The 121896-nt window shown below is 42.9% G+C and overlaps 6 protein-coding genes, 2 long non-coding RNA genes and 1 pseudogene across 10 annotated transcripts; 5 read left to right on the plus strand and 4 right to left on the minus strand.

The window, feature by feature from the left end:
• Positions 1-3332: 3332 nt before the first annotated feature.
• LOC112912516 (uncharacterized) lies at positions 3333-8457 on the minus strand. The gene is made up of 2 exons (XR_011999611.1): positions 8323-8457; positions 3333-5134 (listed from the first exon to the last, which is right to left on the minus strand). It is a non-coding gene; the product is annotated as an uncharacterized lncRNA (long non-coding RNA).
• A 1646-nt stretch (positions 8458-10103) lies between these two features.
• On the minus strand, positions 10104-107872 carry LOC140597726 (uncharacterized). The gene is made up of 4 exons (XR_011999612.1): positions 107747-107872; positions 107501-107604; positions 10389-10443; positions 10104-10240 (listed from the first exon to the last, which is right to left on the minus strand). It is a non-coding gene; the product is annotated as an uncharacterized lncRNA (long non-coding RNA).
• On the plus strand, positions 15293-16942 carry LOC140597719 (uncharacterized). Its single transcript, XM_072746961.1, has one exon. The coding sequence runs from the start codon at positions 15293-15295 to the stop codon at positions 16940-16942; it is 1650 nt and encodes a 549-aa protein (XP_072603062.1).
• On the plus strand, positions 16949-17536 carry LOC140598023 (leucine-rich repeat-containing protein 37A3-like; the record flags this gene model as incomplete). Its single annotated transcript, XM_072751227.1, has 1 exon — positions 16949-17536. A coding segment is annotated over one exon (588 nt), but the record flags the coding sequence as incomplete, so codon positions are not given.
• Positions 17958-40143, plus strand: LOC112912511 (leucine-rich repeat-containing protein 37A3-like). Of its 3 annotated transcripts, none has more exons than XM_072746963.1 (7): positions 17958-18574; positions 21463-21534; positions 24928-24999; positions 29598-29668; positions 30364-30444; positions 32848-32904; positions 40072-40143. In XM_072746963.1, coding segments are annotated over exons 1-5 (834 nt in total). In that variant the 3' UTR covers positions 30366-30444; positions 32848-32904; positions 40072-40143. The 3 variants fall into 3 exon arrangements, with proteins under 3 accessions (XP_072603064.1, XP_072603066.1, XP_072603065.1); XM_072746965.1 differs by lacking the exon at positions 40072-40143 and adding an exon at positions 33814-36068; XM_072746964.1 differs by lacking the exon at positions 32848-32904.
• Positions 67893-87618, plus strand: LOC140597721 (lysozyme C-like). Its single transcript, XM_072746966.1, has 9 exons — positions 67893-67983; positions 70741-71645; positions 72980-73084; positions 75727-75776; positions 83855-83909; positions 83991-84133; positions 84506-84664; positions 87271-87359; positions 87454-87618. Exons 4-8 carry the CDS (start codon positions 75758-75760, stop codon positions 87273-87275), a joined length of 381 nt encoding a protein of 126 aa, XP_072603067.1. The 5' UTR covers positions 67893-67983; positions 70741-71645; positions 72980-73084; positions 75727-75757; the 3' UTR covers positions 87276-87359; positions 87454-87618.
• On the plus strand, positions 89076-92578 carry RDM1 (RAD52 motif containing 1). The gene is made up of 3 exons (XM_072751228.1): positions 89076-89081; positions 89721-89957; positions 92258-92578. Exons 1-3 carry the CDS (start codon positions 89076-89078, stop codon positions 92498-92500), a joined length of 486 nt encoding a protein of 161 aa, XP_072607329.1. The 3' UTR covers positions 92501-92578.
• Positions 95133-99493, minus strand: LOC112912514 (leucine-rich repeat-containing protein 37B-like; annotated as a pseudogene).
• On the minus strand, positions 95133-101390 carry LOC140598024 (uncharacterized). Its single transcript, XM_072751229.1, has 2 exons — positions 101384-101390; positions 95133-100262 (listed from the first exon to the last, which is right to left on the minus strand). Exons 1-2 carry the CDS (start codon positions 101388-101390, stop codon positions 99649-99651), a joined length of 621 nt encoding a protein of 206 aa, XP_072607330.1. The 3' UTR covers positions 95133-99648.
• Positions 107873-121896: the final 14024 nt, after the last annotated feature.

A 121896-nucleotide genomic window follows, 5' to 3' on the forward strand; every position in this document is an offset into this window, starting at 1 on the left:
GGTCTCTAACTCGACTTCCCTCCCGCAGCCCCACCGCGCCAGAGTCCTAGAGTTTCCTTCTTCTCTTCAAGTGTATTTTTAGGGTAGAGTCCAAAGGGTGAGCTTCCAGGATCCCAGGGTACGGTCATCTCTACAGCGACTGGCGTCAGCGGCACTGCCAGAGAAGATTTAGAGTACTAAGCAGTTAGTAGTTACCTACTGACCTTTAAACATTTAGATTGCTCCTGTCGCCTGGCTGGCTCAGTGGTTGGGGGTTTCCTTCCGCTAGGGCTAGGGCGTGATCCCGGGATGCCAGGATCCGTCCCACCTCGGGCTCCCCTGGGGGAGCCTGCTTCTCCCTCTGCCTATGTCTCTGCCTCTCTCTGTGTGTCTCTGATGAATCAATAAATAAAATCTTTAAAATTTTTTTTAGATTTCTCAACTCCGTGTGGGAAATGATCACTAAAGATAGAATACTTTGGCTTAATGCTTTCATGAGGGACGCCTGGGTGGCTCAATGGTTGAGCATCTGCCATCGGCTCAGGGTGCGATCCTGGGGTGCAGGATTGAGTCCCACATCAGGCTCCTTGCAGGGAGCCTGTTTCTCCCTCTGCCTGTCTCTCTGCCTCTCTCTGTGTGTCTCTCATGAATAAATAAATTCTTAAAATCTTTTTTAAAAAATGTCCTGGGGTTTCTAAACAGTGGTTTTCAGACAGGAGCTGGTCATTTCAGATGAAGTTTTCACCAGTCCTTGGCAAAACAAGAAAAGGACCATATAATCAGGGTTTACTATATATATATATATATATATATATATATATATATATATATATATATATATAATTTATTTATAAAATAAATGTATATATATATAAAACAAAATCCCATTATCCTAAAAATATGACCTTCATTTTTCATGTAAAAAATTTTTTTATGAGACGTGCTGATGGAGGATAGTTTTATTTATTTATTATTTATTATTTAGTTATTTATTTTTAAAGATTTACTTATTTATTTATGATAGACATAGAGAGAGAGAGAGAGAGAGAGAGAGAGAGGCAGAGACACAGGAGGAGGGAGAAGTAGGCGCCATGCCTGGAGCCCAACGTGGGACTCCATCCTGGGACTCCAGGATCGCGCCCTTGGCCAAAGGCAGGCACTATACCGCTGAGCCACCCAGAGATCGCTGGATCTTCTCTTTATCTTTGGAATTTGCAAGCTTATCCATTAAATGTCGAGGTGTTGGAATTTGCAGGTTAAATGTCGAGGTGTTGGAATTTGCAGGCTTCACTATTAAATGTCGAGGTTTTTTATTTCATTTTATTAAATGAACGGTTTTTATTGATTTTAGTGGGGGATCTCTCTATTTCCTGGTTCTGAATGTCTGTTTCCCTTCCCAGATTAGGAGAGTTTTCAGCTATGATTTGTTCAAATACATATTCTGGACCTCTGTCCCTTTTGGCGCCCTCGGGAACCCCAATTAAACGTAGGTTTTTCTTCCTCAGGCTGTCACTTATTTCCCTTAATCTATCCTCATGATCTTCTAATTGTCTCTTTTTTCCTCAGTTTCCCTCTTTGCCATCAACTTGTCTTCTCTGTCACTCACTCAGTCTTCCACCTCGTTAACCCTGGTCATTAGGAACTCTAGTTTGGATTGCATCTCATTCAATTGGTTTTTAATTTCTGCCTATTTAGATCTAAATTCTGCAGTCACGAAGTCTCTTGAGTCCTTTATGCTTTTTTCAAGAGCCACCAGTAGCTTTATAATAGTGTTTCTGAATTGGCTTTCTGACATTGAATTGTAATCCAAATTTTGTAACTCTGTGGGAGAGAAGACGGTTTCTGATTCTTTCTTTTGAGGTGAGGTTTTCCTTCTAGTCATTTTGCTCAGTGCAGAGTGGCGAAAAACAAGTTGTATTGGGAAAAGGAGAAAAAGAGAGAAGAGAAAGGAGGAAAAAAAAAGAAGATAAAAGAGATAAGAAAAAAGGAAGAAAAAAAGAAAAAAGGTAAAGATAAAAAAAAGAGGGGGGCTGGGAAAGCAAACAGAAATCAAAACAAAAACAAAAATAAAACAAAAAAACAAACAACAACAACAACAAAAAAAAAAAAAACAAGGGAGAGTATCCTCTGATTCTGTATACTGTAAGTCCCTCGACTTCCCCTGGAACTTTCCAGTGCTGCTTGGTCCATAATTTGTTTTTCCCCTGTCTAGCTGGTCTTCAGGGGGAGAGGCCTGCTGTGATTTTCAGGTGTTAGCACTTGGGGGAGCTGCTCAGCCCCCTGCCTGGTGCAGGGCTCAGTGAAAGATGTTTAAGCTGCTTGTCCGGGGTGGCCACTGTGAGGCTCAGTGGGGGTTGTTTACCCCCTGAGGCCCCAGGAGGAACAACCGGTGTGTTGGCGGCCAGCTCTGGAGCCCTGGATTCAGCTCCGGCAGTCACTATGGAGCTCTCAGTCTGCAGGGCCTGGATGCTCCGGGGGCGGGGCCGCTGATCTGCTCAGCTTGGGGCAGGAGTGTCCTTGCTGTCCTGTGCCCTCCTGGCCTCTGCCTGTCTCGGGGGGGAGGTCGGATCCTGGGCTGTGTCCCTGGCGCCCTGTGCTCCCGGGCCTGCGCTGTTGGATTCCGCTCCCGGCTGCGCAGCCCCTCTCCGTGGAGCCGCTGCCTGAGCCTCCCCGGAGCTGCTCCCGGGGCCGCGCAGCCCCCTCTGCACGGAGCCTCCTCCAGAGCTCCTCCCAGCTGCTCCCAGGGCCACACAGCCCCCTCCACGCGGAGCTGCGGCCTGAGCCCCTCCAAGCTGCTCCCAGGCCCTGCCGTGCTTGCGTGCGCTGCAGCCCTTTAGGGAGCTCAACCTTGGGGGTATGGCGCTCTCCCCGGTGCACAGGTGCTGTTAGTGTCCCGGGGAGCCTGAGGGCATCCCCGCCCCTCCTGAGGTCCTGCTCTAACTCCCTGCAAGCGCCTTCACCTCAGGGAAGATTGGTGAAGCTCCTGCTTCTCCAGGCGGGGCTCTCCAGTCCTGGGGACACTCTCCCCAGCCTTAGCCTGGCTCCTCGCAAGGCTCCTCCCCCTTGGATGCCTTTTGTTTCTTTATTTCTTACCCCCACCCCCACCCGTCTTCCTACCTTGATAGAAGCCTGCACTCTTCTCATTGTAGCATTCCAGCTGTTCTCTCTTTAAATCTCAGGCCGAATTCGTAGATTTTCAGGATGATTTGAAGGTTATCTAGGTAATTTGGTGGGGACAGGTGACTTGGGGACCCTACTCTTCTGCCATCTTCTGACTCCACATTCCTAACCTTTGGACTGGAGTCCTGCTACTCAGTGGTCGAGGTAATTCAGACCCAACCAACACAAAAGAAGCCATTCAGGGCATCAATCCTCTATTCACAAAGCAAACTGCAATTTGATTTCCAGAAAACATTAAATTAATACCTCTCATTTGGAATGTTATGTGTTTTATACTTTATGTTTAATTTGTAGATGTCGTGATTTTAAGGTTGTAAGAGGTATAAGCACATGGTATATATGCCTAATTTTAAGTCACAAATATAATAAAATTAAGTGAACTCTTAAATGTTGATGACACTCTTTACCCTTAAGACATACCCTCTAAGAAGAGCTGGTGTCTGGGGATACGCAAAGACCAACTTCCAGCCCAGCTCTCAGAGGGATGGTGCTGGATGAGTATTTGTTCATTTGCATGTGTTCAGTGATTGCTGCTTCCTCATACCACTGCCCAGCACTGGTCTGTACATCCTGACCCTCTTCCCTTGAGTTTTCCCATCACGCCCAGGACAACACTTCCCACCCAGGGCGGACAGTCACTGATTCAGTGACCTGCAGCTGGAATTTTCCAATGACAAGACTCATGAAAGATAAAAGCCAGACACATGACAAAGACACATGGCTGGCCTATGGGAGGAAGGAGGGAGAACGAGGACTCCAACAGGTGAATGAACCCAAATCACGCCACCAGCCCAGTGGATAGGTAGAGATTGCTCCTTTCCAGTATGTTCTATCTAAATTCTCCCACTTAGAGGTGCCTGGGTGGCTCAGTGGTTGAGCGTCTGCCTTCAGCTTAGGGCATGATCCCAGGGTCTTGACATTGAGTCCCACAGCAGGCTCCCTGCGGGGTGCCTGCTTCTCCCTATGTCTCTGCCTCTCTCTGTGTCTCCCATAAATAAATAAATAAAATATTTTAAAAATAAATAAAATAAAAATATTCTCACGTTTGATGTTCAAAAGTTCTATGTCATGTGCTCAGTGCTCAGAAGCCGCTTCAGGGGTCTACCAGACACTGTTATGTGTGCAGTGCACTCCCCGGCATCTGATTGGATTCTCAGACTGTCCTATGAGGGAGTCTCCATTTTAAAGATGAAGAAACAACTTTGTAGAGTTAGAAGTTTAGTAGCCCCGGGAGGAATAGTGCCAGCTACTTGCTCCACAGCCCAGGCACTTAGCAGCAGGGCCACAGAGGCAAGCGTCCTAGGGTCAATATTCAGATACTCTGGATTCCACTTTTTATAAAAAATGCCATACCTTGTCCGGAGTATAATATAGCTGTTGAAACATTCTAAGGCAGGGTCAGCAAACTTCTTTTGTAAAAGGGCCACATGGTAAAGGTTCTAGGCTTAGTGGACCACACATTCTCTGTTGCAACGACTGAAGTTTGCTACACTGTGGTACAGAGGTGGCTCTTGCTAAAGGTGACCAGACATGGGCTTGAAGCACCCCCTAGCCATTGCTGAGGGCGGAGGGGCTCCTGAGGCTTAGTCTAACAAAACCCCTACCGCCCCGTCTCCGTTCTAGAACACAGAGTGTCTCTGTTGCTTTCCCATGCCGCTGGACAAGGAGAGCCCCAAGTCCCACACTGTGAAGTTCCTCCCCCACCCACAGGTCTCCAGCTGATCTCACTTGTGGGTGACAGCTTTCAGGAGGGCCAGAAGACAGGCTGAGGAAGAGGCTTCTGGTGGCTGCTATTCTTCCTTTTCCCTCCAGTCTCAGCTCGGATGTGCTTGGCGAGCAGGCCGTGGATAAATACGGCCTCAAGGGCACTGCACCTGGTGTTGGCATATCCATCCTTGCTAGTGACCACTGTGTCCGAGGACACTTATTGCTTCTGTAACGCCATCACGGATCCCACTAGCTTCTTCTTGATGACCTATCAGTGTCAGAGATAACACAGGCTTTAGAAGATCCTGCCATGTAACTGCTTATTGCCAAATACACAAACACCCACAAATGTGTATGCATCTATACAGTACATAGACATGGAGCAAAACTTTCATGGCTAATTATAGAAAACAAAGACAATGCATGGAGAAAAAAAGGAAAAATCACATACTTATATCATCCAGAGATAGCATTTTTTTTGCAAACATATTTTATATTTTATATTATTAAACTAAACTTCAAACAAAAACAACAACAAAAAAAGGAACCGAATTTGAGTGAATTGATAGCCATACATCCTGTGTTTAAGTACTGGTTCCATCACCATTAGAGCTATTGGAGCTCAGGCAATCCACCTAGGGCAGCGGTGAGGCTTGTTATGACTATGACTCTGTCAAGAGGCACCAAGTGCTGTTTTCAAACATGAAAATAAGAGCATAGGGACGACGTCTGGGTGACTCAGTGGTTGAGCACCTGTCTTCAGCCCAGGGCGTGATCCTGGAGTCCTGCGACTGAGTCCCACATCAGGCTCCCTGCATGGATCCTGCTTCTCTCTCTGCCTATGTCTCTGGCTCTCTCACTGTCTCTCATGAATAAATAAATAAAATCTTAAAAAAAAAAAGAAAGAAATAAAACAAGAGCATGGTCTACACTGAGAAAGATACAACACCTGGCATAGGTCCAGGTTAGTGTCAGCTTTCTCTGTCACCAGCTGGGTCACCTCAGACATTTCACTTAACCTCGCTGAGCTTAATGTCCTCATCCATTAAATGGAAAAAAAATACCTCCTGAACTTCAGCACTGTAGAGCATTACCTTGAGGGCAGGACTTGTCTTTTAATCATCTTTGTGTTCTCGACACTTGGCACGGTTCCTGGCACATATAAGTACTCAGTGAATTTTTGTTGAGTAAGTAAATTATAAAATACATATACATAAAATCCTTTGGAAATTTAAAGGCAGTTCAGTCATAATCTGAGCATGTCAACATGTCCTGAGTGTTTGGAAAAGGACTAGAAGGGAATGCAGAAAAACTGGTTGGAATTATTAGCTGATAGAGTTATGGATAAATATTTTACTGTTTTATTTTTATTTTAGCCCAAACGGTTCATGTTCTCTGAAAAGTCCAATGTTCTTTTTTTACCACAGCTTGAATGAGGCATAATTTACATAGCATAAAATTCACTCATTTAGAATACACAGTTCAATGGTTTTGGTATATTCACAGAATTGTGAAACTATAGCCACTACCTAATTTTCATTGCCTCAGAAAGAAACACTGTGCCCATCAGCAGTCACTCCCTGTACCTCTCTCCCCCCACCCCAAGCAACCACTCATCTACTTTCTATCTTGTGGATTTATCAATTCTGGACAGTTTGCCTAAGTGAAGTCATACAGGGTGTAGCCTCCTGGATCTGGCTTCTTTCACTTGGCATGTTTCCAAGGCCTGTCTATGCTGTGGGACGTAACAGGACTTCATTCTTCTTTACTGCCAAATAATATTCCATTGTGTGGACACCCCACATTTTATTTACCCATTCATTGATTTAATAGATATTTGGGTTGTTTCCACTTTTTGGCTATAATGCTGCTATGAACATTCAAACACAAGTTTTTGTGTGGACAGACGTTTTCAGTTCTCCTGGGTACATACCTAGGGGTGGAACTGCTGGGTTGTGTGTTGACTCCAGGTTTAACTTTTTGAGCAACTGCCATACCTTCCCATAATGGTTGTACCATTTGACATTGCTGCCAGCAGTGTGCCAAGGTTCTAATTTCTCTACAACGTCACCACTTACTATTATGTCATTTTGATTGGAGGCGTCCCAGAGAGTGTGGAGATGTCTCTTGTGATTTTGAATGCATTTGTCTAATGTCTAGTGATGTCAGGCATCTTTTCATGTACTTATGGGTCATACCTATCTCTGCTTTGGAGAAATCCTTGCTCTTTAGGTAGCCTATGTTAAATCACCACCATTTTTTTGTAAATTCCCATTTTATCACCAAAAAGGTTTTCTAGAAAGGGTAGGATCTCCTCAGAGCCTTCTCCTGCTATAACTTTCTCTCAACCTGAGGCCTCATTTTCCGGACAATGATGAGGTACCACTGCAGCAGCCAACACAAGTAACGTAATATGAATGCTAGAAACACAATCCTTGAGGACAGGTACAGGAGACCAGACATTCAGGAAAACCTCTTGACCCACGGGACATAGATCTCTACTCCTTCACACTTACTTACCATCTGAGGCCCTGTACCAATCGAGCTACTCAGTAACTACCCGGCTCTGAAAAAGCACCTGGATTGGTTGTTGGGGGGCAGCAGGTGAGGCTGGCAAGAGACTGCACTAAGTGTTCAGATCACATGGGGACCGCATTAAGGGAAGAATGGGCACAGAGCTGAGAGGAAGAGATGGGGGCACGGAGGCCTCATTTTAAGAAGATTGGGTTGGGGTGGTTGGACTGGGGCGGCAAGAGTCTGGCGCAGTTTAGCAAAGATGAAGTGTTCTCAGGATGGCTGGAGGCGGGAAGAAAGTATGTGGTGGGCTGGGAAGTGAAGGGTTGAGTCGGTGTGGACAAGAAGATGCATTGAAGACTTGGGATAGGGCTGAGATCAGAGCTATCAAGAAGGGGTGAGCTCAGCAGGGCATCCGCTTGGATGGCAGGCATTGAATAAGGGGGGGTGGAGGTGGGGTGTTAGGGCTGAGCAGACCTTGGGGGACTGGGATAAGAAAGCTGAGTCAGAAAAGGGGAAAGCCAAGGCGGTGGGGCTCAGAGGAGGTTGGCGTGGAGCACCGGGATTGCCACAGGGGCTGAGGGGTGAGGACGTGATGCTTCAGAGGGCGGAGGAGGATGTGTCTGCGCTCGGGGTTGGAACTGGACTACCAGGGCTCAAGGGTGTGGCTGCAGCAGCAACACCAGAGGTGAGGGGTGGGGGTACGTGCTGGGCGCGGGTCCCCGTCGGGAGAAGATGGAGGGGGCGGTCAGCAGGGGCTGTGCGGGCTGAAGGCTCGGCTCCGAGGGGGGCAGGGTGCGGGGCTGGAACAGGGAAGGCAAAGGGTCCGGAAGCAGGACGGCGCAAAGGAACCAGGGGGCTGGGACCACGGACCGCGCCCGCCGCCCGTTCGCATCTCGACCCCGCCGCCCCTCCCCCCCTCCCCCCTGACCCCGGGGTCACCAGAGGGAGCGGGGAGGGGGCGGGGGTCGCTCCTGGCCGCTGCAGCCTCTGCGCCTCTGACCCGACGCGCCGGCCTCTCCACCACCGACACCCGGAAACTGCGCTCCTGGCGCCTGACGCGATCCCGGCGGTTGGGCGCTCGGCCCCGCCCCCGGCCCGCGGAGCCAATGGCGGGGCGGGAGAAGCCGCGGGGCGGGGCCAACGTCCCCGACCCCGAGTTGGCAAAGGGCCAGCTGGGGAGCTATCTGGGAGGCTCGCGACTCCACTAGGGAGAGGGAGATCCGCCTGCTGAGGTGAGGCCACTAAGCGAGGTCACCGATGACGACGTAAGCGGAGCTTGGCCTAACGCCCGCCTCTCGCAGTGTCTGCGTCACCTAGATCCCGGCTTCTGGGTTCCTGATCTCGCCTGGCCACAGCCCCATCCGCGGAACCTTGGCCTCCTGAGGGTAGGTTCCCCCTGGTAAAAGCAGACCAGTGACGTCTACGCTATTTTTGCCTCCCTGAGGGCATGGGCGCTGGTGGTGCTTCCAGCCCGGGCGCTCTGAGGAACAAAAGTGTACGTGTTTTGACCATATCTTATACCAACAGGGCGTCTTTAGCTCCCCGCTCCCTCCTCCTGGACTTTCTGCTGTACCCGCCCGTCAGCCCCTGAGGCAGGAAGCTCCAGGATCTGCTTCTTCTCATCTCGCCAGGTACTTGTGTGTTTGCTTTCCTCGGTGGAGTTGACGTTTCTTTTGCAGGTGGACTCAGAACAAAGGGTCCAAAGTGTGTGGGAGGGGGGATGTCTGCTTTGGTCGCTTCTCACCTGCAGGCTTTGGTCCAGCGGGGAGCCTGGGGCCTGCCTGAGTGTGCGGGCAGTGCCCGGCGGCAGAGGTACTACTAACTGCAGGTCCAGGGGGACTTTGGGAGTATTTACAGGGCTGGCCTGGGAACAGGGAGCTCTTGGAAGCAAGCTCCACTGACCTGGGCCAGGGTTCTGTGGCCGTTTCTGGGAAGGTTCGGGTTCAGTGCCCGGTGCCGTTTATAAAAAATGGCTGGTGGAGATGTGGCACCTGAGTGTGTGGGGGCAGCTTCCCTGGTAATAATCTCTCCGGGAGTGAGAACCACTTCTCGGTTTTAGACTAGATGAGGCTGAGAGCATTCAGTATGGTTAATAGGTGAGGAGGCGGAGCCTCGCTGTCCATCCAAAGATGAATGGATAAAGAAGAGGTGCTGTATGTATACAATGGAATATTACTCAGCTGTTAGAAACGACAAATACCCACCATTTGCTTCGACATGGATGGAACTGGAGGGTACTATGCTGAGTTAAATAAGTCGATCAGAGAAAGACAAACATTATATGGTCTCATTCATTTGGGGAATATAAAGGATAGTGAAATGGAATAAAGGGAAAGGAGGAAAAATGAGTGGGAAATATCAGAAAGGGAGACAGAACATAAGAGACTCCTAACTCTGGGAAACGAACTAGGGGTGGTGGAAGAAGAGGAGGGCAGGGGGTGGGGGTGACTGGGTGATGGGCACTGATGGGGGCAGTTGAAGGGATGCGCACTGGGTGTTATTCTATATGCTTGCAAATTGAACACCAATAAAAAGTAAATTTATTAATAAAAATAAAAAGAAAATACATTTTATAGACAGCCTGAGGCATCTCTGCTGGGGCATCACATTTCTCTCTGCAAAAAAGAATGCCTTTAACAATGTAAAGGAACAATTAAACTCTTCATAATTAACTCATTTTAGAAAAGAATTATAAATTGTTCCCAATTAGGTACCCTGGTTCCTTGATGAAAATCTCATCCTCATCAGAAGAATCCCTGTCCTGTAGCTTCTGTGCCATATTTTTCTTCCGTTTGGCATTGAGAGGTCTGTACATGTCCCTAAGGCAAAGTGGCCGCCTTCTCCAGAAAAAGCCCTCCTAGAAAACAGAAATTCTGCATTTCTGTTTCTGCAACAGAAATGTATTCCATTGTATACATACACCACCTCTTCAATTCTGCAGAATTGTTAATTCTGCATTTCCCCTGCTCTCTCCAGCCATGGGACTTTATCTTCCTCAGACTTACCTGACTCTCACGTTGGATTGAACATCTCTTATGTAGCAGAGAATGAAAGAAGAGCCTTGGAGGAAACACATATGCAGACAATTAGTGATTCATGCCATTTCCCATGCCTCTCACAATGTGTATCTCTGGTCCTATTAGGACATCTCAGTCCATAATCACAGGAAGCAAAATCACTACAGACCTGGGATCCTGAAAATAATCCCATGCATTCTAGACTTCCAGAATTTTCCCATCTCTGTCCATAATGGCTCCACAATTTCTCTGGAGTGGCCTTTGTATGTGGGTTGGCATTGAGTATAAGCAAGATTTTCATCCTGCTCACCTGGGCCATTGGCCAAGTGCCCTCGTGCAGTGAACAAACTGTGCAAGTATAATACAGAAGCACCTTACTCTCTCCAGAAGCAGTTTACTTTGGTCCCCTTTGGGCTTTGTCTCATAGGCATCATTTGCTGCAGAGGAGGAGAGAGAGGTGTTTCTATTTTCCTAGCTGCTTTATCCTACAAGTTGATTCACACCAAATAAATGCACGAGTCCAACTAACAAAGTTACCTAACTCACTGACTTTCTCACTGCAGGCTGTGGCTAATGAGTGAGTGAGTCGTGAAATCAGCTTAAAGGTCACAGCCAGCAGTAAAACATAAAATATTATTTTTTTAAAAAATTTTTATTTATTTACAATAGTCACAGAGAGAGAGAGAGAGAGAGAGAGAGAGAGAGGCAGAGACACAGGCAGAGGGAGAAGCAGGCTCCATGCACCGGGAGCCTGACGTGGGATTCGATCCCGGGTCTCCAGGATCGCGCCCTGAGCCAAAGGCAGGCGCCAAACCGCTGCGGCACCCAGGGATCCCTAAAATATTATTTTTGAATACAAACAACATTGAAAAAATCAGAGTGTATAGTAAGTTTGTCTTAGAAACTGCTTATGTTGGGTCGCCCAGGTGGCTCAGCAGTTGAGTAATGCCTTTGGCTCAGGGCGTGCATGGGATCGACTCCACATTAGGCTCCATGAGAGAAGCCTGCTTATCCCTCTATCTCTCTGCTTCTCTCTCTGCGTCTCTCATGAAGAAATTAAAAAATATTTTAAAAATCCTGCTTATGTCTTTACAGTATGTATGTACTGAGTTGTGACCTAAAATGTAGCTCGTAGCCCAAGAACAGTATAATCAGAGGAGAAGTGCCCCTCTGGAAAGGAACCCTCTTCTGACACTCAGTAGCAGTATGCCCATGGGGCAATTTACCTTCCCTTTCTTCTCCATTTCTTTAGTATAAAAGGAAGAGACAAACTATTACCTAAGGCCTCTCCCAGTTAAGTCTGTGGGGTCTGGACAAAGGGAATGGAGAGTGGTGGATCAAAAACTAGGAGGAGGAGGGAAGTTTTCCTGCCACTTTACAGGAAGGAGTCCTATTTTTCTGCCTTCCATCAGCCTTGAAGACTAGCCCTCTTAGCCCAAGACTCTGTAGCCAGGCCTGATGGTCAGTACCAGCAGGAACAGGTGCACCCAACCCGTCTCCACCCTTTTTCTTTAAAGGAGTAGTGATAGTAGATGCTCTGTGTCAGTTCCATTCTAACTCAGATTTGTCTGGGAAGCTAATTTGGCTGGATCCAGGCAAAGCATTAGACCAAATCAATATTCTTTCTGCCTTTGGTAGTTTCCTGGGTGTAAAACAAGGGGAGTGAAATAGGAGTTCTAAAATCTAGTTCTGAAATTCTGCTTTAATAATTGCCAATTTACCTTGAGCCTCCTTCTTCGTCTTCCTCTGGTGCTGCTCTATGAGAATAAATCTGTTTTGGAAGAAAACATATCACAGGTACCCATCTCAATGACCATGCCTCCAAATCTGTATTCATTCCTTTGTATTTTGAGTCTTATTCAGCCTTTTTTGAGGGCAGGAATTCTTTCTGTTTAGTAGTCCTTTGACTCTTCCATAGTCCCAACTTGGGATCTTGTGTGCAGCTGGCAATACATTTTATTGACTGTTTTAGATGACATCCAACAGGTAATTCCTAATAAAACTTCTTAGAAGTAGAAAAAGAAAAGTATCTACCAGAAACCTAAATAGCAAGATCGTTTTAAAGTCAAGGACAAGGGATCCCTGGGTGTCACAGCGGTTTGGTGCCTGCCTTTGGCCCAGGGCGCGATCCTGGAGACCCAGGATCGAATCCCACGTCAGGCTCCTGGTGCATGGGGCCTGCTTCTCCCTCTCCCTCTGCCTCTCTCTCTCTCTCTGTGTTTGACTATCATAAATAAATAAAAAAATTAAAAAAAAATAAAGTCAAGGACAAGAGTAGAATGCCTATTGTTCCTGTTACTATTCATCACGTTGAAGAGGTCCTAATCAATGCAATAGAAAAAAAATTCTTTTAAAGATTCCAGGCCTCTCAATGCAATAGGAGAAATTAAGTATTGGAAAGGAAGAAACAAAACATATTTGCATATGAATTTATGGACAACCTAACAGGCCCAAGAGAATCAACTTAAGTTTTACTGGAAGTGGGATGCCTGGGTGGCTCAGCAGTTGAGCGCCTGCCTCTGGCTCAGGGCATGATCCCAGGGTCCTGGGATCGAGTCCCCTATCAGGGTCCCTGAATCGACCCTGCTTCTCCCTCTGCCTGTGTATCTGCTTTTCTCTCTGTGTCTCTCATGAATAAATAAAATCTTTAAAAAAATAAAAAAAAAATTTACTGGAAGTGATATGAGAATTCAGTAAGATGGTTAGACACAAAATCAAGAGCTCAACATGCAAAATGCAATAGCTTTCTTATGTTCCACAAATAACTAATTAACAAATGGAAGAATGGTTCCATTTATAATATCAATAAAAGGAAGGACACCTCCGTGGCCCAATGGTTTAGCGCCTGCCTTCAGCCCAGGGTGTGATCCTGGATCCTGGGATCGACTCCCACATCGGGCTCCCTGCATGGAGCCTGCTTCTCCCTCAGCCTGTGTCTCTCTGCCTCTGTTTCCCTGAATAGATAAATCTTAAAAAAAAAAAAAAGAAAAGAAAAGAAAAGAAAAAAAAAAAAAAGGACGTTCTCCAGAGCTTGTGCCAGACCATAAACACGGACCAAAATGAAACAGATTATAGAAAGGACAGTGAAGGAAGTAAACGGGGTGCTAGTTACAGTATTTCCAGAAAGTTTAACACGCTGACCTCAACATTTTAAGTGCCTTCTCCAGGCGTGCACACGGGGTAGACCTCTGAGAAATGGTGGTTACTTGTTCTAGATTGACAGGTGTGTTGAGTGTAGGTGGGACTGGGAAGTTTTCCATACTAATGTAAGCTGAGGGCTAGTCCCTTGGTTTCAGACTCTCATTCCCAGAATGAATTGCTCACCTCTCCCCTACCCCATGCCCCCAAGCCCCTCCCACAATAATTTGGAGCCACCACTGATTCAGTGGTAGGTAGCCTCCTCCTAACACAGTAGTGAATTAAAAATCAGACATGCATATTGAGAACTTAGAGGAAATGGCAGCATTTCAGAGTAACTGTAAAGTGCGCTCCCCTCCCCACTGAGCAACCAGCTCAGCCTTTGGAGCCTCCTGGGGGGATTGAATCTTCCCTAATTCAGCAGGACACCCCAGCTCAGCCTAATCTATGCGAACAGAAACCACCAGCTCAGCTTTCTGAGCCTACTGGGGAAGTTGAAGCTTCTGTGACTCAGCAGGAGACCCCAGCTCAGCCCCCTGAGAATCCTGAAGAGGTAAAACCTTCCCCCCAAGAGGAGGCCTCAGCTGAGCCTGCAGAGCTCCCTAATGAGGCAGAATCTTCAACCCAGCAGGAAACCCCAGGTCAATCTCCAGGGGAGATAGAATCTTCTGCAACCCTGCAAGAACAAGCAGCTCAGCCACCAGAGCTGTCTTTGGGGGAAGTTGAACCTATTCCAACCCAGCAGGAGCACCCAGCTCAACCTCTAGAGCATCATGCGGTGACAGTTGCCCCTCCAGGACACCATCAGGTTCAACATTTAAACCTGCCCAATATCACTGTGAAACCTGCAGACGTGCAGGTTACTGTAACACCAGAACCCACTACAGAGGCAGGACCTATGCCAGATCAGCATGAATCTGTCGCTCAGCCCTCTGTGCCCCTTAATGTGGAATCTTTTGTAACCCAGCATGAACCCCCAACAGCCCCAGACTGCCTCCACAGTCCCCTGAGGAGATTGAACATTTGCCAGTTCAACAGGAGACTCCAACTGAGTCCCCAGAATCTCCCACGCAGGAGAAACCTCCAACACAGCAGGAGACCCCTGTTCAGACCCCTGGAGAGGTTAAACCTTCCACAACCCAGCAGGACACCTTGGCTCAGGATTCACAGGCTCCTGAGGAGGGTGAATCACCTTCAACTCAGGAGGAAGCCCTGGCTCCACTTCCAGGGACTCAGGAAGAGAAGGAACCTTCTCCACCCCAGCAGGAGGCCCCTGCTGAGCTTCCACAAATCCCTGAGGAGGGTGAACCTTACTGGATACAGGAGGAGACACAGGGTCATCATGCACAGACTCCTGAGAAAGCTAATCCTTCTTCAACCCAGCAGGAGGTCCCAGCTCACTCTCCAGAGCATCATGTGGTAACAGTTTCTCCTCTAGGTCAGAGTGAAGCTGAGCTTTTACTCTTCCCCAAAGTCACTGTTAAACCTGTGGTTCTGAAACGTATAATAACTCCAGAGTCCACTAATGAAGCTGAAACGTCTCTACCCCAACAAGAGGCCTCAGCTCAGTCTGCTGTGTCCCCGGAACAGCTGGACCTTCTGCAATCCAGCAGGAGTTTCCAGAACAACATCCAGCCCCTGCTGAAAATGTTGAACCTTCTCCAGTCCAGCAGGGAGTCCCAACACAGACTGGAGATCTTCCTGAGGAAACTGAACTTTCTCCAAGCCAGCAGTGGAGCTCATCTCTGCCTCAGATGCCTGTTGTAGCTGTAGAAACTTCTCCAGTCCAGCCTACGAACCAGGCTCAGCCTCCAGAGTCCTCTACAGATATTGTAGCTCAGCCTCTAGTACATCATGAGGTGACATTCTCACCTCTAGGTCCTGGTGAAGCTCAGCATCCAATGTTGCCCAATATCACAGCAAAACCTGTAGATCTGGAGGTTTTCATAACTCCAGTGCCCACTATGTTTGAACATTATCCAGGGGAGCAGGAGGCCCCTGCTCAAGCTCCAGTTCCCCCTGAGCAGGTTGAATTTCCTCCAGCCCAGTCCAAGCTTCATTTCCAGTCTCCAGAGACCGCTGAAGATGAATTTCCTCCAGGCCAACAAGAACTCATAGTTCAGACTCAAGACCCTCCTACAGAGATGGAAACTACTTCAGCCCAACAAGAGGTCCCAGCTGAGCCATCAGAGCCCCCTCAGGAGATTGAACCATGTGCAAATGAGTATGCAGTCTCAGCACATTCTCCAGGGCCCACTGAAGACGGCAAACCTCCAGCCCAACCAGAGGTTCCAGCTCAGCCTCCTGTTCCCCAGCAGGTCCCAGCGATATCTCCTGAGCCCCCTCAGGAGGCAGAGCCTTCTCCCACACAACAGGAATCCCCAGCCCAGTCTTTAGAACTTGATGACAAAGTGGAACCTTTTCCAGTCTCTCAAGAGACCTCTTCTCACCTTCTACAGTTTCCTGAGAAGGTGGAATCCTCTCCAGTCCTGCAAGAAGCTCCATCTCTACCTCTAGAGCCCATTAAGGAGGTAGAACTTTCTCCAGCCCAACAGGTGGCACAGACTCAGCCTTCAGAGCTCCCTGAGAAGCTAGAGTCATTTCCAATTCTGCAGCAGGCTTCAACTCAGTCCCCAGAGCCCCATCAAGAGGCAGAACCTTCTCCAGCTCAGACTCCAGAGCAATCCAAGGAGGTTGAACCACAACTTCCAGTCCATAAGGAGGTGACAGTTCCACCTCAAGGACAAGATCAAGCTCAGCATTCAAGCTTGCCCAGTGTCACTGCTAAACCTGTTGACCTGGAGCTTACTGTAACTTCAGAGCCTTCTACAACCCTGCAGCAGACTCTAGCTCCTCCAGAGGATCCAGAGGTGATACTTGCACATCCAGAACATGTTGTGGCTCAGAGTCCAAATTTGTCTGAAGCCACAGTTCAACCTTTAGATCTGGAGCTTACCATAACACCAGAACCCATTACAGAGGTTGAAACTTCAACCATGCAAGAGACTCCAGGTCCTCCTTTAGAGCCACCTGAGGAGTTTGTAGTTCAGCCTCCCATGTATCGGGAGGTGACAGTTCCAACTCCAGGTCAGGATCAAGCTCGGCATCTCTTGTTACCCAATGTAACGGTTCAGCCTTTGGACTTGGAGCTTACCATACCTCCAGAACCCACCACGAAAGTTGAACATTCTACAACCGTGAAAAAAGCTACTGCTCCTCCAAAGGACCTGGAAGTGACATTTGCACATCAAGAGCAGGTTCAAGCTCAGCATCCAATCTTGACTGAAGTCACAGTTCAGCAGTTGGACCTGGGGCTTACTGTAACTTCAGAATTCACTAAGGAGATTGAACTTCTTCAACCTATGCAGGAGACTCCAATTCAGCTTCCAGAGCCACGTAAGTAGGTTACTATAGCTCAATCTCCAGTATATCAGGAGGAGACCATTTCAACACCAGGTTGGGATCAAACTCAGCATCCATCATCACCCAATGTAAGAGTTCAACCTTTGGACCTGGAGCTTACTGTAAGTCCAGAACACACTACAGAAGTTGAACATTCTACAGCCCTGAAAAAGACTACAGCTCCTCCAAAACACCTGGAGGTGACATTTGCACATCTCGAGCAGGTTCTGTCTCACCGTCCAAACTTGACTAACATCACAGGTCAACCTTTGGACCTGGAACTTACCATAACTCCAGAATCCACTACAAAGATTGAACCTTCTCCAGCAATGCGTCTAGAGCTGCCTAAGGAACTTGTAGCTCAACCTTCCATGTATCAAGAGGCAGCAGCTCCAACGTCAGCTCAGGATCAAGCTCAGCACCTGTGGTCACCAAATGTGACAACACAACCTTTGGCCCTGGAGCTTACCATAACTCCAAAACCCACTACAGAGGTTGAACAGTCTACAACTCTGCATCAGACTACAGCTCCTCCAAAGGACCTTGAGGTGACATTTCCACCATCAGAGCAGGTCAGGTTCAGCATTCAACCTTAAATAAAGTCACAGTTAAAGCTTTGGACTTAGGGCTTACCGTAACTCCAGAACCTACTACAGAGACCATACCTTCTCCAAACATGCAAGGGACCCCAACTCAACCTCCAGAGCCACCTAAGGAGGTTGGAGTTCAATATCCATTCCCTCAGGAGGGGACAGTTCCAACCCTAGGTCAGGATCAGGCTCAGTATCCAACTTTACCCAGTGTCACAGTTCATCCTGTGGACATGGGACTTACCATAACTCCAGAACCTACTACCCAAGTTGAACGTACTACAACCACCAAGACTACAACTCCCCCACCAAAGGACCTTGAGATGACGCTTGCGCATCTAGAGCAGATTCAGAATCAACATCCAAACCTGACTGAAGTCACTGTTCCACCTATGGACCTGGAAATTCTGTAACTGCAGGATCCAATATGGAAGTTGAACCTTCTCCAGCCATGCAAGAGACCCCAAGTCAGCCTCCAGAGCCACCTAAGGAGGTTGTAGTTCAATATCCATTTCATCAGGAAGTGATGATTCCAACTCCAAGTAAGGGTGAAGGCCAGCATCCAGAATCACCCAGCATCACATTTCATCATGTGGGCTTGGGGCTTACCATTACTCCAGAACCTATTACAGAGGCTAAACATTCTGCAACCACGAAGAAGACTACAGCTCCTTCTCCAGCGGACCTTGAAGTGACACTTGCACATCCAGAGCGTGTTCAGAGTCAACAGCCAAACCTGACTGAAGTCACTGTTCCACCTATGGACTTGGAAATTACTGTAAGTCACCAACCAGAGTCATCTGAGTCGGTTCTCCCCCCAACGACTCAGCACTCAGTGGTGCATTTTGCAAAATACTCCCCAGAAATGGCATGTACAACTTTAACTGAGCAGCCGGAACAGAACGTTACCACAAACGTCAACATATGTGAGCTCTGTACCTGCAAAGATGAGACGCTGTCGTGTAGTGGTTTCAGCCCAAAGCAGAGGCTCCGCAAAGTGCCTGTGCCAGAGCCCAACACGGACAACAACACCTTCACCATCTTGTAAGAATTGCCTTTTCTCATTTGCTCCCTGCCTCCTGCTTGACACAGCAGCCTTTCTTTGAGGTCTTCCTGGGCCTTTGTCATCTCCCCAACCATGTTGACTGACTCTCTCTTTTTACCTTTTCTTTGTCAACTGTCCTTATCTTCATTTCCTGTTTGCTGTGGTTCCCACGTCTGCACTCGTTTACTTGTAATTGTCCTTATTCTTTATCCAGTTTTTTAGCCCCATGATTTCATCCCTTAACCTCTACTCTCCCATCTTTATAGCAACATGTCCCTCTTTCCATCTCCTTGGTGATATACAAAAAAGTGGTTAAGAGTAGAGATCTAGAATTAGACTGCCTGGGTTTGAATTGAGTTCTGTCACTTATTAACTTTTGATTCAATTTCCTTATCTATAAAATGGGATAATCGTTACTACCTTGTGGGACTATTGTGAGATTTGGTGAGTTAATACATATAAAACACGTTTTCAGTGCCTCACATATATGTGAGTGTTAGCTCTTATTTGATTCCTCAGCTATGTTTAGAACTCATCTTTGTCCCTTGGTTTTCTATATACAGCCCCCATTTTGTGCCCAGCCCAGGACTCAGTACTGTGGCAGCCATGCAAGTATGGCATTGTCTTTAGAATATGAAATAATAGGTGGGAAGAAAGGAAATAGGCATAGAAAGACAGGTGACCTATGATTAAGTACAGACTATAGGTGCTGTAAGTCACCAGAATCTGTAATCAATGGGTGTAGGGGTCAGAGAAAGCTGAATGGATAAGCTAAAACTTCAGCTGAGATTTAGAGTGGCTATGATTTGTTAAATACAGCAAGAATAGGGAGTATGGTCTAAGCAAGGCACAGCTGAAAGAATGATCAGGAATTAAGAATTAGCTTAGGAGGGCAGCCCCAGTGTCTCAGCGATTTAACGCCGCATTCAGCCCAAGGTGTGATCCTGGAGACCCGGGATTGAGTCCCACATATGGAACCTGCTTCTCCCTCTGCCTGTGTCTCTGCCTTTCTCTCTCTGTGACTGCCATGAATAAATAAATAAAATCTGAAAAAAAAATAGCGTTAGCTTAGGAAACAGTGAAAGATACGATTATGAAAACCCTTGACTATCAGCTAGAAGGGTTTGAAAGTTATGCTGAGATATAGAGAGTCATTGAAAGTTTTCCAGAAAGACATATGTATCACCAGAACAAGAGGATTGTTTTCTATTCCCTATGTACAGAGATCTAAAGAGGAAAGCTTGATCCAGGGAAACCAGAAAGAATGGTCTAGCAAAAGCTGGGAGTAAAGTGACAAGGGGCCAGATCAGAATGGCTGTGATAGGAGTAGAAAGAAAATCCTGAGAGCACCCCAGAGGAAGAAGCAACAAGACTGCGTAACTGCTGAGGGGAGTAGTGGGTAGGGTGCATCCAGACAAGAGAAAAATCAACTATAACTCTCAGAAATTTCTGTCCCGGATGAGGAGGTGGAAATACAGCAGTTGGGAAGGACAGCCAGGTGGAGGGAGATAAATTCAGGTTTAGGCATCTTTTATCAGGGAACATAAAGCAACCAGAAGGCATTTTGGTTGACTGGAAATGGCCACTAGGCAGATGGGCAGATGGCTATCTGTTTTGCCTTATTTCTGACTCCCCTGAAAAAAATGTGGATATAAACTGAAAAGGGGGGGGATTCCTGGGTGGCTCAGTGGTTTGGTGCCTGCCTTCAGCCCAGGGCATGATCCTGGAGTCAAGGGATTGTGTCCCACATCGGGACTCTCTCTGTCTATCTCTCATGAATAAATAACACCTTAAAAAATGAATAGGTAAGTTGTTGCTGAGGGAAGAAGATAAGTTAAAGGTAAGATTCAGTCATATACAGAATTAGTGATTAAAACTGAACTCAGGCATTTCATAGCTTGTTTGAAATACTTGCAATTCATGAACACATTTTCATTTTTTTTTCATGTCACAAGCATATAGGATAAAATGTGAAAATCCCAACCAACCCCCCCTACCACCCATAAGAGAACTCCTGTTACCATTTTGGTGTCTGTCCTTCCCATCACTTTCCTTTGCAATTTTTCCCCTAATCAGGTAATACTTTTTATTCCTTGCTCAGTGATTTGTTGCTTTTCCCTATGTAACACGTCTAAGAAATCTCTCCATATTAGTTCCTCTCATTTCTAACTTCTCCTAACAGCTGGAGAGATTTCAAAAGAAGTCACTGGGCCAAAGCTTTGGTGTTCCTGGCATAGGATTTCTTTACCTTTGTTTCCTGGCATAGGATTTCTTTACCTTTGTTTTCTTTACCTTTATTTTATACTTTTTTTTTGCCATTTTTCTGTTGAATTATTTTCTCATTGATTTACAGAAAGAACCATTTTAGACATATAGAGATGATTTGGAGAAAAATACCTATATTCATAAAGTAATTAACTGGCATTATCTATCCAAGAAATTAGACAGATAGGAAGTTCCGGTTCTAAGGAGATGGCTTGTTTACACCAATGGCCCCACATTTCCTTATTAATTGTGCAAACTTGGATGCTGATAGCTATGGATATTAAATCTTTTTTTTTAATTTTTTTATTTATTTATGATAGTGACACACACACACAGAGAGAGAGAGAGAGAGAGAGAGAGAGGCAGAGACACAGGCAGAGGGAGAAGCAGGCTCCAAGCACCGGGAGCCCGACGTGGGAATCGATCCAGGGTGTCCAGGATGGCGCCCTGGGCCAAAGGCAGGTGCCAAACCGCTGCGCCACTCAGGGATCCCAGCTATGGATATTAAGAAGCTGGTATTTTCTGCATTTGCATATTCCCCCAAGGTTGCCAATGATTCTTTTACTTATTCTGTTCCTTCTTTTCCTAACTATTCATGGATCTGAACTGTGTTTCTTCACAGAAATTTCCAAGGAAACTCTATTTCTTACATTGAGGAAAATACATGGAAGGCATACCGTTGGACTGAGAAATTGTGAGTATATTTTCTCCAAATACGAATACAAAAAACTGCGTCCTAAGATCCTTCTTAGTCAAGAATTTTGAAGTCAGGAGCTGGGAGGAATGGTATTTCCCCCTCCATATCCCAAATCAACCTCTATTGATTGCAATTCTATATTTATCTTGAAAATTGAATTTGACAGGCTCTCTTTAAAATTTAGAGTCAATCTAAACTTATTTTCCATTATATAGGAATACATGATTATATCCTCAATTTAGAAAAATGAAAGAATAGATAAAGTGAACATCTTCTTTGTGTTCTGATCCCCTACCACTGAGATAGCCACTACTCTGGATTTAGTATATATCCTTCCAGATCTTTTTCCATGCATTTGTCTACATACATATTTATAGACAACAAAATAGGTTTGTTTTGGGATTTTCTTACCTTGTTTTTATTTGTTTTTTGTTTCTACATAAATGATAACTTCCTTCAACTTGATTCTTATGCTTATGCTTATGCTTATAAAAGAATCTTTGATTCCTTTATCTTATGTATTAGATTTCTTTTCTTTTAGTACATAGATGGGGGTTACCCCATTCATGTATATGCCTGTGTAATATATTCCAAAGTATGAATGTATATAGTAATTCTCCTATTGATGAATGTTTAGACTGTGTCCCATTTTCTTGTCACATGCACTGCTGTAGTGAACTGCCTCAACCATGCATCTTTGTGTATGTGGGCAGGTATTTCTGTATAATAGATATCTAGAAATGGAATTGTTTGAATAAAGACTATGTAGATGTAAAATTTTAAATGCCCTCAAAAAAGTTGTGCCAACTTAAACTCCAACCCATAGACCATGACAGCATTCACATCCTCATTCACATCCTACTGGATATTCTCCATTTCTTGGCTGATCTGATGGGTGAATAAAAGGGGTCCCATGTGAATTTGAAGTTTTCTGATTACTTGTAAATTTAAATACCTATGTTTACTGAACATTTGTATTTCTTGAGTGAATTTTCTGTCCTTTGCCAATTTTCCGTTATCTTTTTTAAAAATTGATCTGTAGAAAAAGTCAATGTAGACACAAGTGTTTTTAGAAAAAAATATTACAATCAAAGGGATTAACTGTTGTTTTTATGAGAGTTTTGTGTCATATCATTAGTGCAACTTGAGCAAAGAAGTCATAAATGACTCCTGAATTAACAATAAAAGACATAGTAATCATAGCAATCTAAAAATAGGGATTATGATCCCTCTAAAGTAGATTTCCACCCTCAGTCTGATATCTTATTGGTAAGGGAGAAATGCTAGAACTAGGCAGTTGTTTTTTATTTTGTGAATTTCTTAAATACTATGTGTAGTTTATATTTCTCCCTGATAGTGTCTGACTGGGAGATTTTATTTCCCAAACTTATAAGAAGACTGAAAATAATTGTCACAAGAAATAAATAACGTTAGTTTTTTTTTAGGGAATGGAGGGGGATGGGTGGGCTGAGGACAAGGGTAGGAGAAAAACTTTGAGTTGTGTACTATATACCTTTGGAATTTGGGGCCATGTGAATATATATTACATATTTTTAAAAAATGAATTGAAATTTAAAAATTAATTTTTAAGAAGCATGTGTTTGGAATTTATATACTAGAACACGAATGTGGTAAGGTTTGCAGATGTCTGGTTCAGCTTGAGGGTTATACCTTGTAAGCAGAGGTTCCTAACTATGGATCACTGCTCTCCTGGGGCAGGATTTTTAACCTGTTTTTATATATATCTCTTGGATGATATCTGCCAACAGTAGAATGAATAAAGTGTGGTATAGTCATAAAATGGAACACTATTTGTTTGAACCATATAAGCCACATAAGTAATCTCAAATTTTCTGATAGCCACTTAAAAATTAAAAGTAAAAAGATGACATAAATGTTAATATATTTTGTTTAGCTCTTATAGCCAAAATATTATTTCAACATATAATTATTATACCATTATTAGTAAGATAGTCTATGTTTTATAATGTCTTCAAAATATCCAATATCATTTCTACATGTAATCAGTATAAAAATTATTGAGAGTTTATGTTCTTTTTTCCATAGTAACTCTTTGAAATCTCAATTTGATTGCTAGACTTTTATCAAGAATACTTGATCTGTATTTAGATTTCATAAAAATTACAGTTGAAAAAGTAATATCACATACCTACATTGTTGCAAACATATTTAAACATTTTCTAATAACTGTTGAGTATCAGTTTTTTCATTTGTATTTTAAAGGAATTAAAATTAATTAAATTAAAAATTCAGCTCCTCAGTCACCCTAGCCACTCCCAAGTATTCAGTAGCCACATGTAGCTAGACATGCAATACTAGGTATTGAAATGAACCAACCTCAGCTACATGCAACAAATAATGAATTTATAAGATAATATTGAGTGAAAGAAGCAACATAGAAAATAATACCTGTGATTCCATTTATATAAAGTTCAAGAAGCGACAAAACTAAATTATGTTGTTTACGGCTGACATATGATAGGTAAAACTACATTTTAAAAAGCAAGGAAATTAGAGGTCCCTGGGTGGTTCAGTCAGTTAAGTGTCCAACTCTTGACTGGGCTCAGATCTCAGGGTCATGGGATAGGGCTCCTCACTCAGCCAGGAGTCTGCTGGAGATTCTTTCTCTCCCTCTGCCCCTCTCCCATCAATTAATCTTTTTTAAAAATTAAAAAAGGCAAAGAAATTATTAAAGTCAGGATAATGGTTACTTCTGGGGAATCAGAGAGAGTGTTGTGATTGGAAGGGGCACACTGAAGCCTTCTGGGATGCTGGCAGGGCTTTTTCTTGATACAAGTGGTGTTTCATGGGTATTTGCTTTATAATTATTAAACTGAATATTTATGTACACTTGATGTGATTTTTTTAGTTCTCAAAAACTTTTTTTTTTTTTTGGTTGGGGGAAAAAAATCAAATTACTTTACCTATAGTGCTACTCTATTTGTGTATGGGGCTTCCAAATAGAATTTAGAAAAATAGAGGAGGAAATGTCACTTCTGCCAGTATTGTTGCATCTAAACTAGGGTTCTAGCAGAGACTTTATGATCCAGAGACTAGACATTAAATATGCATTTTGGTTCAAATAGTGGATGGCTGTATGTGTGTGTGTGTGAGTGTGTGTGAGTGTGTGTGAGTGTGTGTGTGTGTGTGTGAGAGAGAGAGAGAGAGAGAGAGAGAGAGAAATAAAGAAAAAAAAAAGGATTTGAGTGGAAACAGTGCAGAGCTCAGTACTCCTAAATTAAAGAAGAATTAGTATATTTAGGTGGCACCATTACACAGGTTTCCCTCCCAGATGGGAGTTAGTCCTGTGTAGTAAATAGTTGTAGTTGTTTTGCATTTTGATGCAGAAATAACCTTTTCATTTTTCAGAATTCTCAGTGAAAATTATTTGACTGAATTACATAAGGACTCATTTGAAGGCCTGCTATCCCTACAGTATTTGTAAGTTAATTAATCACTTATTATGAGTTTTTAGTTATATTATCTGTAAAATAAATATGGGGTTTAAATTAGATAATCACTACAATTTTTTCTAACAATAAAATTCCGTCTGTAGCATTAAATATCTCACATGCATTTTCAGATTTTAATTCTATAGACAAGATAAAGATAGAAAAAGACCCTTCAGTTATAGAGCAAAAGGGGTAATTAGGTCTGAGCAATTATGGATGCACATATGAACCTGTCTTGTAAGTGTTCATATACCGTGTGCTTACATTCATACTTAGTTTATGGCTCATGGATCAAATCATGCTCAGGTCTGTCTTTACACAGCCTATGAGTTAAGAATGATTTTTACATTCTTAAAGGGCTGTAAAAGAGAAAGGAAGAGAAAGAGAAGAATATAAGACAGAGACCATACATGGCCTGCAAAGCCCAAAATGTTTACTATCTGGCCTTTACAGAAAAGGTTTGAAAAAGTTGGGTTAGTAAAATGAGAGGAATTAAAATTAACCTCAAGTTGTCACCTACAGGACAAGAAAATATACTTATATTATTTTGAATGCCGTTAACCCAGAATGTTTTTAATAATTTAATCTAAATTAAACAGTTAAATATTAAATATTTAAGCCGGTGAATTATGTAAGCAGTATTATTAAGTACCTATTAAGTTACCAAGAGAGCAGATTAAGGATTTCAGTGGGAATTCCAGCACCAGTATTAAAAATAGATGTTTAAAATGATGGTTAAGGGGTACCTGGCTGGCTCAGTTGATAGAGCAAGTGACTTTGGATCTTGAGGTTGTGGGTTTGAAACCCACATTGGGTATAGAGATTACTTAAGGAAATAAAATCTTTAAAGTAAAATAAAATGATGGTTAAGTGGTATGGTTAGAAATGTTTACATTAAGCAAACATATCTGAAATGCCCCTAATTTCACTAATTATAAAATAAAATCTCCCCAGCCTCATTGTCAAGGAGGAAATGCTTCTTTAGTATTTCTAGGTATACATGCAGAGATACCATGTTCTTTGCTATAAAGGTTCAATTTTTATCTTTGTCTGTGGCATCCAGAGCTGTGTAAGTCATTAATCCCTATTAATGATGCTTTTGAGCAAATAGAGTCTTCTTGCAAATGTAGAAGGTTTAAGGATAGTGGATAAAAAAGAGCATGATATGACACTAAGAATAGTCCTTTAAGTTATCAAACCTTCCAAGTCTTAGGGGACAGCCACTCTTGTATTGGTTTTCTTGGCTAATTCTGCCCTCTGGACTCTAAACTTTACAAACACCGGTTGGAGAAAATCAAATGAGATAAACTGCTCAAAGGATTAGGCACTTCATTACTACTACTATGAAATAATTTGTAAGCCACTTATTTTATGTTAGCTGAAGGGTTCTCATTCATTTAAAAAAAAAAAAAAAAGGTCAATCCAAAGCTAATATGACAGGCACTATGCCCAGTATCATAGGCTCTCAGATGATTAAGACAGGCTTCCTACCCCTGTATGAACTCATGATCTCACAAGGAAAATAAACAGAAGCTCAAACCATAATGCATAAAGCACTAAGTGGATGACAAAGTGCTGAAGAGGTGCAGAAGAGGGAGCCATAAAGTCATAAAACCACAGTTCTTTTTACACAGTCATTTTGTTTCTGCTATTTACTAGCCAGCTCTTTATATTTATTTTATAAATATTTGAGTTTGTTTTATGTCCATGTGTCAATTTTATTTTTTTAATAATTATTTTTTATGGTGTTCAATTTGCCAACATACAGAATAACACCCAGTGCTCATCCCGTCAAGTGTCCCCCTCAGTGCCCGTCACCCATTCACCCCCCCCCCCCTTCCACCACCCCTAGTTCGTTTCTCAGAGTTAGGAGTCTTTATGTTCTGTCTCCCTTTCTGATATTTCCTACCCATTTCTTCTCCCTTCCCCTTTATTCACTTTCACTATTCTTTATATTCCCCAAATGAATGAGACCATATAATGTTTGTCCTTCTCCGATTGACTTATTTCACTCAGCATAATACCCTCCAGTTCCAACCATGTTGAAGCAAATGGTGGGTATTTATCATTTCTAATGGCTGAGTAATATTCCATTGTATACATACACCACATCTTCTTTATCCATTCATCTTTCTATGGACACCGAGGCTCCTCCACTGTTTGGCTACTGTGGATATTGCTGCTAGAAACATCGGGGTGCAGGTGTCTGGCCGTTTCATTACATCTGTATCTTTGGGGTAAATCCCCAACAGTGCAATTGTTGGGCCGTAGGGCAGGTCTATTTTTAACTCTTTGAGGAACCTCCACACAGTTTTCCAGAGTGGCTGCACCAGTTCACATTCCCACCAACAGGTTCCCTTTTCTCCGCATCCTCTCCAACATTTGTGGTTTCCTGCCTTGTTAATATTCCCCATTCTCACTGGTGTGAGGTGGTATCTCATTGTGGTTTTGATTTGTATTTCCCTGATGGCAAGTGATGCAGAACATTTTCTCATGTGTGTGTTGGCCATGTCTATGTCTTCCTCTGTGAGATTTCTGTTCATGTCTTTTGCCCATTTCATGATTGGATTGTTTGTTTCTTTGGTGCAAATGACGTATCAGATAAAGGGCTAGTTTCCAAGATCTATAAAGAACGTATTAAACTGAACACCAAAGAAACATGTGTCAATTTTAAACATGGTAGACAATGCAGATGAACACAATTAGTCCATACTTTGAAGCAGTTTATGCTCAAAGGAAAAAGGATGCAAAAATAACTATATTAAAAATAAATTGGAATTCCTGGCTGTCTGAGTTGGTAGAGCATGTGGCTCTTGATCTCAAGGTCATGAGTTCAAGCCCCAGGTTAGGCGTGAAGCCTACTTTAAATTTTTTTTCAAAAGCAGAAGAAGAAATGGATATGAGCAATGAGAGGTATAAATTGGTTTTGGAATTAGATGAGGGAGAGAAGACCACATTGGATCAGGGAAGCTATTACAGCAATGCTGTTTCAACAGGACCTTGAAGAGCTATTGGGTATCATCAGAAAGACATTTTAGGGAGAATAAGCTCACAAAGGAGAATGGGAGAAAGGCAAAAAGCAGGAAAAATATCTTGAGTACCTGTAGAGTAGGAGATTAGAGCTAGCCTTCTAGGATTTTGAAGGCCGTGGATTAACATGTCACGCTACTGGATTATCACAGCAGTGCTCCAGGACAATCTTTAAACTGCAACAGAAAAATAAATAAATAAATAAACTGCAACAGAGTCGGTTGGAGGGCTTGTCAGAAAACAAGCTCCACCTCCACAGTTACTGATTCCATCAGTCTATAGAGTAAGGCTGAGAATTTGCATCTTGAGTAAGTGCCCAAATGATGCTGGCATTTGAGAACCACTTGTGGAGAATTAGTCTGGTGACTGTGTGCAGGATGGATTAGAAAGGGAGAGACTAGAGATGGCAATGCCAGTCTGAAGAGTAGGTGGAAAAGGAGGGACTAAGCTAGAATCAATGGACGCATGAGGGTAAATCAACTATTGTCAAGAATGAGTGTTTTCAAATAAAAATCCAGTACTATGTGGTATTTTTTGTTGTCTCACCACTTGCAACTGAAGCAATTAATAAATTCATGGAATATTAAGGCAAATGTACAAACAAAAATGAATTTCTATTAACATGATGATATGATTCTGAGTTAGTTCAAATTTATGTATTGATTAGAGGAGTAACTTCCTTTCAATTTAAATGAAAGGATATCTTTTATTTTTTCTGATATTGAATTGGCCTAGAAAAATAGAACTAAACCAAGAAGGTGTTCCAAAATGAAAATATCCCTTTTAATATTAGAAATTATAATTATAGGGGCGCCTGGTTGGTGCAGTTAGCTGAGCATCTGACTCTTGGTTTTGTCTCAGGTCACCATCTCTGGGTCCCGAAATGGAGCCCCCTGTTGGGCTCTGCACTCAGTGAGGAGTCTGCTTGGGATTCTCTCTCCCTCTCCCTCTGCTCTTCCCACTTGTGCATGTGCACACACATACACTCTCTAATAAATAAATATTTTTGAAAAAGAAATGATAGGGGCAGCCCGAATGGCTCACCGGTTTAGCGCCACCTTCAGCCCAGGGTGTGATCCTGGAGACCCTGGATCCAGTGCCAAGTCCGGCTCCCTGCATGGAGCCTGCTTCTCTCTCTGCCTGTGTCTCTGCCTTTCATTCTCTCTGTGTGTCTATATGAATAAATAAATAAAATCTTTTAAAAAATAAAGAAAGAAATTCTATGTGGAGGTCAAAACTTTGAGCTCATAATCTAGAAATTGATGAGGCCTCAAATGTCCTCTAATCAATTCTAATCAAATCTAATCAATTCTAATCAATTCTTCTGCTCTCGGGAAAGATTACTTCCAGAATCTATCAAGAGCTGTAGTTACTTGTTTCGTTTATGAAAGTGAGACTCTTTTAAGAGAGATGAGGAGAGTTAGGAGCTCTGGAAGGTTCAAATAACAATTCCTAAGGTTTAGAGTTTAGGCAAAAGCTACTTATTCAATACTATCAGCCTACTAATTAGGTATCTAATGGCTAATTGAGGCAATATTTTCCTTTTACTTTTCCTAGAGATTTATCCTGCAATAAAATACAATCTATTGAAAGACGTACATTTGAACCACTACCATTTTGCAGTTTATGTAAGTTACAAATATAATTTCATTATATTTGGAATTTTTGTTAAACTTAATTGTAAACCTCTTTGTTATAATCATTTTGAAATATGATTGTAATTTTATTAGTAGAAAGCTACTAAAATTATGTAGTGAATCTTTTTTGTCTGTAGCAAAGATTAGTGTAAGAATTATTATACAGATCAGACTGAATCATTCTAGATCAGTGGTTCTCAGCTAGGGTGATTTTGCACCCAGGTGACATTTGGAAATGTCTGGAGACATTTTTGGTTGTCAGACTGTAGATGTGCTACTGGCATCTAGTGGGCAGAGGCCAGAGATGCTGCTAAACACCCTATAATGCACAGAACAGCCCCTCCTAACAAAGAGGATCCAACCATAAATGTCAATAATGCTGATGTGAAATATTTTTCTAGAGAAATAAAGATTACTTAACACAAGTATTTATTGAGCACTTACTGATTTGTATCTAATGCAACACATGTAGAAACATGAAAATATAATACTTTCATGCAAACTTTTTTAAATTTAAATTAAAAAAAATTTTTTTAAAGCATATCTTCCATAGTGAGATATTTTCAGGATATGGAGCGGGTATTGAGATTATGTTTCATCCTATATAATTGGATCACTGCCAAAGGATAAATGTTCTGAAAGAATATCTTTTTTTCTTCTTCTTTTGCTTGTGTCTTTTTTTGTAGAAATCTTGGTTGCAATTTACTCACAGAAGTGAGCTTTGGAACATTTCAGACCTAGTATGGAATGCAGTTTTTACATAAGCTGTAAGTGAAATAGAAAATAAATACATGTAAAAAATAAACAAACAATATGTAAAAACATTGTACATTTATTGGTTCAGTGGATGTAATAAGCCCAGTATGAACTCTGAAAAGTATGTCTTAAAATCCATTCTTCTTTTTTTTTTTTTTGAAATGAGGAGACTAAGGTACAAAAGGCCAAGAGGCTTGTCTATCTCATAAATGGCACTCTCAGCTTTCCCTGTACTCAGCTTTGGTATGGGCAATAAAAGGCCCCAAGCAAATAACACCCAAATCAACATTATCCTGGGAATCGATGAAAATGATGCTTCACCAATAGGGGCATGGTCCTTGAAATTCCACTTTTGAATTTAACTTTGATTCCTGCTAATGTGCAAAGTTCCTAACTGCTTCAATGCATGCAAAATAAAGCTTCAAAGAACTAAGTGTAGGGGAATGCTCCAGGGAGCAAAAGTGTGGGTGCATCCTCAGCCATCAGCTTCTTTTAAATGGTAAAGCAGAAAGAACTGCTGAGAACCTGCCACAGGGCACTTCTCTCACCAGTTACCCAGAACATTATCTTTCAAAACATGTATACCTCTGAGTAAATTATCTGGGGGCCATAAGAACCTTTGAGGTATGGTAAAAGATATTGTTTGTGTTAAGTTGTGTGAAAAAATGTTCATGAAATACATTGCTGTAGCATAATTCCATGTGGCTATTTCCTGACTCTTCTTCCATAAGAAGTGTGTTATTCCCTTTCGGCTGGAAAATTCTGTGATTTCCTGGTGATATAAACAAATCATAGTGGGGGATGTTCAATGGCCTGAGGGGCATTTTAGACTCAAGGTGAAGATCTTCCTCTAAATCTGACTTTGGAAAAGATTATCTTCCCTGTCTTGTAGTTCAGAAATATTATTTCACACAGTTTATTTTAGGATAGATGAAGGTGTTGAGGGTGTGTCTGGAGCTAGAGGGACAGTTCCTGCAGATGCCTATCTGTTAAAGGCTCCTCTCTCCTCCCATTAATTTGCTGATGCCTAACTTGGAGAAAGAATACAGAGGGTCAAAAAAAAAAAAAAAAAAAAAAAAAGGGAATACAGAGGGTCAGTTTTTTGTTTGCCAACACCCCGGAGAAAAGGCTCATTGGGTTTCTGCACCAAGAAGTTTTGGTGCATCAATATAGTGTTTTAAACTCACCATCTTTATTTCTAAGCATGCTATCACACCAAGAGTCTCTTAGAAGAATCTGAATTTCAAAAAAAAAAAAAAGGAACTTTCATTATAGTTATATGGGCAACACGGGAAAGAATATGGGGGAATCATTTGATAAAAATCAATGAATTCATTGAAAAACATTCAGTGAGTGCGATGTCCAATACATGTCAACACTGTACTAAGTACTGGGGTTACAAAGAATAAGACAGGGACTGTCCCCAAGAAACTTTCATACTGGAAGGAGAAAGATGTTGACGGGAAAACACACGGGAGCCGTGCGGGCATCCATGCAGCAGGGTAACAAGGTAGGGGGTTGACAAAGTAGGGAACAGGTTGTGGGATAGAAAAGACTCTTAATGGATGAGGCAACAGCTTGTTTGTGTTGAGTTTCTGTGTGCATCTTAAATAACAGAAAAAGGTAATTAAAGAACCAGAGCTAGCCAGTATTGATAATATATTAATACTCATGTCATGTGACTTGAATACAGCTTCGAAAACTAATTCACAGTTCCTTCTGAAAGATTATCACAATACAGTAAGTGTGTACCGGGGGTTAGGCTCCTTTTTTGTTTGGGGCCAAATTTTTCTAATAGACAAAGCTAGTCTGTTTAGGAAATCTCTGCCATAGTGAAATATAAACTTCATTGCATTTCTTTCCAAAGGCAAATTGCCAAGGGAAGATGCCACCCTTTGAATTAGTCATGTTACCTGTGTGACATGTTACCAAGGTGTTTATAAGTTGAAAGAATATTATCTCTGGCATTAAAGAAGTCTGTAAAATATATAGGCCCTTGCTGAGGTGGATTTATTTTGAACTGACCAAAGCTTGAACTTCAGGGCACCTCACTTCCATCGGCCCCTTCCAAGGTCGTGAGAGGAGTCCTAGCAATTTTTATAATCATGATTTTGCATGTTTTTATTAGACAGGATTTCCCAAAGTAGATGAGGTTCAGGCCCCACAAGACCTTGGTTCACCCTGGGTTTCAGGTAATTATGACTCAGTAAGCTTCTTGAATGAAGCCTCTAAGTTATTGATAAATACCGAGTGAACAAGTCAGCAGTGTGGTAAAGTCTATTTTCAATCTGAAATCCACCTCAAAGACATGCCAAGAGCTTATTAATAAGGTACCACCTTTGGGGGTTTTTGTTTTATTTGGCTTTAATAAGGTACCACTTTTTGAATGGTAATAATAATCATATCTCTTTCAGATAAAATCAGGAATGAAATAGATTATGGAAAACCAGCAGTGGTTGATAATCCGAAATGTTAAGTATACTTTTTTCCTTTCTGACTTTAAAGTGCTTCTTCTTCATTCACCTACACAGGTCCAGACTGATGGATTATTTTTAAAAATTCTTTTAGTCACTTCATTGGTTCTAACAATACAAGCTCCATGATTTTAGAAACTGAAGGACTCTGCCATGTAGAAGGGCTATATCTTATGCAAGTAGAGTACATTCACATGCTGGCTTGTCTGTGGTACATCAGTGTTGTGCTAAGAACATAAGCACTAAGAGAGAATAAGGTGATTCTATTGAATTCTATTGAATTTTTTACCCCAGTGTTGAGAATACCAATGAGGCAGGTGTGGCCATACTATGAAGGCAAATTGAGCTGCAGTCACAGAGACACCCTAATGCTTCCCCAGTCATGCAGCATTGGTTTCCTTTAGATAGCTGTGTGCACCCACAAGTTTATACACTTCAGGGTATTGTCATCACTTTTTGGTATGTACTGGAAATCCTGGCAGCTTCTTCTTCAGATTCAGAAAGGCATAAACATTAAGGGTGAAAATAATAACTCGGTCTGTCCTTTGGGAGGACTCAGGGTGGCTGTTTTATTATTTTCTGTTTGTAATACTTCAAAAGGTTTCAGACAGTCATACCCAGCAACCACTATATTTCCTTCTCCCAACTGCATCTTATTCTTCCCATGCACGTTATTGACGTATCTTCTTTCTCTCGGAACCATAGCAGTTCCTCCTCTGCCCCATAATATTTCTTTAATACCTACCTCTATTAGGTGCTTACTGTGTTCCAGGCACTACACTAAGGACTTTTATGTATTGTACAAGCAAGACAGTGTGACCAAAACTCTTAGATAAGTGCCTGGCACGTGGAAAATACTCAATACATGCTCCCTGACACTGTATCTCATTTTCGTTTTTCCAACAGCTCTTGTGATGTAGATATTGTTATCCCCACTTTGGGGACAAGGAAATCGAAACTCAGAGACATTGGGTAACTTGCCTAGGTTCACATTGTTAATAAGTGGCAAAACCACTTACAAGATTTGCAAGTAATACAGCTCCGCTTTCCCTTGTACTAGGAGCTGAATGATGACTATTTGGCTTTTGGTGCATTGTCTCTTGGAGTTGGTTTCTAACTGGAATAAGAGCTTTAGACCAGAGAACTCCTTTTCCCTATGACAATCCCATGCTTCTGGAGCTCCTGGCCATGCCACCTATGGGTATCCCCAGGCTTTCTGCTCACTGCCCCAGGGCAAATGTAACACCATTACTACTAGGCACCTACTCTATGCTCAGCCTTATGCAAGATGCTTTGCATATGGTCTTTCATTTAATCCTCAAATCGCCTTATGAGGTAAATGGTACTAAGTACTGTTACACCAGAACCCACTACAGAGGTGGGACCTTTGCCAGTTCAGCATGAGTCTGTCGCTCAGCCCTCTGTGCCCCTTAATGTGGAACCTTTTGCAACCCAGCATGAAGCCCCAACTCTGCCTCCACAGTCCCCTGAGATTGTACATTTGCCAGTTCAACAGGAGACTGCAACTGAGTCCCCAGAATCTCCCACGCAGGAGAAACCTCTAACACAGCAGGAGACCCCTGTTCAGACCACTGAAGAGGTTAAACTTTCCACAACCCAGCAGGACACCCTAGCTCAGGATTCACAGGCCCCTGAGGAGGGTGAATCACATTCAACCCAGGAGGAGGCCCTGGCTCAACTTCCAGGGACTCAGGAAGAGAAGGAACCTTCTCCACCCCAGCAGGAGGCCCCTACTGAGCTTCCACATATCCCTGAGGAGGGTGAACCTTCCTCAATACAGGAGAAGAGCCAGGGTCATCATGCACAGACTCCTGAGAAAGCTAAACCTTCTTCAACCCAGCAGGAGGCCCCAACCCAGGATCTACAGGCCTCCGAGGAGGGAGAACCATCTCCAGCTCAGGAAGAGGCTCCCACTCAATTCCACAGATGTCTGAGAAGAGTGAATCTTTAACCCAGGAGGAAAGCTAGGGTCAGCATCCACAGACCTCTGAGGAGGTTGCACCTTCTCCAATCCAACAAGAAGCTCCAGCTCAGCACCCACATGCCTCCAAGGGGATCAAACCTCCTCTAACCCAGGAGGAGTACCCAACTCAGCACCCTCAGACCCCAGAGGAGGGTGAGCCTTCTCCAACCCAAACAGAGACCCCAGCTAAGTATCCAGAGTCCCTTGAGGGCATTGAACCTGTTCTGGGCCAGTCAGAGGCCACAGATCAACATCCAAATCCCCTAGGGGAGGTTAAACCTTCTGCAACCCATCAGGAAGCCCCAAGTCAGCATCTACAGACCTATGAGGTAGTTAACCCTTCTGCCACCCAGCAAGAAGCCACAGCTCAGCATCCAGAACCTTCTGGTGAGGTTGAACCTTCTCCAACCCAGCAGGAGGTCCCAGCTCACTCTCCAGAGCATCATGTGGTAACCGTTTCTCCTCTAGGTCAGAGTCAAGCTGAGCTTTTACTCTTCCCCAAAGTCACTGTTAAACCTGTGGATCTGGCACTTATCATAACTGCAGAGTCCACTAATGAAGTTGAAACTTCTCTACCCCAACAAGAGGCCTCAGCTCAGTCTGCCGTGTCCCTGGTTGGACAGTTGGAACCTTCTGTAATCCAGCAGGAGTTTCCAGAACATCATCCAGCCCCTGCTGAAAATGTTGAACCTTCTCCAGTCCAGCAGGGAGTCCCAACACAGACTGGAGATCTTCCTGAGGAAACTGAACTTTCTCCAAGCCAGCAGTGAAGCTCATCTCTGCCTCAGATGCCTGTTGTAGGTGTAAAACCTTCTCCAGTCCAGCCTGAGCACCAGGCTCAGCCTCCAGAGTCCTCTACAGATATTGTAGCTCGGCCTCCAGTACATCATGAGGTGACATTCTCACCTCTAGGTCCTGGTGAAGCTCAGCATCCAATGTTGCCCAATATCACAGTAAAACGTGTAGATCTGGAGGTTTTCATAACTCCAGTGCCCACTAAGTTTGAACATTCTCCAGGATAGCAGGATGCCACTGCTCAAGCTCCAGTTCCCCCTGAGCAGGTTGAATTTTCTCCAGCCCAGTCCAAGCTTCTTTTCCAGTCTCCAGAGACCCCTGAAGATGAATTTCCTCCAGGACAAGAAGAACTCATACTTCAGACTCGAGACCTCCAAAAGAGATGGACCCTACTTCAGCCCAACAGGAGGTCCCAGCTGAGACATCAGAGCCCCCTAAGGAGATTGAACCATCTGCAAATGAGTATGCAGTCTCAGCTCATTCTCCAGAGGTTGAACAGTCTACAACTCTGCATCAGACTACAGCTCCTCCAAAGGATCTTGAGGTGACATTTCCACCATCAGAGCAGGTTCAGGTTCAGCATTCAACCTTAAATAAAGTCACAGTTAAACCTTTGGACTTGGGGCTTACCATAACTCCAGAACCTACTACAGAGACCAAACCTTCTCCAACCATGCAAGAGACCCCAACTCAACGTCCAGAGCCACCTAAGGAGATTGTAGTTCAATATCCATTCCATCAGGAAGAGACAGTTCCAACCCTAGGTCAGGATCAGGCTCCGTATCCAACTTTACCCAGTGTCAAGCTCATCCTGTGGACATGGGACTTACCATAACTCCAGAACCTACTACCCAGGTTGAACGTTCTACAACCACCAAGACTACAACTGCCCCTCCAAGGGACCTTGAGATGATGCTTGCGCATCTAGAGCAGATGCAGAGTCAACATCCAAACCTGACTGAAGTCACTGTTCCACCTATGGACCTGGAAATTACTGTAACTGCAGGATCCAATATGGAAGTTGAACCTTCTCCAGCCATGCAAGAGACCCCAAGTCAGCCTCCAGAGCCACCTAAGGAGGTCGTAGTTCAATATCCATTTCAGCAGGAAGTGATGATTCCAACTCCAAGTAAGGATCTGCTTAGTAAAGTAAGGGTGAAGGCCAGCATCCAGAATCACCCAGCATCACATTTCATCATGTGGGCTTGGGGCTTACCATTACTCCAGAACCTATTACAGAGGCTAAACATTCTGCAACCACGAAGAAGACTACAGATCCTTCTCCAGTGGACCTTGAGGTGACACTTGCACATCGAGAGCGTGTTCAGAGTCAACAGCCAAATTTGACTGAAGTCACTGTTCCACCTATGGTCTTGGAAATTACTGTAAGTCACCAACCAGAGTCATCTGAGTCGGTTCTCCCCCCAACGACTCAGCACTCAGTGGTGCATTTTGCAAAATACTCCCCAGAAAAGGCATATACAACTTTAACTGAGCAGCCGGAACAGAACGTTACCACAAACGTCAGCATATGTGAGCTCTGTACCTGCAAAGATGAGACGCTGTCGTGTAGTGGTTTCAGCCCAAAGCAGAGGCTCTGCAGAGTGCCTGTGCCAGAGCCCAACACGGACAACAACACCTTCACCATCTTGTAAGAATTGCCTTTTCTCATTTGTTCCCTGCCTCCTGCTTGACATAGCAGCCTTTCTTTGAGGTCTTCCTGGGCCTTTGTCATCTCCCCAACCATGTTGACTGACTCTCTCTTTTTACCTTTTCTTTGTCACCTGTCCTTATCTTCATTTTCCTGTTTGCTGTGGTTCCCACGTCTGCACTCGTTTACTTGTAATTGTCCTTATTCTTTATCCAGTTTTTTAGCCCCATGATTTCATCCCTTAACCTCTACTCTCCCATCTTTATAACAACATGTCCCTCTTTCCATCTCTTTGGCAATATACAAAAAAGTGGTTAAGAGTAGAGATCTAGAATTAGACTGTCTGGGTTTGAATTGAATTCTGTCTCTTATTTGCTTTTGATTCAATTTCCTTACCTATAAAATGGGATAATCGTTACTACCTTGTGGGATTATTGTGAGATTTGGTGAGTTAATACATATAAAACACGTTTTCAGTGCCTCGCATATATGTGAGTGTTAGCTATTATTTGATTCCTCAGCTATGTTTAGAACTCATCTTTGTCCCTTGGTTTTCTCATTGTGTGCCCAGCCCAGGACTCAGTACTGTGGCAGCCATGCAAGTATGGCATTGTCTTTAGAATATGAAATAATAGGTGGGAAGAAAGGAAATAGGCATAGAAAGACAGGTGACCTATGATTAAGTACAGACTATAGGTGCTGTAAGTCACCAGAATCTGTAATCAATGGAGTGTAGGGGTCAGAGAAAGCTGCATGGATAAGCTAAAACTTCAGCTGAGATTTAGAGTGGCTATGATTTGTTAAATACAGCAAGAATAGGGAGTATAGTCTAAGCAAAGGCACAGCTGAAAGAATGATCAGGAATTCAGAATTAGCTTAGAAAAAAAAAAAAAGAATTAGTTTAGGAGAGCAGCCCCAGTGGCTCAGCGATTTAACGCCACGTTCAGCCCGAGGCGTAATCCTGGAGACCCGGGATTGAGTCCCACATCGGCTCCCTCCATGGAGCCTGCTTCTCCCTCTGCCTGTGTCTCTGCCTTTCTCTCTCTGTGTCTGTCAGGAATAAATAAATAAAATCTGAAAAAAAGCATTAGCTTAGGAAACAGTGAAAGATACGATTATGAAAACCCTTGACTATCAGCTAGAAGGGTCTGAAAGTTATGCTGAGATATAGAGAGTCATTGAAAGTTTTCCAGAAAGACATATGTATCACCAGAACAAGAGGATTGTTTTCTATTCCCTATGTACAGAGATCTAAAGAGGAAAGCTTGATCCAGGGAAACCAGAAAGAATGGTCTAGCAAAAGCTGGGAGTAAAGTGACAAGGGGCCAGATCAGAATGGCTGTGATAGGAGTAGAAAGAAAATCCTGAGAGCACCCCAGAGGAAGAAGCAACAAGACTGCGTAACTGCTGAGGGGAGTAGTGGGTAGGGTGCATCCAGAAAAGAGAAAAATCAACTATAACTCTCAGAAATTTCTGTCCCGGATGAGCAGGTGGAAATACAGCAGTTGGGAAGGACAGCCAGGTGGAGGGAGATAAATTCAGGTTTAGGCATCTTTTATCAGGGAACATAAAGCAACCAGAAGGCATTTTGGTTGACTGGAAATGGCCACTAGGCAGATGATGGGCAGATGGCTATCTGTTTGGCCTTATTTCTGACTCCCCTGAAAAAAAAATGTGTATATAAACTGAATAGGGGGGAGGATTCCTAGGTCGCTCAGTGGTTTGGTGCCTGCCTTCAGCCCCGGGCGAGATCCTGGAGTCCAGGGATTGAGTCCCGTGTCGGGCTCTCTGCGTGGAGACTGATTCTCCCTCTGCCTGTGTCTCTGCCGCTCTCTCTCTCTCTCTCTGTCTCTGTCTCTCATGAATAAATAACACCTTAAAAAATGAATAGGTAAGTTGTTGCTGAGGGAAGATGATAAGTTAAAGGTAAGATTCAGTCATATACGGAATTAGTGATTAAAACTGAACTCAGGCATTTCATAGCTTCTTTGTAATACTTGCAATTCATGGATACATTCTCATTTTTTTTAATGTCACAAGCATATAGGATAAAATGTGAAAATCCCACCCAACCCCCCCTACCACCCATCAGAAAACTCCTGTTACCATTTTGGTGTCTGTCCTTCCCATCACTTTCCTTTGCAATTTTTTCCCTAATCAGGTAATACTTTTTATTCCTTCTCAGTGATTTGTTGCTTTTCCCTATGTAACATGACTAAGAAATCTCTCCATATTAGTTCCTCTCATTTCTAACTTCTCGTAACAGCTGGAGAGATTTCAAAAGAAGTCACTGGGCCAAAGCTTTGGTGTTCCTGGCATAGGATTCCTTTACCTTTGTTTCCTGGCATAGGATTTCTTTACCTTTGTTTGCTACTTTTTTTTTTTTTTTTGCCATTTTTCGGTTGAATTATTTTCTCATTGATTTACAGAGAACCATTTTAGACACATAGAGGTGATTTGGAGAAAAATACCTATATTCATAAAGTAATTAACTGGCATTATCTATCCAAGAAATTAGACAGATAGGAAGTTCCGGTTCTAAGGAGATGGCTTGTTTACACTAATGGCCCCACATTTCCTTATTTGTGCAAACTGGGATGCTGATAGCTATGGATATTAAGAAGCTGGTATTTTCTGCATTTGCATATTCCCCCAAGGTTGCCAATGATTCTTTTACTTATTCTGTTCCTTCTTTTCCTAACTAGTCAAGGATCTGAACTGTGTTTCTTCACAGAAATTTCCAAGGAAACTCTATATCTTACATTGAGGAAAATACATGGAAGCCATACCGTTGGACTGAGAAATTGTGAGTATATTTTCTCCAAATATGAATACAAAAAACTGCATCCTAAGATCCTTCTTAGTCAAGAATTTTGAAGTCAGTATCTTGGAGGAAAGGTACTTCCCCCTCCATATCCCAAATCAACCTCTATTGATGGCAATTCTATGTTTATCTTTTAAATTGAATTTAAATTTTAAAATTTAGAGTCAATCTAAACTTATTTTCCATTATATAGGAATACATGATGATATCCTCAATATATAAAAATGAAAGAATAGATAAGTGAACATCTTCTTTGTGTTCTGATCCCCTACCACTGAGATAGCCACTACTCTGGATTTAGTATATATCCTTCCAGATCTTTTTCCATGCATTTGTCTACATACATATTTATAGACAACAAAATAGGTTTGTTTTGGGATTTTCTTACCTTGTTTTTGTTTTTTGTCTTTACATGAATGGTAACTTCCTACAACTTAATTCTTTTGCTTATGCTTATGCTTATAAATGAATCTTTTGATTATTTTATCTTATGTCTTAGATTTCTTTTGGTACATAGATAGGGGGTTACCCCATTCATGTATATGCCTGTGTAATATATTCCATAGTATGAATGTATATAGTAATTCTCCTATTGATGAATGTTTAGACTGTGTCCCATTTTCTTGTCACATGCGCTGCTGTAGTGAACTGCCTCAACCATGCATCTTTGTGTATGTGGGCAGGTATTTCTGTAGAATAGATATCTAGAAATGGAATTGTTTGACTAAAGACTATGTACATGTAAAATTTTAATTGCCCTCAAAAAAGTTGTGCCAAGTTAAACTCCAACCCATAGACCATGACAGCATTCACATCCTCATACCACCCACTACTGGATATTCTCCATTTCTTGGCTGATCTGATGGGTGAATAAAAGGGGTCCCATGTGAATTTGAAGTTTTCTGATTACTTGTAAATTTAAATACCTATGTTTACTGAACATTTGTATTTCTTGAGTGAATTTTCTGTCCTTTGCTAATTTTCTGTTATGTTTCTTAAAAATTGATCTGTAGAAAAAGTCAATGTAGTCACAAGTGTTTTTGGACAAAAAATATTACAGTCAAAGGAATTAACTGTTGTTTTTATGAGAGTTTTGTGTCATATCATTAGTGCAACTTGAGCAGAGAAGTCACAAATGACTCCTGAATTAACAATAAAAGACATAGTAATCATAGCAATCTAAAAATAGGGATTATGATCTCTCTAAAGTAGATTTCCACCCTCAGTCTGATATCTTATTGGTAAGGGAGAAATGCTAGAACTAGGCAGTTGTTTTTTATTTTGTGAATTTCTTAAATACTATGTGTAGTTTACATTTCTCCCTGATAGTGTCTGACTGGGAGATTTTATTTCCCAAACTTATAAGAAGACTGAAAATAATTGTCACAAGAAATAAATAACGTTTGTTTTCTTTAGGGAATGGAGGGGGATGGGTGGGCTGAGGACAAGGGTAGGAGAAAAACTTTGAGTTGTGTACTATATACCTTTGGAATTTTGGGCCATGTGAATATATATTACATATTTTTAAAAAATGAATTGAAATTAAAAAATTAATTTTTAAGAAGCATGTGTTTGGGAATTTATATACTAGAACATGAATGTGGTAAGGTCTGCAGATGTCTGGTTCAACTTGAGGGTTACACCTTGTAGGCAGAGGTTCCTAACTATAGATCACTGCTCCCCTGGGGCCGGATTTTTAACCTGTTTTTCTATATATATATCTATTGGGTGATATCTGCCAACAGTAGAATGAATAAAGTGTGGTATAGTCATAAAATGGAACACTATTTGTTTGAACCATATAAGCCACATAAGTAATCTCAAATTTTCTGATAGCCACTTAAAAATTAAAAGTAAAAAGAGAGAGATGACATAAATGTTAATATATTTTGTTTAGCTCTTATAGCCAAAATATTATTTCGACATATAATTATTATACCCATTATTACTAAGATAGTCTATGTTTTATACTGTCTTTAAAATATCCAATATCATTTCTACATGTAATCAGTATAAAAATTATTGAGAGTTTATGTTCTTTTTTCCACAGTAACTCATTGAAATCTCAATTTGATTGCTAGTCTTTTATCAAGAATACTTGATCTGTATTTAGATTTCATAAAAATTACAGTTGAAAAAGTAATATCACATACCTACATTGTTGCAAACATATTTAAACATTTTCTAATAACTGTTGAGTATCAGTTTTTTCCTTTGTATGTTAAAGTAATTAAAATTAATTAAATTAAAAATTCAGCTCCTCAGTCACACTAGCCACTCCCAAGTATTCAGTAGCCACATGTAGCTAGACATGCAATACTAGGTATTGAAATGAACCAACCTCAGCTACATGCAACAAATAATGAATTTATAAGATAATATTGAGTGAAAGAAGCAACATAGAAAATAATACCTGTGATTCCATTTCTATAAAGTTCAAGAAGCGACAAAACTAAATTATGTTGTTTATGGCTGACATATGATAGGTAAAACTACATTTAAAAAAGCAAGGAAATTAGAGGTCCCTGGGTGGTTCAGTCAGTTAAGTGTCCAACTCTTGACTGGGCTCAGGTCATGATCTCAGGGTCATGGGATAGGGCTCCACACTCAGCCAGGAGTCTGCTGGAGATTCTTTCTCTCCCTCTGCCCCTCTCCCATCAATTAATCTTTTTTAAAAATTAAAAAAGGCAAAGAAATTATTAAAGTCAGGATAATGGTTACTTCTGGGGAATCAGAGAGAGTGTTGTGATTGGAAGGGGCACACTGAAGCCTTCTGGGATGCTGGCAGGGCTTTTTCTTGATACAAGTGGTGTTTCATGGGTATTTGCTTTATAATTATTAAACTGAATATTTATGTACACTTGATGTGACTTTTTTAGTTCTCAAAAACTTTTTATTTTTGGTTGGGGGAAAAAAAATCAAATGGCTTTACCTATAGTGCTGCTCTATTTGTGTATGGGGCTTCCAACATAGAATTTAGAAAAAGAGAGGAGGAAATGTCAGTTCTGCCAGTATTGTTGTCATCTAAACCAGGGTTCTAGCAGAGACTTTGAGATCCAGAGAGTAGACATTAAATATGCATTTTGGTTCAAATAGTAGATGGCTGCGTGTGTGTGTGTGTGTGTGTGTGTGTGAGAGAGAGAGAGATAGAGAGAGAGAGAAATAAAGAAAAAAAAAGGATTTGAGTGGAAACAGCGCAGAGCTCAGTACTCCTAAATTAAAGAAGAATTAGTATATTTAGGTGGAACCATTACACAGGTTTCTCTCCTAGATGGGGGTTAGTCCTGTGTAGTAAATAGTTGTAGTTGTTTTGCATTTTGATGCAGAAATAACCTTTTCATTTTTCAGAATTCTCAGTGAAAATTATTTGACTGAATTACATAAGGACTCATTTGAAGGCCTGCTATCCCTACAGTATTTGTAAGTTAATTAATCACTTATTGTGGGTTTTTAGTTATATTACCTGCAAAATAAATATGGGGTTCAAATTAGATAATCACTACAATTTCTTCTAACAATAAAATTCCATCTCTAGCATTAAATATCTCACATGCATTTTCAGTTTTTTAATTCTATAGACAAGATAAAGATAGAAAAAGACCCTTCAGTTATAGAGGAAAAGGGGTAATTATGTCTGAGCAATTATGGATGCACATATGAACCTGTCTTGTAAGTGTCCATATACCGTGTGCTTACATTTATACTTAGTTTATGGCTCATGTATCAAATCATGCTCAGGTCTGTCTTTACACAACCTATGAGTTAAGAATGATTTTTACATTCTTAAAGGGCTGGAAAAGAGAACAGAAAGAGAAGAATATAAGACAGAGACCATATATGGCCTGCAAAGCCCAAAATGTTTACTATCTGGCCTTTCCAGAAACGGTTTGAAAAAATTGGTTTAGTAAAATGAGAGGAATTAAAATTAACCTCAAATTGTCACCTACAGGACAAGAAAATATAGAACACTTACATTATTTTGAATGCCATTAACCCAGAATGTTTTTAATAATTTAATCTAAATTAAACATTTAAATATTAAATATTTAAGCAGGTGAATTATGTAAGCAGTATTATCAAGTACCTATTAAGTTACCAAGAGAACAGATTAAGGATTTCAGTGGGAATTCTAGCATCAGTATTAAAAATAGATGTTTAAAATGATGGTTAAGGGGTACCTGGCTGGCTCAGTTGATAGAGCAAGTGACTTTGGATCTTGAGGTTGTGGGTTTGAAACCCACATTGGGTATAGAGATTACTTAAAGAAAAAAAATCTTTAAAGTAAAATAAAATGATGGTTAAGTGGTATGGTTAAAAATTTTTCCATTAAGGAAACATATCAGAAATGCCCCTAATTTCACTAATTATAAAATAAAATCTCCCCAGCCTCATTGTCAAGGAGGAAATGCTTCTTTAGTATTTCTAGGTATACATACAGAGATACCATGTTCTTGGCTATAAAGGTTCAATTTTTATCTTTGTGGCATCCAGAGCTGTGTAAATCATTAATCCCTATTAATGATGCTCTAGAGCAAATAGATTCTTCTTGCAAATGTAGAAGGTTTAAGGATAGTGGATAAAAAAGAGCATGATATGATACTATGAATAGTCTTTTGAGTTATCAAACCGTCCAAGTCTTAGGGGACAGCCACTCTTGTATTGGTTTTCTTGGCTACTTCTGCTATCTGGACTCTAAACTTTATAAACACCAGTTGGAGAAAATCAAATGAGATAAACTGCTCAAAGGATTCGGCACTTCGTTACTACTACTATGAAATACTTTGTAAGCCAATAATTTTATGTTAGCTTAAGTGTTCTCATTCATTAAAAAAAAAAGGTCAATCAAAAGCTAATATGACAGGCACTATGCCCAATATCATATGCACTCAGATGATTAAGACAGGCTTCCTACCCCTGTAGGAACTCATGATCCCACAAGGAAGATAAACAGAAGCTCAAACCATAATGCATAAAGCACTAAGTGGATGACAAAGTGCTGAAGAGGTGCAGAAGAGGGAGCCATAAAGTCATAAAACCACATTTCTTTTTACACAGTCATTTTGTTTCTGCCATTCACTAGCCAGCTCTTTATATTTTATAAATATTTGAGTTTGTTTTATGTCCATTGTCAATTTTATTATATTTTTTAATAATAAATTTATTTTTTATTGGTGTTCAATTTGCCAACATACAGAATAACACCCAGTGCTCATCCCGTCAAATGCCCCCCTCAGTGCCCGTCACCCATTCACCCCCAGCCCCCGCCCTCCTCCCCTTCCACCACCCCTAGTTCGTTTCCCAGAGTTAGGAGTCTTCCATGTTCTGTCTCCCTTTCTGATATTTCCTACCCATGTCTTCTCCCTTCCCTTCTATTCCCTTTCACTATTATTTATATTCCCCAAATGAATGAGAACATACACTGTTTGTCCTTCTCCGATTGACTTAATTCACTCCGCATAATAGGCTCCAGTTTCATCCACGTTGAAGCAAATGGTGGGTATTTGTCATTTCTAATGGCCGATTAATATTCCATTGTATACATAAACCACATCTTCTTTATCCATTCATCTTTCGATGGCCACCGAGGCTCCTAACACATTGGCTATGTGGACATTGCTGCTATAAACATCGGGGTGCAGGCGTCCCAGCGTTTCATTGCATCTGTATCCTTGGGGTAAATCCCCAGCAGTGTAATTGCTGGGTCGTAGGGCAGGTCTATTCTTAACTCTTTGAGGAACCTCCACACAGTTTTCCAGAGTGGCTGCACCAGCTCACATTCCCACCAACAGTGTAAGAGGGTTCCCTTTTCTCCGCATCCTCTCCAACATTTGTGGTTTCCTGCCTTGTTAATATTCCCCATTCTCACTGGTGTGAGGTGGTATCTCATTGTGGTTTTGATTTGTATTTCCCTGATGGCAAGTGATGCAGAGCATTTTCTCATGTGCGTGTTGGCCATGTCTATGTCTTCCTTTGTGAGATTTCTGTTCATGTCTTTTGCCCATTTCATGATTGGATTGTTTGTTTCTTTGGTGCAAATGACGTATCAGATAAAGGGCTAGTTTCCAGCATCTATAAAGAACTTACTAAACTCAACACCAGAGAAACGTGTCAATTTTAAACATGGTAGACAATGCAGATGAATACAACTAGTCCATACTTTCAAGCATTTTATGCTCAGAGGAAAAAGGATGCAAAATTAACTGTATTAAAAATAAATTGGAATGCCTGGCTGGCTGAGTTGGTAGAGCATGTGGGTCTTGATCTCAGGGTCATGAGTTCAAGCCCCAGGTTGGGCATGAAGCCTACTTTAAATTTTTTTTCAAAAGAAGAAGAAATGGATATGGGCAATGAGAGGTATAAATTGGTTTTGGAACACAGATGAGGGATTAAAGACTTCACATTGGATCAGGGAAGCTATTAGAGCAATGCTGTTTCAACAGGACCTTGAAAAGCTATTGGGTATCATCAGAGAGACATTTTAGGGAGAATAAGGTTAAAAAGGAGAATGGGAGAAAGGCAAAATACAGGAAAAATATCTTGAGTGCCTGTAGAGTAGGAGATTAGAGCTAGTCTTCTAGGATTTTGAAGGCTGTGGATTAACATGCCACACTCCTGGATTATCACAGCAGTGCTCCAGGACAAGCTTTAAACTGCAACAGAAAAATAAATAAATAAATAAACTGCAACAGAGTCACTTGGAAGGCTTGTCAGAAAACAAGCTCCACCTCCACACTTACTGATTCCATCAGTCTATAGAGAGGCTGAGAATTTGCATCTTGAGTAAGTGCCCAAATGATGCTGGCATTTGAGAACCACTTGTGGAGAATTCGTCTGGTGACTGTGTGCAGGATGGATTAGAAAGGGAGAGACTAGAGATGGCAATGCCAGTCTGAAGAGTAGGTGGAAAAGGAGGACTAAGCTGGAATCAATGGAAGTATGAGGGTCAACTATTATCAAGAATGGGTGATTTAAAATAAAAATCCAGTACTATGTGGGTTTTTTGTTGTCTCACCACTTGCAACTGAAGCAATTAATAAATTCATGGAATATTAAGGCAAATATACAACCAAAAAAGAATTTCTATTAACATGATGATATGATTCTGAGTTAGTTCAAATTTATGTATTGATTAGAGGAGTAACTTACTTTCAATTTAAATGAAAGGATATCTTTTATTTTTTCTGATATTGAATTGGCCTAGAAAAATAGAACTAAACCAAGAAGGTGTTCCAAAATGAGAATATCCCTTTTAATATTAGAAATTATAATTATAGGGGCACCTGGTTGGTGCAGTTAGCTGAGCATCTGACTCTTGGTTTTGTCTCAGGTCACGATCTCTGGATCCTGAAATGGAGCCCCCTGTTGGGCTCTGCACTCAGTGAGGAGTCTGCTTGGGATTTTCTCTCCCTCTCTCTCTGCTCCTCCCACTTGTGCATGTGCACACACATACACTCTCTAATAAATAAATATTTTTAAAAAAGAAATTATAGAGGCAGCCCGAGTGGCTCACCGGTTTAGCGCCACCTTCAGCCCAGGGTGTGATCCTGGAGACCCTGGATCCAGTGCCATGTCAGGCTCCCTGCATGGAGCCTGCTTCTCCCTCTGCCTGTGTCTCTGCCTTTCATTCTCTCTGTGTGTCTATATGAATAAATAAATAAAATCTTTTAAAAAATAAAGAAAGAAATTCTATGTGGAGGTCAAAACTTTGAGCTCATAATCTAGAAATTGATGAGGCCTCAAATGTCCTCTAATCAATTCTTCTGCTCTCAGGAAAGATTACTTCCAGAATCTATCAAGAGCTGTAGTTACTTGTTTCATTTATGAAAGTGAGACTCTTTTAAGAGAGATGAGGAGAGTTAGGGGCTCTGGAAGGTTCAAATAACAATTCCTAAGGTTCAGAGTTTAGGCAAAAGCTACTTATTCAATACTATCAGCCTACTAATTAGGAATCTAATGGCTAATGGAGGCAATATTTTCCTTTTACTTTTCCTAGAGATTTATCCTGCAATAAGATACAATCTATTGAAAGATGTACATTTGAACCACTACCTTTTTTTGCAGTATATGTAAGTTACAAATATAATTTCATTATATTTGGAATTTTTGTTAAACTTAATTGTAAACCTCTCTGTTACAATCATTTTGAAATACGATTGTAATTTTATTACTAGAAAGCTATTAAAATTATGTAGCGAATCTTATTTGTCTGTAGCAAAGATTAGTGTAAGAATTATTATACAGATCAGACTGAATCATTCTAGAGCAGTGGTTCTCAGCTAGGGTGATTTTGCACCCAGGTGACATTTGGAAGTGTCTGGAGACATTTTTGGTTGTCAGACTATAGATGTGCTAATGGCAACTAGTCAGCAGAGGCCAGAGATGGTGCTAAACACCCTATAATGCACAGGACAGCCCCTCCTAAAAAAGAGGATCCAACCATAAATGTCAATAGTGCTGATGTGAAATATTTTTCTAGCGAAATAAAGATTACTTAACACAAGTATTTATGGAGCAGTTACTGATTTGTATCTAATGCAACACATGTAGAAACATGAAAATATAAATCTTTCATGCAAATTTTTTTAATTTAAATTTTTAAAAAATTTTTAAAAAGCATATCTTCCATAGTGAGATATTTTCAGTATATGGAGAGGGTATTGAGATTATGTTTCATCCTATATAAATTGGAATCACTGCCAAAGGACAAATGTTCTGAAAGAATATCTTTTTTTCTTCTTCTTTTGCTTGTGTCTTTTTTTTTGTAGAAATCTTCATTGCAATTTACTCACAGAACTGAGCTTTGGAACATTTCAGGCCTGGCATGGAATGCAGTTTTTACATAAGCTGTAAGTGAAATAGAAAATGAATACATGTAAAAAATAAACAGACAAACAATATGTAAAAACATCATACATTTATTGGTTCAGTGGATTTAATAAGCCCAGTATGAACTCTGAAAAGTATGTCTTAAAATCCATTCTTTTTTTTTCAAATGAGGAAACTGAGGTACAAAGAGGCCAAGAGGCTTATCTATCTCATAAATGGCACTCTCAGCTTCCCCTGTACTCAGCTTTGGTATGGGCAATAAAAGGCCCCAAGCAAATAACACCCAAATCAACATTATCCTGGGAATCCATGACAATGATGCTTCTCCAATAGGGGCATGGTCCTTGAAATTCCACCTTTGAATTTAACTTTGATTCCTGCTAATGTGCAAAGTTCCTAACTGCTTCAATGCATGCAAAATAAAGCTTCAAAGAACTAAGTGTAGGGGAATGCTCCAGGGAGCAAAAGTGTGGGTGCTTCCTCAGCCATCAGTTTCTCTTAATTGGTAAAGCAGAAAGAACTGCTGAGAACCTGCCACAGGGCACTTCTCTCACCAGTTACCCAGAACATTATTTTTCAAAAAATGTATACCTCTGAGTAAATCATCTGGGGGCCATAAGAACCTTTGAGGTATGGTAAAAGATGTTGTTTGTGTTAAGTTGTGTGAAAAATGTTCATGAAATACATTGCTGTAGCATAATTCCATGTGGCTATTTCCTGACTCTTCTTCCATAAGAAGTGTGTTATTCCCTTTCGGCTGGAAAATTCTGTGATTTCCTGGTGATATAAACAAATCATAGTGGGGGATGTTCAATGGCCTGAGGGGCATTTTAGACTCAAGGTGAAGATCTTCCTTTAAACCTGACTTTGGAAAAGATTATCTTCCCTGTCTTGTAGTTCAGAAATATTATTTCACACAGTTTATTTTAGGATAGATGAAGGTGTTGAGGGTGTGTCTGGAGCTAGAGGGACAGTTCCTGCACATGCCTATCTGTTGAAGGCTCCTCTCTCCTCCCATTAATTTGCTGTTGCCTAACTTGGAGAAAGAATACAGAGGGTCAGTTTTTTGCTTGCGAACACCCCGGAGAAAAGGCTCATTGGGTTTCTGCACCAAGAGGATTTGGTGCATCAATATAGTGCCTTAAACTCACCATCTTTATTTCTAAGCATGCTATCACACCAAGACTCTATGATGAATCTGAATTTCAAAAAAAAAAAAAAAGAATCTGACTTTCATTATAGTTATATGGACAACATAAGAAAGAATATGGGGGAATCAGTTGATAAAAATCAATGAATTCATTGAAAAACATTCAGTGAGTGCCATGTCCAATACATGTCAACACTGTACTAAGTACTGGGGGTACAAAGAATAGGACAGGGACTGTCCCCAAGAAACTTTTATACTGGAAGGAGAAAGATGTTGACGGGAAAACACACGGGAGCCTTGCGGGCATCCCTGCAGCAGGGTAACAAGGTAGGGGGTTGACAAAGTAGGGAACAGGTTGTGGGATAGAAAAGACTCTTAATGGATGAGGCAACAGCTTGTTTGTGTCGAGTTTCTGTGTGCATCTTAAATAACAGAAAAAGGTAATGTAATTAAATAACCAGTGCTAGCTAGTATTTATTTTTATTTTTATTTTATTTATGATAGTCACACACACACAGAGAGAGAGAGAGAGAGAGAGAGAGAGGCAGAGACACAGGCAGAGGGAGAGGGAGAAGCAGGCTCCATGCACCGGGAGCCCGACGTGGGCTTTGATCCCGGGTCTCCAGGATCGCGCCCAGGGCCAAAGGTAGGCGCTAAACCGCTGCGCCACCCAGGGATCCCCTAGCCAGTATTGATAATAAATTAATACTCATGTCATGTGACTTGAATAGAGCTTCGAAAACTAATTCACCTTTCCTTCTGAAAGATTATCACGATACAGTAAGTGTGTACTGGGGGTTAGTCTCCTTTATGGTTTGGGGTTAAATTTTTCTAATAGACAAAGCTAGTCTGCTTTAGGAAATCTCTGCCATAGTGAAATATAAACTTCATTGCTTTTCTTTCCAAAGGCAAGTTGCCAAAGGAAGATGCCACCCCTTGAATTAGTCATGTTTTCACCTGTGTGACATGTTACCAAGGTGTTAATAAGTTGAAACAATATTTTCTCTGGCATTAAAGAAGTCTGTAAAATATATAGGCCCTAGCTGAGGTGGATTTATTTTGAACTGACCAAAGCTTGAACTTCAGGGCACCTCACTTCCATAGGCCCCTTCCAAGGTCTTGAGAGGAGTCCTAGCAATTTTTATACTCATACTGTTGCATGTTTTTATTAGACAGGATTTCCCAAAGTAGATGAGGTTCAGGCCCCACAAGACCTTGATTCACCCTGGGTTTCAGGTAGTTATAACTCAGTAAGCTTCTTGAATGAAGCCTCTAAGTTATTGATAAATACCGAGTGAACAAGTCAGCAGTGTGGTAAAGTCTATTTTCAATCTGAAATCCACCTTTGGGGGTTTTTGTTTTATTTGGCTTTACTAAGGTACCACTCTTTGAATGGTAGTAATAATCATATCTCTTTCAGATAAAATCAGGAATGAAATAGATTATGGAAAACCAGCAGTGGTTGATAATCCAAAATGTTAAGTATACTTTTTTCCTTTCTGACTTTAAAGTGCTTCTTCTTCATTCACCTACACAGGTCCAGACTGATGGATTATTTTTAAAAATTCTTTTAGACACTTCATTGGTTCTAACAATACAAGCTCCATGATTTTAGAAACTGAAGGACTCTACCATGTAGAAGGGCTATATCTTATGCAAGTAGAGTACATTCACATGCTGGCTTGTCTGTGGTACCTCAGTGTTGTGCTAAGAACATAAGCACTAAGAGAGAATAAGGTGATTCTATTGAATTCTATTGAATTTTTTACCCCAGTGTTGAGAATACCAATGAGGCAGGTGTGGCCATACTATGAAGGCAAATTGAGCTGCAGTCACAGAGATACCCTAATGCTTCCCCAGTCATCCAGCATTGGTTTCCTTTAGATAGCTGTGTGCACCCACAAGTTTATACACTTCAGGGTTGTCATCACTTTTTGGTATGTACTGGAAATCCTGGCAGCTTCTTCTTCAGATTCAGAAAGGCATAAACATTAAGGGTGAAAATAATAACTCGGTCTGTCCTTTGGGAGGACTCAGGGTGGCTGTTTTATTATTTTCTATTTGTAATACTTCAAAAGGTTTCAGACAGTCATACCCAGCAACCACTATATTTCCTTCTCCCAACTGCATCTTATTCTTCCCATGCACGTTATTGACGTATCTTCTTTCTCTCGGAACCATAGCAGTTCCTCCTCTGCCCCATAATATTTCTTTAATACCTACCTCTATTAGGTGCTTACTGTGTTCCAGGCACTACACTAAGGACTTTTATGTATTGTACAAGCAAGATAGTGTGACCAAAACTCTTAGATAGTGCCTGGCACGTGGAAAATACTCAATACATGCTCCCTGACACTGTATCTCATTTTTGTTTTTCCAACAGCTCTTGTGATGTAGATATTGTTATCCCCACTTTGGGGACAAGGAAATTGAAACTCAGAGACATTGGGTAACTTGCCTAGGTTCACATTGTTAATAAGTGGCAAAACCACTTACAAGATTTGCAAGTAATAGAGCTCCGCTTTCCCTTGTACTAGGAGCTGAATGATGACTATTTGGCTTTTGGTGCATTGTCTCTTGGAGTTGGTTTCTAACTGGAATAAGAGCTTTAGACCAGAGAACTCCTTTTCCCTATGACAATCCCATGCTTCTGGAGCTCCTGGCCATGCCACCTGTGGGTATCCCCAGGCTTTCTGCTCACTGCCCCAGGGCAAACATAACACCATTACTACTAGGCACCTACTCTATGCTCAGCCTTATGCAAGATGCTTTGCATATGGTCTTTCATTTAATCCTCAAATCGCCTTATGAGGTAAATGGTACTAAGTAAGACTCCGAGTTGTTTGTTATTCAAGTCACTTCACCAGGAAGTGACAGCCAGAATTCAAGCCTAGGTCTGCCTGGTTCCAAGGGCCCTTGCTTCTTCTGCTGTTCCTCACCGCCAGGAACTCTTCTTTAAAATATTCTCAGAACTTTGATTAAGATATAGGCTTACCATTTCAGATTCTTTAGACTTGGCCCCTCCCCTACCCCAAGAAAGGATTTATGTGTATAAAGTTAGTTAGAAGTCTTGTATTGAGGAGCTTCACGTGGGGAGTCATGTTCTCATGGCTCATGGACATATGTAGATGAATAAACGAAAGGGGTTACTCCATCCCCAAGTACTTCAAACATACTGGAACAGGGTCTAGGTCACTCTACTTATTTCTTCGACTGTCTTCCTTCCAGGAGCCAGTTTTCCCTGCCTGTCTTGGTATTCTAGGATAGATAGTTTGGAGTCTGTCCTATTTTAAATTTATTTTCAATACCTACTTTGGATAGTTTTTCAGCTAAAGCTGTTAGGATTTCAGTACATTCGGGACAGTGAAGACATGCTTCAGTCCTAAATTCGTCTCTGTCTCCTTAGTTAATAGAAAAGAAACATAGTCCACCTGTCTGGACCCGTAAAGAAGATTTTTGGAGAAGAAAATAAAAACAGGTAAGACGTGAGCTACCTGTTAGCTATTTTGTGAGCTACCTTTAATCTGCCCCATTGCTCTACAGCAACGGCTTTTGCCAAAACACTTTAGTTTTCCTCTTCAAATAAGGTATATTTTTCAAAAAAAAATCATTTAGCATAATATCTCTTCAACTTTGATGACAAGACAGCCTTTAAAGCTAATAAAAACTGTTGTTTTATTTTACTTCCATAAAGATAACCCTGTGAATGTCAAAAAGCCAATGGACTAGGGGTCAGCACATCTTTTATCTGCAAAATGAAGGAATTGAACCGAAAGGAAAATGGTCTCTAGTGTGATGTCCTCAGTGAATCTAAACCACTCGTATTGTGGTTTGTAGAAAAGCAGTTGCTATCGAGTACTCCACCTATAAACTTTTGGGTCAGTTCTCATTCTGTCCTTCCTCCAGGCACAGCCTTCATGAGGAAAAGACAGCACTAAAGACAGGAGGAGGAACAAGGATAATTTAGAGTGGCCCCATATTTTGGTTTCACTAGTGATAAATGCGGGATGTTAATCTCAGTAGGACAAGGGCTGTCTGGTTAAGAGGAAACATTGAGCTGATGGGTACAAGACCATGGGTGAACACCCAGGAAAGAGTGGACGGTTAGAGAACTGAGATAATTTGGGGGAACGATAACAAACTGTTAAAACAAAATGTTTTGGCTACATAATGGTTTATAGTCATTGTTTTAAAACGCGTGGAGGGAAGGATGCAGAGGTGGAGGAGCTCACTTGCACACAGCCCATCAGTGAGCCGAAAGATTTTAATGCCAATTGTTTTTTAAAAGCAAAGGATAGGGCGGCCCTGGTGGCTCAGGGGTTTAGCGCTGCCTTCACCCAGGGCGTGATCCTGGAGACCCGGGATTGAGTCCCACATTGGGCTCCCTGCATGAAGCCTGCTTCTCCCTCTGCCTCTGTCTCTGCCTCTCTCTCTCTCTATGTGTCTCTCACGAATAAATAAATAAAATATTTTAAAAAATAAAAATAAAAGGAAAGGACATTCAACGTCTCAAAGTTGAGGAACTGTGCTTAACCAGATATGTGACACTCATATTCTTCCTCTTCATTATCTTCCTGAATAATAACTAGCATTACAAATCCAATACATTAATGGTACTGAAAAAAAAATCTAGAAGAATGGGAAGGAAGAATAGGGGAGTTTCCAAGGCAAGAACAAAAATGTATGGCTCCCCCCACCAAAAAGTATGTCTCCCAACCTCACTACCACTGGCTCCCTCTGACCTCAGTTGTAGAAGAGTCCAAGTCTTTACTCTTCTTTTCTCCACCTACCAACAAATTTGTCTTCTACCACCCAGTGCTCTATTTATCACATCACAGGTCTTTATTTTTAATTGAGATATAATCCACATAATAGACTATGCAACATTGTTGCATACAGTATACTTTGATAGACAACAGTCACCCTAATTCCAGGACAGTTTCATCACCCCCAAAATAAATACCATACCCATCAGCTGTGACCACCCCCTTCTTCCCTCCTCCCAGACAACAACTAATTCCCCTTCTGTATCCTAGATTTGCCTCTTCTGGACATTTCATACAAATGTGTGTCTAGCTTCTTTCACATAATATGTTAGCTTCAAAGTTTTTCCATGTCGTAGCATAGATACCAGCACTTCATTCTTTTTTAAGGCTGTATAATATTCCCTTGCATAGACACATCACCTTTTGTTCATCTGTTCCTCAGTTATTGGACTTTTCAGTTGTTTCCACTTTTGACTATTATTAATAATGCTGCTATGAGTATTCACATACATGGTTTTGTGTGGACATATGTTTTTAATTCTCTTGGATACATACCTAGGAGTGGAATTGCTGAGTCATGTAGTAACTCTATGTCTAACCCTTTTGAGGAACTGCCAAACTGTGTTCCACACGTAACTATGCCATTTTATGTTCTCACCAATGTATGAAGATTCCAGTTTCTCCATAATCTTGCTACCACTTATCATTCTCCATCTGATTATAGCCATCTTAGTGAGTATAGAGTAGTATCTTATTATAGCTTTGATTCGTATTTCCCTAATGACTTAAGACATTGAACATCTTTTCATGTGCTTATTGGCCATTTGTGTATTTTCTTTGGAGAAATGTCTCTCTAAATCCTTTGCCCATTTAAAAGTTCAATTATTAGTCTTTTATTGATTTGTAAGAGTTCTTTATGTGTTCTGGATATTCTGGATACTAGACTTTTATCAGACATATGATTTGCAAATATTTTCTCCCATTCTGTGAGTTGTCTTTTACTTTCTTGATAATGTCTTTTGAAGCACAAAAATCTGTTTAATTTTTTTATAAAGTCCAATTTGTCTATTTTTCCTTTTATTATTTGTGTTTTTGGTGTCATGTCTAAGAAACTCCTGCCTAATCCAACTCTTGTCATAAAGATTTCTAAGAGTTTTTATAGCTTGAGCACTTCCATTTAGGTAGTTGATCCATTTTGAGTTAATTTTTATATATAGAATGAAGTGTAGGAATCCTTATTTTGTATATGAATATATAGTTGTCCCAGCTCCATTTGAAAAGACTAGTCTTCCCACATTGAATTGCTTTGAAATGATTTTCTTGTTGAAAATCAGTAAACTATAAATGTGAGGATTTATTCCTGGACTGTCAGTTCTGTTCCATTGGTTTCTATGTCTATCCTTTTTTTTCTTAATCTTCACACTCAGTTTATTCACTTTTAATTTACAGAACATCATAGATTTACATTTTTTTCCAGTGTTAGCATTTTTATTTTTATTTTTTTAAATAATGAATTTATTTTTTATTGGTGTTCAATTTGCCAACATACAGAATAACACCCAGTGCTCATCCCGTCAAGTGCCCCCCTCAGTGCCCGTCACCCATTAACCCCCAGCCCCCGCCCTCCTCCCCTTCCACCACCCCTAGTTCGTTTCCCAGAGTTAGGAGTCTTCATGTTCTGTCTCCCTTTCTGATATTTCCTACTCATTTCTTCTCCCTTCCCTTCTATTCCCTTTCACTATTATTTATATTCCCCAAATGAATGAGACCATATAATGTTTGTCCTTCTCCGACTGTATATGTCTATCCTTATGCCAATGCCACACTACGATTACTGTAGCTTTGAATTGGGTTTTGAAACCAGAGCATGTGAATCTTCCCACTTTTTTGTTCTTTATCTAGATTTTGTGCGTGTGTGTGGCTATTCTGGGTGCTTTGAATAGAATAAGAATTTTAGAATTAGCTTGGAAAGAAGTCAGCTGTGATCTTGATAAGGGTTGTGCTGAAGCCATAGTTCAATTTGGGGCATAGTGCCATTTTAACAATATTTTCTTCTGGTCCATGTCCATGGCATTTTTTCCATTTATTTCAATCTTCTTTAATTTCAACAATGTTTTGTAGTTTTCAGTGTATAGGTCTTATACTTCTTTGGTTAAATTTTTTCCTAAGTATTTTATTCTTTTTAATATTGTTATACATGGAATTTTTTTCTAAATATCATTTTGGATTACTCATTGGTAATACATAGAAATACAGCCAACTTTTACATATTGATCTTGTATCCTGCAACCTTGCCGAACCCATTTGTTAGTGCTAAGGTTTTTTTCTACATTCCTAGGAATATGTCTTGTGGTCTTCTACTTTCCCAGGAATATGTTGGAGCATTTCAAACTCTCTGTGGATATCTAATTTCTCAGCTTTTTCTTTTAAACTTTTAGATTAGGCTTTTTTTTTTTTTTGTCCCAACTGTTATCCATTGCCTTACACAGCTGCCAGTTTAAAACATTTACCTGTAATTGTTTTTAAAAATGCTCCTTGGGATATCTGGGTGACTCAGCGGTTGGTTGTCTGCCTTCCTCTCTAGGCATGATCCTGTAGTTCTGGGATCCGGTCTCACATCCAGCTCCCCATTGGGACCCCACTTCTCCCTCTGCCTATGTCTCTGCCTCTCACTATCTCCCTTTGCCTGTGTCTCTGCCTCTCTCTCTCTCTCTCTCAGTCTCTCTCATGAATAAATAAATGAATATATTTTTTAAATGCCCCTTGAGAAGAGGCTTCTAGCATTGTGCAGTACTCAGTGAGGTAAAGGACAAGCTTCTCGGGATCCCTGGGTGGCGCAGTGGTTTAGCGCCTGCCTTTGGCCCAGGGCGCGATCCTGGAGACCCGGGATCGAATCCCACGTCGGGCTCCCGGTGCATGGAGCCTGCTTCTCCCTCTGCCTGTGTCTCTGCCTCTATCTCTCTCTCACTGTGTGCCTATCATAAATAAATAAAATTAAATTAAAAATTAAAAAAAAAGGACAAGCTTCTCAATTGAGGTTTTCCAGGAAACTCACTAGACAGGTAAAACAATGACAGTTCTTTGGGAAGGAGGCTTTAAGGAACTCCAGCTCCATTTTGCTCCCCTGGGATGTGGGCTATTTTTCAAGGCTACCATCAGGATACAGAGGAGAGGTCTAAGACAAGTTAAAACAACAGATCTCACTGTTCTTATAGAAATTAATACATTATCCCTTAATGAATGCTCTCTGGGTTGCTGTAGACCCATTGGTTAAAATTTCCAAACTGATGAAAACATTGATTCTATGTTTGCCAGTTTTTGTCATTGTCGTTGCTTTTATGGAAGGGTGAATTTTCAAATGTCCTCACTTTCCCATTTTCACTGATTCGCCTATAACATGGTTTAAAACCCCTAAAGTCGGGATCCCTGGGTGGCGCAGCGGTTTGGCGCCTGCCTTTGGCCCAGGGCGCGATCCTGGAGACCCGGGATCGAATCCCACATCAGGCTCCCGGTGCATGGAGCCTGCTTCTCCCTCCGCCTGTGTCTCTGCCTCTCTCTCTCTCTCTGTGACTATCACAAATAAATAAATAAAAAAAACAAAAAAAAAACAAAACAACAACAACAAAAAACCCCTAAAGTCTCAATGACCATCAGCTAATTAAATACTTCATCATGGGAGTCGATTAGAGAAAAGGAATAAAAATAGAAAATGTAATTCTCAGAGGAGCCCTCCCAGATGGAGAGATGAAGTTCAACATGAATACAGTTTCTATACTTAGTGCTCTCAAAGTTCATGGTAACAGCTGTTTTATAAACCCCCTTTTCTTCATATGAGTTAAACACAGGCTTTGGAGTCAGAACTCAGTTCAAATTCCAGCTCTGCTTCTAACTGTCTTGACAACCTCGGACAAATTATGTAACCTCTCTGTACCTCAGTTTCCTCATTTGTAAAATGAGGTGATGATAGTATCTATCACATAAGGTTATTGTGAGGATTAAATGTGAAATGCTGATCACAGATGCCTTACAGCCCAATAATAGTATTGGTTATGAAGATTATCTTTCTAATACTTGGTAAAAGTATAGTTAATGATTCTTGAGTAGAGTCAACCTCAAGGCAGATTGTCTTTTCTTTTCTTCCTATTTCTTTTACCTTTTTTCATTTTAAAGAATTGGGAAGAAGGTCTGTTCAGCATTTTGGAATAAAAGCTTGTGTCAAAAAATGACAAGATGTCCTTTATTCAACAAACATTAAATAGTCAATAACAAGCACTATAGTATGTCAGGCACAGGGACAACATGACAATCAAGTATGGTCCCTGCCTTCCAGGAGCCGAGAATCCAGGAGATTGATAAGGAAACAGGTGATACATGCCATGACAAAGGCTGTAATGCAAGAATACACACAGGCTATGTGGTGGGAATATAGCTTTCCCTGGCTGCTCATAGATTTAGCCCTTCTTGTTTGGCTCCAAAACTAAAGAATTGGTTATCTTTTTTGTCTTTAACTGGGTGGTTTAAACTGTAGGATTTTTAAACTTTCTAGAGATAAAAGAAAGGCACTGTGAATTATGGAGGACAGTAGAAATAGTATTTCCTACAGAAATTACTTCCTACTGGTATAGTCACTTCTGAGGTTTTCAACCTGAAACGTTCTTTGGCATATTTTTTCTTTGCCATCCACTTAAAATGTTTTTTCTCTTTCTCTTCCCACTTTATCATTCAGAGACCTGGGTAGTGCCCAAAGGAAGAATGTTTTACACATTCTAAGGGTGATTTATAGGCAAAGGCAGAAAATGATTGCTTTTAAACTTCAAGTTCTATACCAAAATAAATGAACATAAATTTTCATGGTAGTTACTGAAAATGCAATAATTTTAATTCCATTGCATTTTTCAGAATTCTCAGTCGTAACCCTCTGACAACTGTTGAAGATTCCTATCTTTTTAAATTGCCAGCATTAAAATATTTGTAAGTATTACAACAATCTCATGGCTCATGAGATGATTTCTGCTCTTTTTTTACTTTTGTGAAAGATTAAATCTTTTGCATTTTGAATAAAAAGTCATAATTTAAATTTTAGCTGGGTTATTTCAATAAGAATTATTGGCAAAGAAAGAATGTATATGGACAAGACAGCCTGTAGTAGAAGAGAGCAGTATTGAAGAACACATAGAGATATGGAACATGCAAGTGTATATGGAAATATTTACCACATATGTAGAAATATCATTTATCTCAAAAAGCAAACTGGAATAAGGTATACATTATTTAAAACAAAAGACAAATCAAGAAAAGTGGATGCAACTGAGAATGAGTAGAAAAAGGGTAAAAAGAGATTGTACTGTTTAGCACCAAGGTGATTATGTTCGTGATGCAAATAAATTTTAATTTCTTCAATAAGAATGCTCTGAAATTATCTTCCATAGCAAGTAAACTCTTGAGCTAGCTTGACAGAGAAGCCAGAATTTAAATAATCACGTACTATTAAGTACCTTTTTGTACTTGGTGTGGAATTTTAGTCTTTGGTATCATGCATGTTTGGGCTTTCTCTTTCAGAGACATGGGAACAACACAGGTGTCACTTTCAACAATTGAGAGCGTTCTCATGATGACCCTTGAATTGAAAAACTGTAAGTTGATTTTTCTTATGTTTATTATCACTTTGTTGTGTATTTAGGTTTGTTTAATTTTTAAGTCAGATTTATTGAGGCATAATTTTCATTTAATATGTACTGTTTTTAAGTATGCAGTTTTTAATGAGCTTTGGCAAATCTATAGTTGTGTAACCACCACCACGTTTGAGATACAGAACATTTCTGTTTGTAGTTAATCCCCTGTTCCCACTATCAGCCCCTGACAGCCACCAACCTGATTTTTGTCCCTATAGTATTTTTTCCACCATGTCTTTTTTTTAAAGATATTATTTATTTATTCATGAGCGACAAAGAGAGAGAGAGAGTGAGAGGTCAGAGGGAGAAACAGGCTCCATACAAGGATTCTGAGGTGGGACTTGATCCTGGGACTCCGGGATCACTCCCTGAGTCAAAGGCAGATGCTCAACTGCTGAGCCACCCAGGCGCCCCTCCACTGTGTCTCATAAATGAAATCATACAGTATGCAGTCTTGTGTGATTGGCTCCTTTGACTCAGCATAATCCTTTTGAGATTCATCCATGTGATTGCATCAACCCGTAATTCACTCCTTTTTATTACTGAGTAGTGTTACAGTTGTGTGGATATATCAGTTTGTTTATGCATGCATCACTTAATGGACATTTGAGTTGTTCTGATTTTCCTTTTGGCTATGATAAATAAAGCTGCTAAAAGCAGTCACGTGCAGGCCTTTGTGTGAGCATATGCTTTCATTCTGGGGGAGGTGAAATACTTAATGGTAGGATTACTACATCATGTGCTAAGTGTATATTTAACTTTTTAAGAAACTGCTTCCTAGGGGTGCCTGGGGGGTTAGTCAGTTAAGTGTCCAACTGTTGATTTTGGCTTAGGTCATAATCTCAGGGTTGTGAGATCAAGCCCCCAGTGGGGCTCCATGCTGAACGTGGAGCATGCTTAAGATTCTTTCTCTCCCTTTCTCTCTGCCCCTCCTCCCCACCCCACTCATACACATGTGCTTGCTCTCTCTCAAAAAAACAAAAACAAAAAACCTGCTTACCTCTTTTCTAAAGTGGATGTAGGGCAGTCCAGGTGGGTCAGCCATTTAGCGCCACCTTCGGACCATGGCGTGATCCTGGAGACCAGGATAGAGTCCCAAGTGGGGCTCCCTGCATGGAGCTTACTTCTCCCTCTGCCTGTGTCTCTGCCTCTCTCCCTCTCTCAGTGTCTCTCATAATAAATGAATAAAATCTTTAATAAAAATAAAGTGGATGTACCATTTTGCATTCCAACCAGCAGTGTATGACATCTTTACTTTATATTTCAGCTAAAATTTTTTGAGACTTTGTATCTTTATTTTTTTAGACTTTGTATCTTTAATTTGCATTTCTCTAATAGCTCATGATGTTGAGTGTCTATTCATGTACCAATATCTTTTTAAATGATGTGTCTATTCAAATCTCTTTTCCTTTTCCTTTTATTTTTTTCTTAAAGATTTATCTCAGACAGACAGAGAGAGAGAGAGAGAGAGAGAGAGAGACCAAATGTGGCGGGGGGGGGGGGGGGTAAAGGGTAAAGGGAGTCAGAGAGGGAGAGAGGGAATCAGATTCCTCACCGAGCTTGGAGCCTGATTTGGGGCTCAATCCCACAACCCTGAGACCATAACCTGAGCCAAAATCAAGAGTCATACACGCAGCCAACTGAGCCACCCTGGTACCTCCAAATCCATCGCTCAGTTGGATACATACTATTGAGTTTTAAGAGTATATTATATATTCTGGAAAAAGTCTTTTCTCTCATGTGTTTAGCAAATTTCTCCCAGGCTGTGGCTTGTCTTCATTCTGTTCTATCTCTGAAGACCAGAATTCTTAATTTTTAAATGTTGACAAACTCACCTATTTCACCCATCATTCCACCCCTTGTCCCCTTTGGGGACAACTATAGTTTGTTCCCCTAATGTCTGTTTCTTGACTCTCTCTCTCTCTCTCTCTCCCCTTTGCTCATTTTTTTGTTTGTTTCTTAAATTCCACATATAAGTGAAATCACCTGGTATTTGTCTTTCACTGACTGACTTACTTTGCTTAGCATTATACTCTAATGTTGTTGCAGGTGGCAGGATTTCGTTCTTTTTTATGGCTGAATAATATCCCATTGTTTATATATACCACATATTTTTTATCCATCCATTTATCAATGGACTGGTAGGTTGCTTTCCATAACTTGGCTATTGTAAGTAATGCTACATAGAGATGCATGTATCCCTTTGAATTAGTGTTTTTGTATTTTTTGGTTAAATACCCAGAAGTGCAATTACTGGATCATAGGGTAGTTTTATTTTTAATTTTTTGAGGGACCTCCATACCATTTTCCTCAGTGGCTCTACCAGTTTGCATTCCCGCCAGCAGTGCATCAGTTCGTATGTCTCCATATCCTCACTAAAATTTGTTGTTTCTTGTGTTTTTTTATTTTAGCCATTCTGACAGGTGTGAAGTGATATCTCATTGTGGTTTTTATTTGCATTTCCCTGATGATACTGAGCATTTTTTCATGTGTCTGTTGGCCATATGCATGTCTTCTTTTTTTTTTTTTTTTTAAAGATTTTATTTATTTATTTGAGAGAGAGAGAAAGAACCTGAGGGGCAGAGAAAAAGGGAGAGAGAAAGGATGCCAAGCAGATTCCCCTCTGAGTACCTAGCCTTACGCAGGGCTCGATCCCAGGACCCTGAGATCATGACCTACGCTGAAGGCAGACACTTAACCAACTGAGCCACTCAGGCACCCCTGTGCATCTTCTTTGGAGAAATGTCTGTTTGTTTCTTCCACTCAGTTTTTAAGTGGATTATTTGGGGGTTTTTGGTGTTGATCTGTAGACATTCTTTATATATTTTGGATACTAAACCTATATTGAATATGTCACTTGCAAATATCTTCTCCTATTTGATAGGTAGTCTTTTTTTTTTTTTTTGATTGTTTCCTTTACAATACAGAAACTTCATATATTGTTTGATATGGTGAAACATTGTTTAGTATTTTGCATCTGTGTTCATGAGAGATATTGGTCTATTGTTTTCTTCTCTTGTACTGTCTTTGCCTACTTATGATAAGGGAAAAGCTGGCCTTAAAAATGACTTGGGAAATATTCTTTTCTCTTCAACTTTCTGGTAGAGTTTGTGTAGAATTGGCATTATTTCTTCCGTAAATGTTTGGTAGAATCACTCGTGAAGCCCTGTGGATTTGAAGCTTTCTTTGTGAGAAAGTTGTAAATTACACACTCTATTTCTTTAATAGTGATATTTCAGTTACATATTTATGTTTGAGTAGTTTACATCTTTTATGATCTGTTCATTTCATCTTGAATTGATTGACAAACTATTTTATAATATTCCCTTCTTATCCTTTTAATAACTGCAGGGACGCCTGGGTGGCTCAGTGGTTGAGCATCTGCCTTTGGCTCAGCTCATGATCCTGGGATTCTGGGATTGAATCCCACATGGGGCTCCCTGCAGGGAGCCTGCTTCTCCCTCTGCCTCTGCCTCTCTCTGTGTCTCTCATGAATAAATAAAAATAAAATCTTAAAAAAAAAAAGAAAATAAACAAGGGACATGTCACACCTTGTTTCTTTTTTTTTTTTTTTTAAGATTTTATTTATTCATGAGAGACACAAACAGAGAGAGAGAGAGGGGAGACAGAGGCAGAGACACAGGCAGAGGGAAAAGCAGTCTCCATGCTGGGAGCCTGATGGGGGCCTTGATCCCGGGACTCCAGGATCACGCTTTGGGCGGATGGCAGGCGCTAAACCGCTGAGCCACCCAGGAATCCCTGACCCCTCTCATTTCTGATACTGATAATTTATGTCTTCTCTTGTTTTGTCTTGTCTTAATCAGTCTGCCTAGAGGTTTATCAGTTTTATTTATCTTCTCCAAAACCGCCTTTTGGCACCTGCGTGGCTCAGTGGTTGAGCATCTGCCTTTGGCTCAGGTCGTGATCCTGGGGTCCTAGAATCAAGTCCCTCATCAAGCTCCCCACAGGAAGCCTGCTTCTCCCTCTGCCTATGTCTCTGCCCCTCTCTCTGTGTCTCTCATGAATAAATAAACACAATCTTTAAAATAAATAAATAAAAACTCTCTTTTCATTTCACTGGCCTCTATTTTTGTTTTCCGTTTTCTTTATTTGTGCCTTGATCTCTATTATGCTATTTCTTCTCCTTATTCAATGATTAATTTTCTTTTCTTTTTTTAGTTCTTAAAAGTGGATACTGGGGAAGCTGAACATCGCATTAGCAACATCCCATATGTTGACATGGTTTCAGTTTTAGTACGAAATAGTCCTTAATTTCCCTTTTGTATCTTTGACTGGCAGTGTTACTTAGAAGTATGTTGTTTAGTTTATAAAAATTTGGAGATTTTTCAAATCTGTTAATTTCTAATTTAATTCCATTGGAGTCACAGAACATATATTGAATGACTGAAATCCTTTTAAATTTATTGAGGCTTGTTTTGTACCCATGAATTCTGGTATTAGATGAGCCTATGATCTATTTTGGTAACTATTATGTATCTACTTGAAAAATATGTGTACTCTGAATTTGGGTGGAGCATTCTATAATGTCAGTTAGGTCAAGTATGTTGATAGTGTTATTTAAGTCTGCTATATCTTTACTGATTTTCTATATATTTTTCTGTCAATTATTTAGAAAGCAATATTGAAATCTCCAACTATAATTGTGTATTTATTTGTCTCTCTTTGCCATTCTCCTTCATATATTTTGAAGTTCTGTTATCAGATGCATAAATTTTTAGGTTATGTCTTTTTTATTAGTTGATATTCTTATAATGATGGAATAACCTCCTTTATCCTTGGTAATATTTTTTTACTTTGAAATTGACTTTGTCTTACACTAATGTAGATACCCAAGGTTTCTTTTGATTACTGTTAGCATAGCACAATTTTTTCTTAACTTTTAACCTACTTGTATCTTTCTATTGAAGATGATTCTTATAGACAGCATATGGTTGGCTTTTGCTTTTTTGTATTTTAATTAGGGTGATTATACCATTACACCTAATGTAATTATTAACATGGCTACATTTAATGCTACTAAACTCTCTATGTGTCCCATCTGTTCTTTGTTTTGCTATTTTTTTCTTTTCCTAATTATGGATGACTGAATACACTTTTAAATTAAATTAAATTAAATTAAATTAAATTAAATTAAATTTTATTTGTTGGCTAGTTAATTACAACTCTGGTTTTGTTAGTTTAGTAGTAGTTTAATGGTTTGTAGTGTTCATCTTTAACTTTTCACAGTCTATCTTCAAATAATATATGATTTTATGATTGCTATAAGAACCTTACAATATATAGTGTACTTCATTTCTCCCTTACTGGCCTTTGTGCTAATGTCTTCATACATTTTGCTTTTACTTCTAAACAGCACACTATATTATTTTTTGTTGTTGAAACAATAAGTTAACTCCTTTAGGAAGTATAGTTGATGTATATTAAATTAGTTTCAGATGTACAACATAGTGTTTGAACAATTAATACCACAGTAAGTGTATTACGGTATTATTAACTATATTCCCTACATTGTACTTTTCATCTGGAGACTTATTTTATAACTAGAAGTTTGTACTTCTTACGTCTTTTCACTCATTTTGACCATATCCCCACTCTCTACTTTAACAGCCAACAGCTTGTTCTCCATATTCATGAATCTGTTTCTCTCTTTCTTTTTGTTGTCATTTTTCATTTGTTTAAGATTCTACATATAAGTGAAATCATATTGTATTCAGGTATTTAAATAGTTAGAAAAACCTTATGTATTTACCTTTGGAGTTACCAGTTCTAATGTTCATCTTTCTTTTGTGTGGATCCACATTTCTATCGCTATCATTTTCCTTCTGCTTGAAAATACTTTCTTTAGCTTTTCTACAGTGTAAATCTACTAATGATGAGTTCTTTCAGCTTTTGTATGTCTCAGTCTTTTGTTTTGCTTTTATTTTTGAAAGATCTGGATATAGAATTCTAGTTTGATAATTGTTGGTCCCCTCTCCACTTCACTGCTTTAAAGATGTTGCTCTACTGAGTTCCATTAATTCCAACAAGAAATATGTTATCATTATTATCTCTATTTCCCTATATGTTGTGTGGAGGTTTTTCCTTTGGCTTATTTTTAACATTTTCTCTTTATTGATGGTTTGAGAAGTTTGATTATGATGTGCTTTGGCATAGTTTTGTCCATATCTCTTGTGCGTAGAGTTCATTGACTTTCTTGGATTTGTGGGTTTAATAGGGTTACCTGTTTGGACAATTTGGGGGCTATTATTTTTCAAATTATATTTCTTCTCCCTTGTAGACTCTACATATGCATATATTAGGCCCCTTGAAGTTGTTGTATAACTCGCTGAGTTAAGTAGAGACATGGGTTTCTTAGTCTGGGATTGTTTGTTTTTTTTTACGGTTTTATTTATTTGACAGAGAGAGAGCACAAGCAGGGGGAGCAGAGGAGAGGGATAAGTAGGCTCTCTGCTGAGGAGGGAAACTGATGTGGAGCTCAATCTTGGGACCCTGGGATCATGACCTGAGCCAAAGGTGGACTTTTATCTGATTGAGCCACCCTGGTGCCTCATCAGTCTGGTTTTCTTTAACATATGAAATATTGTTATAAATTTTTTATAAAGATTTTGTAATTTATTTAAGAGAGAGAAAGAAGAGAGCACAAGTGGGTGGGCAGAGGGAGAGAGAATCTCAAGCAGATTTACGGTGATCTAGGAGCCCAGTGAGGGGCTTGATCTTGTGAGCCTGAGATCATGACCTGAGTTGAAACCAAGAGTCAGATGCTTAACCAACAGTGGCACCCAGGCACCCCAGTTATAATAACTTTTTAAACATCCTTGTCTGCTAGTTGTAACACCTGTGTAGATTATGGGTTAGTTTTGATTGATTGCTTTCTATCCTTGATGTGGGCCATATTTTAGACTTACTCATACTCTTCTTAGGAGTCTACCCTCTTCCTGTATGTTCTTAACCCAAAGTGAGACTTTTGGGTCAGAAGGAGTTACTTCTGAACTAAACTACTGATCAATGTCACCCAGTTCTTATCTCTGTCTTGTTTTAGGTATATCATACCCCTACCATCCTTACCTATTTGTTGAGCACCTCTGTCCTTCTCTTTATTTACAATATTCATGAGCAACAATTGGCCAACTGGTCCCTCCCCAACCCTACCCAACCATCATATGCCTCAAGAATTCCTTTTTGCATAGCCCTGTGAAGACCTTGGCCTGAATATTCTACTCAAGTAACTCCTTTACCACTAATATAATTCTCTGTGTTTCCATTTATAGGATTTTACCCAGCTGTATGTCCTGTTGTCTCTGCCAATTCATAAATAATATTGAGGTTGTTTGCAAGACAGTCAAGCTGCATTGTGACGGTGAATGTCTGACAAATGCCACACGTTGTGGTGAGTTCGAATTGCCTCATGATATATATATATATATAAAGATTTTATTTATGAGAGAGAGAAAGAGAGAGAGAGAGAGAGAGACGCAGAGGGAGAAGCAGGTTCCATGCAGGGAGCCTGACGTGGGACTTGATCCTAGGACTCCAGGATCATGCCCTAGGCTGAAGGCAGGTGCTAAACCACTGAGCCAACCGGAATCACCTCATGATATATTTTAAATTTTTAAATTTTATTTATGTTTTAATTTTTATTTTTAATCAACAATGATAAATTTTTAACTAATGATGTCACTGCATTATTTTTATTCACTCAGAGTCAAACCCCTAAATTTCTTTTTTTTTCAAAGATTTATTTGAAAGAGAGAGATATGTGAGTCGAAGGAGGGGCAGAGGGAGAGAATCTTAAACAGATTCCCCGCTGAGTGTGGAGCCCAATGCAGGGCTCAATCCCGTGACCTTGAAATCATGACCTGAGCTGAAACCAAGAGTTGTATGCTTAACCCACTGAGCCACACAGGCACCCTTCAAATCCCTAAATTTCTAAGAACTATTCCTTTGTTATAAGTCAGATTCTCGGTTACATTATTAAATTAATTACTCCCAAATGAAAACATGTTCATATGCATCATAGTTTGTAAACTGATTTCATATGTATCAGATCTCAGGTCCCCATTGTCTTATATGACAGGTGGAGATACATTTTTGTTTATTCTGTTTGTTTTTACAAGTTATTAAGAGTAAAAGTGATGCTGATTTATAGATAAAGTTTATTCAGAGCCTGAGAGTTTCTGTTCCCTAACCAGAAGCTGCTGCCTTCTTATGGATAGAGAGCACTCTTCTATTCTTGGACTGTCCAACTCTGAACTTGTTCTGAATCATAACCTTTTCTATCCAAAAACACTCAGATACTTTTAAGTATTTTTCTGTATACTATGTTTTATTGGCACTAACTTCATGACTTCCCAAATGTGCTTCTGCACCCAGATAGCTTGAATATGGTTCCCTATCAATGATCTAGGGTACATAATAAATAACACTTTGCTACCTCTGTAAATAGTGTTGCTTATTTTTCAAAACAATTTTTTACTAATTACTCCCTTATCTCTTAGTGGTGGGCAGAATAGGCATGTTTAACCTCCTTTTACAGGTGAGGAAAAATGATATCAGAGGTGTTAAGAACTGTTGTCTAGCACTCAAGTATCGTTTAGGGCTCTCTACAAGCCTGTTGCTCCTCCTTTCTTGTGACCTTTATTACCTCCTCCTCTGACTCTCATCAACACTGCTGAAAATACTTCTAATTCCTCTGGAAAAGAAACTTGGTTGGATAATACTGTGCATATACACAAGCCATATGCTGACTTTCATGTAGTGGGAATCTCTGGATGGTACCCTAATAAATAAAGCTAGAAATATTAGAAATTAAAGTGAAGTATATTTCTTCACATTCTGACAAAAAATTTCTTTATCCCTTCTGCATTTTAAAACCTCAAGTATTATTCCATTGATTTATCGAACATTCCACATTGGCATATATCTCATACCTGGAAAATCTCTTAGCCTACACTTGTTCCCTGCCCAATTTAAGCAAAGAGCCAGGGTGGACTTAGTGCTTTTTTTCTGTCTGGAGCTTATGTTTTGTGTGAGCTGCAGTACACGGGAGCAGGGACCAAGCATGGTAATTGATGGGTAGATGGAGAGGGCATGTCCAGATGAGGCCCTACTAGCAATGGGTATTTTCATGGGCATCTGTGATAGTAGCAAGAAAACAAGCACACTGAAGAGATAGAAGGAGGAAACCCCCTGCTCCCACTGCATCTGAAGCAGTACAGACAGGGTATATGAATACTAGGAGTCACAGTAGATTTGCAGACAGTTTAGCTGAGTGTCTTCCAGACTTGGCTTTTCTTAAGTACTAGACAATTGGCCCTTGGAGACCAAGGATTATGGAATAATCCTAAATGTAGTGATTCAAGTTGTGGAAGGTTCTGAGGAAATAGCCATTTAAAAAAATGCCCTTTTCTCCTTTTGTTGTTGCCAATATAGGTTCAAGTTTGAGTTTGTGTCCTTGATAATGGTACTCAGATATTTGCTGGTTCTTAATTTATATGACTGGGATGTATGACTGCGGACTGACTGTTGCGTGTGCTGCGCAACATGATCAGGGTCCTGAGGATAAGGGGATGAGGAAAATAAAAGAAAAGTAAAGAGATGGGGACAGGAGGGACACAGTGGATGATGTCCAAGCAGTGCCAGCTTTATTCAAGGTTTTACAGCATTTTATAGAATGTGCAAAATAAAGCCAAAAAGGTGTTTATTTTTAGTCGGTTTGTGAAATTCTCCAAAGTTCCCTTTTCTCAGCATGCAAGACAGACTCACGGGTGCCAGAAGACCTTGGTAAATAGATAAGCTTGTTGCTCCAGATGTGCATACTTCAAAGGAATGTTAGGTATGGTAAACAGACCAGCAAGGACAGACAGACCCTTATTTATATTTATGACCAGGTCAGAATAAGTTTTATCTATTGTGTTATGTGGGTGATCATGTACAAGCGAGCCCTGAGAACCATTGCTCAAGACCTTTGTCAAGCGTCTACCAACTATTCACCCTTTAGGCTCTCGAGCCTTTTGAGTGAATGAGGGACGCAAGTCCGGGCCCGGTTTGGTTCAGTTATTCCAGCTAGTCCATGGTCGCCCACAACTGACAAAAAGCTGTTCTATCAGCCTTTCATTATCAAAACTAGTTCTTCTTTTTCTGACAGATGAAGAAGTATCTATAAGGAATGCAGAAGGATCATTCATGAAGGTATTAAAAGCCTGGAAGGAAGAAGAAGACCAGTAATGCGCTGACAATTGAGCTAGAGAAGGCATCCTCAGACAAAAATGGCATCGGTCTGTCAGCCCTTATGAATCAGCAGCTAGACTTTAATGATGAAAGTGATGTTATTAGTGCACTGAATTACATATTACCTTATTTGTCAGAGGGAAATCTAGAAGATGTAGAATCAACGTTATTACCATTCATTAAAATTCTGTTTTCAAATGTCCAAGATGGAGACAAGTCTGTGCGTTACTTGACAACACAGAGAGCCCTTCTCTTGAACCTGGACCCAACAATTCAACTTACAAAAATAAACTGAGGAAACTCTCTTTCCTGGAAAATTTGTTAGATGCAGAAATTCAAGAAAAAATTGATGAGGTAAAAAAGAAAGAGAAAACTGCCATGCTTATACCTCCCAGGCTTTTAGGTCCCAAATTTAAACGCCAAATCTTTCCAAAGAAATTGGAAACTGCCCAAGGACAGGAAAAGAGCCTTCCCAAGGCTAAGAATGTATGGAAGAGGCGGTTTAGAAAAAACAGGGTTCTCAAGGGCCCCAAGGACCTACAGAAAAGGCACTACAAGGAAGTGGACGTTCAGAGCACCCAAGGGAAACACAGTGCCCAGTCATTTGTGAAGAACATGGCCAAAGAAAGAAGGCACAGTAGACCATCCCCAAGGGAGCTGGAGCAGCTTCGCATGGCCCAGAGGCCCAGGAAATTAGTGGGAAACTCCGTCCACACAGAGCCTTCATTAATAGAGGAGCACAAGGCAGCAACCTCTTCTTTCCTGAAGCAATACATAATGGGCAGCCCTTCTGCCTCCACTGCTCCAAAATCCCTACCTAAGGTGAGAAACAAATCAAAAGACTTAACCTACCCCATTGTTGTTTTAGAATATGCGAATGCTAGAGTTAGGGAAATGGAGGCTTCCAGACCAGTCTCACATTCTGGGAAAAAGTATATTTTCCGCACAATTCGCTCACGTATAGTCCGAAGAACACCCAAGACCAAACAAAGTCAAAAGTTCAGCAAGAAAAACTCACTCTCGAATATATTGATGCCTGCACAGAGGCCTCCATTGCCTGCAGTCAGGAGCCTTATAGATTCCCCTTCACGGGAGGCTATTTCATCTTCAGGAGAATGGACTCAGGAAAATCCTTTTCCAGAATTATTTACTCTTTCAGAACCTTCTCAAGAAAACAGTACTGTAGAAAACACTACTACTGCACAGAATATTTCTGAAGAAATTATTTCTCCAGGAAGCACTACTGTATCAGAACAAACTCTCCCTGAATTCACAAACCGCAGGAATCTTTCCACTACATATTCTACTACCACCAGAGACAACTTTGTGACGACTGTTAAACAAACCAATGAAACACAATGGGAATACCACAACTTGGTCACTGACTTGCCCCCAAAGCCCACAGTGTTGCAAAGCTCTCATCCGCAGGTGATCTATTTGAAATTCAGCTAAACCAGCAGCTACGGTCCCTCATCCCGAATAATGACGTGAGAAGGCTCATTTCTCATGTTATCCGGACTTTGAAAATGGACTGTTCTGAGACCAATGTGCAACTGGCCTGTGCCAAGCTTATCTCCAGAACAGGCCTCCTGATGAAGCTTCTCAGCGAGCAGCAGGAAGCAAAGGTGTCCAAGGCAGAGTGGGATACAGACCAATGGAAGACTGAGAACTGTATCAATGAGAGCACAGAAGCTCAGAGTGAACAGAAAGTGAACAGAAATGAGTGTCAAGTGATGTGAGGATAACTCCTGAACAATGGGGTCTGAACTTTTAGTCAGTTTAGGACATGCAATTAAAGCACCCACGCACAAGGACCAGGGCCTCCCAGTCTGGGTCTTGTCTTAGCCATTAACGTTGGCTGAGACAGTGATGTGCCACTTTGCTCATTTAGAGAATGGTGCCACTGTTCCCAGGTAGATGAGAAGAGGACTTCACATACAAGATAAATATATTATTGGAGAAAGGGCTAATGATAAAATTACATAACACATTAGATTTGGTATATTTCTTAAGAACCTATAAGCCACTCCTCTGAAAGAATGAGGTTTTAGAGTAGCTTAAGAATAGTTAGCTTTCATCCTATTTCTTTGATTTCTAAAAAATTGTTCTTTGTTTTTTGTTTTGTTTTTTTGTTTTTGTTTTTGTTTTTTTTTTAGCTCACAAAAGAAGTTCCAGGTTATGGCTATAACAACAAACTCATCTTGGCAATATCTGTGACTGTAGTAGTAATGATTTTGATTATAGTTTTCTGTATCATTGAGGTAAGGACAACCATTAATTCAGATTTCCAGAAAATCTTTTGTCTTTATAATAGATTCAGAATTTACAAACTTAAAATCAAAGCCACTTTCTCACTTACTACTACTTGTTATTCCTCTTCTGTCTCACAGACTGACATGTACTTCGTTATTTTATTGCAAAGTATATTCTGGGGATTTTTATTTTATTTTATTTTTTTAAAGAGAAGCAATTTTTTAAAAGATTTATTTTATTTATTCATGAGAGACACAGAGAGGCTGAGACACTGGCAGAGGGAGAAGCAGGAGATGCCAGGAGATTTACGGATTATAAACAAGGCAACAAGCCATTAGACTGTTTTGGGACATTAGGTTTAAGAAGGCCAAGTTAACATGATAGTAACATTTCTTCAACTCAAAATTCTGTTGGTTAGATGTACTCACCAGTCACTTTCAGACTATCAGTGATTTCTTTCCTTGGCTGAAATGATGAGAGATAGTATCCACCCTCATGGAGCTATATCAGTCATCCTGGAAAAAAGGACATGGCTTAGGATAAAAATATAATCTTGTTGATAAATTAGATTTACTCAGCAGTTTTTCCACACGCTGAATTATGTGAAGAGTTTTGGTTAAAACACTGCAGCTAAAATCCTGCATCAGGCTACTCCAAAGCATGTCATGTCTATAGTCACCTGTTCCTGGAGGTTGCCTGTTTACCTTTTCTTCAATTCCATAATGACTTGGCACTGGTTTATGCCAAGCATAGGATGGAGAGTTTCCCATATCGAATTTCATGCCCACAACCATGGGAGGACAATATTACCATCCCTCTTTCATACATAAAAGGGGATCAGCATAAGGCTCCGGTGGCAAAACCCAAGGCAGAACCCAGTTTTGCTTAACTGCAAACCCTGTGCTCTTATTCCACTGTTCTGTCTCCTTAAAGATGAAAACACTGGCCAGCATTTGAAACACTGAAATTCAGTGGAAGCCACTGAAAGGATTAATATATTTAATATGAAGAGAGTTTTATCAGTCACCAGAAGATAACCAATAATCCAAGGGTGAAGGGGGCAAGACCACAAGAAATGGGAAGTGTTTTGAGTCTGTCACCGTATCTGCGAGTTCTTTCTTTGTGGCCTATGGGATGTCCGGCTTGTTAGCGAGGCCTTTGTTGCCTTTATATTGTCTTCTTCTATACTTATATTTGTTGTAATTTATATGTTTTAACCTGTATAGAATCTGTTTAGTTTTTTGGTATGGTTGAGATAGAGGATCTAATGATTTTGATTATACAATTTCCCCTTACAGAAAGATCCACTTACTTTCAAATCTTTGATGGAGTGGTTCATTCTTTCTGAACAGATTTAAAATACTATTCTTTTTTGTTTGTAAGATTTTATTTATTCATAAGACACACAAATAGAGAGGCAGAGACATAGGCAGAGAGAAAAGCAGGCTCGTCTCAGGGAGCCCAATGTGGGACTTGATCCCCAGACCCGGGTTCACCCTGTGAGTCAAAGGCAGATGCTCTACCACTCAGCCACCCAGGCATATCTAAAATACTATTCTTATCTGGACTCTTATCAGTCCGGTTTCCTTTCCCATATCACACTATATACTTAATTCCAATTGCTTTATAATAACATATTTTGATGTCTGATAGAGTTAAGCTCCTGCTCTTTGACCTCCTTTTTCATACATTTCATAGCTAGACTTGCATATCCCTTTACCAAATGTCAGCTGGCCAGCTTTTATTTAAAAAAAAAAAAAACTATTTTGGGATTTGAATAGGATTGCATTGAGTTTGAGGACAATTGACATCTATGCAATATTCCAGGAACATGGTATCATCATGTATTCATTTCTTAATGTCCTTCAGAAGAGTTTTAATATTTTCATCTCAAAGGTCTTCCCCATTCTTTGCTGTAAGTTTATTCCTAGGTAATTATGACTTTTATTGATTTTTTTATTTTTTTTTAAGATTTTATTTATTTATTCATGAGGCACACACACAGAGAGACAGAGACACAGGCAGAGGGAGAAGCAGGCTCCATGCAGGGAGCCTGATGTGGGACTCGATCCCAGGACCCTGGGATCATGCCCTGAGCCAGTGGCAGGCGCTCAACTGCTGAGCCACCCAGGCATCCCACTTCCAGTAAAACTTAAGTTGATTCTCTTGGGCCATTTAGGTTGTCCATAATTTCATATGCAAATATGTTTTGTTTCTTCCTTTTCAATACTTTATTTTTCCTTTTGCATTGAGATGCCTGGAATCTTTAAAAGAATTTTTTTCCGATTGCATTGATTAGGACCTCTTCAACGTGATGAATAGTAACAGTAATAATAGGCATTCTACTCTTGTCCTTGACTTTAAAACAATGTTGCTATTTAGGTTTTTGGTAGATACTTTTCTTTTCCTACTTCTAAGAATTTTTATTAGGAATTACCTGTTGGATGTCATCTAAAACAGTCAATAAAATATATTGCAAGCTGCACACAAGATCCCAAGTTGGGACCTGGAAGAGTCAAAGGACTACTAACAAATAGAATTCCTGCTCTCAAAAAAGGCTGAATAAGACTTAAAATACAAAGGAATGACTACAGATTTGGAGGCATGGTCATTGAAATGGGTACCTGTGATATGTTTTCTTCCAAAACAGATTTTTTCCCATAGAGCAGCACCAGTGGAAGATGAAGAAGGAGGCTCAAGGTAATTTGGCAATTATTAAAGCAGAATTTCAGAACTAGATTTTAGAACTCCTATTTATTTCACTCCCCTTGTTTTACACCCAGGAAACTACCAAAGGCAGAAAGAATATTGATTTGGTCTAATGCTTTGCCTGGATCCAGCCAAATTAACTTCCCAGACAAATCTGAGTTAAAATGGAACTGACACAGAGCATCTACTGTCACTACTCCTTTAAAGATAAAGGGTGGAGAAGTGTTGGGTGCACCTATTCTTGCTGGTAGTGACCACCAGGCCTGGCTACAGAGTCTTGGGCTAAGAGGGCTAGTCTTCAAGGCTGATGGAAGGCAGAAAAATAGGACTCCTTCCTGTAAAGTGGCAGGAAAACTTCCCTCCTCCTCCTAGTTTTTGATCCACCACTCTCCATTCCCTTTGTCCAGTCTCCACAGAGTGTTAACTGGGAGAGGCCTTAGGTAATAGTTTGTCTCTTCCTTTTATAATAAGGAAATGGAGAAGAAAGGGAAGATAAATTACCCCATGGGCATACTGCTACTGAGTGTCAGAAGAGGGTTCCTTTCCAGAAGGGCACTTCTCCTCTGATTATACTGTTCTTGGGCTGCAAGCTATATTTTTTTTTTGAAGGAAATATATTTTTTTAAATTAATTTTTATTGGTGTTCAATTTACCAACATACAAACACCCAGTGCTCATCCCGTCAAGTGTCCGCCTCAGTGCCTGTCACCCATTCCCCTCCAACACCCGCCCTCCTCCCCTTCCACCACCCCTAGTTCGTTTCCCAGAGTAGGAGTCTTTATGTTCTGTCTCCCTTCCTGATATTTCCCAACATTTCTTTTCCCTTCCCTTATATTCCCTTTCACTATTATTTATATTCCCCAAATGAATGAGAACATACACTGTTTGTCCTTCTCCGATTGACTTATTTCACTCAGCATAATACCCTCCAGTTCCATCCACGTTGAAGCAAATGGTGGGTATTTGTCGTTTCTAATGGCTGAGTCATATTCCATTGTATACATAGACCACATCTTCTTTATCCATTCATCTTTCGATGGACACCGAGGCTCCTTCCACAGTTTGGCTATTGTGGCCATTGCTGCTAGAAACATCGGGGTGCAGGTGTCCCGACGTTTCTTTGCACCTGAATCTTTGGGGTAAATCCCCAACAGTGCAATTGCTGGGTCGTAGGGCAGGTCTATTTTTAACTCTTTGAGGAACCTCCAAACAGTTTTCCAGAGTGGCTGCACCAGTTCACATTTCCACCAACAGTGCAAGAGGGTTCCCTTTTCTCCACATCCTCTCCAACATTTGTTGTTTCCTGCCTTGTTAATTTTCCCCATTCTCACTGGTGTGAGGTGGTATCTCATTGTGGTTTTGATTTGTATTTCCCTGATGGCAAGTGATGCAGAGCATTTTCTCATGTGCATGTTGGCCATGTCCATGTCTTCCTCTGTGAGATTTCTCTTCATGTCTTTTGCCCATTTCATGATTGGATTGTTTGTTTCTTTGGTGTTGAGTTTAGTAAGTTCTTTATAGATTTTGGAAACTAGCCCTTTATCTGATATGTCATTTGCAAATATCTTCTCCCATTCTGTAGGTTGTCTTTTAGTTTTGTTGACTGTATCCTTTGCTGTGCAAAAGCTTCTTATCTTGATGAAGTCCCAATAGTTCATTTTTGCTTTTGTTTCTTTTGCCTTCCTGGATGTATCTTGCAAGAAGTTACTGTGGCCAAGTTCAAAAAGGGTGTTGCCTGTGTTCTCCTCTAGGATTTTGATGGAATCTTGTCTCACATTTAGATCTCTCATCCATTTTGAGTTTATCTTTGTGTATGGTGAAAGAGAGTGGTCCAGTTTCATTCTTCTGCATGTGGATGTCCAATTTTCCCAACACCATTTTTTGAAGAGACTGTCTTTCTTCCAATGGATAGTCTTTCCTCCTTTATCGAATATTAGATGACCATACACCTCAGGGTCCACTTCTGGGTTCTCTATTCTGTTCCATTGATCTATGTGTCTGTTTTTGTGCCAGTACCACACTGTCTTGATGACCACAGCTTTGTAGTACAACCTGAAATCTGGCGTTGTGATGCCCCCAGATATGGTTTTCTTTTTTACAATTCCCCTGGCTATTCGGGGTCTTTTCTGATTCCACACAAATCTTAAAATAATTTGTTCTAACTCTCTGAATAAAGTCCATGGTATTTTGATAGGGATTGCATTAAACGTGTAAATTGCCCTGGGTAACATTGACATTTTTACAATATTAATTCTGCCAATCCATGAGCATGGAATATTTTTCCATCTCTTTGTGTCTTCCTCAATTTCTTTCAGAAGTGTTCTATAGTTTTTAGGGTATAGATCCTTTACCTCTTTGGTTAGGTTTATTCCTAGGTATCTCATGCTTTTGGCTGCAATTGTAAATGGGATTGACTCCTTAATTTCTCTTTCATCAGTCTCATTGTTAGTGTATAGAAATGCCATTGATTTCTGGGCATTGATTTTGTATGCTGCCACGCTACCAAATTGCTGTATGAGTTCTAGCAATCTTGGGCTGGAGGCTTTTGGGTTTTCTATGTAGAGTATCATGTCATCGGTGAAGAGGGAGAGTTTGACTTCTTCTTTCCAATTTTAATGCCTTTAATGTCTTTTTGTTGTCTGATTGCTGAGGCTAGGACTTCCAGAACTATTTTGAACAGCAGTGGTGAGAGTGGACATCCCTGTCTTGTTCCTGATCTTAGGGGAAAGGCTCCCAGTGCTTCCCCATTGAGAATGATATTTGCTGTGGGCTTTTCGTAAATGGCTTTTAAGATGTCGAGGAAAGTTTCCTCTATCCCAACACTCTGAAGTGTTTTGATCAGGAATGGATGCTGTATTTTGTCAAATGCTTTCTCTGCATCTAATGAGAGGATCATATGGTTCTTGGTTTTTCTCTTGCTGATATGATGAATCACATTGATGGTTTTACGAGTGTTGAACCAGCCTGTGTCCCGGGGATAAATCCTACTTGGTCATGGTGAATAATTTTCTTAATGTGTTGTTGGATCCTATTGGCTAGTATCTTGTTGAGAATTTGTGCATCCATGTCCATCAGGGATATTGGTCTGTAATTCTCCTTTTTGGTGGGATCTTTGTCTGGTTTCAGAATTAAGGTGATGCTGGCCTCATAGAACGAATTTGGAAGTACTCCATCTCTTTCTATCTTTCCAAACAGCTTTAGTAGAATAGGTATGATTTCTTCTTTAAACGTTTGATAGAATTCCCCTGGGAAGCCATCTGGCCCTGGACTCTTGTGTCTTGGGAGGTTTTTGATGACTGTTTCAATTTCCTCCCTGGTTATTGGCCTGTTCAGGTTTTCTATTTCTTCCTGCTCCAGTTTTGGTAGTTTGTGGCTTTCCAGGAATGCGTCCATTTCTTCTGGATTTCCTAATTTATTGGCGTAGAGCTGTTCATAATATGTTTTTAAAGTCGTTTGTATTTCCTTGGTGTTGGTAGTGATCTCTCCTTTCTCATTCATGATTTTATTAATTTGAGTCTTCTCTCTCTTCTTTTTAATAAGGTTGGCTAATGGTTTATCTATCTTATTAATTCTTTCAAAGAACCAACTCCTGGTTTTGTTGATCTGTTCCACAGTTCTTTTGGTCTCGATTTCATTTAGTTCTGCTCGAATTTTAATTAACTGTCTTCTTCTGCTGGGGGTGGGGTCCATTTGTTGCTTTTTCTCTAGTTCCTTTTTGTGTAAGGTGAGCTTTTGAATTTGAGTTCTTTCCAGTTTTTGAATGGATGCTTGTATTGCGATATATTTCCCCCTCAGGACTGCTTTTGCTGCATCCCAAAGATTTTGAACGGTTTTATCTTCATTCTCATTCGTTTCCATGAATCTTTTTAATTCTTTCTTAATTTCCTGGTTGACCTTTTCATCCTTTAGCAGGATAGTCCTTAACCTCCACGTGTTTGTGGTCCTTCCAAACTTCTTGTTGTGATTAAGTTCTCATTTCAAGGCATTATGGTCTGAGAATATACACGGGACTATCCCGATATTTTGGTATCGGTTCAGACCCCATTTCTGACCCAGTATGTGGTCTATTCTGGAGAAAGTTCCATGTGCACTTGAGAAGAATGTGTATTCAGTTGAGTTTGGATGTAAAGTTCTGTAGATATCTGTGAAATCCATCTGGTCCAGTGTATCATTTAAAGCTCTCGTTTCTTTGGATATGTTGTGCTTAGAAGACCTATCTAGTATAGAAAGAGCTAGATTGAAGTCACCAAGTATAAGTGTATTATTATCAAAGTATTTCTTCAGATTGGTTATTAATTGGTTTAAATATTTGGCAGCTCCCACATTCGAGGCATATATGTTGAGGATTGTTAAGTCCTCTTGTTGGATAGATCCTTTGAGTATGAGATAGTGTCCCTCTTCATCTCTCACTATAGTCTTCGGGGTAAATTTTAATTTATCTGTTATGAGGATGGCTACGCCTGCTTTCTTTTGAGGACCATTTGAATGGTAAATGGTTCTCCAACCTTTTATTTTCAGGTTGTAGGTGTCCTTCTGTCTAAAATGAGTCTCTTGTAGACAGAAAATAGATGGGTCCTGCTTTTTTATCCAGTCTGAAACCCTGCGCCTTTTGATGGGGTCATTAAGCCCATTCACATTCAGAGTTACTATTGACAGATATGAGTTTAGTGTCATCATGATATCTATTCAGTCCTTGTTTTTGTGGATTGTTCCACTGAACTTCTTCTTAAAGGGCAATTTTAAGAGTCCCCCTTAAAATTTCTTGCAGAGCTGGTTTGGAGGTTACATATTCTTTCAGTTCCTGCCTGTCTGGGAAGCTCTTTATCTCTCCTTCCATTTTGAATGAGAGCCTTGCTGGATAAAGTATTCTTGGTTGCATGTTCTTCTCATTTAGGACCCTGAATATATACTGCCAGCCCTTTCTGGCCTGCCAGGTCTCTGTGGAGAGGTCTGCTGTTACCCTAATATTCCTCCCCATAAAAGTCAGGGACTTTTTTTCTCTTGCTGCTTTAAGGATCTTCTCCTTATCTTTGGAATTTGCAAGCTTCACTATTAAATGTCGAGGTGTTGAACGGTTTTTATTGATTTTATGGGGGGGTATCTCTATTTCCTGGATCTGAATGCCTGTTTCCCTTCCCAGATTAGGAGCGTTTTCAGCTATGATTTGTTCAAATACATATTCTGGCCCTCTGGCCCTTTCAGCGCCCTCAGGAACCCCAATTAAACGTAGGCTTTTCTTCCTCAGGCTGTCACTTATTTCCCTTAATCTATCCTCATGATCTTCTAATTGTCTGTCTCTTTTTTCCTCAGTTTCCCTCTTTGCCATCAACTTGTCTTCTCTGTCACTCACTCAGTCTTCCACCTCGTTAAGCCTCGTCGTTAGGACTTCTAGCTTGGATTGCATCTCATTCCATTGATTTTTATTTTTTTTAAATTTTTATTAATTTATGATAGTCATACAGAGAGAGAGGCAGAGACACAGGCAGAGGGAGAAGCAGGCTCCATGCACCGGGAGCCCGACGTGGGATTCGATCCCGGGTCTCCAGGATCGCGCCCTGGGCCAAAGGCAGGCGCCAAACCGCTGCGCCACCCAGGGATCCCTCATTCATTTGATTTTTAATTTGTGCCTGATTGGATCTCAATTCTGCAGTCATGAATTCTCTTGAGTCCTTTATGCTTTTTTCTAGAGCCACCAGTAGCTGTATAATAGTGCTTCTGAATTGGCTTTCTGACATTGAATTGTAATCCAGATTTTGTAACTCTGTGGGAGAGAGGACTGTTTCTGATTCTTTCTTTTGAGGTGAGGTTTTCCTTCTAGTCATTTTGCTCAGTGCAGAGTGGCCAAAAACAAGTTGTATTGGGAAAAGGAGAAAAAGAGAGAGAAGGAAAGAAAAGAGAAAAAGAAAAAAGAGAAAGAAGATTAAAAGGGGGGGGAAAGAGAAGAAAAAGAGAAAGAAAAAGAAAGAAAGGAGAAAAGAAAGGGGGTGGGGTGGGGAAAGCAATCAGAAATCAAGAAGAAAGAACGAAGAAAAAAAGCACAAAACAAAACAAAAACAAAAACAGAAAAACAAGAACAAAAAAAAAAAAAAAACACGGGGGAGTATCTTCAGATTCTGCATACTTTAAGTCCCTTGACTTCCCCTGGAACTGCTCCATCGAGCTGGTCTTCTGGGGGAGGGGCCTGCTGTGCTGATTCTCAGGTGTTAGCACTTGGGGAAGCTGCTCTACCCCTGCCTGGTGCATGGCTCAGTGGGGGTAGTTTACCCCGTGAGGCCCCGGGAGGAAGCCACAGTGGCGGGAGGCGGCAGCTCTGGGACCCTGGAGTCAGCTCCCGCAGTAGCTCCGGGGCTCTCGGTCTGCAGGGCCTGGAGGCTCCCGGGTGGGGCCGCTGATCTGCTCAGCTTGGGGCAGGAGCGTCCTTGCTGTCCTGGGCCCTCCCGGCCTCTGCCTGTCCCGGGGGGAGGCCGGATCCTGGGCTGTGTCCCGGCGCCCTGTGGTCCGGGGCCTGCGCTGTTGGATTCGCGCTCCCGCCGCAGCCCCCTCCGCGGAGCCGCCGCCCGAGCCCCTCCGAGCTGCTCCCGGAGCCGCGCCGCCCCCTCCGCGGAGCTTCTTCCTCCGCCCGAGCCGCCGCCGCTGAGCTGCTCCCGGAGCCCCGCAGCCCCCTCCGCAGAGCCGCCCCCGAGCCCCTCCGAGCTGCTCCGGGTCCCGCCGAGCGCTGCAGCCCTTAGGGAGCTCGGCGCATCTCCCCGGGGCGCAGTTCCTCTGTTACTGTCCCAGGGAGCCTGAGGGCATCCCCGCCTTTCTGGGGATCCTGCTCCAATTCCCCGGGAGGCCTTTCCGCCCGGGAAGGTTGGTGCAGCTCCTGCTTCTCCGGGACGGGGCTCTCCTGTCATGGGGACACTCCTCCCGGCCTCAGCCCGGGTCCTCGCGGGGCCCCTCCCTCTGGAGGCCTTTTGTTTCTTTATTTCTTTTTTCCCATCTTCCTACCTTGATAGAAGCCTGCACTCTTCTCACTGTAGCATTCCAGCTGGTCTCTCTTTAAACCTCAGGCCGAATTCGTAGATTTTCAGGATGATTTGAAGGTTTTCTAGGTACTTTGTTGGGGACAGGTGATTTGGAGACACTACTCTTCTGCCATCTTGCCCCTCCCCCTGCGAGCTACATTTTATGTCACAACTCAGTACATACATTCTGTCAAGACATAAGCAGGTTTTAAAAATATTTTAAAATATTTTCTAAAATTTTTTTTTTAAAATAATTTATTCGTGAGAGACAGAGAGAGAGAAGCAGAGAGAGGGATAAGCAGGCTCCTCTCATGGAGCCTAATGTGGGAGTCAATCCCCAACCTGGATCACCCACACCCTGAGCCAAAGGCATTACCCAACTGCTGAGCCACCTGGGCGTCCCAACATAAGCAGTTTCTAAGACAAACTTACTATACACTCTGATTTTTTCTATGTTGTTTGTATTCAAAAATAATATTTTGTGTTTTACTGCTGGCTGTGACCTTTAAGCTGATTTCACGACTCACTCACTCATTAGCCACAGCCTGCAGCGAGAAAGTCAGGGAGTTAGGTAACTTTGTTGGTTGGACTCCTGCATTTATTTGGTGTGAATGAACTTGTAGGATAAAGCAGCTAGGAAAATAGAAACACCTCTCTCTCCTCCTCCCCAGCAAATGATGCCTATGAGACAAAGTCCAAAGGGGAGCAAAGTAAACTGCTTCTGGAGAGAGTAAGGTGCTTCTGTGTTACACTTGCACAGTTTGTTCACTGCACGAGGGCACTTGGCCAAGGGCCCAGGTGAGTAGGATGAAAATCTTGCTTACACTCAATGCCAAGCCACATACAAAGGCCTCCCCAGAGAAACTGTGGGGCCATTATGGACAGACATGGAAACATTCTGGAAGTCTAGCATGCATGGGATTATTTTCAGGATCCCAGGTCTGTAGTGATTTTGCTTCCTGTGATTATGGACTGAGATGTCCTAATAGGACCAGAGATACACATTGTGAGAGGCATGGGAAATGGCGTGAATCACTAATTGTCTGTATATGTGTTTCCTCCAAGGCTCTTCTTTCATTCTCTGCTGCATAAGAGATGTTCAATCCAACGTGAGAGTCAGGTAAATCTGAGGAAGATAAAGTCCCGTATCTGGAGAGAGCAGGGGAAATGCAGAATTAACAATGTCCTTTCTGTTTTCTAGGAGGGCTTTTTCTGGAGAAGGCGGCCACTTTGGCTTCGACACATGTACAGACCTCTCAATGCCACACGGAAGAAAGATATGGCACAGAAGCTACAGGAAAGGGATTCTTCTGATGAGGATGAGATTTTCAACAAGGAACCAGGGTACCTGATTGGGGACAATTTATACTTCTTTTCTAAAATGAGTTAATTATGAAAAGTTTAATTGTTCCTTTACAGAGTTCAAGGCATTCTTCAAGGCCCCAAGGGATTGGCTGTTTGACAGTAATTGTAAAGGGCCCCAAAGAGGACCCATTGTCTTTGCTTGCCATTTATAGTCTCACTTCTTTGAAAATTGAATGCCTGTCTACCTTCAGTATCCCTCCGTAAAGGTGTCTATCCTCTTGCCTTTCTTCTGCTTCCTGATCTCCCTCTCTCCTCCATCTCCCTCTTCCTTCAGCTCAACACCCCCCCCCCCAAAAAAAAACCGTCTTCTAAAAACCTAAAAAGCTAAAACCCTCTTCTTCCTGTTTGAAGGGCTATGTCTGGCTTTTGTGGAAAGCAGATTCAACATATCGAAGGGACATGAAAACACAGACGGCAGCTTCGACTACGGCATCTTCCAGATCTACAGGCATTTCTGCTGCAAGGATTACCGGAGTCACTCAGAAAACATTTGCCACGAGGACTGTCAAGGTCTGGCCAGGGCCTCAGGGTGGGAAAGCTCTACTCACAGGACTTCTCTTCCTATTCAAAGTCTGGGAGTGTCCCCAGAGGGACTTCCCATGGAGTCCAGAAATGTTTTTGCTGAGCAGAGGACTTGACAAGTGGCTGTAGTGCCCATCCACTTAGCAGATTCTTTGGTGTACAGGATCTAGAAAAGCTCTGCATAGTTAATAGCAGAGCAGGAGCAACAGCAGCAGCCAACATTTCTTGAGAGTGTGTCATATACTAAGCACTTTCCTTGCAGAGCCCATCTCACCCAGCGTTTCATGTGATGGAAACTATTATGATGCCCACTTTACAGATGAGCAAACTGAGGCTCATAGAACCAGTGCCGAATACCAGGCTGGGGGCCCTGAAGGCTCCACTCTAACCATCAAGTAATAACTTTGGCCAATGTCTGATTAAAGGCCAAGTGCAAACTGCCCACCTGAGAGCCTCTCCAGGAGGCTCCATAGGTCCATGACTTGGACCTTCTCTCCTCTTTCATACTCTGATTCATATCCCTAGACTCTTCATCTGAAGAGCCTCCCTGATCAGGCAAGATTTACCCTGGTCTCTATGCTGCCTGTTTTGACATGTCCTTTCCTAGAAACCCTCAAACGTGGCATGAACTACCATCTGCCCTGACTAGGAAGTATGGGGGTAAACAGTTGTCCTGTCCCTCCTGGCCCCACCCGCAGCCACTCCCTGTCGCCATTGTGGGGATGTCTAAATAGGCCTCTGGGAGGGAGGCTTTGCCTAATCTGGAAATACTCAGCCCCTGGGGGTTACATGCCAGGGGAGGGGCAAGCCGAGCGAGCTGGAGCAAGCCTTGTCTGCCTCAGTCTTAGTCCTCTGTTCTCAGAGGTGCTCTCTCTCTCTCTCTCCTTCCAGACATACTGAGCCCCAATCTTCTCTCAGCCATCAGCTGTGCAAAAAAGATTGTGTCTGGAGCAGGGGGTATGAAGAACTGGTGGGGAGGACACTGTGGGGCTAAGGTAGCAGCCAGAGCCCTGGGAAGGTTGTAGTGACAGAGAAAGGCACAGTAGGCAAGGACTAGACCCTTTTATAGCCTAGAAAAATGTGGGAGAGTGGCAGAGCTTGGAACTCTGACTTACAATACCCAGGACCTGGGTCTTTTTCTGATGTACTAAAATTATTTTAGAAGGGGGCATCTGGGTGGCTCCGTCAGTTGAGCGTCCAACTCTTGATTTCCACTCAGGTCATGATCTGACAGTCATGGATCAAGTCCGGAGTCAGGCTCCACACTCAGCACAGAGTGTGCTTGGGATTTCCCCTCTCCCTCTGACCCTCACCCGTTAAGGCTGTGTCATTCTCTCTCTCTCTCTCTCTCTCTCTCTCAAAATAAATAAATAAACAAATAAATATTTGGGTGCCTGGGTGGCTCAGTGGTTGATCATCTGCCTTCAGCTCAGGTGGTGATCCCCAGGGCCTGGGATGGAATCCCACATCAGGGAGCCTGCTTCTCCCTCTGACCATGTCTCTGTCTCTCTCTGTGTGTCTCACATGAATAAATTAAATCTTAAAAAAAATAGATCTTTAAAAAATAAATAAATAAATAAAACTCTTTCGGATACAGTAACAAAGTAATTCAAGTGAGTTGAGGGAGCTGTTTCCTGAGGGCACAAGGTGTCTCACTGAGCTTACACAGGTGCAGCTAGACCTCAGAAGGTAGTGGAAGCAGAGCTGGAAAGTGTCAGCCAGCTTTTCCTGGCAAGTTTCTGCCTCCTGGTGCATTTGCTTCACTACTTTCTTGGCAGAGAGCAGCATTCTCTGCTCCACATTCCACAGCACACACTCTGGCTGCCCCAAGTGGATGGGCTAATGTCCTGAGCAGCAACAGAGACTGCCTAGGCTTAGTCCCTGTCCAAGTGCCTGGGATAAAGAACCTGATTGGTTCAGTTTGGATGCAGATCCCTGCTTGGTTCCATCAGCTGGAGGCCTAGGAGCAATTGAGCTATACTGTCATGGTTGCCACAGGGTCCCCTCTCGCTAATTGGCAGCAACATTTTCTGTAAATGTAAATGCTCCTGTCAGCATTTGTCCACGATGGTGGACATTAGGATGTTTACTTTTCTGAGCTTCAAACTGGATATACACAGAATACAACTGGCTGTATGTACAACTGGCCAGTTGACTACAACTGGCCTCCAGGCATCTGTGAGGATGGAGGGAGTTAAGTGCCTTGCCTACTCTAGAAACACCACGCAGAAGGGACATTGATGGCTATTAGGGCTGACCTGTTCTGGAGGGAGAGTCACTGGTTGCACCTGAGATTGATTATTTATTTATTTACCTTTTATTTATTTAGAAACTCTCAGCCTTATACAATGGTGCTCTCCTACTTCAGAGGAAGAGAAGGATTTGAAAATGCTGAAGCATATCGGGTGGGGGAAGTAGAGGACAAAGACCAGAGATAGGAGAAATTAAAGGGACAAAGCAGAGGGCCGGGGGAACAAAGCAGAGAGCTAGGAATGAAGGGGATTCTGAGCACTGCTCTAAGATCTGGGTCATGTAGCTGCAGAAGGAGGTTACTGAGTAGTAAAAACAAGAACCAATCTGTTTTCTCTCCACAGGGTAGCATGGAATTTGCACTGTGCAGGCCGGCCACTCTCCTACTGGATGACAGGATGTTTCTTGGGATGAGACAGGACACAGGGCTGTGGTAGAGTCATTCCAGAGCTCCTCTTCTCACTCAGGAATTCATTTCTCCTTCCTCTTGCCTCTGCTTCACGTTATTTTCTTTCCTTCCCTTTTAGGAATAATCCTGACCGGATCCCCCAGGAATAAATGATTGTCTCGGGCTTCCTCCTTTTACCTGTCTGGACCCAGGCCTCTGGTTCTGACTCTCATTTGCAAACCAAGAGGACCACAATGAAGAAGTTGTTATATTTGGATAATTATTAAAGCATTCCTTGTGCAAAGGATGTGTTGATTTATTCACTTTTAATTCTAGATATATTCCAGTACCTAATCGAAGAGTGTGGCAGGCACTCGAAGAAGGAAAATAAACCACAACTATTGTTCTTGAGGTGTTTATAAGCTACCCAGAGAAGCGGAGACATACTCAACTAATGAGTATAATACAATTAATACAATGGATAATGAGATGGGTAATAGAAATCTACAATTTTTGGTTTAAAACAGTATCAGGATCCCGGTTATTCCTCCAAAGCCAACTATTTTCAAAGTAAAAGAAGATTCCGAAGAAGATAATGGGTGGGCTAAGGGTCTTGTATATTGAGGTGGAGAAAGTCGTGCTGGCTGGGGTCAGGAGATGGTGCCAGGTGCCAATGCTTTGGGTGTGCTTTCAGAGAATGGGCTAAAATCTAGATGTTTAAGAAAATAAAGGCATCTTTCTTTGGGATCTGAATGTGCTAATGTGGAGTAAAACGTGCATAAGGACAATGCAAAGACAGAAAAGGAGCCATTGGAGGATTGTCCTGCACATAGCTAACAACACTGACTTAACTGTCCCACTTGGGCCACTGATATCCCGACTTCTGGGCCTTCACTTGGATTTCACAGACCAGTAAAACATCAACAAAGTTGGAAAAAATTCCAACTTTTTATTTTAAAGCCCAGGTAAAAGCACTCATTAAAACTATCCTCTATCAGCAAGTCTTCATAAAACATTATTTTAGCATGAAAAATGAAGGTCATATTTTTAGGATAATAAAATGGGATAGATTTTGTTTTATATATATATATATGTGTGTGTGTGTGTGTGTGTGTGTGTGTGTAAATCCTGATTATATGGTCCTTTTCTTGTTTTGCAAAGCCGTGAAGACTTCATTAAAGGCCAGCTCCAGTCTGAAAACCACTGTTTAGAAACCCCAGGACATTTTTTTTTTTAAGATTTTAAGAATTTATTTATTCATGAGAGACACACAGAGAGAGGCAGAGAGACAGGCAGAGAGAGAAACAGGCTCCCTGCAAGGAGCCTGATGTGGGACTCAATCCTGCACCCCAGGATCACACCCTGAGCCTAGGGCAGATGTTCAACCATTGAGCCACCCAGGCGTCCCTCATGAAAGCACTAAGCCAAAGTATTGTCTCTTTAGTGATCATTGCCCACACGGAGTTGAGAAATCTAAAAAATTTTTTAAGGATTTTATTTATTGATTCATCAGAGACACACAGAGAGAGGCAGAGACATAGGCAGAGGGAGAAGCAGGCTCCCCCAGGGGAGCCCGAGGTGGGACGGATCCTGCCTCCCAGGATCACGCCCTAGCCCTAGCGGAAGGAAACCCCCAACCACTGAGCCAGCCAGGCGACAGGAGCAATCTAAATGTTTAAAGGTCGGTAGGTAACTACTAACTGCTTAGTACTCTAAATCTTCTCTGGCAGTGCCGCTGACGCGAAGCCAGTTGCTGTAGAGATGACCGTACCCTGGGATCCTGGAAGCTCACCCTTTGGACTCTACCCTAAAAATACACTTGAAGAGAAGAAGGAAACTCTAGGACTCTGGCGCGGTGGGGCTGCGGGAGGGAAGTCGAGTTAGAGACCCGCCCAGAGTGGGGGGCCAGGGCGGGCGGGGGCGGGGCGGTCCCCTCCCCACTCCCGCCGAGCCGGCCCCGCCCCCCGGCCCCGCCTCTCTTGAAGAAGCGCGGGGGCACCTTGGAGCAGTGACCCGAGGGTGGCGGAGTAGGTCTCTTGCGGTTCCCAACGACAGTGATAAAACCTTGCTGGTGTGGGAGCTAAGTTCCGGACCCTCGGCCGGCTGAGGCCTTGCCCGTGAGCGGAGCCAGGATGGAGCGGGGAGGGAGAAGGCCGCCCCCTCGGTGACCCGGAGCCCTGGAGACTGGCCTTAGCCGCTCAGGCGCTTTGTAGGCTCCGCTGAGAGGCACCCGGGTTCTAGAGGGGACCTCGGCGGTCTCCCAGCCCCAGGAGATGTTTGAGGGGCAGCGCTCCACAGCCAGCGCCTGTTGCCTTCTAATGCTTTTCGAATCTTAGGGTTGCAGAGGAAAACCTGTTCGTGAAGTGAGAAGTGCAGAGGCTTTAGGGAATATGAGGGAACGGGCAGTTTTGGCTTCTGGGCTTGAAATTTCTTGTGGGTATTTGGTGTGGGACCACCCCGCAGCGCTCTCTGTTCACAGCATTCTCCCAGCTCGGCCTTCTGTATTCCGGAGGAGTCTTCCCAAACGCGGCCGTGGCCCGTCCTGGTTTCTGTGCCATCATCAAGCTTTATTCAGCAAGGGATGCTCACAGAGCACAACAGGCATGTCAGGAGAAGCATCTGTTTCAGAATTCTCCAGTGAAGGTGGGTCAAAGAGGAAATTCCTAACTCCGCTGGTACAAAGTGCTGAATTCTGTGATAACAGACTAGCACTCACAGAGCACTCCTGATTTACAGGATGCTTCCAGGTGCATTGCTACATGGATCCTCTGGTTTCCTTGGGAGGCTGTGGTGGTTTTGTGTTACTTGTTTTCCTTTTTTTTTAGACGAAGAAACTCGAACTCAGGATAGTTAAGTGACTTACTTAGGGTTCATGACAACAACTGGAAGCTAGAGATCAAACCCCAATTGATGTTAAATCCCGGTGTCCGGGATCCCCGGGTGGCTCAGCGGTTTAGCGCCTGCGTTGTCCCAGGGCGTGATCCTGGAGTCCCACATCGGGCGCCCTGCATGGAGCCTGCTTCTCCCTCTGCTTGTGTCTGTTTTTCTCTCTTTGTCTCTCTCATGAATAAATAAATAAAATCCTTTCTTAAAAAAAATAATGAATCCCGTGTCATTTTCTGCTGCCTCTTAATTTAGGAAATCTTCACAAGAAGAGTGTTGCTTATATTTACTATTATGTGAATTTATTTTTTTTTATTTTATTTATTCATTTGAAAGAGAATGAGACCATGAGAGGGAGAAGCAGACTCTCTCCTGAGGAGGGAGCCTGATGCAGGCAGGACTTGATCCCAAGACCCTGGGATCACAACCTGAGCCGAAGGCAGGTGCCCAACCATCTGAGCCATCCAGGCACCCTCTTTATTTATTTAACACAGAGCCGTGGGTTATTACTCCTGCTTTCCAGAACTGTTATCCAGTTTACTTATGTGTTCTTTAATACTTTGGCAACTACACATAGTTCCTGGTTGGGCTTTTTGTTGTTGTTTTTTGCCTTTTATAAATACAGAAAAAAGAATAATGTCTTAAATAAAATAAATCAAGGAAAGGTCTAAGACACCTGAGAACGTTTTTCAGTAGCATGAAGAAAATTGGTTGGCAAGCTTATCCAAGGTGACAGCTATCTCTCCAACTCGGGGGCTCAGGGCCCTTCTGAAGCTTCCTTGTTGTCCAGAACAGCTCCACTATGCCTCACTATTAGCCTCCCCAGCAGCTCTCAACATTTAAAAGTTTGTCTTCATTTCTCCTTCCCAGCAGGCAGCTTCAGCTAGAGAAAGTAGTTTCATTTTCTTATCACTCATTCTTTCATTCACTCCCTCAATCAACAACAGAATGTACTTGGTTCTAGGAATGAGAAAAGAATAAGATATGGTTCTGTCAAGCACTTAAGGAGCTTATAAACTAGTGATAGAGAAGGATGCAGGAACAAACAGTGAAGAATTAATAGGGCAGCCCTGGTGGCTTAGTGGCTTAGCGCCACCAGCATGAAGCTCCCTGCATGGAGCCTGCTTCTCCCTCTGTCTCTCTCTGTGTCTCTAAGAAATAAATAAATAAACTTTAAAAAAAAGAATTAATAGTGCTGGGACACGTAGGTGGCTCAGTGGTTAAGCTTAGGGCGTGATCTGGTGGTTGTGGGATCCAGTGCTTCATCGGGCTCCCCAAGGGAGCCTGCTTTTCCCTCTGCTTATGTCTCTTCCTCTCTCTGTGTGTCTCTCATGAATAAATAAAACTTTAAAAAAATTAAAAAACAATAGTGCTATGACTTTATTTGCATTATTTAAATATTTATGAATGTGTTAATATACTACATCCTGCCTAAAGTTGACATAGGCATTAAGACAAAACTAGTGGATGTAAGAAATTCACCGCAGAATGTAAGTTATTTAGAGAGTTAACACTGGAGGCATTTGCCTTCTCAAAGGAGCTATTTAATGCAAATAACCTCTAATTGTTTCATTGCTTATAAAATTTATACAAGTATGTATATTCCTTGTTCTAACAGGTTGCTAACTTGGGGAGAGGAGTGTTGCAGATTAAGGTCCTTTGTCCGTGTTAGGTCCATCTTGTCTGCTCTTCAGGTTGTGTTCTCAGACAGGAGCTACAGGATGGGACAACAAAAACAATTTACTTCCTTTGCTCACCTACAACCCTATCATTTGCTTCTGGAGGGCTTCCTTGCTTTCATCATCACTCTCACCACTAGAGGTGAAGGGAATCTTCCAATTAATCAGAGGCCCTAGAAATGATGCAGAAAAGTTCTGTAGCTTAAAAATGATAAATAACATTCATTTAGGGCTTACTATGAGCTCATTGCTTACAATGTTGTTCCCTATTCAATCTTCACAATCAGTTCATGAAATAGGTATTGATAACTCTCGGGTGTATCCAAAACTAGCCTATGTGGCAGGTTGTGACACTTGTCGGTCTCTCTCTCCTGTCTTTAGCTTCATCTTGGCACCAAACATAAAGCGGTTCAACATCAGGCCCTGGCCCTAAACAGCTCCCAATGCCAAGAGTTGGCAAATTATTATTTTGGTATCAATGGATGGTCAAAAAGGATCATCAAGGCAAACTTTATAGATTTTCTTTTACTAATCCGACTCACTTCAACACTGAAATATTGGACATTAGAGAAGAGAGAACTGGGAGTGGGGAGATGTGAGAGTACTCCAAGTGGAAGGACCTGAACATTGGCCTGCCACCTAAAATTAATAATACTCTCAATGATTTGGGTGGCGGTGTCCATAATTTTCACCAATATTTGTAGGGTGTAGAATAAAAAGCAATTGTCTATATCTAATAGTTCATTTGCAAGTCTTACTTGATTTTGAAGCTATAGGATACTTTAACTGTTAGCTAGGTTTGCTGGAGTTTAGTTTTTATTTCTAATAACAAAACATCTTGAGATCCTAGGAAGGACCTTTACTTGAAAATCCCAACAGCTTCAGGATCTTTCTGACCTTGAAGAAAGGGAAAATGAAGATACCATGGAACCCCTTTAGAAGGAGAGCCTGAAATTCTTCTGTGCTTTAGAGGTGGTGTTGCCATCCTATGAGGGCAAGAGTCTTGGAGTTAGCATGGTCGAGGAGCCTTTGGATAAGCTGCAGGAAGGTCTGTTTACAGTGGAGGTAGAGTGGAGTGGAGGTAGAATCTTTCTAAAACTCATCTTTTCAGATATATCATCAAGTCTTTCCCCTTGCTGAGCTACTAAAGCCCTGGGTGGAGTGGAGTTTTTCTGTCCTACAATACAGTTGTTTTGTTTTGTTTTGGTTTGTTTTGTTTTTTTCATAGGCAATACCTGAAAGAACCTTTAGGTTTAAAATTCAAAAGCTGACTTTCTGCCAAGAAGTCTAGGAAGAGGGAAGTAATATTTTTCCTATTTGTGGTAAAGAATTTGCCTTGTGCTAAAATAGTCCTAGTCCTTCAGGGGATCCCTGGGTGGCACAGCGGTTTGGCGCCTGCCTTTGGCCCAGGGCGCGATCCTGGAGACCCGGAATCGGGTCCCACGTCAGGCTCCCGGTGCATGGAGCCTGCTTCTCCCTCTGCCTATGTCTCTGCCTCTCTCACTCTCTCTCTCTGTGACTATCATAAAAAAATTAAAAAAAAATAGTCCTAGTCCTTCAAATACAGATCTCTTGTAGCCTTCAATTATGCCAGCAAAATTATCAACTAAAGATTTAAATAAACTCTTGTGTAAATATTCAGTCCTTTGCCTCCTATAAAAGGGCTGCTGTGTAAAGAAACAAATACAGAATCCTAGAAAAGGTATTCCGATTGATACTGTTTTTTTCCCAGAGTTCATAGCACTTAAGCTCTGGGTTGTTTGTTTGTTTTTGAAGATTTTATTTATTTATTTATTCATGAGAGACACACCCCCACATACACACAGAGGCAGCAGAGACATAGGCAGAGGGAGAAGGGAAATTGTCTTGTCTATATGGTACATAGGCCTGTTTCTGCCAGTAAAGTGTTCAGATGCATGCCCGCCCCCTCTCCAAAGTATTCTATATTGTATCTGCAAGGAGAGGAAAACTCCAGCTGGATTGAAAGCAGCAGGGAAGCGATCATCTCAAAAGGTTTCCAGAATAGAAGAATGGTGGTTGCCAGGGGCTGGGCCCTGGGTGGGATGGGGAGTTATTGTAGAATGGATACAGAGTCTCAGTTTGGGTTCATGAAAGGAAAAATGTTCTGGAAATGGTTGCACAACAATGTGAATGTACTTAATGCCACTGAACTATACCCTTAAAAATAGTTATTACGAGAGACAGGGTCACAGATTTAGAAAGATACTTAATCCAGCCTCAAGATTGGTGTTGAATTAGGTAACACCTAGAAATCTCTTGAAGATACGTACATTTATGTTTGTATCTGCACATCTATCTGTATCTTTGTAGGCAGATAGGTAAATAGAGACATGTTTTGGTGGGGAGGGGAAGATATGCTTTGGAGAGGGGATCTGGACAAACTGCTTTTATTATTTATTTTTTTTAAAAATTTTTATTTATTTATGATAGTCACAGAGAGGGAGGCAGAGACTCAGGCAGAGGGAGAAGCAGGCTCCTTGCACCGGGAGCCCGATGTGGGACTTGATCCCGGGTCTCCAGGATCGCGCCCCGGGCCAAAGGCAGGCGCCAAACCGCTGCGCCACCCAGGGATGCCCGACAAACTGCTTTTAATGTATTCTGGAAAAAAATCCAAGGATATACAGGAATCATTAGTAAAAAAAAAAAAAAAAAAGGGTAATGAGAGAGAATAGAGCTATCAGATATTAAAGCATATTGTGCAGCGTAATAATTTTTTAAGTGTGATTGGTTTCTCAGTAAATGAGATGGAGGGACTTGTGGGTGGCTAGATGGGTCCAACATTGGACCTCTGATTTTGGCTTAGGTCATGATCTCAAGGTCCTCGATCTATCCCTGAATTGGGGGTTCTACACTTAGCAGGGGATCTGCTTGGGATTCTCTCCCTCTCCTTCTGCCCTTCCCCCTACCCATGCCCTCACATACATTCTCTCTCTCTCTCTCTCACACACACACAAACACACACACACACACACACACACACACACATCTTTTAAAAAACTGAGATGGAGGAGTGCCTTGGTGGCTCAGTGAGTTAAGTGTCTGCCTTTAGTTTAGGTCATGATCCCAGGGTCCTGGGATCAAGCCCCACAGTCAGACTCCCTTGTTCAGTGGGGAGTCTGCTTTTATCTCTCCCTCTGCCCCCCCCCCCTGCTTATGCGCTCACTCTCTCTCTCTCTCTCAAATAAACTCTTTAAAAAATAGTTATGATAAAAACAGAACTGTGAAATGAGAAAACTTCTAGGAAAATGCTTTTATTTTCTGCTTTTAAATTTCAAAAGAATGTCTAATGATGGGTTCTATTATTGTATACAGCAATCTCATTTTTATTTTTTTTATTGGAGTTCAATTTGCCAACATATAGCATAACACCCAGTACAGCACATTTTAGAATAAGAAAAACTCTGAATTGATCCTCATTAACTTTATTACAGAACGTGGTGAAATAGCTGTGGAATACAAACCCTGTGAAGAGATTACAGATGCCAGAAACCAAGAGGAGCTACATGATTTAATTCAAGCACCCGGTTATTCAAGCTCAAGGGTTCCACAGCCACTATAACCATAATTTAAAGCAACTGACAGGATTTGGAAGACTATGGTTAGCTCTGTCATCTTTTGGGAAATGTGTAACTCTGAAACTGCTTTTGAGTGCGGGGAATTTCTGGGGCTTTTCTTGAAGTCTTGGCCCTTGGCTCTGACCCCTTATTTGAAATTTAGAGAGCCAATTACATCAGAGTGCTCCTAGAGTTGTGGACATAGAAGAGGACACAGCCTTTTAAAGCTCCCTTCAAACAGAATCTCAGGGACTTCAGAACAGAGTAACTATGGCCGTAAGTGAGATGATGCTACAGCATTTGAAAACCTTTATGCACATTGGGACACCTGAGTGACACAGTGGTTGAGCATCTGCCTTGGGTTTGGGGCCTGATCCCCTCAGGGAGCCTGCTTTTCCCTCTGCCTATGTCTCTGCTTCTCCCTGAGTGGCTCTCATGAATAAATAAAATATTTTTTTAAAAATTATCTTTCAAATAAGGTATATTACCCAAATATCAGTATCTCATACACATCTTGTATGAAATATTTTGTAGAAGAACTTTTCTGTAACCCTAACCTTGAATTAGGGATTAAGTTGACAAAGTAATTTCTAAAATAAAATGCCAATGTTCTATATTTTGAATGTGAAAAAAAATAAAAGGAGCAAAGAATGTGTTTCATGTCTTTAAAAACTTAATGTGGGTCTACAATTCTGATTTTTAACTAACTCCGAAGTCGCAACATTTGTTTTGAAGGGAAGAGAGTAGAGAAAGAAAAGATGGTTACTTTCTGAAAAAGTATTTGAACCCTTTGGAGCCTTGTGAGTGCTGAGCTGGGGCTTCTTGTTGGATTGGAGAAGGTGCAACCTCCTCAGAGGTCTGTGGATGCTGACCCTGGCTTTCCTCCTGGGTTAATGATTCACTCTTCTCAGACATCTGTGGAATTGAGTGGGAGCCTCTTCCTGAGCTGGAGATGGTTCTTCCTCCTCGGAGGCCTGTGGATACTGGATTGGGGCTTCCTACTGGGTTGAACAAAGTTTAGCTTTCTCAGGAGTCTGTGCATGATGACCCTGGCTCTCCTCCTGTATTGAGGAAGGTTCACCCTCCTCAGGGATTTGTGGAAGCTCAGCAGGGGCCTCCTGCTTGGGTGGAGAAGGTTCCTTCTCTTCCTGAGTCCCTGGAAATTCAGCCAGGGCCTCCTCCTGGATTGAAGGTGATTCACCCTCCTCAGGGGCCTGTGAATCCTGAGCCAGGGTGTCCTGCTGGGTTGTGGAAGGTTTAACCTCTCCAGGGATCTGAACAGGGGTCACCTGCTGTGTTGGAGGTTTCTCCTGCGTGGGAGATTCTGGGGACTCAGTTGGAGTCTCCTGTTGAAATGGGAAAAGTTCAATCTCTTCAGGGGACTGTGGAGGCAGAGTTGGGACTTCATGCTGGGTTGCAAAAGGTTCCACATTAAGAGGCACAGAGGGCTGAGTGACAGACTCATGCTGAACTGGCAAAGATCCCACCTCTGTAGTGGGTTCTGGTGTTATAGTAACCTGCACGTCTGCAGGTTTCACAGTGATATTGGGCAGGTTTAAATGTTGAACCTGATGGTGACCTGGAGGTGCAACTGTCACCTCATGATGCTCTAGGGGTTGAGCTGGGTGCTCCTGCTGGGTTGGAATAGATTCCACCTCCCCCAAAGACAGCTCTGGTGGCTGAGCTGCTTGTTCTTGCAGGGTTGCAGAAGATTCTATCTCCCCTGGAGATTGACCTGGTGTCTCTTGCTGGGTTGAAGATTCTGCCTCATTAGGGAGCTCTGCAGGCTCAGCTGAGGCCTCCTCTTGGGGGGAAGGTTTTATCTCTTCAGGATTTTCGAGGGGGGGGCAGCTGTGCTGGGGTCTCCTGCTGAGTCACAGAAGGTTCAACTTCCCCAGTAGGCTCAGAAAGCTGAGCTGGTGGTTCCTGTACACTTGGAATAGGCTGAGCTGGGGTGTCCTGCTGAATTAGGGAAGATTCAATCCCCGCAGGAGGCTCCAAAGGTTGAGCTGGTTGCTCCTGCTCACTTGAAGGCTCAACCTCCTCTGGAGGTTTAGCTGAGGCCTTTGCTGGGGTGAAGAAGGATCTGCCTCCTCAGTATGCTCAAGAGGCTGAACTGGGGCCTCCTGCTGGGCTGTAGCAGATTCAATATCCTTTGTAGGCTCCAGAGTTAGGGTAAATTCCACAACCACAGATTTATATGTAACACTGGGCAACTTTAAGTAAGTTGTATACTGAACTATAAAATGGGAGTGATTAGCTCATCATTTTGAGGTAGATTTAGAAGTGGATACTCTATAGGAAACTCAGAAACTACAGTTGGGGCCTCCTCCTGGATAGGAGTAGGCCCAGCCTCCTCGGGGAGCTCTACAAGCTGAGCTGGGGTCTCCTGTGGGAGTGGAGTAGGCCCAGCCTCCTCGGGTTGATCTGGGGCCTCCTGTGGGCCTGGAGAAGGCTCAGCCTTCTTGGGGTGCTGTGGAGGCTGAGTCACAGTTACAGTAAGTGCCAAATCTACAGGTTAACAGTGACATTGTGTAATTTGGGCCACTGAGCTTCATTCTGACTCAGACATGGCACATTTACCTCCTGAGGTGGTACCTCCTCCGGTGGCTGAGCTCGGGCCTCGTGAGGGGTCGAAGGTTCTACTTCCTCAGTTGCCTCTGTAGGTTGAGCTGAGGCTTCCTGTTGGACTTCAGGGGTACTTGAAGGTACAGCTGGGGCCCTCGGTGGGCTTACAGGATTTCCAGCTTCCTTAAGCATCTCTGGAGGTTGAGATAGAGCGTCCTGAAGAAGTGGAGGTGTTTCTGTCTCTTCGGGGGACTCTGGATGCTTGGCCTGGACCTCCACCCCAGGCAACAAAGGTTCAGGTTTCTCTACAGTGGACTGGAGAGGTCCTGCAGGGGTCTCCTGCGGGAGCGAAGAAGTTTCAGGATCCTCAGGGAGCTTTGGGGGTTGATCTGGTCCCCCTAGGAAATCCATTGGCCGGTTTTCCACAGGATGTATGATATCCATACCAGAATCTGAATAATCATCCTGCAGTTGTTCTAGGAGCTCTTTATTTGCAAATTGGTTTGGAGTTCAAATAACAACTTTGGCAAGCCTTCGATGCTGAACTAGATCTTTGTCCAGGTTTGGGGATGAAACAAAAAACTTTCTTTGGTTTAAACTCTGACTGTCCAGAGGTGGAGCAAGTATGTCCAACGACTGGTGATCTTCTGGCTCATCTCCAGTTTTCATCTTACTTTTGAGTGGAGGAGGCAGAACTATGGCCTGATTCTCATCACCTAAGGAGGAACCACTTGTAAGAGCCTCTCGTGCAGGGTTGGCTTGTCATTCAGATACTGATCTGTCTCTGGGGGCAGCTCACCATTTGAATCCGTGTCCAGGAATGGAACCAAAGTCTCAGTCAACTGCTTAGGAGGGCCTAAATCTGGGCTGGAGCAGAGGACCTCAAGTTACACTCCCCGCCCCCGGCTCTGCTGATGGGGTAAGTGCCTGGGGCGATTCAAGCAGGAGTTCAGAAGAGTGCCAAGACAAGGGTTCGGGGGATCCCCGAAGGCCGGAGGTCAGATAGGCAGGGTCCAGACCAGGGCAAGGTCTCCTCCTGATAGACTGGACATTGAGCTACAGTAACCACCTTAGGTGGCCCTGGAAGCTGGATTGGAGTCTCCTGCATAGGTTGAGGATGTTCAATCTCCTTAGTGAATTCTAGAGTCATAGGAAGCCACAGATCCAAAGGCTGAACTGTGACCTCTGTCAAGATTGGATGCTGAGCTTGAACCTGCTCTTGATGTGCAAATGTCACTTCCAGGTCCTTTGGAGGAGCAGTAGTTTATTTCACGGTTGTAGAATGTTCAACTTACATGGGGGGTTCTGGAGTCATGGTAAGCACCAAGTCCAAAGGCTGAACCGTTACACTGGGTAACAAGAGATGCTGAGCTTGATCCTGACCTGGAGTTGGAACTCTCACCTCCCGATACATGGGAGGCTGAACTACAAACTCCTCAGGTGGCTCTAAAAGAGGACCTGGAGTCTCTTGCATGGTTGAAGTTTCAACCTCTGTAATGGGTTCTGGTGTTATGGTAAGCTCCAGATTAAAGGTTGAACTGTGACTTCAGACAAACTTGGACTCTGAGCCCCAACATGTTCTAGATGTCGAAGTGTCACCTCTGGATCCTCTGGAGGAGCTGGAGTCTGCTACAGGGTTGTAGAAGGCTCTGGAGGTACAGTAAGCTCCAGGTCAACAGGTTTAGCAGTGACACTGGGCAAGCTTGAATGCTGAGCTTGATCTTGTCCTTGAGGTGGAACTGTCATCTCGTTATGGACTGGAAGTTGTGGTTTAACCTCCTTAGATGGCTCTGGAGGCTGAACTGGAGAAGGTTCTGCCTCTTGATGGGGCTCTGGGGACTGAGTTGAAGCCTGCTGCAGAATTGGAAATGACTCTAGCTTCTCAGGGAGCTCTGAAGGCTGAGTCTGTGGCACCTGTTGGGCTGGAGAAAGTTCTACCTCCTTAAGGGGCTCTAGAGGTAGAGATGGAGCTTTTTGCAGGACTGGAGATGATTCCACCTTCTCAGGAAACTGCAGAACCTGAGAAGGGGTCTCTTGAGAGACTGGAAGAGGTTCCACTTTGTCAGCAAGTTCTAAAGACTGGGCTGAGGATTCCTGTTGTGTGGGAGAAGGCTCTACCTCCTGAGGGGGCTCAGGAGATAGAGCTGGGACCTGCTGGGGAACAGGAGGCTGAGATGGAACTTCTGGTTGGGTGGAGGTTTGACGTCTTTGGTAGGCCCTGGAGAATGAGCTGAGACTGCATACTCATTTGCACATGGTTCAATCTCCTTAGAGGGCTCTGATGGCTCGGCTGGGACCTCCTGTTGCGTTGAAGTAGGTTCCATCTCCTTAGGAGGGTCTCGAGTCTGAAGTATGAGTTCTTGTTGGCTTGGAGGAAATTCATCTTCAGGGGTCTCTGGAGACTGAAAAAGAAGCTTGGACTGGGCTGGAGAAAATTCAACCTGCTCAGGGGGAACTGGAGCTTGAGCAGGGGCCCCCTGCTGCCCTGGAGAATGTTCAAACTTAGTGGGCACTGGAGTTATGAAAACCTCCAGATCTACAGGTTTTACTGTGATATTGGGCAACATTGGATGCTGAGCTTCACCAGGACCGAGAGGTGAGAATGTCACCTCATGATGTACTGGAGACTGAGCGTGGTGCTCAGGCTGACTGGAGAAGGTTCTACAGCTACAACAGGCATCTGAGGCAGAGATGAGCTCCACTGCTGGCTTGGAGAAAGTTCAGTTTCCTCAGGAAGATCTCCAGTCTGCGTTGGGACTCCCTGCTGGACTGGAGAAGGTTCTACATTTTCCACAAGGGCTGATTGTTGTTCTGGAAACTCCTGCTGGATTGCAGAAGGTTCTAACTGCTCCAGGGACACGGCAGCTCATCAGACTCTATGGGTGGTAGGGAGGGTTGCGTAGGATTTTCACATTTTATCCTATATGTTTGTGACATTAAAAAAAAGAGGAGAATGTATCCATGAATTCCAAGTATTTCAAAGAAGCTATGAAATGCCCGAGTTCAGTTTTAATCACTAATTCTGTATATGACTGAATCTCCACCTTTAACTTTGTCTTCTTCCCTCAGGAACAACTAACCTATTCATTTTTCAGGTGTTATTTATTCAAGAGACACACACACAAAGAGAGAGAGAGAGAGAGAGAGAGCGGCAGAGACACAGGCAGAGGGAGAAGCAGGCTCCAGGCAGGGAGCCCGACGCGGGACTCAATCCCTGGACTCCAGGATCATTCCCCGGGCTGAAGGCAGGCACCAAACCGCTGAGCCACCCAGGAATCCCCCCCTATTCCGTTTATATACACATTTTTTTTTCAGGGGAGTCAGAAATAAGGCCAAACAGATAGCCATCTGCTCATCTGCCTACTGGCCATTTCCAGTCAACCAAAAAGCCTTCTGGTTGCTTTATGTTCCCTGATAAAAGATGCCTAAACCTGAATTTATCTCCCTCCACCTGGCTGTCCTTCCCAACTGCTGTATTTCCACCTGCTCATCCGGGACAGAAATTTCTGAGGGTTATAGTTGATTTTTCTCTTGTCTGGATGCACCCTACCCACTACTCCCCTCAGCAGTTACGTAGTCTTGTTGCTTCTTCCTCTGGGGTTGTCTCAGGATTTTCTTTCTACTCCTATCACAGCCATTCTGATCTGGCCACTTGTCACTTTACTCCCAGCTTTTGCTAGACCATTCTTTCTGGTTTCCCTGGATCAAGCTTTCCTCTTTAGATCTCTGTACATAGGGAATAGAAAACAATTATCTTGTTTTAGTGATACATATGTCTTTCTGGAAAACTTTCAATGGCTCTCTATATCTCAGCATAACTTTCAGACTCTTCTAGCTGATAGTTAAGGGTTTTCATAATCGTATCTTTCACTGTTTCCTAAGCTAATTCGACTTTTTTTTTTTCAGATTTTATTTATTTATTCATGACAGACACAGAGAGAGAAAGAGCCAGAGACACAGGCATAGGGAGAAGCAGGCTCCATGCAGGGAGCCCGATGTGGGACTCAATCACGGGTCTCCAGGATCATGCCTTGGGCTGAACGTGGTGTTAAATCGCTGGGCCACTGGGGCTGCCCTCCTAAGCTAATTCTTAATGCCTGATCATTCTTTCAGCTGTGCCTTTGCTTAGACCATACTCCCTATTCTTGCTGTATTTAACAAATCATAGCCACTCTAAATCTCAGCTAAAGTTTTAGCTTATCCATGCCGCTTTCTCTGACCCCTGCACTCCATTGATTACAGATTCTGGTGACGTACAGCACCTATAGTCTGTACTTAACTGTAGGTCACCTGTCTTTCTATGCCTATTTGCTTTCTTCCCACCTATTATTTCATATTCTAATGACAATGCCATGCTTGCATAGCTGCCACAGTACTGGAGTCCTGGGCTGGGCACAAATGAGTGCTGTATATAGAAAGCCAAGGGACAAAGATGAGTTCTGAACATAACTGAGGAATCAAATAATAGCTAACACTCATATATATGTGAGGCACTGAAATGCGTGTTCTATATATATATTAACTCACCAAATCTCACAATAATCCCACAAGGTAGTAACTATTATCACATTTTACAGATAAGGAAATTCGATCAAAATCTAATAAGTGACAGAACTCAATTCAAACCCAGGCAGTCTAGTTCCGGAATCTCTACTCTTAACCACTTTTTTGTATATCACCAAGGAGATGGAAAGAGGGACATGTTGGTATAAAGGTGGAGCAAAAATGGGAGAATAGAGGTTAAGGGAGGAAATCATGGGGCTAAAAAAACTGGATAAAGAATAAGGACAATTACAAGTAAACGAGTGCAAATGAGAGAACCACAGCAAACAGCAAAATGAAGATAAGGACAATTGACAAAGAAAAGGTAAAAAGAGTCAGTCATCATGGTTGGGGGGATGACAAAGGCCCAGGAAGACCTCGAAGAAAGGCTGCTGTGTCAAGCAGGAGGCAGGGAGCAAATGAGAAAAGGCAATTGTTACAAGATGGTGAAGGTGTTGTTGTCCGTGTTGGGCTCTGGCACACGCACTCTGCGGAGCCTCTGCTTTGGGCTGAAACCAGTACACGACAGCGTCTCATCTTTGCAGGTACAGAGCTCACATATGTTGACGATTGTGGTAACATTCTGTTCCGGCTGCTCAGTTAAAGATGTATATGCCTTTTCTGGGAAGTATTTTGCAAAATGCACCACTGAGTGCTGAGTCATTGGGGGGAGAACTGACTCAGATGACTCTGGTTGGTGACTTACAGTAATTTCCAAGTCCATAGGTGGAACAGTGACTTCAGTCACGTTTAGCTATTGACTCTGAACATGCTCTGGATGTGCAAGTGTCACCTCAAGGTCCGTTGGAGAAGCAGCTGTAGTCTTCGTGGTTGCAGAATGTTTACCCTCTGTAATAGGTTCTAGAGTAATGGTAAGCCCCAAGCCCACATGATGAAATGTGATGCTGGGTGATTCTGGATGCTGACCTATACCCTTATTTAGAGTTGGAATTGTCACTTCCTGCTGAAATAGATATTGAACTACAACCTCCTTAGGTGGCTCTGGAGGCTGAGCTGGGGTCTCTTGCATGGCTGGAGAAGGTTCAACTTCCATATTGGATCCTGCAGTTACAGTAATTTCCAGGACCATAGGTGGAACAGTGACTTCAGTCAGATTTGGATGTTGACTCTGAATCTCCTCTGGATGCGCAAGCATCATCTCAAGGACCTTTGGAGGAGGAGTTGTAGTCTTCGTGGTTGTAGAACGTTCAACCTGGGTAGTAGGTTCTGGAGTTATGGTAAGTCCCATGTGCACAGGATGAGCAGTAACACTGGGTAAAGTTGGATACTGACTTAGGGTTGGAACTGTCTCTTCCTGATGGAATGGATATTGAACTCCAACCTCATTAGGTGGCTCTGGAGGTTGAGTTGGGGTCTCTTGCATGGTTGGAGAAGGTGTGGTCTCTGTAGTAGGTTCTGGAGTAATGGTAAGCCCCAAGTCCAAAGGTTGAACTGTGACTTTATTTAAGGTTGAATGCTGAACCTGAACCTGCTCTGATGGTGGAAATGTCACCTCAAGGTCCTTTGGAGGAGCTGCAGTCTGATGTAGGGTTGTAGACTCTTCAACCCCTGTAGTGGGATTTGGAGTTGTGGTAAGCTCCAGGGCCAAAGGTTGTGTTGTCACATTTGGTGACCACAGGTACTGAGCTTGATCCTGAGCTGACGTTGGAACTGCTGCCTCTTGATATATGGAAGGTTGAGCTACAAGTTCCTTAGGCAGCCCTAGATGCATGGCTGCAGAAGGTTCAATCTCTGTAGTAGATTCTGGAGTTATCGTAAGTTCCAGGTCCAAGGGTTGAACTGTGACCTTACTCAGGTTTGGACGGTGAGACTGAACCTGCACGAGATGTGCAAATGTCACCTCCACGTCGTTTGGAGGAGCTGTAGTCTTTTTCAGGGCTGTAGAATGTTCAACTTCTGTAGTGGGTTCTGAATTTACAGTAAGCTCCAGGTCCAAAGGTTGAACTGTTACATTGGGTGATGATGGATGCTGAGTTTGCTCCCAACCTGGTGTTGGAATGGTCTCCTCCTGATACACTGGAGATTGAGCTACAGTAACCTCCTTAAGTGGCTCTGGAAGCTGGATTGGAGTCTCTTGCATAGGTTGAGGAAGTTTAATCTCCTTAGTGAATTCTGGAGTCATGGTAAGCCCCAGGTCCAAAGGCTGAACTGTGATTTCAGTCAAGATTGGATGCTGAGCTTGAACCTACTCTTGATGTGCAAATGTCACTTCCAGGTCCTTTGGAGGAGCAGTAGTTTTTTTCACGGTTGTAGAATGTTCAATTTTGTGGTGGGTTCTGGAGTTATGGTAAGCTCCAAGTCCAAAGGCTGAACCATTACATTGGGTAACAATAGATGCCGAACTTGATCTTGACCCGGAGTTGGAACTCTCACCTCCTGATACATGGGAGGCTGAACTACAAACTCCTTAGGTGTCTCTAAAGGAGGACCTGGAGTCTCTTGCATGGTTGAAGTTTCAACCTCTGTAATGGGTTCTGGTGTTATGGTAAGCTCCAGATCTAAAGGTTGAACTGTGACTTCAGACAGAGTTGAGCCAGGGCCTCCTCCTGGGTTGAAGGTGATTCACCCTCCTCAGGGGCCTGTGATTGCTGAGCCAGGGTGTCCTGCTGGGTTGTGCAAGGTTTATCCTCTCCAGAGGTGTGAACAGGGGTCTCCTGCTGTGTTGGAGGTTTCTCCTGCGTGGGAGATGCTGGGGACTCAGTTGGAGTCTCCTGTGGAAATGGCAAAAGTTCAATCTCCTCAGGGGACTGTGGAGGCAGAGTTGGGGCTTCATGCTGGGTTGCAAAAGGTTCCACATTAAGAGGCACAGAGGGCTGAGCGACAGACTCAGGCTGAACTGGCAAAGATCCCACCTCTGTAGTGGGTTCTGATGTTACAGTAACCTGCACGTCTGCAGGGTTCACAGTGATATAGGGCAGGTTTAAATGTTGAACCTGATGGTGACCTGGAGGTGCAACTGTCACCTCATGATGCTCTAGAGGTTGAGCTGGGTGCTCCTGCTGGGTTGGAATAGGTTCCACCTCCCTTGAAGACACCTCTGGTGGCTTTTCTTAAATACTAGACAATTGGCCCTTGGAGACCAAGGATGATGGAATAATCCTAAATGTAGTTATTCACTTTGTGGAAGGTTCTGAAGAAATAGCTATTTAAAAAATATACCATTTTCTGCTTTGTTGTTGCCATTCTACATTCAAGTTTGAGTTTATGTCCTTGACAAATGGCACGCAGATATTTGCTGATTCTTAATTTATATGACTGGGATGTATGACTGCGGAGAGACACAAAGCTGTGCTATCAGCCTTTCATTATCAAAACTAGTCTCTCCTTTTTCTGACAGAAGAAAAAGTCTCTAAAAGGAATGCAGAAGGATCAGTCATGAAGGTATTAAAAGCCCGGAAGAAGAGTACCAGTACTGAGCTGACAATTGAGCCAGAGAAGGCATCCTCAGGCAAAACTGGCATCGGTCTGTCAGCCTTTATGAACAAGCAGCTAGACTTTAATGATGAAAGAGATGTTATTAGTGCTCTGAATTACATATTACCTTATTTGTCAGAGGGAAATCTAGAAGATGTAGAATCAACGTTGTTACCATTCATTAAAATTCTGTTTTGAAAAGTCCAAGATGGAGACAAGTCTGTGGGTTACTTGACAACACAAAGAGCCCTTCTCTTGAACCTGGACCCAACAATTCAACTTACAAAAATAAACTGAGGAAAGTCTCTTTCCTGGAAAATTTGTTAGATGCAGAAATTCAAGAAAAAAATGCTGAGTAAAAAAGAAAGAGAAAACTGCCATGCTTGTACCTCCCAGGCTTTTCGGTGTCAAATTTAAATGCCAAATCTTTCCAAAGAAATTGGAAACTGCCCAAGGACAGGAAAAGAGCCTTCCCAAGGCTAAGAATGTACGGAAGAGGCGGTTTAGAATAAACAGGGTTCTCAAGGGCCCCAAGGACCTACAGAAAAGGCACTACAAGGAAGTGGACGTTCAGAGCACCCGAGGGAAACAGAGTGCCCAGTCATTTGTGAAGAACATGGTTAAAGAAAGAAGGCTCAGTAGACCATCCCCCAGGGAGCTGGAGCAGCTACGCATGGCCCAGAGGCCCAGGAAATTAGTGGGAAACTCCGTCCACACAGAGCCTTCATTCATAAAGGAGCACAAGGCAGCAGCCTCTTCTTTCCTGAAGCAACACATAATGGGCAGCCCTTCTGCCTCCACTGCTCCAAAATCCCTACCTAAAGTGAGAAACAAATCAAAAGACTTAACCTACCCCATTGTTGTTTTAGAATATGCGAATGCTAGAGTTAGGGAAATGGAGGCTTCCAGACCAGTCTCACATTCTGGGAAAAAGTATATTTTCCATAAAATTCGCTCACGTATAGTCCGAAGAACACCCAAGACCAAACAAAGTCAAAAGTTCAGAAAGAAAAACTCACTCTGGAATATACTGATGCCTGCACAGAGGCCTCCATTGCCTGCAGTCAGGAGTCTCATAGATTCCCCTTCACGGGGGGCTATTTCATCTTCAGATTATTACCAGGGAAGCTGCCCCCACACACTCAGGTGCCACATCTCCACCAGCCATTTTTTATAAACGGCACCGGGCACTGAACCCGAACCTTCCCAGAAACGGCCACAGAACCCCTGGCCCAGGTCAGTGGAGCTTGCTTCCAACAGCTCCCTGTTCCCAGGCCAGCCCTCATAAATACTCCCAAAGTCCCCCTGGACCTGCAGTTAGTAGTACCTCTGCCGCCGGGCACTGCCCCCACACTGGGGCCCCAGGCTCCCCGCTGGACCAAAGCCTGCAGGTGAGAAGCGACCAAAGCAGACATCCCCCCTCCCACACACTTTGGACCTTTTGTTCGGAGTCCACCTGCAAAAGAAACATCAACTCTACCGAGGAGAGCAAACACACAAGTACCTGGCGAGATGAGAAGAAGCAGATCCTGGAGCTTCCTGCCTCAGGGGCTGATGGGCGGGTACAGCAGAAAGTCCAGGAGGAGGGAGCGGGGAGCTAAAGACGCCCTGTTGGTATAAGATATGGTCAAAACACAAACACTTTTGTTCCTCAGAGCGCCCGGGCTGGAAGCACCACCAGCGCCCATGCCCTCAGGGAGGCAAAAATAGCGTAGGCGTCACTGGTCTGCTTTTACCAGGGGGAACCTACCCTCAGGAGGCCAAGGTTACGCGGATGGGGCTGAGGCCAGGCGAGATCAGGAACCCAGAAGCCGGGATCTAGGTGATGCAGACACTGCGAGAGGCGGGCGTTAGGCCAAGCTCCGCTTACGTCGTCAGCGGTGACCTCGCTTAGTGGCCTCACCTCAGCAGGCGGATCTCCCTCTCCCTAGTGGAGTCGCGGGCCTCCCATCCTGACCTTAGGTGAAAGCAGAGCAGCTGCTTAGCTGCCTGAGCCACCCTGGTGTCCCCATCTATACACTTCTGATGTTCAATCACCTTTGCTTTCCCGGGACAAACTGAACTTAGTCCTGGTCTACTGTCTTCTTCTATGTACTGTTGGATTTGGTGTGAGAATTCCTGGTTCAGCATTATTGCCCCTCTGTTCATGAGGATGGCGGGCACCTTAGTTTTCTCCTACTTTTGTTGTTGGTTCTATTTCAACGGAAAGTTTAACCCCAGAATGAGTTGGGGGATATTCCCTCCCTGGGCTATGGGTGAATTTGTATGATTTTGAGGCATTTTGTCTTGAAAGTTCTGTGGAACTGACTAATAAAACTTCCTAGCTGGGAAAAAAAAGAAAGAAAGAAAGAAAGAAAGAAAGAAAGAAAGAAAGAAAGAAAGAAAGAAAGAAAGAAAGAAAGAAAGAAAGAAAAAAGAGCCTCACCTCAGCAGGCGGATCTCCCTCTCCCTAATGGAGATTTGAGCCTCCCAGATCGCTCCCCCGCTGGCCCTTTGCCAACTCGGGGTCGGGGACGTTGGCCCCGCCCCGCGGCTCCTCCCGCCCCGCCATTGGCTCCGCGGGCCGGGGGCGGGGCCGAGCGCCCAACCGCCGGGATGGCGTCAGGCGCCGCGAGCGCAGTTTCCGGGTGTCGGTGGCGGAGGGGCCGGCGCGTCGGGTCAGAGGCGCAGAGGCTGCAGCGGCCAGGAGCGACCCCCGCCCCCTCCCCGCTCCCTCTGGTGACCCCGGGGTCAGGGGGGCGGGGGGGAGGGGCGGCGGGGTCGAGATGCGAACGGGCGGCGGGCGCGGTCCGTGGTCCCAGCCCCCTGGTTCCTTTGCGCCGTCCTGCTTCAGGACCCTTTGCCTTCCCGGTTCCAGCCCCGCACCCTGCCCCCTCGGAGCCGAGCCTTCAGCCCGCACAGCCCCTGCTGACCGCCCCCTCCATCTTCTCCCGACGGGGACCCGCGCCCAGCACGTACCCCCACCCCTCACCTCTGGTGTTGCTGCTGCAGCCACACCCTTGAGCCCTGGTAGTCCAGTTCCAACCCCGAGCGCAGACACATCCTCCTCCGCCCTCTGAAGCATCACGTCCTCACCCCTCAGCCCCTGTGGCAATCCCGGTGCTCCACGCCAACCTCCTCTGAGCCCCACCGCCTTGGCTTTCCCCTTTTCTGACTCAGCTTACTTATCCCAGTCCCCCAAGGTCTGCTCAGCCCTAACACCCCACCTCCACCCACCCTTATTCAATACCTGCCATCCAAGTGGATGCCCTGCTGAGCTCACCCCTTCTTGATAGCTCTGATCTCAGCCCTATCCCAAGCCTTCTATGTATCTTCTTGTCCACACGGACTCAACCCCTCACTTCCCAGCCCACCACATACTTTCTTTCCATCTCCAACCATCCTTCATCTTTGCTAAACTGCCCCCGACTCTTCCGCCCCAGTTCCTACCACCTCAACCCAATCTTCTTAAAATGAGGTCTCCATGCCCCCATCTCTTCCTCTCAGCTCTGTGCCCATTCTTCCCTTAATGCGGTCCCCATCTGATTGAAAACTTAGTGCAGTCTCTTCTCAGCCTCACCTGCTGCCCCCCAACAGCCAATCCAGGTGCTTTTTCAGAGCCAGATAGTTACTGAGTAGCTCGAATGGTACAGGGCCTCAGATGGTAAGTAAGTGTGGAGGAGTAGAGATCTATGTCCCGTGGGTCAAGAGGTTTTCCTGAATGTCTGGTCTCCTGTACCTGTCCTCAAGGATTGTGTTTCTAGCATTCATATTATGTTACTTGTGTTGGCTGCTGCAATGGTACCTTATCATCCAAATACCTGGAAGGTGAGGGATGGCTACTCATTCAGCCTGGGACAGTGGAAGCTTATCACTTCCTTTTGGACTGTCATCTGTAGAACCTCAGGGGGTTGCACTCTGTGGGGTTGGCTGTGGTCACAGACCCATGCCCATGAAGGTTTTCCTGTCATTTAGAGACGACCCTCACCCGGGGCTCCTCCCAGCCAGAGCTGATTGCAAGTTAGTCCCAGTACTGAACACAGGGAACACAGTACTAGACGTGATGTTACATGTTGTGAAGAGTGTAGGTGAGTGGATCCTGGGGAAGCTGATGGCTAGGTGGCTTTGGAGGCTTTTGAACTGCTTCCTCTTTTTGTAGGTGCTGCATCGTTGAGTTTTGACCATTTTGATTGCCCTTGAACTGAGGAGCCAAGTTCCCCCAGAGTAGCTAGACATTCTTGAGGCACCCAGGCCCATTTGTTACTATTTATAATTTATAATTTCCTGGGCTTTTTGGATACACATCCCCTCTAAGTTCCGGTGACCAGGCCCCAAGGGATTGGCTGTTTGACAGTAATTGTAAAGGGCCCCAAAGAGGACGCATTGTCTTTGCTTGCCATTTATAGTCTCACTTCTTTGAAAATTGAATGCCTGTCTACCTTCAGTATCCTTCCATGGAGGTGTGATATATCTGAAAGGGTCTTCAGCCAGTTGGCAGGTTGGTGTAATGGCAGGGGTTCCACAGTGGCCCTACCATTGAAAAGTTGTATACCTCCACTTCTTAGTGTCTGAAATGGAGATACCCTGCCCCGAGCCTTTTTATTTTATTCATCTGTTCATTCATCAAGTATATTTTGAGCACCACTGTGTGCCATGCACTCTTCTAGGCACTAGAAATGCAATGGTGAATGAGTCAGGCAAAGTTTCTGCTTTCATTCATTCAGAGTTTAGTCCTTCCTAGAATCCTAAGGGATGTGGAACAAGAATATGGGGGAGACATGGGGCACCTTGGTGGCTCAGTCCGTTGCGTGTTTGACTCTTGCTTTTGGCTCAGATCTTGATCTCATGGGTCATGAGATCGAGCTGGCATTGGGCTCTATGCTGGCCATGGACCCTGCTTAAGATTCTCTCTCTACCTCTCCCTCTGTCTCTCCTCCCGTTCATGTGAGTGTGCTCGCTCTCGCTCTCTCTCAAATAAAGAGATATTTTAAAAATAAAGAAGAAGAAGAAGAATATGGGAGAGATGGGTGTTGTTGAATAGGAGGAGGGAAGGAGGAAAGAAAGATACCCAGTGTTCATAGACTTCACATTTCTGGCCTCACCCATTAGCCTTTAGAGTGGGAATCATGAGCTACAAGTTTCTTGCCCTCCAGCTGATATTCAGTTACCTCAACGGCTAGTTGCCTTTGCCCCCATACACACACACCCATCCCACAGGACTCCTGTCCAGAACCCCAGCTTTCTTCAGGTAGAAGGAAGTACTGTTTACTCACTCAGCACTCACACGTCTAAGGATCAGCTGCCTTTCTGAATCAGATGATAACTTTGTCATTCATTTCCAACTGAAAACCCTGACTCATCACCTGGTAAAGCAGCTGGAGGGCTTAAACACCATCCTGTTGTTCTGCACAGCCAGGTGCAGGATCAGATTCAGGCCATAGAGGCGAGGCTGTCACGGATGGCGGGGAAGTCTCCGAGAAGAGGAGGTCGCTGTTTACTGATGAATGGAGTGTTTCGAAAGCGGTGAAGCCAGGTCATCCCTTTCTTCTTTTAATGTAAGTCCCATCTGAGCCCTTCTCCTCTCTTCATTCTTCCTGAGACTCTGGATAAAGTGAAATTGGATGTTTATAGAAGCCATGTAACAAAATCACGCAGAACACTTCCTTCCTAACTTCATGTTGGAACATTTAAGAAAGGACAGCTCTGAAACCTAGCCACCACGGAAAGGACCTGTGCTCCACGGGGACGTTGGGAGTGTCTACAGGGTTGGCCCGGGAACAGCGCAGTTCTTGGAAGCAAGCTCCACTAATCTGGAAGCAAGCTCCGTGGTCCTTTCTGGGAAAGTCAGGGTCCCAGTGCCAGTTTCCATTTATAAAACCTCCTGTTAGAGATGTGGCACCTGAGTGTGTTGGGACTGCCCCTTTGGTATGCTACAGATCTGATGGGCAAGATTGTTTCTTGTTGGTTTTAGGCTTTGTTTGATAAAAATGGAGCTTCTGAGTGCCTCTAACGGGTCTATGAGTAATAAATTTGCCTGCAACTCTGTGAACCAAGGACCTGAAACAGTTTGATCTGGTGGAAGGCACAGGACCTGGAATGAGATAATCAGAGAATTCTGTCCCTTACCTGAGGCCTGTTTGTACTGAGCCTCAGTTTTCTCCTCTGTGTAATAGGGGATAATCATCCTCCTCTCACAGGATTGTTTTAAGAATTAAAAAATATTAGAGAATGAGATCCTATGCCACGGTGAATACGTACTGAGGGGCAGAGGTAGACTTAGGGTTGCTTAGAGTTTTATAAAGGCAGATGCCACTCACCTTTTCTGATCAATGGCACCAGGTATGTTTGAAGCTCTCTATTTCCTCTTCTCAGCCCAGGTCTCCTGAAGAGACACCCCTCTTTGGTTTGGTTCTTGTTGTTAGTGAAGATTGTCCTGAGGATAGGAAGTGGTGCTAGTCCCATAGGATGGTAGATTGGGGGTCTAGGCCACCCAAGATCCTGCTGGAATGCTGATCTAGCAGTCAGGAGACCCAAAGCCCCGAGATCTCACATCATAGATTGTCACGTTCCTGCCTCTGAGCCAGTTTCCTGCCTCCCTGAGTTATTGTGGGACAGGTCTAGGTAGGGTGCTTTGGCTACCTGCAAAGAAAGGTACACCCTTAACTTTGGCCTGACCCCAAAGTCTCAGTCCTATTTTGTGAATTGTCAAGTGGCTAGCCTCCTGGATTTCTCTGTGCTGTTGTCATTTTGTGACTTTTCTGACACTTTGTTTTAGGCTGCAGTTGTCTCCTATCCAGCCCTGCTCTGACCTCTCATCATCAGTTGACTCTGTTTGTTTAGCAGACCCTGTCTTGGCCAGAGCATGCACTCACTAATAAGCCTCCATACCTCCAATGAATACTCTATTATTTTTGGTTAATTAATTAATGAGTACTTAATGGACCTACTATTCAGATTGTTGAGGTCTAAGTCATAAGGCTGGCTGAGGGAATGGCATCTTTGGAACTTGAGTCTCTGTCTAGAAGGACAGGCCTGAAGGAAGGCCCTAGCCTTCTGAAATTGCTGAAAGGGATTGGATGCCAGGGTCTTGGAGCCCGAGAACCTGGATTTGATGCGGGGCTGCACGGGGTAGCATTGAAGGAACCCTGCCTCTAGGATCAGACACAATTTCAGGAGGGACTCAGACTGCATCCCATCCTCTTTTCCCGTCGCCGTGGCGGCCAGAGCATGGAGCTGGTCTGCAGAGGAGGATAGGTCTCCAGGTGAATAGGAGCCGGGAATGTGGTGAAGGAAGAGGCAGTCAGACAGGGGATGTGGCTGGGGAGGAGGGTAGGTTTCTGGTGGTCTGTGATGTGCTGGCCAGAGCTAATTCTGCAGGGGCCATCCTCCACACACACCTGCCTCCATCTGTGTATCCTTCCTTAGGAAGTTTGGCTCTGGGTCCTTGGCCAGCTCCAAAGGCCAGGGCTTGAGTCAGAGCATCTAACATCATTTAGGGCCACTCTGCTGTTCTGTCTGCTCCACTGTTCTGTAAATCTTTGCCACCAAACTGACCTTGGTATTCCCTTGCTCCCCTTCACCTGGGCCCCCACCTGAAAAGCCCTCCTCCCAGAACCCTCTGCTTCTGTCCCAACCACCCCTTACCCCTGGCTCACACTCATCTCTTCCAGAAGGATCCATGTTGCCCAGGTGGGAGGTGCTGGAGCCTGCTACTTATCAGCCCTGGCATCTTGGGAAGTTCCTTGACCTGGGTCTGCTTCTATTTCTTATCTGTTAGATCAAGATAATAAAACAGCTCTCCTAGGGTGATTAGGAGGAATGCAAGAAGCAATATATGTGAAGAGTACAAAATCCATTAACCATGCCTTGGTTTTATTAACTTTTTTGGGCCATGAGTTTTTGAGATAGCGATGACTTACCTTTCTGGTGCCCCCTCATGCTCAGCTTGGGGTAATTAGTGATCTATTTAGATGGGAAGGTGCCTGCCCCATCCTGGTCAATCCAAGTGGCTGGGGAGGAGCCAGGCCAGCCAGCAGCCCCCTCAGGCTCAGGTTAAAGCTTCCTCACCTCAAACACTGCCCACTGCCCCCTGCCCAGGAAGCTGGAGCCCTGAGGGATTTACCCTGAGGGATCTACTTCCAATTATTTGCAGGTACTCTTTCAGGCATTGGCATTCTTTTGCCTGCAGGTTTGGATGGCCACATACACTAGGGTTGTAGATAGCATTTCTCCTTGGTATCCTCAGGCCCTGTGCTAGGCATCTTCAGCATTTATATCTGCATTTGAGAGGTCTGATGTTATCAGTGGCCCAGCATGCCTAGTGCTGGTCACTGGCAAATCGAGAGTCAGAACCATATTTTTTCCCTTTAGACATGTTGCTGTGCTGCTCTAGCCTAGACCCTTGTGCCTAAAGGAAAAGCAGATGTGTAGCAAGAGAGCCCCCCTCCCCCCGCCCCCCTTCAGAAGCTGTTTCAGTTGTCCCTGTCGCTGTCTGAGCTGGCAGACACTAGACTGGGACAGGAGTCAGAGGGAGCAGTTGCAGGGCCCAGGCCCCGAATATTAATTGTGAGCCCCTGCTTCCTGGTCCTTGTGGGCTCTCAGCACCTTCCGCTGCAGTATCCCTCTTGCACCCTTAGCTCTGTGTCTGAATCAGCCTTTCATGCCTACCTTTTGGTGCAACCATTTGGTGTGGAGTCCACAGCCCTTTCCGTGATTGCTTGCAGTGGCCCAAGCGCTCAGATTTGTTTTCCTTCCTCATTTCTTTCCTTCAAATCCACTCTTAGATTTTACTTTTGTATTCAAAGGCCCTTGCACTGCAGTTTGAGGAAGATGGGCTGACCTGCTGCTGCCTACTCTGGGTAGAGGGAAGAATTGGCTCTGGGTGGTGAGCTGGAACTTGCTCATCTGGCCACCATCTGTCTCTGCAGGTGTCATGTGATTCTCCGAGGGAGCTGCAATGTGAGTGAAAATGCTCTCAGTGGTGGAGAATAGACTGGACCCCCGGGCTGCCATCCCAGTAGGCAGCAAGGGAGGCTCAACGGTGGGGAAGAATGCCCAGGACAGCCATTTCATTGATTTTTCTCACTTTGAAATGAATGAGTATTGTCCGGAAAGTGAGGCCTCAGGCTGAGAGAAAGTTATAGCAGGAGCAGGCTCTGAAGAGATCCTGTACTTTCTAGAACATCTTTTTGGTGATAAAACGGGAGTTTACAAAAAAATGGTGGTGATTTAACATAGGCTACCTAAAGAGCAAGGATTTCTCCAAAGCAGAGATAGGTATGACCCATAAGTACATGAAAAGATGCCTGACATCACTAGACTTTAGACAAATGCATTCAAAATCACAAGAGACATCTCCACACTCTCTGGGATGCCTCAAATCAAAATGACATAATAGTAAGTGGTGATGTTGTAGAGAAATTAGAACCTTGGCACACTGCTGGCAGGAATGTCAAATGGTACAGCCATTATGGGAAGGTATGGCAGTTGCTCAAAAAGTTAAACCTGGAGTCAACACACAACCCAGCAGTTCCACTCCTAGGTATGAACCAGGAGAACTGAAAATGTCTGTCCACACAAAAACTTGTGTTTGAATGTTCATAGCAGCATTATAGCCAAAAAGTGGAAACAACCCAATGTCTATTAAATCAATGAATGGGTAAATAAAATGTGGGGTGTCCACACAATGGAATTTTTTGGCAGTAAAGAAGAATGAACTCCTGTTACGTGCCACAGCATAGACAGGCCTTGGAAACATGCCAAGTGAAAGAAGTCAGATCCAGGAGGCTACACCCTATATGACTTCACTTAGGCAAACAGTCCAGAATTGGTAAATCCACAAAGATAGAAAGTAGATGAGTGGTTGCTTGGGGTGGGGGGAGAGAGGTACAGGGAGTGACTGCTGATGGGCACAGTGTTTCTTTCTGAGGCAATGAAAATGTTCTAAAATTAGGTAGTGGCTATAGTTTCACAATTCTGTGAATATACCAAAACACATTGAATTGTGTACTCTAAACGAGTGAATTTTATGCTATGTAAATTATGCCTCATTCAAGCTGTTGTAAAAAAAGAACATTGGACTTTTCAGAGAACATGAACCGTTTGGGCTAAAATAAAAATAAAACAGTAAAATATTTATCCATAACTCCATCAGCTAATAATTCCAACCAGTTTTTCTGCATTCCCTTCTAGTCCTTTTCAAAACACTCAGGACATGTTGACATGCTCAGATTATGCCTGAACTGCCTTTAAATTTCCAAAGGATTTTATGTATATGTATTTTATAATTTACTTACTCAACAAAAATTCACTGAGTACTTATATGTGCCAGGAACCGTGCCAAGTGTCGAGAACACAAAGATGATTAAAAGACAAGTCCTGCCCTCAGAGTAATCCCCTGCAGTGCTGAAGTTCAGGAGGTATTTTTTCCATTTAACTGATGAGGACATTAAGCTCAGCGAAATGTCTGAGGTGACCCAGCTGGTGACAGACAAAGCTGACACTAACCTGGGCCTATGTCAGGTGTTGGATCTTTCTCAGTGTAGACCATGCTCTTGTTTTCATTCATTCTTTCTTTTTTTTTAAGATTTTATTTATGTATTCATGAGAGACAGAGAGAGAGCCAGAGACCTAGGCAGAGAGAGAAGCAGGCTCCATGCAGGGAGCCCGACGTGGGACTCAGTCGCAGGACTCCAGGATCACGCCCTGGGCTGAAGACAGGTGCTCAACCACTGAGCCCCCCAGGTGTCGTCCCTATGCTCTTATTTTCATGTTTGAAAACAGCACTTGGTGCCTCTTGATGGAGTCATAGTCATAAAAAGCCTCACCGCTGCCCGAGGTGGATTGCCTGAGCTCCAATAGCTGTTAAGGTGATGGAACCAGTATTTAAACACAAGATGTATGGCTATCAATTCACTCAAGTTCAGTTCCTTTTTTTTGTTGTTATTTTTGTTTGAAGTTCAGTTTAATAATATAAAATATAAAATATTTTTGCCAAAAAAATGCTATCTCTGGATGATATAAGTATGCGATTTTTCCTTTTTTTCTGTGGGTGTTTGTGTATTTGGCAATAAGCAGTTACATGGCAGGATCTTCTAAAGCCTGTGTTATGTCTGACACTGATAGGTTATCAAGAAGAAGCTGGTGGGATCCGTGAAGGCGTTACAGAAGCAATACGTGTCCTCGGACACAGTGGTCACTATCAAGGATGGAGATGCCAACACCATGCCCAGTGCCCTTGAGGCCGTATTTATCCACAGCCTGCTCACCAAGCACATCCGAGCTGAGACTGGAGGGAAAAGGAAGTAAAGCGCCCACCAGAAGCCTCTTCCTCAGCCTGTCTTCTGGCCCTCCTGAAAGCTGTCACCCACAAGTGAGATCAGCTGGGGACCTGTGGGTGGGGGAGGAACTTCAGAGTGTGGGACTTGGGGCTCTCCTTGTCCAGCGGCATGGGAAAGCAACAGAGACACTCTGTGTTCTAGAACGGAGATGGGCGAGGTAGGGGTTTTGTTAGACTAAGCCTCAGGAGCCCTCTGCCCTCAGCAATGGCTAGGGGGTGCTTTAAGCCCATGGCTGGTCACCTTTAGCAAGAGGCACCTCTATACCACAGTGTAGCAGACTTCAGGCGTTGCAACAGAGAATGTGTGGTCCACTAAGCCTAGAACCTTTACCATGTGGCCCGTTTACAAAAGAAGTTTGCTGACCCTGCCTTAGAATGTTTCAACAGCTATATTATACTCAGGACAAGGTATGGCATTTTCTATAAAAAGTGGAATCCAGAGTATCTGAATATTGAACCTAGGACACTTGCCTCTGTGGCCCTGCTGCTAAGTGCCTGGACTGTGGAGCAAGTAGCTGACACTGTTCCTCCCGGGGCTACTAAACTACTAACTCTACAAAGTTGTTTCTTCATCTTTAAAATGGAGACTCCCTCATAGGACAGTCTGAGAATCCAATCAGATGCCGGGGAGTGCACTGCACACATAACAGTGTCTGGTAGACCCCTGAAGCGGTTTCTGAGCACTGAGCACATGAGATAGAACTTTTGAACATCAAACGGGAGAATTTGTTTATTTTATTTATTTTTAAAATATTTTATTTATTTATTTATGGGAGACACAGAGAGAGGTAGAGACGTAGGGAGAAGCAGGCACCCCGCAGGGAGCCTGCTGTGGGACTCAATGTCAAGACCCTAGGATCATGCCCTAAGCTGAAGGCAGACGCTCAACCACTGAGCCACCCAGGCACCCCTAAGTGGGAGAATTTAGATAGAACATACTGGAAAGGAGCAATCTCTACCTATCCAGTGGGCTGGTGGCGTGATTTGGGTTCATTCACCTGTTGGAGTCCTCGTTCTCCCTCCTTCCTCCCATAGGCCAGCCATGTGTCTTTGTCATGTGTCTGGCTTTTATCTTTCATGAGTCTTGTGATTGGAAAATTCCAGCTGCAGGTCACTGAATCAGTGACTGTCCACCCTGGGTGGGAAGTGTTGTCCTGGGCGTGATGGGAAAACTCGAGGGAAGAGGGTCAGGATGTACAGACCAGTGCTGGGCAGTGGTGTGAGGAAGCAGCAATCACTGAACACATGCAAATGAAGAAATACTTATCCAGCACCATCCCTCTGAGAGCTGGGCTGGAAGTTGGTCTTTGCGTATCCCCAGACACCAGCTCTTCTTAGAGGGTATGTCTTTTTTTTTTTTTAATTAATTTTTATTGGTGTTCAATTTACCAACATACAGAAAAACACCCAGTGCTCATCCCGTCAAGTGTCCACCTCAGTGCCCGTCACCCATTCCCCTCCAACACCCGCCCTCCTCCCCCCTTCCACCACCCCTAGTTCGTTTCCCCGAGTTAGGAGTCTTTATGTTCTGTCTCCCTTCCTGATATTTCCCAACATTTCTTCTCCCTTCCTTTATATTCCCTTTCACTATTAGATGAATGGATAAAGAAGATGTGGTTTATGTATACAATGGAATATTACTCAGCGATTAGAAACGACAAATACCCACCATTTGCTTCAACGTGGATGGAACTGGAGGGTATTATGCTGAGTGAAATAAGTCAATCGGAGAAGGACAAGCAGTGTATGTTCTCATTCATTTGGGGAATATAAATATAGAGGGTATGTCTTAAGGGTAAAGAGTGTCATCAACTTTAAGAGTTCACTTAATTTTATTATATTTGTGACTTAAAATTAGGCATATATACCATGTGCTTATACCTCTTACAACCTTAAAATCACGACATCTACAAATTAAACATAAAGTATAAAACACATAACATTCCAAATGAGAGGTATTAATTTAATGTTTTCTGGAAATCAAATTGCAGTTTGCTTTGTGAATAGAGGATTGATGCCCTGAATGGCTTCTTTTGTGTTGGTTGGGTCTGATTACAGGGACCACTGAGTAGCACGACTCCAGTCCAAAGGTTAGGAATGTGGAGTCAGAAGATGGCAGAAGAGTAAGGTCCCCAAGTCACCTGTCCCCACCAAATTACCTAGATAACCTTCAAATCATCCTGAAAATCTACGAATTTGGCCTGAGATTTAAAGAGAGAACAGCTAGAATGCTACAATGAGAAGAGTGCCTGCTTCTATCAAGGTTGGAAGATGGGGGGGCGGGCGGGGGGGGGTTGGTGGGGGGAATAAAGAAACAAAAGGCATCCAAGGGGGAGGGGCCCCGCGAGGAGCCAGGCTAAGGCCTCGGAGTGTCCCCAGGACAAGAGAGCCCCGCCTGGAGAAGCAGGACCTTCACCAATCTTCCCGGAGGGGAAGGCGCTCGCAGGGAGTTAGAGCAGGACCCCAGGAGGGGAGGGGATGCACTCAGGCTCCCCGGGACACTAACAGAGCACCTGCGCCCCGGGGAGAGCCCCACACCCCGCGGCCGAGCTCCCTAAAGGGCTGCAGCACCTGCGTGGCCGGGCCTGGGAGTACCTCGGGAGCGGCTCTGGTGGAGGCTCCCTGTGGAAGGGGCTGTGCGGCCCAGGGATCACCTTGGCGCCAGCTTCGGCAGAGGCTCCGCGCAGAGGGGGCTACGCGGCTCGGGAGCAGCTCGGAGTGGCTCAAGCGGAGGCTCTGCAGAGAGGGGGCTGCGCGGCCGCGAGCACGAATCCAACAGCGCAGAAACAGCCCAGGATCCGACCTCCCCCTGGGACAGGCAGAGGCCAGGAGGGCCCAGGACAGAAAGGACGCTCCTGTCCCAAGCTTAGCAGATCAGCAGCCCTGCCCCCGGAGCATACACCCCTGCAGACTGAGAGCTCCATAGTTACTGCAGAAGCTGACCAGGGCTCTAGGGCTGGCCGCTGCCACTGTGGTTGTTCCTCCTGCGGCCTCACGGGGTAAACAACCCCCACTGAGCCTCACAGTGGCCTCACCAGGATAAGCAGCTTAAACATCTTTCACTGAGCCCTGCACCAGGCAGGGGGCTGAGCAGCTCCCCCAGGTGCTAACACCTGAAAATCAGCACAGCAGGCTCCTCCCCCAGAAGACCAACTAGACATTGGAAAAACAAATTATGGACCAAGCAGCACTGGAAAGTTCCAGGGGAAGTCGAGGGACTTACAGTATATAGAATCCAAGGATACTCCCCCCCCCCTTTTTTTTGGTTTGTTTTAGTTTTGATTTCTGTTTGCTGTCCGAGCCCCCCTCTTTTTTTATCTTTACTTTTTTCTTTTTTTCTTCCTTTTTTTTCTCTTTTTTTCTTTTTCTTTCCTCCTTTTCTTCTCTTTTTCTCCTTTTCCCAATACAACTTGTTTTTGCCACTCTGAACTGAGCAAGATGTCTAGAAAGAAAACCTCACTTCAAAAGAAAGAATCAGAAACAGTCCTCTCTCCCACAGAGTTACAAAATTTGGAATACAATTCAATGTCAAAAAGCCAAATCACAAACACTATTATAAAGCTACTGGTGGCTCTAGAAAAAAGCATAAAGGACTTAAGAGACTTCATGACTGCAGAATTTAGATCTAATCAGGCACAAATTAAAAACCAATTGAATGAGATGCAATCCAAACTAGAGGTCCTAAGGACCAGGGTTAACGAGGTGGAAGAATGAGTGAGTGACAGAGAAGACAAGTTGATGGCAAAGAGGGAAACTGAGGAAAAAAGACAGACAATTAGAAGATCATGAGGATAGATTAAGGGAAATAAGTGACAGCCTGAGGAAGAAAAGCCTACGTTTAATTGGGGTTCCCGAGGGCGCCGAAAGGGACAGAGGGCCAGAATATGTATTTGAACAAATCATAGCTGAAAACGCTCCTAATCTGGCAAGGGAAACAGGCATTCAGATCCAGGAAATAGAGATCCCCCCCTAAAATCAATAAAAACCGTTCAACACCTCGACATTTAATAGTTAAGTTTGCAAATTCCAACACCTCGATATTTAATAGTTAAGCTTGCAAATTCCAAAAATAAAGAGAAGATCCAGGGATCCCTGGGTGTCTCAGTGGTTTAGCACCTGCCTTTTGCCAAGGGCGCGATCCTGGAGTCCCGGGATGGAGCCTGCTTCTCCCTCCTCCTGTGTCTCTGCCTCTCTCTCTCTCTCTCTCTCTCTCATAAATAAATAAATGAAATAAATAAATAAATAAATAAATAAATAAATAAATAAATAAATAAATTTTATAAAGAAAAGAGGAGATCCTTAAAGCAGCAAGAGACAAGAAATCCCTAACTTATATTAGGTTAACAGCCGACCTCTCCACAGAGACCTGGCAGGCCAGTAAGGGTGGCAGGACATATTCACGGTCCTAAATGAGAAAAACATGCAACCAAGAGTACTTTATCCAGCAAGGCTCTCATTCAGAATAGAAGGAGAGATAAAGAGCTTCCAAGACAGGCAGGAACTGAAAGAATATGTGACCTCCAAACCAGCTCTGTAAGAAATTTTAAGGGGGACTCTTAAAATTCCCCGTTAAGAAGAAGTCC

The sequence above is a fragment of the Vulpes vulpes genome, chromosome 2 (assembly GCF_048418805.1).
Source record: "Vulpes vulpes isolate BD-2025 chromosome 2, VulVul3, whole genome shotgun sequence".
In the NCBI taxonomy this organism is placed as follows: Eukaryota; Metazoa; Chordata; class Mammalia; order Carnivora; family Canidae; genus Vulpes; species Vulpes vulpes.

Bases quoted from the DNA above. Each gene is read 5' to 3' on its own strand.
- LOC112912511 (XM_072746963.1), top strand. From the start codon at position 17,958: ATGGAAGTTGAACCTTCTCCAGCCATGCAAGAGACCCCAAGTCAGCCT. The intron at 21,535-24,927 runs GTGAGTATATTT...TTCATTTTTCAG, and splicing joins TACCGTTGGACTGAGAAATT to AATTCTCAGTGAAAATTATT. The intron at 25,000-29,597 runs GTAAGTTAATTA...TACTTTTCCTAG, and splicing joins CTGCTATCCCTACAGTATTT to AGATTTATCCTGCAATAAAA.
- LOC140597719 (XM_072746961.1), top strand. From the start codon at position 15,293: ATGCCTGTTGTAGCTGTAGAAACTTCTCCAGTCCAGCCTACGAACCAG.
- RDM1 (XM_072751228.1), top strand. The intron at 89,958-92,257 runs GTGGGTCAAAGA...TCCTGTCTTTAG, and splicing joins TTCAGAATTCTCCAGTGAAG to CTTCATCTTGGCACCAAACA.
- LOC140597721 (XM_072746966.1), top strand. The intron at 83,910-83,990 runs GTAAATCTGAGG...TCTGTTTTCTAG, and splicing joins CAATCCAACGTGAGAGTCAG to GAGGGCTTTTTCTGGAGAAG. The intron at 84,134-84,505 runs GTACCTGATTGG...TCCTGTTTGAAG, and splicing joins ATTTTCAACAAGGAACCAGG to GGCTATGTCTGGCTTTTGTG.